Consider the following 144,179-nt stretch of genomic DNA (forward strand, 5'->3'; position numbering starts at 1 on the left):
TCTTCACTTCTTTCTAGACTGAGTTCTTTCCCTGCTATCATTCAGCACTAACTGTGGTAACCATTTTGCCACAAGGGATCATTGTACTGAAATCTGAAGCAGGTAAAAACTTCCACTGTCTTTACACCATTCACTACCACCTCTCCTTCCCTTTTGGGTAGTTCTTCCCACCACCTTCATGTCACTGCTAATGTGTTTGAAGTTTTCTTGATGTCCATTGATCCTGCTGGTTGATTCTCTGTTTCTCTCTTGACTTTCCTGACTTGGTCCCACACCTTCAGGCTGTGCATTTACATTCATTGGCATGCGAATCTAGTTTCTGTTTTCCTAAGACACTATTTCATGTGTTAGTGATCAGTGAAGTGGTGATGATTTAAGCACATCATCTTGTGACAGTTGCTTTTCCTCCTCTGCTGGGATTGTTTGAATTGATGTTCTTACCACCATTGTTTCTTTAAGCTGCTGCCAACTTTCCTGAATTCCCTTTTCTCTGAGACTTGTTTCTCATGATTATCAGTTCTATGAGGTTTTTGAAATATGCTTTCTGGAAGTCCATTGTGTTTATTTTGCTGTTCTCCTTCCTTCCTTTCTGACAACTCGTGAACTCTGTTGTTTCATGGCCGTTCTCACCCAAGCTGCATTCCTCTTGCATGTTATAAGTGGCTCATTCTCATTGGTTGCAGTCAAATTCAATTCTCATTTTGATTATGTATCAAGATTTTAATCTCTTCTACTGAATTCCTTATCCGGTGTGTGTTATTTCATCAGGTGATCCACTGTCCTCTTCAGCATCCCTCCAATGATTATCCTATGAGTAATGGTATTTCCCCTAGTTTACATGCCTCTACCCAAGTGTTTGATGCTTGTATTTACCTGTTTGCATTTGAAACCAGTCCTTGCAGATCCTAACTGCATTAATTTGTATCCCAGAGATGCTCTTACTGCTTTGTGCATTGAAGGCTAGCTCTGATCACCAGTTCTTTTTCTTGGGATACTCACCCAAGTCAAAACCTTCCTGATGATACCATCTGCCCAGCCATGCATTCATTCCCAGGAAAAAAAGTATGAAGTAACTGATGCCACTCGTGACCAAAGTAACCAGTGCCTAATTCACTGAAAGAATTTTCCCTTCCTGCTTCCTGTCCAGAACTGGTCTGACTGATGCTAAGAAAACCCACTCTGAGTATCTTGGTTCTAGCCAACAGCCAATACAATGCTAATTCCCAAGGGAAATTCTTAGGGAAATTATCCAAGATGCAGCTAGAATTTTGCCTTCTTGAAACTCAGTTTGGGTTCAGACTAAGCCACTGACATCGATGTTATCTTGGATAATCTGCTGTCAGAGGATGGAGACCTGGCATCCATCTCCTGAACCAAAACACTTACAACCCTTCCATAACATGTCTCTCTTAATGCCTGGATCTTGGTCTTTGGCCTTTCTTTCAGCTGGTGCTTCCCAGTGCTGTCTGTAAGGAGGTGCTCACGAGCTCAGCAGATGCTCTTGCTTGCAGAAGACAGCTCAATTCATTTGAAAGAAGAGACTCGGGGCCAGGGCCAGGGCCATGCCATCCATTGTGCTGGATCAGAGTCCACAGTCACAATTCATCTGTTTATGCCCTCATTAGCCATTGAAATAAAAATTTTATCACCCCTAGTTAAAAGCAGGCATAAATGAGAGCTTCCTCTTCTGAACAAGGGACAGTGCTCCAAACTAGAATCTTCCTTCCTGGAACCAGGCAAAATAACTAAGAGGGGTGACAGATGATTCATCTGCCAGTGCTCTCCCATCAAAAACCGTAGCTAAAACAAGATTACCAAGAAGAAGAGTGCTATTAAAGGAGGAAACTGCTCCTGTAATTTTGTTAAGGAACATGAGATTATTTAAAAGCCTTTTAAAAAGTGTGTTTGTTCCAGGAGAGGAGGAGTGAGGGAGGATTTTAGAGGGATGGAGATGATCAGTCTTTCTTTCCTATAAAGATTCATGCTGCTTTTTTTTGCCCTAGCCAGCAAGGGTGGCTATTTCAGGTACCATTTTAAGTCATCACTCCAGTCCCAATGAATGGGGCACAACCTGCACCTTAGCTTTGCAGGAGCTGAGAGCAGGGAACAACCACAGCAGGGTGTGAGGAATTTGGGGCACCAAAACTATACATAATTGCAGGTTAAGGCTTTTACAGCCTGCCTTTTTGTTCCTGGCCATGGTGATCCCCCACACATTCACACAGCAGCATTCTCACATTGCATGGTATTGCTTTATAAGCTCTCAAAGCCACGAATGAGCAAGCCTCAAAGCATGCACCTTGCTTCACTCACACACGGGCTGCCAGCACCTTCAACAGGCCTGGATATATCTTAATCATGGTGAACCACACTACAAAAAAGGTGTTACTGCAGTGACCCTGTGGGGTGCAACGCAGGGACCCCGTAGGAGCAGTGAGACTTACAGTGCTGAATGATTCCACAAAGCAAAGTGCAGGGAACGGAATGGACCCATTAAACCAGGTGCTTTGGTTGTGCAAAAAGCATTTTGTGTACAGTGTCAACTCGCAGCCAGAGCTGTGCATTTTGATCAGATTTCCAAGGTCAGATGGAAACATGACAGTAATGTAGTGTGACCCTGGCTGCTTGCTATGGAGCGGGGATCCTCAGATTAGTGACAGAGCTGCATTAGGAATGGGTGCGGGTTTCTCTGTGCCTTTCCCATAGACAAAGAGTGCTCTGGAGAGAAGCTGATACCCATCAGCAAGGAGCTGAAGCTGTGCAGCCATCTCTGATAAGGGCTATGTTTAAAACGCAGAGCTCTGCAAAGCAGAATGTTATTAAAATTTGGGTTTGTATGGGGTAGAATGGGGATTTATTTTTACTGCATGAAGGAGGTTGGAAGTTGAGAGAGGTTCCGATAATGAACGAATGAATAGAAAGACTGAATTCAAGTTGGAAAAACAGCTCAGGATGTGGGTTGTTTTCTGTAGTTAATCCCTTCTAAACATTTAAGGGGAAAAAACAGAGGGAAGGGAAATGGTGCTTTGTTTAAAAATAGGATCTAAGCTCTACTAAACACATAAAGAAATCCCACAGATTCCTGTGCACTCAAGTCCCTCCCCTCAAATGAGCTTGTTCCGCATGATGAAGCCCATGAGGAGCCAAAAATGAGCACACCAAGGATCTGATAGCCTCCAAACAAGCTTCATGTTCAGTCCCTGAAGTGCAGTTCAGAGCACAGGTTGTGCACAAGCCATTGCCTACATGTGTGTGTATGGAGATAGGGATGGCACCTGCTCTTGCCTTGGGCACAGGCCGCATTTTCTGGTCCTACGCAGCCCCCTCACTGCTCCCCATGTGCAGTCCCTCCCTGCAGGCCAGCAGCATTCCCCAGAGCCCTAATTCTGCAGCCATCCTACATGGACTGACACCAGTCCACTGCAGGGGGTTGGAACTCTATGATCTTTAGGATTCTTTCCAACCTACACCGTTCTATGATTCTGTGTTTCTTTGTCAACCCAGGAGCTGGCTGCACTCTCGCCCATGGGGTGTATTGTGTCTTTGCATGTATTTCCAGACAAAGCACGTTACACCTAGCTCCTGATGCCAAAGCTTTTCAGTTCTGAAAGAGCAGTAATTCACAATGGAGCAAGTATTTCTTCAATTTCCTTCACTGTGAAACGGAACCGAGAATCTGTTCTGAATGGAGGCAGACGAAAAATGCTCCATGTTAATGCACGCACTGGGTTAGCTGTCTTTGTTAAATTAGAATGAGTGCTGCTCATTTCCCATCTGGTCCTCTGTGACATTACTTCCAGAATGCATTCACAGCTCCTGTTTGTGCGGTGCAAGTAGCTGGCTGTAGTACCAACTTTACCTTTTATAGGCTGCTAAAACACGGGTGCCAGATCGCAAAATAACGCTCCACTTCTAGGAAGCATCTGTGGACTTCTCCTGCTTCGACAGCTTTCTTTTTTCCCTCCTCTTATTTTCTTTAAATGTAACCATCTATGTGAAATGAGTTTGTTGTCAAACCGAGCTGATGGTTTGACAGCCCCGGAGCCTCCATCGTGTGGTGAGGATGCAGCAGGCAGAGAAAGCAATGCGCTAGCAGTCTGTCCTGAGGGCTGCAGGAGCAGATAGGTCCCATCTGCAGCTCTGCTCAGTGCCTTCGCTCCCTGCTGTGTTACTCTGTGCATCCTCCTCCCCTGCCCTGCAATGCGTTTCGCTCCTACCTGGGTACATGCAGGCTGGTGAGCTGAGTTGCCCACGTGCTTTGACCACACCATGAATTCTCACCATAGCAACTGCCCGCCCCAACAGAACGTGGGGCTTATTAAAGAGGCCATTTGTGTACCTCTCAGGCTGCGAGAGTGGCACAGAACCTGCGAGCTGAACAATGCTGCAGGTGTCTTCCCATGTAAAACATGTAATTACTGCCTTCTGTAAGTGAAATGGATATGGGAAGTCTGCGTGGGGTGGCAGTGAAGATGTGGGGTGGCACACTGCTATTAGTGCTGTTATGAATGGAAGATCAGCAGGCACACTTCTCAGAAGATGGTAGGCGGTGTTGGTTCACATAGCATCATGGTTGGAAAAGACCATTAAGATCACCCAGTCCAACCCCAACCCACCCCCATCATGCCCACTGACCACGTCCCTCTGTGCCACATGTCCTCAGTTCTTGAACACCTCCAGGGATGGTGACTCCACCACCTCCCTGGGCAGCCTGTGCCAATGCTTCACCAAATGAGGCCCCCAGAAAAGGGGTACATGGAGCCACAGCCAGAGCACACCCCAGACCAGGAGTACTGAGCATCCCAAACACACAGCTGCACTTTCTGTCCAGCTCCCAAATGTGCTGCATGCTCCTACATGTCCCAGCAGGGATTTTCAGCTTGCTGTCATGATGCTGGCTGCTTTGAAGCTTAGGGACATCATCAAAGGTGGCCCAATCCAGATCACAATGTGCTAAAGGAGCAAGGAGCTGCACTGCAGCACACACTGGCATCCTTGTGAAAAAGAGCCAGGGCTGTGTGTCCAGCACTGATGGGATGCTTGGGATTTCATGCAGGCAGGTGCTTGCAGGAAGGCATGGTAAAGATCAGAAGTGCCTCCATGATGAGCATGAGCCTGGGAATTGGAGTTCATCACACTGCTGGCTGCAAAAAGTCAACGTCTCAAGCAGCTTTTATTAACATTTTAACTTGAACTACCCTGAGAGCATCATTTCTGCCATTTGGTGGCAGCCAAGGAGATCTGGTCTCCATAGCTAAACTCACAGAACAAGGAGATACCCCACATGGCAGCAGGGAATAAATTGCTGCAGAACAATGTTTTCAACTACCAGGACCTTGAGAGGGACACCACGGCTTTGCTGGCATCATCCAAATCATGGGGCACCCAGCATGGGGAAGCATTCTGGTCCACTTGGACAGCACTGGCCACTGTGACATCAGTGCTTTCCATTTCTGGGCGCTTGACTTGAGGTGGCAAGGATTTCATTTCCTCAGCTGCCAGGCTCGCCTTGTTCGTGCTGAAATCAGGACAAAGCACAGCAGAAGCCTGCAGTTCGGTTGTAGTGGGGTATTGCATACCTGGAGGGCAGAGGTGATTGCTCTCCTTCTGAAAGGACAAGGATGGAGGGTCGTGAAGGAATGAAGATTAAGCAAATGCCAGCGGTGAGCATGTAGAGGGTGATCAGATTAGAAGGAGAGCTGCAGGCTGTGACATGTGGGGACAAGCATAGTTATCCGGGGCAGCTACAGGCTGTGGGGCTCTTGCTTTGTGCTGCTCACATCTGTCAGAGAGGTGCAGCTGGGTTTTGTTCCAGCTTGGTTGTGGCAGTCAGTTCCTCATGTTCCACCCCACCCAGTCCAGGCACATTTCACAGTTCGAGGTATTTTTCTGCTCACCATCATACGAGCAGGAGTATGCCCCAAAACACAGCCTTGAGCATCTTGAGGAACCATTTTCACAGCTAAAAGTTTTGCAGTGTCAGACATTTGGTGGTGTGTGAAGACACGGAGATGCTGAAAGAAGCTTTCCTGCCATTCAGCTACATAAGGAGAGTGGCGATGCATGTTGGCCTCCAGCCTCCTCATAGGGTTGTTCACTGTTCACTGAAGGACTTTGGGTCAGCCTTGTGTGGGACTGGCTACATCTGGGAGAAAATCAAGGTCCCCTGAAAAGGCACAAATTCCCAGGGATGAAAGGATGCTTAGATGGAGGCGACACCACTCGCTCTACACGTGCTCCTGCCAGCTGGAAAGGTGTGCAGCCACCATTTGGGACCCCAGCTGGACCCAAGCCCCCAAATTCACCCTGATTCAATCACCTGGGCAGCGATTGCTGCGGGTCGGACAATGATCCCTTTGTTTCTCATTTCTGAGTCGTCCCCCTTCACTGCCTCTCATTTCCAGCGATGAACAAGACCAACTGCCAGTTCAGAGAGTTATTTGTGTGGCAGAGCGTGCCTGATGGGAGAGACACCCATCGCTATCCGTTTCCATTAGCAGCCTGTCAATAGAAATTAAATTACATGAATAAGGCACTATCGGTGCCAACATCACTGCAGGAAAACATTAATTAATCCTCATTTACATTAGTCAGTGCTACCAGCAAATAGGCTCTTCTGTTGCTACAAAAGACGTTTCCACAAATGATTGTTGCTATCTGATAAACAGATTCACAGCACTGCACTGATTCACTTGTTGGTCGCTCGCCATCATGCTGGGGTCTGAGCAAAGCAAATGCTCAAAGCCCAGGTTGAACATTGGGCCCCTGCATGTTGTTCATCCAACCCGAAAACTGGGGCTTCCGGCTGCAGTTAGGTTACAACAGTCAGAGAAAATTTATTTTTCTAAGGATTTTTTGATGTTCCTGTCATGATTATATCTAAACTTAGTGAAAGGTGCAGTGATCTTCAGGGGACAAAAACGGATGGGGAAGATCATTCATGCTCGAGAATGAATGACATTAGTGGCAGGACAAGGGAAAATGGTTTTAAGTTAAAGGAGGGAAGATTTAGGTTGGATATCAGGGGGAAATTCTTTACTGTGAGAGTGGTGAGGTGCTGGGACAGGCTGCCCAGAGAAGGTGTGGAGGTGTTCAAGGCCAGGTTGAGTGGGGCCCTGAGCAGCCTGGTCTGGTATTAGGTATGGAGGTTGGTGGCCCTGCCTGCAGCATTTGGATTGGAGATCCATGATCCTTGAGGTCCCTTCCAGCCAATGCCAAATGATTCTATGATTCTATGATTCCTTCTGTCCAAGTGGTGCACACTGCTGTGGGAGCTGTGCAGGTATCAGCCTGGGCAAAGATAGCCCAAGAATATCTAAATCCAAGCAGTGTCCTTCTAATCCTCTTTTGCCTTTCAACCCCTGATAAGTTGCATTGCACATCTTTGCCAGTGCTGCAAATGTTTTATTCTTCTCCTTTGCTGCAGATTGAACTAATGGGAAGTGAGGATGGGTGAAAATGGAGATGGCAATCCCCAGCAGCTTCTGCCAGGAGATAAGGAAGGCCATTAGCATTTCTCTCGGGCAGCAGAGTGCTGTGTCATTGGTGCTGCTCTTCCTCCTGGAGCAGGCAGGAAGGCTTTATGTCAGGTCCTTTCTCCTGGTGCCAGAGAGCCACTTGGATGTGCAGGTGTTGGTAGTTTTGGAATACTATTTGATGTCTTGGCTATACAGGGTCTGGCAGGAATCACTGGTTACTGTAATAAGTCTGTGGGTCTATGGGAATTGCCCTTCCATTTTGCTTTTTCCTATCACTGGCCACGTGTGCAGCCATCAGATGACTGCATGGGGATCTATAAAGCAATAAACAGCAGAGTCCAGATAACAAGGCTTAGTGGGAATAAAGATAAGGCAGCATCCACACCATCAGTGCACGCATGGGCAAAGACGAGAGCAGAAAGAGCAGGAAGCACCTCGCAACCTCTGTGCATGAGAGCAAGATAGACCCCAAGACACAGTAAGAAAGAGGAGATGCAGCCCACCAACCTCCTTCTGCATCTCTCTCTGCGCCCATGGATCTGCTGGGAGAGGCATTCTGGTGCACACTGCCCTGAAGCTGATGCGTGAAACAGTCTCTGCAGGAGATAATGGTGAGCAGCCCTCAATGAAAGCAGGAGCTAAATCTGATCCATGGTAATCGCTTGAAATGTGTTACCCAGTCATCTGCTGCCTTGTACAGCGTGCCAACACTGATATAATGAACCGCTGATCGTTCACTTAATAGCTACACAGTGGCTGAAAAGCTGGGGACTCCTACATCATGTAAATTTGCCTAGATTTCATACGCCTACTGGTGACCTGCAATCCCTTTTACAGTGGGTTAGTTCCTCAGAATGTAACAGACTTTTATTTTTTTCATTTTTTTTTTCTTCAGTGAGTTACATGAAACAAGAGTTAGGTCCCTGATGTTACATTAAATTGCCTTGAGTTACCCATGGCAGAAAGTTTCAACAAAGGTGTATTTTTTCAGGTGTATTTTTTCAGATGCTCATTACCAAATTTCTTTGCATAAGATTCTTTTTTCTTTTTTTGCCCCCCAGAAAGTCTTCAGTTCTTTTTCCAAATCTTGAACCTTTCTGCCTGAGAGCTGATGGTACTGCTGCTCCAGGGGAGTCTCACCATGTGGGACAAGTGAAATTAGCAGTAGTCAGATAAAATTATGTGGCACTATGAGGGACTGATAGCGCTGAATGAGAATAAGAAACTCGTAGATAGTCTCACCTTGGGGGTTTTAAAACATGATGATTTAAAGAAGCCAACTGCAATACATACTAAGATGTCAAAGCCAAAAATAACCTTCAAATTGCTCATCACCTTGAGGCTGTGGATGCGCCGTCCCTACAGGTGTTCAAGGCCAGGTTGGATGGGGCCCTGGGCAGCCTGGTCTGGTATTAAATGGGGAGGTTGGTGGCCCTGCCTGTGGCAGGGAGGTTGGAGCTTCATGATCCTTGAGGTCCCTTCCAACCCTGGCCAGTCTGTGATTCTGTATGTGTGTTGCTGTAGTACTTGGAGGCCTGGTTGTTGTTCAGCACAAACAAAGTTTTTGCAAAGTTCTTGTTGGTGCTCCTCCCTTGTTTTACATTTGCTTTGAGATAACAGATGATTGCATGGGAAATAGAAGCTGGGAAGGAGACCAGCCCCTAGGCTTTGCTCTCAAAGGCTTCCCAGAAGAAGTAAGGCATTTCCATGGATAAGTACATGCCAGGCATCCCATCAGAGTCGTGTTTAATCAGTCAACAGTGATGACCCTCCTAAAAATTGCCCTTTGCCTTAGATAAGACATATCTGCTCTGATAACCTCAGTATTTGCCTTATACAAGATATTTCCTATAACAAGTACAATGAACTAGATTCTATTTGTTTAAGCAAAATTATTTTTGTAAGGAATGGCTGGCCCTGATTCAGACAGTTGCAGGTGCTCTGGGGTAGCGGACAGCCACAGCAATGTCCTTTTGCAGATAGGCTGTTTCTTGCAGGGCTGTGCTGGGCATCCCCCACCCCTGCCTGTGGGCAGCGAGCATGATGCCTTGTAACTCTTCCCACCCATAGACCTCAAAATCCCATGCATATGTTGGTTCCAATCCAACATGAAGAAGCTGAGCAAAGCTTTGGCGTTCTTAGGGTCTTCTTTTCAAACGAACTTTTCCCTGGTTTTCAGGTACTTCAGTGTTATGCCCTGAGAAAAGGTGGTAGTAAGGAAAAGGCAGTAGATGAGAATGCAACTGGGTTCTTGGTTTGGGAACACAGAGGTGGACTATGGAAGTCTGAGAAGGATGAAATCATGTCCCCAGACAGGAAGCTGACACTTCTCTTGGTCTTTCTTACCCAGTAAAGCAAGAGGTCATTGTAGGGAAATTGGACTAGATGACCTGTAGAAGTCCATTGCAACTCAAATGATTCTGATTCCATGTGATTTCTATGCTAGCCAAGAGATGGAGAAAATGTTATGGAAGGGAAACAGAGAAGGAACTCTACTGGAAGCAAAACATGCTTTCACCTTCAAGAAAACTTCTACCAAAGAGTCATCAGAGATTTCAACTTTTTCACTGTAGTTTATATATGTCTACTTGGATGTGTGTCTGCCTACGTCAAATCCCCCAGCCCAGGCACGGTATGCTGACCACTCAATTGAATCTGTGAAGAACATTATACAGACCTACAGACCCAGGAATGACAAGGATTTTACAAGGGGCATATACACACAGAGGACCCTGAAGCCTAATAAGGAAACTCTTTACCATTTGTTTAAAGACTACATAATTTATGTTTTTCATCATCTCACAGAGGAGAGAAGGCTGTTTACTTTGATTTGTTGATGCAGCAATTTTAAACACACTATATGGTATGTGGAGCCAAACTGGAACAAAAAAAAACAACCAAAACCCACACCTTTTTGATTGTGGTGCAATCAGCCCAAAAGCTACGGCATGTAAGGAAGAAAGCTGCCTGCATGTGACGCAGAGCGCGCCGCTCCCGCTCATGTCACGCACCAGCGCTGTTTATGCAATAGCAGTGATCAATGCCACCTTGCAGGAAGAATGAAGGGAAAAGCAAGAAGAAAGGCTCAAAACATCACGTTTGTGGTGTGTTGTGAGGCAGGAGGAAGGAGAGATTCGTGTTAGGGCTCCGGGGCTGCAGGGCTCCCCAGGCAGCGGGTGCAGGCAGGTAGCTGCGAGGCCAGAGGAGCAACAGCGAGGCGACTCCACGGAAAATCCGCAGTGATAAATTGTTTGCTCTTAGTATAAGCAGGTTCATAAACCAATCTGATCCCTGAGGCTTGAGAGAGACCAGATACCAATGAGCACATTTCCAGCTGCGGGGCTGGCAGGAATCGTACCTGGGATCCTGACCCAGGTACGGCCTCTCGTTGTGTCTCAGTGCCAGGTTGGGTTCCTGGCAGTGTCCTCGCTGGGTTACCCAGCACTGTCACGCATGGTGAGGGTCTCAGGGCTAAAATAAGCTTTGAATTTGTAATCAGAGGCAGCGCTGTGCTCTGTGGGCTCACCCCATCCATCCACCTCTTATCCTGCTGAAATCCCTCCTTTTGCTCCAGTGTCCTCGCATCTCCTCTTGTTTTCATTTGCAATACACAAGTGTGCTGACGATTGTAAGTGTGGACAGCAGGCCTTCAATTCTTCAAACTTTTTACAAGAAAAGAGTGCACTTTGCCTAATATGGGCTGCTCCCTGGGCTCTTTGCTTACATCTATAATTTTAAACAGAAGGAGTGGGTTTTGCTGGTGGCTTTTATTCCCTCCTTGCTCTCATTTGTTTAACTATAAGGAAAGATGTGGCCACAATCTTACTTCTTTGTGCAGAGGATTTGCCTCCAGGCAACAGACAAGAAGTAACAATTTAAATTTGATAGTGTATTTTCATGGACCTGATAAGCAAATGGCAGAGATACACTGAAAAAAAAATTCTGCCTTCAGTTGCTGAGTCAGATTGAAGTAGGTGGGCTACACAAAAGAAAAGTCTAATAACAAACATCTTTCTTTGTTTATAGCAATTGATTTTCTTTTTCTTTACATAAATTGTTCCCTTTTCAGTTTGGGGGTTATTTTTCTTTTCTTTTCTTTTCTTTTCTTTTCTTTTCTTTTCTTTTCTTTTCTTTTCTTTTCTTTTCTTTTCTTTTCTTTTCTTTTCTTTTCTTTTCTTTTCTTTTCTTTTCTTTTCTTTTCTTTTCTTTTCTTTTCTTTTCTTTTCTTTTCTTTTCTTTTCTTTTCTTTTCTTTTCTTTTCTTTTCTTTTCTTTTCTTTTTTCTTCCCTTCCCTTCCTTCCCCTTCCCTTCCCTTTTCCTTCCCTTCCCTTCTCCTTCTCTTCTCTATTCTTCTCTTCTATTTCCCTTCTCTTTTTCTTCTATTTTCCTTTTCTTCTCTTTTCCTTTTCTTCTCTTTTCTTCTCTTTTCTTCTATTTCCTTTCTCTTTCCTTCTCTTTCCCTTCTCTTTTCTTCTCTTTTCTTCTTTTATGTTTATACTGTAATGCAGCTGGGAATTTGTCGGCAATATCTCTTATCAGAACTTCTTGCACTGTGCCAAAATGTTTATAGAGACATTCAGTAGAGACAGAAAAGAACTTCATAGTGCGGGGACCATTCCCTGCAGCTTAACATTTTATTAGAGGTCATGAAATCAAGATATCACTTTAGCTAATGGTTAAAGCGGACCACGAAAATCCTCTCCTTATCTCTTCCGCTCCTTTTCCTGCCAAGATATTTTTGTCAAGGTGAAGTTTTAGTGGCATTGAAGCACTTTGGCATTTCTCAGGAAAACCTGAATTTCTTCTGCAGAATTCAGAAAGGCTTTTATATGTGTTAGGCACTCTTTCTGCTAGCAAAAATGTCTAAGCAGAAAGGTTTCCACCAAATTTACTAATAGCAGTGTGCTTTTTATTCCTATCTATTAACAGCATATATTCTTGTCAGTACTTGAAAGGAAATAGACATCTATTAATACAAGTTTCAGCCTGGATTTTTGTGTTCAGATCATTCTATTTGAATTCTCTTTGCTCGCAGATTTTTTCACTTCAGGAAGGCACTCGGTTTATCCTCAGTGTCCTTTTTGCACTGAAGACCCGATCACTCACCAGCTATGAGCAGCATTAATGTGTCACTGCCTCTCAGCATCTCATCCCTCCGCTCCCTTGGATTGGGTTGCAGCAGTACGCAGGTCACTGCTGTGGACATCTATCTGGCAGTGCGCTGGGTAAGCAGCAGCAGCTAACAGAGCAGCAAGGAGGAGAGGCCAACAACTTGTTATCTGTTGGTGGCACTGGCACTAGGAAGGCATGAGGGGGCTTGCAATGCTCCTGGGCAAAGCACCTCACCTCTGCACCTAGCACGGGGCAGCTTCTGGTACAGCAGAGCCCAGTGGCCTCCAGCACACTCTCGATTAAGCCATTATGCTTGTGACTAATTACTTAAATATCTGCTTTCCTTCTTATGTTCTCTCGAGAGGCTCCTGCCCTTGGGCTGAGTCACAGCACACGCACAACATGGGCCTGGTCCTGCTCCTGCCGGGCCCAAGGTCTCAGTGCATCTCCTTATCCACAGTGTGGGAGATGGGCCCCTGCCTTTGGCTTCTCACAAACAGCACTAGCATCCAGAAGCTGCTTCATCCAGTTCTAAAGGCATCACCACTTCCAGTGTGCAGCTCCGCGTGTTATCAGGGCAGGGACTGTGAGAAAGCTGTCAGCTGCGGGACCGGCAGAGAACTGAGCCGTGCTGCAGCTGTTACAGCTCTGACAGATGAATCTTCCTTCTTCACCAAGTCAGCCTTCCTGAAGGAAGCGAGGCAAGGGGCCAAGCTCACATGGTGCTGCAGTGCAATAGTCACCAGAACGCTCGTTCCAAAACTGCAGGTCTTGCATGATCCGAGAGCAGAGAAATTTGGCAGCTTCAGCTCCGCGTATGCAGCTGAGTTCATGTACCAAGACGAGGCATGGGCTCCAGAGCAGAACCTTGGTTTGTATTGAGGGAGAGGTCAAGGAGAATACCAAGGATGGGAGTAGTGTTTCCTCAGGTACGGAATGGTTAAGGGGTTCTTGACTGCAGCACTGTCTCTGGGTGGATCGTCTCCCTTCAGATGAAGCCCTGACATATGGTTTGGGTAGCCATGGGCCGTGGTAGGTGGCCATCCTTTTTTCCACCTCCTGCTCTTGGTGACCTACATGCCACATCCCAGTGTGGCGGTTCTGTCCATCTCTGGAGAAGACAAGGATGGGCTGTGGAAGCAGCATACATCGCCCAGACAGATTCCTGCTGGCTCTACCTGGAATGCTGGGCTCGAGATGCTGGGCTTTAGATGTGCCAACCCAGCTGCTTCCCATGGGATGCTGCTGCTCAGAAGCTACAGTTGCTTTGCAGCCCATGCCAGCTCTTTGCCAGCTCTGCTGTGCCCTCCCAGTCATCCTTCCAGCAGCAATAAACATTGATGCAGAGAGCTCTGCAGCTGGAAGAGCAATCACATGTCTGCGGGGACCTCACACACACGTTATTAACATTTTGTGGCAAGAAAAACATCACTGGGAAAGACTTTCCTCCCCAGAACAGGGGCACGGCTACATTTGCATCAGGCCTGTGCTGAGCCAGCCGACAGATCTATACAATTTCCAGACCCGTGCCTTGTGTGTCCTTAGCCTTGGAGAGCAGATGCAGCACCACTGAGCTCATTCCTGCTTTTCCTTCCATATTAGGCAGACCCCTAAGTGTCGTGCCCTTCGCAGAGCTAACATGATCTCCAGATAGCAGCAGATGGCACTCGACGGCTTGTGTTGTGTCCGTGACGCCTTGTGCATGCATTGCCCTTCTCCAGGCTTCAATTCCTTCACCTAACATCGTGCCGCACCACCTCATCCCTTCTGGGTGCCACTGCTGGGACATGCCTTGTCTTGTGTTTGGAGATAGCTGGTTGCTTGGGCTCCAAAGAAGCAGGTACTGCTTGGAACGAGCTACTGGTGCTGTAAAGAAATGGTTCCCAATGGTTCCCAACCTAGCAGCCTCCTTGTGACCAAACTCTAAAACAGGCAGCAGAATGACCAACAAATGACATCTATACTTGATTCACTTTGGCTTCTGCTGAAGCCTCCTCCTCACTCCCGTGCCATTGGGCTGTGCTGGAGTGAAACGATCCTCACCTGGCGTTTGTGGTACTAAATATGATGAAGGTGAGTGAGAGAGGCACTAGCAAACACAACTCATTGTCATGTGGTGGCCTTCTGCAGGACAAATCTCATGCAAATGTACACGGTAGTCATTGGAAAGATAGAGCATGCACAGGGAAGCATGTCACCTTACAGACATTCATCTGTAACAAGTGAAATCCATACACATTCTGGGAGCAGAAGGATTTTGAGCCACTGCAAGAGTTTGAAATATCTATGCAACATATTTATCTTAGCCTGCAGCTTCAGCACTTAGTGTTCTGCAGTCCGTAAGCACAGAGAGGGGCTTTCGCCTCTTCCTGGCAGAAGTAACAGCCTGGCAATCGCCTCTGTGTGATTAATGCAACCAAGTGTTAAGTGTGGGCAAAAAATGGGACAATTCTTTGCTCGTGCAAACCCATCATCCCAGCGGTCGGTCTGGGTCAGGAGAGATTATTTATTTTCTGGTGGGCAAAATGTGCTTTAATGCACAGAGAAGTGACTTAACTCCAGGTATGCAAAAACAAGGGGTTGATTTCACGTGGCTGATTCCTACAGATGAATCCATCATTTTGGCACTTGGTATAAACCAGAAGATTGGAAACAATGGGTGTGATTGATAACAAAGAGTAGATTTACATGGGTCACCTTCTCAGGCTGAAATACATCCTCTGCCTTTGTGGAGTGCCCTTATTCCCTAACAGCATGCAAAGATCATAATCATAGCTCCCTGTGCCTCCTTGCACACCTTTCTATCCCTCTGAATTTGCACTCAGGGCATTTGCTCTCATTTATTCAAAGGCCAGGCAGAGTTTTCACCAAAACTCTCTGTCTTCCCCAAATGTTGGGGAATGGTGGTGGCACCCTGAGATCTGCCAGCCTGGTGGAAATCACAGAATCACAAAAACATTAATGTTGGGAAACCCAGTAAGACCGTCTAGTCCAACCATCAACCCATGTCCTTTCACATCTCTGACCACATCACCCTTAATGCTTGCTAGGCCAAGTTCAAGGAAGAATAAACTCGAATCTGGGGCAGTGCTGAGACATTTATGCCTTCCCCGCCGGTGGCAGAGCAGCCTTTCCAGCCAAGGGGAGAAGGTGTGCACTTAGCTCATAAAAATAAATAGTGTTCTCTGCTGCATTCCTGGACGTAATGTTTGCAGATCTGATATTCACTTGTGCCGCTCCGGCAAGCATTAGTTGGCTCAAATACTAAATATTTACATAGCGTGTGTCACGTGCAGGCTGCGAGGAGGGAAAGCATCATCGCTCCCACTTACAAGGCAGTTAAGTGACTTGTCCGTGGCTGCTCTGCAAAGACCCCAAGCAGGACCTAGGAGTGAGCGGAGCCCTGGGCACGGAGTGATCTCATCCTCGGGGATTTGAGAGCTGTCGTTTTAGGGAAAGGTAGCCCTTGGCAGTGAGAAAGGAGCAATAGAGAGCTCAGCATGGGCAAAGTGTGTGCGCCATGGGGGCATCACAGAGTTGCATGGCTTAATTTCACGCGGGACGCGGTGCCAGAGCGTTTGAAGAAGCAGCAGCTGCCACTAACTCCAGAAATGACCCGGACTTCTGAGAAAACTCATCTCTTCCCATTGGCGTGGCAAACAAATCATTGCTCTTTCTGTTGACAACAAGCCATAAATTACCCTGTTATATAAAAGGGACCGACAGCCCGGAGAGCTGCGGCCAGGCCAGCGAGCAGGGGGCTTGCTTCATCCAGGAGGGGCAAAATCCTGTGTTGAAGGGAGGTGCCCCCGGTTTACCCAGCAGCACGCTGGCTTTCTGGCTTTTTTTTTCACTGCAGGCTTCTGCAGTAAAGGTCGCGTAGATGGCTTGAGAACAGCTCACCCCACTCACTGCATGTCATGCGAATGCAGCCGAAAGTCTCCCAGGACTGGTTGTCTCCTGCATGTTTATTTTATTCAGTGGTATCATGTCAGTGTGTCTGCCTAAATATAGCTTCTGTGAAGAGCATTTCTAAGTTTCCTGTTACAGATTCACTCGCAGTTACCTTACAGTAAATGGAGGAAAATCAATGTAAGCTCCATTACGCGCCGCGTCTAAATGTGCCTTGCTGGAAATTCTGCCTGGATTGATTCTCTTCCTCTGGAAACCGCGTGCCCTGTCTGCCTCCTTCCCTCTGCCTTCTCCTTTATTTTATTTTTTCTGTTGGAACAAACCACGACTTTATCATTCCAAACCCCTTGCTCTCCTTTATCTGACGTGCCCTGCAGATAAGCTGCTTGGAGGAACTGACAGTGCAGAAACCATGGAGTCCCTGGGCAGAGTTGCCACTGTAAAGCCCAGATTAATTGACTTCATGTAGCATTTGGACATGACCATATCGGCAGCTTAGAGTAAATTGAGCAGAAGGGTCAAATTCAAGGTAATCTCTGAATAGCAAACATTAGCTGAAGAGACTGCTTTTGTCCTTTACGGCCTCAGTGATCCCACAAATAGCGAGAAAATGATTGCTTTAAAAATGTATTCCCTTCTCCGTGGTGTTTAAACACAGCTCCCTTACCCGTCCCTTCCAGTTCTACGGATCTACAGCTACGCAACAAAAATACTATTATCATATCCCTGCGGTGTTGGTGTCAGTCAGTCTCCAGTAAACAATCACGGCTATAAAATGATCCAACAGATGTTCTGCTGGAGAGGAGTAGTCTGAAATAGAAAGTCTAAAAATACATTGGCAGGACCAAATCACACCCTCATTCTGCTGCCAGGCTCTGCCATTTCAGGCCCACAGTTGGCTCTCCGGCCCCCAAGTGTAGGCAGTGCTGTGGCCATCAGTACGTGGGGGGATGTGGCCAATAGGGCCAGCACTGAACACCCAAAGAGCTGTCCTGGTCCTAAACCTGTGCCTATGAGACTGAGGGCTGTTACTATCTGCCCCTTGAGTTCTGTAACCCAACACCAAGGGCTCTGCCAGTGCTAACAGACTTTCAGAAATGGTACATACTGGTATATGTGTTTAAAAGCTTGGACTTGTAGAATGTAATACTCAGAGGGGTGCTGTTGGTATGTGTGAAAAGCAAAGCAAATTGCCTCAGCTGATGTAGGGAAGTGGGATGGGTTATGGTGGAGGAAGAGCAAGGCTTGGCCTTGAGGAGCAAATAACAATACCTGGGTGATGCTGCTGAGGAGCTGGGGCTGGATATGGAGCTCCTGCACTCCTGTTGTGAGTGCCCAGCCCCTGGTACAGCAGAACTACTTCAGCAAGATATTTCTTTTTTCATCATTGTCATTTTTTCCACCTTTCTATAGCCTGGGGTGGAGCAAGAAGGATAGCACAGAGCCCACAGGGGTTAAGAAGTAGCTCTACATAAGCACATCTATGGAAACCTGGAGACACATGCAGGGTTATGTTGTGCTTCTTTGAAAGGAGAGACTTAAAATGCGTACTGGGGACATCTGCTCTGCAGAGAAGAGGGCTGCAAACAGGAGGGCCCAAAAGAGGGACCCTACAGACCATCACCATTGGGCCCTAGGGGGCTCATTGCAGCAAGTGAGGAGCAGGTGACAGCGCTCCTTTAGGCCTCCGGTTGCGCTATCTCAGGCTCTGATCCTATCAGACAAGATGAGGCCACAGCAGCAGCTGGCTGGGAGATTTCCAGGAAAAAGCAGTGAGCAGCCAGTGCACTCCTGCCTCACAAACCAGGCACTGCTCAGCACGGCTCAGGGTCAGGGGCTGAACCATGGACGGTCCTGACCCAGAGGGTCCTGAGGACTCATCCATCTGCACGCTCCATCCAATGCCTTCCCGAGGTGCTGCTTGGGATGCCATCTTCCTCTGTGAAAGAAAACAATACATCCAGAGGATGTTAAAGGATATAAGCTGGAGTGCTTTGTCTTCTGAGATGACACAAGCCTCTCTAATTTATCACTGATTAATTCTTGTTCCTTGTTGCTTTTTTTTTTTTTCCACAGAGGCTTCAGGCTGAACTCATAAACTCCAACAAGAATCCGTATTGCTTCAGCTTCCTGACACGGGTTAAAATCAGTAACATTAAAGTTGATTTTAAACACTTTGGTTTATCAAAGCAATTTTCTCAGCATTCCAGAGTGCTGTATTTTTTTTTCCCCGCTGTTATTTGCAATGCATTAGGTGCAGTGAAAGTGTTTCACAATCCCATTTGCTTTCAAAACCCTTTCTACCAAACCCTGCAATGAGGATATAATTCATTTGGTGGAAAACAAACACTGGACCCAAGGTGCAGCACGTGCAGAGGAGCTCAGACACCCATGGGTTTTGCTAAAATAAAGTTGTAGTGTGTCACCGTCCTGCAGAAGCTGCTGGCCTTGTGCAGCTCATATTAAAGCCATAAAATATATCAGTGCTTTCAAATAAACTCTTTCTTGGTCAATCTCTCTGCCCTGAGCTGATGTTTGCAAATGCACTGTGTCATTATCAGCTGAATAAATGCATGTGCAAATCTGCTAGAGCACAGCACCTGAAAGGGAAGAGCAGACATTTCTGCAGGTGGGAAGGGGTTGCAAGAGGCAACGTGGAGGCATAGATTTGATGCATCAGTTCTGCAGGTGAGCCCCCTAATGAGGGCAGCTGGGTTGTACATGCATGGCACCCTGCTGTGCTGCAGCCCTGCCCGAGCTGTGCAAAGCAGGATTTGGGAAGCTGATCCACAACTGCTGCAGGCTCACTGCTGCGATGCAGTTTGCAGCCATGCACGCACTACGTTGTGAATTTTCACTTCTGAAAATCAGGTCAGCTCTCAGGTGCCAAATGTGGCATTAGAAGTCTAATTTTAGGCTCACGGCTTCTGAAAGCATCCCTGTACATGCTCAGCTCTGCCCAGCTTCTGCAGGCTGGCAGGGAAATTTGCATCAGGGAGGTTTTGCTGTCTGCACCCAGACAGATGCAGAAAGATGATCTGGATAGAGAAGCCTGTGTGAAGGCAAGACAAGCAAAAAAATCCAGATGATTTGCTTCTCAGCACAACTTTGGGGCTGAACCCGCAGAGGTCCATGTGCCAGGAACACGTAGAGACAACCTGAAGCCCCAACCTGCAGGCAGAGGGTCGGGACGAGGTGCACGAGGTGCTGCTGGCCCCGGTGACTGAAACCATTGCTGTGGGCTGGGGGGAGCTGAGGGCTGCAGAACAGGGAGATGGGAGCAGGGATGGAGGGGGCAGGCTGCAATGAAGGAGGGGTGACCACTCACTGCCCTGCGCCCCGACCGTGTCCATAACTGATCCTCTGATGTGACCCCTGGGTTATCTCAGGATGCAGATTAACAAAGTTCTTGTTTGCAAAGGACAGTGGTGTGAGTTATCCGAGATGCTGGCTATATGCATGAAAATACAATACTTGGAGCTCCTTGATGCAAAGGGCTGTGATGTGATAGGGAGATACATATTATAGGGTCTTAAATCATGTCTGCAGCACTGATTACAAATTCCCGTAGTCCTGCCTCAGCATGCAGGGGGATCAGGGTCAGACCTGGAAATTATTCCATGCAGATGGACGACTCAAGTGCTCCAAATTCCTGCATGGACACCAGGAGAGGACTTTGCTTATGCTCTGCCTTCATTTTCACTCTCCCTTTTCCCTTCCAGCCCTGGCAGATGTGTGGGACACAGCAGTTTGTATCCAGCCCTTCGCCTCTTTGGTTCTCCTGGGCTGACCTTCAGAGGATGTGTTTTTAATATCATCTCTATACATAAAGGGCAGTATTGCTTTGCCGTAAGCTCTGCTCCTGTGCGTTGCATCCAGGCTGAAAGCCGTGGGATGTTTGAGGCCACTGCTCTGAAAGCATCCAGGGAGGTGCCATAGAAGTGCAACAACTTCTGAGCCCTCCCATGCAGACACCAACACCATGCACAGGGATTGTTTTCAGCTCTTTATCAGTAAAGGGGAGCAAAGTGCTATTATCTGAACGTAGTGACTTAAGGATAAAAACTCTTCATGTCTCCAAGAAAACTCTAAGTGCTTGAGGCTCTGTACTGCTCTTCTTCAAATGACCCTTTCTTAAAGAAGACCCGATGGGCATGCTGGAGATGACTGCAGATAGGGGAGCTAATTAGTTTGCAACCTGCAGCTGCAAATATGAAACGTGGGGGGAAGCTGGTTGTTTTACCTAATTCTGCAGCTCTAAAGAGGAAATAATGGCCACGCATTGTAACCAGGACCACTGGGGTAGCCCCAGGGCTGCTGATAAGCAGCAGGGTTAGGGCAGGAAGACAACATCTCATTGCAGGCTGTCACCAACAGAACTGGAGATGCACTCTTGGAAAGAATAAGGGTTCTGGGGGAGAGCGGAGGTAAGTGTGCTCCTCAAGGGAATCCTAGAATGGCCTGGGTTAGAAAGAACTTTAAAGATCATTGGGTATCAACACCCCTGCCATGGGCAGTCACCAAACACCAGACCAGGCTGCCACAAGCCACATCCAGCTTGGCCTTAAATGCCTCCAGGGATGGGGCATCCACAAGAGAGAAGAGATTGTCCAAAGGAGGGCTACGAAGATGGGGAAAGGCCCAAAACCTTGCAGCACAGCTGGGCTTAAGTGTGCTGGTTCAGAGTACAGCCCTGCTGATGGCTGTGAGCAAAATGAGAGCTTTCGCCTCCCGTGCCTGTAATTAGGCTGCACAGAAGGCAAAATATTCCACGATGACAACTTGAGAGCTGAAAGAAATAGGTCTTAGGCAGACGCTGATTTGCAGGATAAACAAATCAGTTCAGCTCAGGTTCGTCCCCTCCGCCGCTGATGTTCTTTGTTCTTTGATTTAAAGCGTCAAATACAGCACTTGTGCCGCACACAAGTGACAAAAGCCAGGACAGGCCCATAAATCTGCAAGCAGAGCATACACCCAGTGCCCCCGGAGGTCTGCTGCTTTTGTCTATCATCCTTGGGCCTGGAGGAGCTTGGCACTTATGCAGGGCTGCCGTTCCATAAAGCAGAACTCCATTTTCAGAGCTCTAACAGCTTGCAAGTGAAACGATAGCCTTTGATGCTGAGCTCTCCCAGGATTACCGGGCTGTATTAGGTTGTACAAGTAAGCAGATTGAGCTTTGTTAATTTAAACTCTCAGTCTCCAAATTTGAGGGGGGAGCAGGGAGTGATGAGGGGAGGCAGATGCTTGTCCTGCCCCATCCCATCCCACTGCTGTGGTATTGCCATTCCAGCAACAGATGACAGTGCTGCCCCTGGTCCCCATCCCATTTGAAATGATGTCCCTCATAAAGGTTCATTTGTGACATGATGTGGAGATGTGGCATTTGGGGACGTGGTTTAATGGGCATGGTGGTGATGAGTTGATTAGACTCGGTGATTTTAAAGGTCTTTTCCAACCTTAACGATTCTATGATTGCATGATTTTATTATTTTAGGAAAGAGCGAGACCCACAAACCAGGGTCGGGTGCTGGGCCCCTCCCTGCTATTGCCCCATCACTCAGTGCTGGGGTATTCCTTGAGGACTGGAAAGCTCAAGTTCATCAAGTCAGTTCAATGGAAGCCACTTGGAAATGAGTTCAGCTGAAAGCAGACAAGGAAATAAATTACTAAGCGATGTCCCCTGAAGACACGTGCTCTTACTGGGAAGTTGAGCTTGGGTTTGAAAGGACTTTGCCTCCTTTAGAGGTCTGTGGGTCCTCTGAGCTCCAGGTTTAAACCGAGACATAATTCAGCCCTTTTAATAATTAAAAGGCATTTGAGTCTCCTTAGTCCAGAGGAGCAGATAAGCAGCTTTCTGAGCACTAAAACTCAGGCTGGTTTTATAAGGGGCATTAGTGCAGTGGTCTTTCAGTGTTCAGTAACAGGAATATTAACGTACAGACAGGCTTAGAGGAATCATCTAATATTCAATCTTGTGGCATTTACATTTTTTTAAACATCACTGCCACTCAGTGTGGATGCTGCTGCGTGCCCCCAGGCCAAGGGAAGGGAGGCCAGGAGTTGGACTCGATGATCCCCGTGGGTCCCTTCCAGTCAGGATATTCTATGACTATGATAATAAATAGTGCTGAGCGTGACGGGGCTGTGCGGTGTGCTCGTATCCCTGCTCGGTGGGCTCGGGATCTCCAACAACATCCTTAAGCCCATCCTGGAGCTGCCACCCTGTCCCAACACTCTGCTGTCCATACGGTGGGTGATGGCTGGAGCCCCGTGCTGGGCAGCCGCTTGCATCAGCCCCGTTTCTTTCTATCTTAAAAATAGGCAGGGAGCCGTGCCATGGGCTGTGTGCTGCTGGAGCCAGGCTTGCTTCACACTGCAGCAGCGCTGGGACTCCAGCCCACAACACAAGGGCAGTGGGATGGGCACCTTCGTTAGGGCCGGGGCGGTAATGAGGAGGATTGAGGAGGTCTCAGTTTCTTTATCTCCTGTAAGAAGGTTTGTGGCATAAGACGATACCTTGCTGCAAGGCAGTCTGGTCAAGTGGAAATCAACACTGGCTAAGTAAAGGCTGATCATCCTGCTTAAAGACTTGAATTAAAAAGCTTTGCCAATCAGCTTTGACTGGTAGAAAAAGGACGGGGCATTAGGATCAGCCACGAGACTGCAGGAAGCAGGACTGTCCCCTCCATTTTTTTGCTTCTTTTTGTGCTTGCTGACACCTCCCATTAATCTGGCTGGAAGCTGAGCTATATTAGTAACTGCAGGGTATTTACACATTGCTTTTGCCAGCAAAAAAAAAAAATCTGCCCATTAGTGTCCATCTAGGAGCTAAATCCTCTGTTGGAGGAGCTGTCACTGCTCCGACGAATAGAAACGCTAATGCTGCCCAGTGCCTGAAAAGCCCCTGGAATCAGCCCTTACTCCTTGGTTATATCAGCATTATTTTGTCTGTGCTCAGTGGGGACACCGGGATCAGAGCAGTCGAAGGCACAAAGCCAGGCAAAAGCAGCAGGGCCTCCCTCAGCCCTCATTCCCCCAAACTCACTTTCTTCTCAGATACAGTGGTGATGCATTGGCACAGCTGCCCAGGGAGGTGGTGGAGTCACCATCCCTGGAGGTGTTAAAGAATTATGGAGATGCGGCACTGAGAGATGTGGTCTGTGGGCACGGTGAGGTGAGCTGGGGTTGGACTGGTGATCTTAGTGGTCTTTTCCAACCTTAATGATTCTAACTGCTTTCATCTGGCTGGAAGCCCATCTCGCCACTCCCTACTCCTTAGAGGCAGCGTGCCGTGCTGTCCCTCACTCGCATGCTGAATAGGAAAGGAGGGTTTGAGATACCTTGTGTTTGGTTCTCCTGATCCCATTGCCAAAGAAACACCCCGAAAGTGCAGGGTGGGATTGGGGAGCCCGAAGGAAGAGAGGTTACGAAAGGAGCTGTGGGTTATCAGAGCAAGTGCATTCCTGCAGGGCAGGGCAGCCAGGGCCGCTTTCAGAAAGCCCAGGAGGTGTTTGCACAGCACCCACTGCTTGTCCCAAGAACATTTCTTAAATTGTTTCTAGCACTTTGGAGTGCTTGGTTGTGCCTTGTCTGTGATTACTGCATGAGCGAAAGCCCTTTGGAGGTGGCCGCCATCATGATTACAGCAACGTTCCTCTCTTGTAAAATGATCTAATCAAGTTACTGTTAAATGCTCTACTCCTCACACCCCCACCCAGCACTCAACCCCAGGAGACACAAGAGGAGCACAGGCATTTGTAGTGGAGTCAGGGCATGAGGAAAGCTGTTCCTTGCTGTCACTGCATCATAAAATCATTAAGGTTGGAAAAGCCCAAAATCATCTAATCCAACACCCCCACCATGCCCACCGACCACGTCCCTCAGTGTCACACCTTCACAGTTCTTGAATATCTACAGTGATGGTGACCCTATCACCTCCCTAGGCAAGCCTGTGCCAATACATTACGGCTCTTTCCGAGAAGGAATTTTTACTAATATGCAACCCAAACCTCCTCTGGAGCAGCTGAAGGCCGTTACCTCTTGTGCTATCTCTGTTACCTGGGAGAAGAAGCCAACCTCCCATGACAGCCCATTTTCTTCACAGCACAGCGTCCAAAAGGGTTTTCAGAGCACCACTGCTTTTGAATGTTTTATTGGCCAGCACAGGATATTGCATTGTCCAGCAGCAAAGCAATGCAAGGCAGGATTTATAAGTGCACGGCTGTATTTCCAGGTCTGAGGCAGGCCACAGAGTTCTGAGCACTACAAATTCGGGCCATTTAGCTATGGACTGACTGCTGCTGCTGCCTCGTAATTTATCTGGAGAGCAGTTAAAGCCCTTGTAAAAATGTGTTCCTGATTACAGAATGAGACAGGCTCTCAAGAATTATACAGTTCCAGGAGTTGAGGAGTAACTTCTGCGGAAGGATTTATATGAACATCGTTTTGGTTTATATCAAGCAAAATCCCAAGTAATCCAGCGCGAGGGAAAACTACCACTGGAAACCTGCTGCAAACTCTACAACAGGCAGCTGCATCCTTCTTTAAACCAAATGTAAGTGGGGGCTGTGCATCCCTGCGTGCAAATCCTCTTTGGAGAGGCTGAGCGCAGAGACGGGCTGAACTCGGCACCGTAGTGGAGGTGAGCCCATCCCACCCCACGTCCCTTCTTGGGAACCACAAAAGCCTCATCCCGATTCCTCCAGAACTGCTGCATGCTCCAGGCCCTGGCTCCGAGCGGCTTCAAACAAGCGCTAATCTGCGGAGCCTGCAGAGGGGGACCGAAGGAGCGGGCAGCACAGCGGGAGCCGCACACACAGACTTTTATGGCCACAAAGGCCAAGTCGCACCTGCTGACGGTTGTGAATAGACTTGCAGACAGCACCAGGTGTGCCATTTCAACAGATTTCACAACTGGGCGTGCCTTTCATCTATCTATAGAGCTACGGCCAGGGGATGAAGCCTGCTCGGCAATTGTCCTAATTTAGCAAAAATCCCATTCGGCCGGTGGGCCGCCCTGCGCGGTCCGCGCGCGTTTGAGGAGCAATTATATCGGTTGCCCTTGGGCTGGCCCCAGCCCTGCAGGGAGTTGGGGCACGCTGCCTTTGTCCGCTGCGGGGAGGGATGGAAATGAGGCAGCGGGCAAAAAGGCGAGCGGCCGCCAGCGGGGAGCAGCCCTGCAGCCGCGGCACCTGGCCCAGGATTCATCACTGGGAATCGTGCTGGTAGGTGCTACACAAATATGGCAAGGAAGAACAAAAATACACAATATCCGTGTGCTCACAAAGCACTGGCCGTGTCGTTCCTGCCATCTCGTAGTAAATCTGATGATGACTTCGTAGCCACTATTGTATGATTTCTAACAAAGCTCGCTGTATCATTTTGGTATCGATCGATTATCTCCATCTCCCAAAGCCACATCGGGAAGATCAGAGACGCTAAGGTTTGTCATTAAAGTGTGGTCTGATCGATTGTGCTCAATAAAAGAGACGCTGATCTCACGGGGAAGGCGGGCTGAGATCAGATCAGGTCTTTGTAAGCCGGAGTCAGTATTCATTACCAGCAAATGGGGACTCTGTTTTATTCCAAACGCGGGCTCTCCGTGGCCATATGTGTGGTGGCACGTCCGAAGGATGGGTCTGAAATGCAGACATGATTTCAAGATTCCATTAGAAGCACTTTTCTCCTGCCTGGGCTTGGCCGATGTATATCAGATTTGCTCTAATTATGATCTCTGAAATGAGCCCTGATGAAAAAAAGTGGGATCTGAATTGCTCTCGTCGTATTTTTGTATATATGAATCATCCACCATTTGGAAAAAAGTCCAAACCCTTTCTCCTGCATTTTCAAACCGTCCTGATTACTCATAAAGATCACCACCAAAATTAACAGGGAAGAAGGAAAAGGATGAACGTACTTTAAACTCTGTCCAATGGACCGTGTCCAGGGGAGGGCTGGACTAAGCAGCCTCCTGCTCACAGCAGCAGCAGTGTGGGTGAGATCTGGGAAGTCTGGCACTGCCCTCAGTCCTCTCCCAACACTGACACTCCTGGACAGGCAAGGCACTATTAATAAGTCATATTTTATTCAGTTTTGAAGGCCACAGCAGCTATAGGACACATACTGAGCGCTGTAACGATGCACAACAATGCAGACCGTGCCCTAAAACATCTTCCAATGTAAATATATCAGACAGACCAAATTGATTTACTTTTCATGACTATTCAGCCCTCGACTGTCCACAGGCACAACTCAGTGCAACTGTGCTGAACTCTCATGAGAGGTGTCCAACTCCACAGGCTGCCACAGCTCTCTCCAATCGCTTTTCAGTGAGCTTTCCTCCTGTCAGCACAAGAGGCGAGCACCAGTTTTAAAGGCTTTTTATTTATATTAATTTATTAAGCACCTCTTTAGATCTGCAGCTATTTCAAATCACTTCCCTGCTGCACTTATTCCAGCTGCTATGTGAAAGTTTGCACATTCCCTCTACTCGTCTTCTAAAAATACTTCATACCTCCGCAGCCCTACAAGTACAGATAATGCAGACATCTTAATTAACACTAACTCAGTGAATAACATAAACAACTCTGTAATTAAATGTCCTGACTTGATTCTCTCTCATTCATGCTATTAACAGTTTCACGTGACAAACAGTCCACATCTAAATCATGCTGGCAGAATAATATACATTTCAATTAGACCACTTTATTAAATCAAATTGTGCTGCTCAGTATGTCTGTGCAAGCTGCATGGCCTTCAGTGTACACTGCACAAATGATGATAAAGTCTCTCATTAAAGCACTTCTGACTGCGGGGTTTCAAAGGAGCGTTACTGGAGGGGAAATTCCCACTCTTCACATTTTGGTGATATGGAATCTGAGACGACAGAGAAATCACTTGTGTTAGCCACCTTGGAGTCAAATGAGAAGAATTTGGCCTCTCAGGTCCTGCTCTAGAGGACAAAGTTTGATCTAATTAAGCAAGTACCATCCATAAAACAAACAAAGAAGCATGTGTTCCCCTAGAAACCCCCCATCACTCACCCCACCACTGCTGCTCAGCGTTCTGCTGAGAGCAAACAGAAGTACGCAGCCTTACAGCTGGTCTATTGTCAGAATGATGTGTTAGCAAAAGGATTTACAGACGTTTGCTTATGGAATAAAAGTCTGCATGTTCAGAAACGCAAGCAGGTACAGGAGCTACACAGAGAAAGCTGTTCCCTGAAAGCTGTGCAGAACTCAACATAGTTAGGATATCTGTCACTACGAAGCTGTGCTGCCTTCCCCAAAATATTAGGACTAACAGCTCTGAGAGCTCCAGTGAATACACAGCTGCCAGAATGTACAGCCAACAGCAACAGGCTGGCATAGCAGCTGCACTGTGGCCCTGAGCATCTCTTCAAAACAGTGGTAGAGCAATGCCATGAAAAAGGAGAACCAGGCACATCTCCTTAGGCTTTGACTGAGAATTAACACCTGACTCCCGGAGACAAATACTGGCCCCAGTGCAGCTCACCAGATTTTTGCTAGTGATGGATTACTTCAGATTTTACTTCGGATTTTAATTCCAAATTTACAGTGAGAATGATTTGAAAACTGTAGCAAGGTGAGTTGATGAAGGCAGGCAGACTTGCAGTTTTCTGTGCCCACAGACCCAGCAGGAGATGTTCTCTTGAAATCAGGGTGCTTTTATATTATTTTTTTGGTAGCTTGGGTGCTATGTTATTTTGGAACCACGTGAAGCTGAAGATGACACCCATCGTCTTGGGAAAAGCCTCATCATAAGCAAACTTCATGGAGTCTTCTAAAGGTATCTCTACAACTTCAATCAGCTCTCCTTCCTCAGGTTGGCCACCTCCTTCACTCGTTCTCATCTGGTCTGTTACTTCTGCATAAAACAACGTCTGCCTGGAACCTGTCACACCTACTCCAGACCTGGAAAAAAGCAGAGGAAGCTTTAGACAAAAAACGATATGTAGAAACCTGAATCCTTCACTTGGGTCCCGACTCTCCGTCAGTGTCATTTAGAGCTTTCAAAAGCAATTTGTTAACATGGAAATGGAATACAACTTTCATGTCAAAACGTCATCGGTTCTGAATACAGTTGCACCTTAAATCGTTCCATCCTCAAATATATTCTGCGACTTCGGGGAAACGTGAATGTGAGGGAAGATAAGAAACATTTTCTTAATTGGTGAACAGTTGTTCTACATACACTGAAATCAACAGAAGTTCTTTCAATTAATCTTGGTGAGAACAGGACTGTGCCATGACTCACACAGATCTACAAACAACAGAGTGAAGCTCCTCAGTGTATCTGCATGCTATTATTGCTACATTTGCTTACTTGTTTTTACACAAATATTTAGATTTTTTACTCTTAAGAAGATTAGGTCCTTTCACAGCTGGAATCCTCTGTCGTGGACTGGAGAAGTACAATAGAAAGGCAGCTTGAAAGTCTTTCTCTATCCTTCCTGAACTTTAGCCTTGACCCAAATGGACCACTGTAAGCTCACATGTATCTGAAGTAATTGTCTTCCCACTAAATTTGTTACAGTGGATTTAGTTGAGGATATTTTAGATTATATCATCTTTCTTCAGCCAGACCACTTGCTGTGCATTATACTTCTTATTTGTTAATCCTCTATTTCCTTGAGACTATTTCATTTAGATGTTTTTAAATAAGGGATTAGTACATAATCCACTCATTTAGTCCTTCCAAGAAAATATTCACATTGTAATTGCAATTTTGTCATTTCATACGATTACAGGCGACTTTTCAGATTGAAGCTGGATCCAGAGTTCACTGAAGCTATGAATCAGGACTTAGGGAAAGCTGAAAAATTAGCCTCTGTTTTGTTATATACACAGAGGATGCCAAGATTTGTAGCAGTGTTACAATCTTAGAGTGCATATCCATACCTGCTCAGTCACTGGTCCAGCCAGTCTGCAAATAACCCGACATTAAGGACACCCTATAGCAGGAATCCATTAGCTGTCTCAGTTTTCTAAGAACAGTGGCAATTATCTTGTTTGGACAATTAACGCTGATTATTGAAACTGGTTTCTTACATCAATATACACCTCCTTTTCTAAACACAGGAGTGAAAAAGTGTATTATTTTCCTAAGACCACTACAGAAGTACTCCTGACTTTGAGTAAGGCATTTCAGCCCTGCGGAATCATTCCTCCATCCCTATGAAGTGATAGAGATACTTAAGCATCTTTCACACTTCCAAGGACTCAGAATGAAGGCTGCTATGTGATTTCAGTCACTGCAATGATGAAACACTTCATTCTCTGTTCTTCCTTTTCTTTTTTTTCCTCTTTTCCTTCTTTTCTGCAGGAGGAAGCAGAAAGGATTTTTCCGAATCACCTAGAGCCAGGTCTGCTGCTCTCTCTGTACAGTGACACTTGTTCTGCAGTTGTTTCTGTAGGAGTATAATAAACACGTGAAGACTGCTTAAGATCCCCTCACCATTTAGCTGGGTGACTTTGGTGACTAAGCACACTGTGTTATTTATGCACACATTCACTGACTTATTGCCTAACTCCGTGCCCATTTCAGTGTCTTCATTAAGACACAGGAATATATACAAGATATTGTAATTCATAAAAGCAGGTAAGAGATATTTTCTCATCTTTTTAATTTAATGTTTCTTTCTCCAAATGCTCTCACTCTGTCACTCGATCGTCCTTGCATGGAGCTATGTGCAATGCCCTTTACTAAATTAAACGTTCTCCAGTATTGCCCACCGCTTTCACATTTCCAGACTCTCAGGTATTCCTGTATTCTGCTTGTCCTTAGAAAACTGTAAAAATATCAGTGCTAATTGCAATCCATTTTTTAGTACCTTTGGTTTTTTATACAAATGAAAATTCTGCAGGTCTGTTGCTTCGAAGCCAACCCGAGCCTCCACCTGGATAAAGTAATAAAGTGCTTTAACATGTACCTTGGAAAATGTGTATGCATTTCACTGATCTGTGGGCACAGGGAGGAAAAGAGGGGAGAGGCAGAAGGCAAGTGACTGCTAAAAAGGCTGCAATTTTGCTTTCAGGTGTGCTTTCAGGTTTATCTGTTACTAGAAATTTCTTATCCTTTCCCACAGTTATTTTCTGAGCACTTTGTTCAAGGAACTTTGGTGTGCCTTTATTTGTGGTCATATTCCCTTTTCTGCTGCCTTCTTTCTCTATTCTCAGTCTGCAACATACGTTTTTCCTTTCTGTACTATTTCATGCTACAAATAAAATGCTTTTGGTCTAAAATGAGTTACCTATTAACAGATTACAACAACATTCATTAGCTTTGCATCTGTGAAAATCACAGGGGTCAGCACACCCGAACTGCCAGTGATGGGAAAACCACCCCCCTAACAAAGGTGTCTCCCCTTCTAACACAAGAGAGATGCTGTTTTGGGGGAGGGCAAGCAGGGTCTAAACTCACAGCACTGGCCCTTCAAGCTTCAGCCTCACTCTGTAGGTTTAGCCCCAAGCTGCTCAGACCAGGCATAGCATGGCTCATACTGACCCAGACCTATTACGCCTGGCTTGACCTAGCTCACTGTTCCAGATGGATTTTGATGCGTCTGCATGGTGCCTGATTCTCATTTACCAATGTGGACAAATGCAAATGATCTATACAAACTGCAGCTATGGTTCCCTGGTCTCTTTCTCAGAAGGATATTCTGAGTTTATAGTTACTTCAATTAGCAGCTACATGGCTGACAAAGTCTCTGGCAAATCATTAGGGCTTAAGCTCACAAACTCTACCTTCAAGAGAGAGACTTTTAAAAGACTCTTAGCACTAAACCTTAAGCATTGCTTCAGAGATTATTAGAAACCCCCAATGCCTTTGTCAACAGCAGGTCTAAGAATGTAAGCATGTCAAACTAAGGATACCAAAGCGGTATGGTTCTCATCATAACAATAACTTCAGCTTCAGTTGACTACATCAAAACAAGACTGCACGCTGCTGTCCCACATTTCACTTCAACTAAATTGCCCAAACATTGTGTTCAAACCACGCTATTCCTTCAGACCTGTGAACAACACTTGGCAGCATCAGAACAGCAAAGACGCAGCTGCAGCATTACTGCAAAGTGCTTCTCCTACCCTCCTGCACAGGGGTGGCACAAAGCTGCAGTACAGAGACTGTCACTCCAAGCTGTTTCTGAAGCATGGCAACAGCAGCTCCCACCAAGCCTTTCTTTAGCTCTTCCCTTCTATCAAATGTATTAGGAAATACACAGCACATGAAAGCAAGCTCACAAAGCAGAACTTCTCACTCACCGAGTTCATAAGGTAACATATTTTGATTGCAGTTGGCTGGTAGAATCTTAAAAAAAAAAAAGTTAAGTAGTTCCTAAAAGCTACAAATGAGATTGAATCCACCTCGTGTGAGTGCCTGTGCTCAGCGATAGGGAGTTCTGCTTCAAACAGGTACACACATGCACATGTCAACATTTGTGAGCAGGTCAAAATTGAAAGCACACACTTAACATTAGCTCTCTCCTTTTCTCATGTCCAGGTGCTCCTCTACTCAAATCCATTTTTACATTCAATATTTCCATTTAAAGGAACAGACAAGCACCTGTGAGAATACAGACAGCATTTGATACCCTACTCCTCTGTTGAAATGTGAGGAACAAGTAATTGAGATTAACTTATTAACTAACTTACTATCAACTAATTAACTTTCTAGTTAAACTCGGATTTCTGATAGATGGTAATTAATAGCTAACTCTCCCATCTTTCAGATTTTAATAATAGATGAAGAAACATCACTGATCTGTTCATATTAGCACAGAAATTTGGATATACAGTGAATACATAACTCACGTTTACAAATAAATGACAGAAATCTCAGCTATCCATGCTGAAATCAAGAACTACTCAGGCACACAAGATGTACACTGATGAACAGCGGCATGCAGCTCCTATTGTCACTTCTTAAGACCTTTGCACAATTCTGACTTTATAAGCAGCAGGTGCAGGAGAAAAGCAGAGAAGTAATTAACATAAAATTATATTACATTATGCCATCACCCAACAGGTGTACTGGCAGGTGATCTTTCTAATTATAATGCACTCCGACATTTTCGGGGCCGTTACTCTTCCTGCACAATGACCTGTGAATACAGACCACTTTTACCTCACTGCACACCGGCTAATAGCCACGGCACAGCAATTGGAACATCCAATATTAATTCTGTGAATACTCTCCTTTGTTGTATACTTCTGGAAAAGTTTCAAATGTAGAAAGATTAAAGCAAGTGCCATTATTAATATAGGTAAGCCCTTAAACTAATCCATCCAAGCGTTTTAGAGGGCTGAGAACCTGCAGGACCTATTGTACCCTATTTATATTCCCTCCAACCTCTGAGAGAAACTAAAGATGGAATAAAGGGGAAAGAAGATGAATGAGAAGCTCTAAATAGCCTTTCTCCTGATGGGGTGACATATTACTGAAGTTTATAAATATTTTCCACGACAACCAAACATTTCAAGAACTTGCAGAAAATATTACAAGATGCAATATTTATGACAACATGTTTAGTAACACAAAGCAATTCTTTGCCCCAGTCTTGTAACGAAACAAGTCTCAAGGAAGATAGTATCTCAAGCTATGAAACTAACTAAAAGCTCAATTCCAAATGGCATTCAAACTGAAAGCTGCTGGGATTCAATGACAGAAAGAATAATAATAATCTAGTATATGAGAAAGGTTCGTTCCCCCTTTGAAATCTTGCATTCAGGAAAACAAATTGGGAAGAAATCCCACAGATTAACAGTTTCACTGACAACGGTTTTCAAGAAGCCCCAATTTTCAATCCCACTGCTGATCTTCATTTTGCTGTTGGTCTAAATGGTTCCAATGGGTGTAACCATTGCATCCATGCCATTTTCGACTGAGGCCATACACACAGCTGCCTAGAACTCAGCACACTACTACGTGTCAAAACATTCAGGATGGAAAATGGAGCCTGCAAGAGTGGATTAGCTGCTGATGGAACAGAAAACAAACTTGCTGTAATGGTGAAATGAGCCTACTTCTATTCCATTTCAACCCCTACTCTGAGTTCTCACCACATACTGTCCATGTCCCTCCCCTTCTCAATCCACAGAACTGTGTTTATCTCTCTAGCAAAAACTGCTTCTCCCTTTACATTTGTTGCATCTTCTGCTCTCCATATTCTTCTGTCAGATGTGCCTTTATTCAAGTTAGGCAATTTCATTCTCATTACCATGATATCAGGTGACACGAAGCATACAAGACAACTCCTTCCTTTCAGACCAAAGGATGGATCACATAAGTCCTTGCTTGTGTGAAAGCCCTCTCACTGTGCATGGAATTCTGAGCTTTCATCTACAAACATATAGCAGGCTTAGTAATTCTGAATTATATTTCTATAAATATTTTTAATGCTTGCATCAAGGAAAGAGCCAACAGCTAACAGATTTGTGAAGAATGTGTCACATACAAACGATTTCAGCTGTAACAGGATAATAGGACTGGTGAACAGGAACAGCAGCAAAACCAATGTAACTTCAATTCATTAAAACTTCACTAATATGACCAGTTTAGTAAGAAATCTGGAAATCACAACGCAGTAGGAAACTGAAGAAACTGAATTTGGTGCAAAACCAGTATGAACATGGCACTCACGAAGTGAACACCACTGTCAAATTAAAGGTACACCAAACAGGATTCTGCTGGTACTTCGATTAACATAGTTCAATATTTTGTTTTAAGACTTTCACATTCAAGTACTGTGCTCCACTTCAGGCTCCACTTAACAAAGATGCAGAACGGATGGAAAGAAGGCAGAGGACAACAGAAAGAATGATCAGACACTGAGAAAGCATTGTCTGAAGAGAAAGGTAAAATCAATGAAGACAGCTTTGCATAGACAAAAATAAAATCAAGAGGAGACATGTTCAAGCAAATACACAGTAGGTACAGATGTACGTCAGGTCTGCTGGGAAGAGGGTAATAAATCACAGCCTGGAAATGAAGAACAGGAAAATGAGACCAGATATCAGGAAAACCTTGCTTATAGTAAGGACACTTCAGACTGAATGCTTGGAAAGGCTGTGAAATGATGTCATTTTAGAGAAAGCACAGATGCATGCTTGTTAGAAATGACATAAATCCAGCTGAGCCTCTTCTCTGGAACAGGAGATCCTCCCCAAATTCCTTCCGATTCCATTTGTCAAGGCTTCTCTCTGAACTGCTGCAATGGATCAATTAATAATACAGAGCATCTATTACATGGATCGTTGGGATGACAAATAATAAAAGAATTGTATGACACAACCATTAATGGCATGCATGTACATTCATGTAACACTTATGTTAATCTCTTTATGTTGATGGTTGCAGCACAAAACAGCATAAAGCATTTGGAAAAATCTGTTGCACTTAGAAAAAGCCCTGAAATTCTAGTACATAACATAGCTATTATAGAAAAAAAATGTCCTTAGCAGAGCCTAGAGGGACCAATTATTTCTTGTCTTTGCATCAAATGCTTAAGGATCAAAGAGACACACCAGCCTGGCTAAAGGAAAAGTAACAGGACGCTGCCAACAGCAAGATCGTAACATTTAGAATCAAATTTTAATACACAACACAGTAAGTTGAACAAAGAAACTGTAAAAATATCATCTTAGATGCTTCGGCCTTTTATATGAATCTGAAAAAGTCAGTACTATACAGGATCTTTTGACTCCAGCATGGATCTCCATGGGCAGAAAGCTGTGTCCACATACACAAAGCAAGGCTGGGGAATTAACACAGTTAGCAAGCATGCTTTGCTTAGTCTCAACACAGAAAACTCCCATTGCATATTCTCTTTGCAAGTCAGACTGCAATTAAAAACAAACAGAAAAACCTCACAACAACATGTAAATGAAAAAGACATTTAACAACCAAAAATATACACCATTTTAGTGGGATGAGAATAGTTACTGAGACAAACTTCTACACTGACAACTACAGAAATTATACTCTACTCTTTCTAGTTTGTGGGTGTGCATACAGGTGTACACAGCAGTATGGTACAGCCCATCAGTGTAACCCAGTGTAGGAAATGCAGTAGGACAGTTTTTTCTCATCAATCTGGAAGGCACTGTTTCTTCCAGCAGAACATCCCTTGGTTTAGTGTCAAGGAGCTGTAGGAGGCAGCTCCTGTGATTCAACCCCTCCCCTCAACAGAAGCACTGCTTCTTAATCCAGCAGGAAATAACATTTGCCAGGATTGACAGCTGTGGATTTGTATTCAATTCCCAAATTAAAAACCAACGACAAGGCCTGGTTCAATGGAGATGTCAAGCAAAATGAAGAAAAGAAAAAACTCGCAGCATTCTCTGTAAAATACAAACATACATACATGTTGGATACCAAATGCTGGGAAGGAGATACAATGGGATTAGAGCAGAGTTTCCCCTGAGTTTTTCTTTTCTTTTTCTTGAAACAACTCACATTTTCTATTTTTCTTCTTAAATATTATTTTCTTCTTACACATTAGAATCTATTTCAATGTCATTTAAAACGCTGCAACAAATGACATGTAAAAACCTTCACCATTAAATCATCAAAATCTTCACAGATGACATTAATTATCATTCCATTCAAAGATGCATTAATTATGCCCTAAATATAATGGCAAAAGTTCTCATGCTTCCACAAAGTCACAAGAATAGAAAATCAGAGCCCACTGTGTGCAGCTTGTATCAGAATAGTAAGAAGCAGAAGTGGAAAAAGACTGACCCAGTAAAGCAGTGTAGCAAACTGCTCTTAGAAGCTCATTAACCGTTCCAACACATTGCTTACATATGGGAACAGGGAGCATTAATTCACACTTAAGCTACTTCAGAAATCGGTGACACAAGAAAACATGGTGCTTTACTTGCTGCTCTTTACCTGTAGGAAGTGATCTTCTTCAGGTTTGTAACAGGAACACGATAGCCACATTCTTCTAAGATCTCCTCACAGGCAATTTCTTCTAAAGAAAGCTGTGGCTTGTCTACGATGCCAGCACAGAGTTCATAAGTCACTCCTACCACTGCAGGTAAGGGATCCTCCAGGCGAGAGAAACTCTCCTTGTCCTGCTTCTGGAAGAGCTGAGGATGTTGCCTTTCTACTTCACACATGTAAACAGCTTAAAACAAACAAATACATAAGGAAAAGAAACAAGAGGGTTCTTTGAGTTTATTTGTATTCAAAGGACAAAACATGCAGACTACTCAAATTTGGGGCAGAAAGTTATCATGAGAGCATGTGAAAGCAGCAAGTATTTGGTGTGCTAGCTATTAAAATAATGACACAGAGAAAATACAACTTTAGAGAGCAAAGGATCTCCTCCAACTTCTGTAAATTTATTCTTTGAGCTCTATTTGTGCCTTTATCATTTGGGATGAGGCCATGCACATTAAAAAGGAAATCTAGCTCATCCAAGAAGTCTACACCCCAGAAGCTCCTAACAGCTTCCCTTCGTTAAGCAATGTGGCTATCAGGATTTAATTTAAAGCCACAGTCATTTTGCAGGAAAGTTGGGTTGCACATAATGTACCATGTGCACAATGATGAGTCTTTCAGCCTGTCAACTCAGCTGTTATTCAGAAAGGGTATGAAAAGCATGTATGTTTGTTTGGAAAAAAAAAATCTCCTTTTGAACATATAGTTCCTTGCACAGATTCCTGTGCAGAGTTTGAAAAAGACTTCTTGAATTAATCTACAAACAGCTGCCACTGTAATGCACTCCTAAAGAAAGTGCCAGATTTTAGTCCTTATTTAAGCAAAACCTCTCACCGATGTCAACTGAAATTCTGCCCAAGTGAAAAGTGCAGGAATGGATGTAAACACAAAAAATCATTGTTTACAAATCCAGATCCTTATCACTTAGGTACCACAGCAACAACTTTTCAAGCACTTTCTAAACCCCAGAAATTGGTGCCTGAAATTCCACCAGGCTTCTTGTGACAACTCAGAAGGGTTGTACAAGAGATCAGGTCTTTGTGGGTGTTGTTCAGATCAGTCTGGACAGAAACATGAGGTGCAGAAGTGTGCCCAAAATTCATCTTTGTCCAGAGCTCAAGATACCCAAAGCAGTCTGTAGTAGGTACATTTAGGGCCTTGAGATACAAACATTTAAGGAAAAGCAGCCTTCATTTTTTTAAGTTGATAGACACAAGTAGAGCTGTTTTCTTCTTAAAACGCAGTAAGGAGGAGGAAACAAAATCCTTGAAGGCTGCTTACTGTTGTTAATACACAAACTTTTAAAAGCTATGAATTACCATAAAAATGACAACTACTTTCAGGATCTCTCTGAGATGAACCCAGTACTTTTAAGCTAGTGTTGCTTTGTCAGTATGGACGTATCCTTATCAGTACACACAAAATGGAGCAAAGCATACATTCCAATAAAAGGCTTAGGCACCAAACCAGGATATAGGTGAGAGTGTGGGAATGGAAATATGAAACTGTGATTACAGTAACTCTCTGTTGTAAGGCTGCTGAATCCCTGAAACCCCTTCTGTCATTCCAGCAGGCACCTGCCATCCTCCTTCTCCCCCAGCACAACTGGGCTCCATGTAGATCAAAGTTATATTCCTAGAAGGACCCAATCCAGCAGTCCTCTTCAGAGAAAAACTCTGGGATATGCCAACATGCTAGCACACTAGCAGCTTTTCTCTGTCAATAAGGAAGAAAACAAGCTGTACTAATCACTTCTTTAAAGAGTCCAAAAATCAGTATTCAATCAAGCATGGACTCACTACCACCAGGCTTGGAAAGGTTTGGACTGAATTTCTCTCTCATACAGAAGCAAAGCCTAGAAGATCAAGATGCCATAGTACCAGGGACCAGAGTCCCTCAGGCTTCTCTTGAAGGTGGAGAACTGACTGCACAAGTGATGCACCCAAGGTCCTAAGGTAACAGATCAAACATCAGCCTGTGGTCTACTGGCTTAGGTGCACTCTTTGGATGGAAGCCTGAGACATTCCTCTTCCTCACTGCAGGCTGTTTGCTTACTGCAGAGGCATGAAGAGTTCAGAGGGCAGAAACTAGAATACAGAGTTCCTCTTCCAGCAGTCACTCACTCACTGGTGCTGTGTCCTATTGCTTCCTCATCTTCTGATGGCTTACATTACTTTGGTCAGAAACAGCCATTTCATTACCATCATGAAGCTTCCTCCATCCTTGACCTCTCACAGGCCAGTCAGATAAGCTGCTTAACCGTCAAAATCACAGAATTGCAGGGGTTGAAAAGGGACCTATGTGAATCATCAAGTCCAACCCCCTGCTAAAAGCAGGTTCCCTAAAGTAGGTTGCAAAATGATCTGTTTGCAGCCGCATCAGACCTCTGCTAATGCTGCATAAGGAAATGTGGTGGGGATGTATGTACAAAGATGGACAACTGCCTTCGGAAACAGCACGGACTTAAATGGGAAAACCTGATCAGCACACCACACCCCAAGGCAAGGCAAGCACATATGTCATCCACCACACATGCAGGGGACGAGCCTGCTGCCTGAGCTGCAGCTGTTTGCTTGCAAGAAGAAAGCTGTATTATCATCTTCCGTGGGATCCTGAGAGAGGCAATGAGAAGCCTTCGCTTTAATTTCTGCTCGGAGAAACAGGCATCAACGCAGACAGTAACCAGCTGATGGAAATAAAATTACAGTGCTGTGAGTAACAGGGGGACATGGTTGCATTGACTGAGCTGCTACAAGGTGTTGAACTGATCACTGGCCCCCAAGGCCAGGTTTGACATCCCCATGGAGATGATACAATGGACATTACTAAGCATATATCTATGCCAGCTTCTGCTTAAGATTGCCTCAAAGAGAGCAACAGCTACGTGAGTGATTTTACACAGCTGGCAAATAAAAGGCACTGAACTACTAACAAACAGATAAACGAATTCCTTATAATAATCAATATAGTGCTTCCTGAGAAATAAACACTATTATTACAACAGTGTGGCACAAAACTGAGCCTGTCAATCACTGCTGGTAAGTAAGGACAGCATGACACCACCCCAGAAAGTTTCCAATGAAGTCTATCACAAACAATCTTCAAATGGTTTCTTAGCAACAGTCAGTGAAATATCTTGTGAATTTTTTAATTTAAGATTCAGACAATATGCATTTCATTTTTAACTTCCAAAAACTAAATATTGCTTTGCATAAAAATAACTGATTCAAAAGCCAGAAAATACAGTATATTAACTTATATTCCTAATAATGTCCCATTACATGAAACTGTCATTGTATGGATGAAGCTGATTTTCTCATATTTTCAGTTTCCAAGTGTATAACACATAAAAAAACACAAGCTACTTTAAAAAAAAATAAGGACCATTGCAATTCTAAACAAAAGCTGGCAGCTAGGTAGGTCAAGAATCAGCTTCAAATAAGAGTAACTCATTGCACGAGCTGTTTGAAACGTCCCCACAAGAGGACAAAGGCATTCCCAAAAGCAGGGTGTGAGGCTACCCTCATCATTCGTTTCATCTGTAATGGAAATTTCCTTGGTTAGAAATTCCAACTTGCTGAAAAGGGTGGGCTGCTGCACAAAGAACGGAATATAGAACAAAGATTTTATCACCACAGATGCACCAACTTTTAACTGCTAAATCCTTAAAAGCTTGCTTCGCTAGAGAGCAAAAGTGAATCTAAAAAAAGAGGATTACCTGGGCGGAACTGCTTCACCACTACAAAGCACTGCCGAGAAGTATTGAAGATCAGGATCGACACGCTAGGGAGAAGATAAAAAACACAGGATCAATGCTTTATGAAGGATACGTGCAGCACTATAAACTTACATCTTGTGAATTTCATTCTAGCTACATAAATACATAGAAGAATTATTAAACCACAATACAAGATCCTTGACAAAGATCCATCAAGAGGCACAGATAATGGGTCATGTTCCCAAAGCCCAAATTAAGTCACTTTTGCCTTCCGTCGTGCAGATAAAGCAATCTGCCAATCGATTCCTTCTTCCCAACAACAAGACCCAACCTAGTAAAACATCTATTTGATAGCAGCAAGTCAAAAATTCCACAAAACCAAAACCATTTTATTCCCTCCTATAAGGCTCATATTAGAATACTCTAATTTGTAAGCACCGTCCAGCCCTGAAACCAGACTTCTGTATAAGCACAGAAGATATCTGATCTGCGGCCATTTGCTCAGCTGGGCCTTAGAAAAAGACACCACCAACTCTGTCCAGACTTAAATCTGGAGTGCTTTTAACCGCTTCAACATCCTATGGTTCAAAAGTCAGATTTTAACCTTTCCCCTGTCCTCCTGGCTGTTTGAAATCCCTGCCACTGGGAAACTGATTCCAAGATGCTCAGAAAGTGTGGAGAATTGATCCTCCCTGCTCTGATCTCCAGTCAAGTTACTCCTACACTTTACTAGTTAAAAAAGTTGGTAGCCCATCAAGACCTGCAGAACAAGTGCATGTTGTGCTTCTTCCCATAGCAGCACTCTCCCATTTGTTATGCCCCACTATGTGCAATTGGAAATTTAATTCATTATTCTATGAAGTCTACAAAGGTTGTACTGCAATGGCAGATATGCAGCATTTAGTCAAACTTTCAACTTTCCCTGTAAAAGAGCTGTGCATTTATTTTCATTATTTGATTTTATAACCAAGTAGAGATGACAGAGTAACTGCTATTTGATGATTATTAAGAATATATGTTAAACCTTATTATAATAATATTTAAAGAGCAAACAGAAGAGGGAAGTCCAGATGCGAGCATTTATATTCACACTTGTTATTCTTAAAGATCAGTACTGCACATTGATGGTGAGATGCCATTTGTAGGCAATTTTTAAGCAGTGATTTTAGCCTTTGGAGCTCTTGGAAGCAAATACTGAGCAACAAGCAAAAAGGTATTACTTCTGTTGAATACATATATATACATACAGCTGACTGTAATTCCAAGACAGAACAAATTGCCTGAAAGAAGTAACAGCAGCAGTCCAGAGCTAAGGGGAAAGGGAGTAGTGGGGACTTCTGAAGAATGCAGTTGTCCTTTCCCTTTCTTCACTCCCATCACCCCAGGCCCAATTTTTCCTTTGGCTTTCCTTCTTCAGCACGTCTCATTAAATAAATCGTACCAACTCATTAAAAGTGGCTCAGCTATTAGACATTACTTTTTTCCTAAGAGTCAATCACTTGAGATTTTTATGGAACAGATGGGAAAATTAAAAACAATCTGTCAGAATTAAGGAACAAGATCAAATTAAGCTGGAAAGGAGTAGCAGCAAGTTATTACAATTGTCTGCTTCTCACACCATCTTGAGATGAGAGGGTACAGAGATGGCACAAATCTGTAGAACTTTCTATTTAATTACTTTCAATTTTCTGAGAGACTGACAAACAATTCTGAACATAAATTTACATTTTTTAACAAACTGCAACGTACAAGTTCTAATATTTCATGTCAGTTGAAGAGCCACAGAGGAGAAAGTTCAAATTTAAATACTTTAAGATGAGTGTCACTCTATCAGTGCCATTTGGTATTTTTTATTCCACAAGAAACAATAAAATGTGAAATATTTCCACAGGTTACCATGTGTATAACTTAAGAGAAGCCACTTGAAGTATTCAGGACAGTTATCTGAGTATGGCAGAAAGCTAGGGCAAGACTGCTCCACTGATCTAAACAGAAGATCCCCACGACCACTGCTTTCATTGATTTCCCTAATGCAGCAGTAAGTTTTAGTCATTTGGTCTGGCCTGAAAGATTAAGAAAGCACACGGACTGCTCCGAAAGTAATGCTTCCTATTCCATTATGTCAGCCCACAACACCAGAGGTCGATGCTGGTGGTATGGCAGCAGAGGATGAATCTTCCAACCAATATTCCATCTTGTTGACATGTGACAGATGGCACCAGAAGGGCAGTCTGACAGAATGGAGGCTGACACAGAGGTGCGTATGGAGCAAAGGTGAATTGAATTCCTCTGTGCAGAAAAAATGGCACCCAACGGCAGCCACTGACATTCATTAATGCTTTCTGAACATTTATGGAGACCAAACAGTGGATGTGAGCACAGTGAGTGGTGCGTTTTAGCACTGGTAGCAGCAACAGTGGGCCACCTCCACTGGTACAGATATTTTTATGAGCACAGCTCTTGTTCATCACAGGCAAAAACGCGTATCTAATGGTGCTGACTGCTGAAAAAGAGTGTTTTGTAGCTGAAAATTTGCTCTACCAAACAGTGCTATTGCGCTCTTTGTATCCACTGTATTTCCCATGGAAAGAAATAGGAGGCAGTACTTTTGGAGTGACTGATTCCTCTTCTATCATTAAAAGAGTTATATCCACCTAAATACTTCCTTTATGTCTCAAAATACCCCTTACAAGAATTTAGAAGATGCCACAGACCTGAACAACTCCCCCAGGTTCTTCCTTCCATGAGCCTAGCACAGCTCTGTATTTACTGAGCTTACGGTAATGATGCTTTACGGCGTTTCAGCAGAGCAGACATTGATAGAGAAAAGACATTACAGCTCCACATGCTCACAGCTGAGGAAGGCAGGTGATGCCTCTAGAAGCAATGTAAAAAACCATGGGGTCTGACAGCAGCAGTGCTGAGGCAGGGAACTGATGATAACCAACATGTTTTTAAAGCGTGCACACACATACGGAGGGACAGAAAGTTAATTCCTTTGAAACACACTCCAGCCATTAAGATCAGTAAATGAGCTTTGCCAAAGCTACAAGAATCAGTACGTCTTGAGATCCAATACTAAAAGCATGCTTTTTTTCCTCTGATTTTGCTGAGGTTATGGGCTTTCCTTCTTGATGTTGCTTTTTGGGGATAGGAAGAGAATTTCAGCTTGTAATCGTTGGCTTTCTAATTTCTATCTGGACTGTTTGTCAGTTGTTGGCCCGGGCTACTGCTAATCCACAGCAACTGCTAACACTTACTAATTGCTTCTCATGAGACAAACTTTTAGAAGGCTTTAATAAACAAAAGATTCATTCAGCCTTTCATTATTCTTACAGTGACTTTATCGCCTACTTTACAAACGCTCATCCACAAAACAAGTAAAATGCCCAAATAAACCCCAGTTAAATAATAGCAAAGAAAAGGACAAGATTCTCTTGTGTTTCTGTGAATGAAATGAGGCTCTCAAGGCTGGAGATGAGGCTTTTTAAAAGATAATCTTGTACTAATACTACAGTACGCTAAGTAATTGATGAGGTAATAAGGGCAAGGAAATTGACCTTTCTTTAATCATCCTAAGAGGAACTCAGGACCCTCCTTGTGCAGGTGGGAACAGGGTACATGTGTATGTATGTGTCACACAAATAATTCTAATCAAAACTGAATAAAGGAAGATGAAGCACTTAAAGAAAGACTGGCATTAACATGGAAAGCCAGAGCTTTCCCAACTATTAACCAGCCACTTCCACCTCCTTTTAAAGGCTAAAAATCTCATAATTAGTTGAAAACCTATAATAATCTTCGTGCTGCTTGGAAATGATTATGTTCCATAGAGGAGACTGCAGGAAATAATGCTATTTGATTAATGGGAAAAAGAAAGGAAAAGATAAAGGAGACAAACCCTCACAACACCATCAGAGCCTGTGCCAATTCAATTCACATTCTCAAAAACAATGAAAACAGAACAGACAATGAAAACAAGATTCATAAAAAAAGAAATACAAGAATGGCAAGCAGGAATAAAAGTAACTAATTGATTTAATCCGTCCCTCCCCGTTCATTATCAGCATATTTGGTATTTCGGATCCCCCCGATACAATCAGAAGAAAATAATGCAGTGTGCAATCACACAAGTATTTAGAAAAAATGTACTCACTGCAGCTGGACAGCATGTGAATATGAAACATACATCTAGCACTTTGTCCTTTTATGGCCTCATAAATGAGCAAATGGGGAGATTCATGAATCGTTCAAGAAAGAAAGGTAGTAAGAAAAACAATCCCTGGGATGTGATACCATTGTTTAAAGCATCAATTTATTTTTGTTCTTAAAAGTTACGTGGATTAAGTTTTCTGAACACAAAGCTGACAAACTGATCTTTCCCATCACTTCCTGTGTCAATTTATGACTCCGATTAAAAATAATTTTAAGGGAGGATTCATCCTTCAGGGAGACCTTTGTCATCCCAAGTTACTTCAGAATTATCTGGGGGGACCACGAGAAAAGCATTGCATGCATCCTGTGTTACTTCTGTAATCAGATGAGCCATCAACTTCACAGCTGCACATCCCTAAAATTTACAATACATAGTATCTGAAGTGCTGTGTTCTTTCTTTTATCAGAAAATCTAGAGCACCCAGTGTCTTAAGCCAGAGGAAACAGCCCATTTTCAGAGCAGACAAGTAATAAAGCTGTACCCTTTGATTATTCTCCAGTGCAATTCCTCCAGTTTCCCAGAGCTTGAACTATAATGCAGAGAGTCCTGAGATTAAACGTGTGTGCTCGTACAATCTTTATTGGTCTATTTAAGTCTTCCTTCAAAGCATTTTACATTTTTCAAAGGCCAACACCAATCCAATTGGCTACTTAAAATGCAGCCTATTACAAAAGCAAAGCTATAAGCTCCTGACAAAAACATTCACCCTTTCATACTAATCACAGATAAAGTGGATTTGGCAAAAGATAATTGGAGATGCCTAGAAGACTTCTGTATTCAAATAAAATTTGAATGCTTTCTCCAATGCAATTTAGATATTTATTACTAAGTGAAACCAGGATTAAAGTGGCAGGATGCTTGTGCTTAAGGAAATTAATGTTACATTGAAAAAAATCAAAAGGAAGGCAGGTTTCAGTAAATTGAAGTGCAGCAGGAAGTTGTTTGTGGCACCATAAAGCAAGACATGTATGTTTGATTAATCATCAGACTTGCAGAAGAATGACTTAAGAAGTGCTAACAAATCCATATACGTGCACTTCTAAAACAATCTCTATCTAATTGTAAAGTAGCAATTAGTACCCAGGCAAAGAACAAGGCGCAGGACAACTTGTTTGGAATAAACAATCCTCCCAGCAGGCTGTTTTCATCTAACAAAGGAAAAAATAGAAAGTAAGTTCAACTGCAAAATAAATGAGACATCAAAGCCCATTGCTCTCAATAACATTCTTCAAGAGTCGTATCTTGGTCTGTATCCCAGGATACCCTTGGAAATGAAAAACTGCACCTCAATGGGATTCTTTCAACAAAATATTTTAATAAATAAATTCAGGTTTTATTCTAACTCGGTTAACTAATAAATCTTTGTGGGCAGTAAGCATAGAGTAAGTCAGAATCTGCTGGGCTTTTGTTCCAATTATTTATTATTTGTGAAACCACTGTTTACAAATGTTATCACATAATAAGACCACTAAATGATCTATCTAAAAGGCAGAGGTATGACTGCATTCTAAAAAGGCAAAAGCCAAAGGTTTAAAACAATTTGAGAATCCAAGGACAGCACACAGAACAAAAAAGCCAAGCATTCTGCCCAAGCTAGGAAGGGATAAACCAGAAACTTCGTTTCATACCTGTCAAAAATCAAATATGAAGTGAACAGCAACATGTTCTCAGGAACAGACGGTAAGTCTCATCACCATTAGTGAGAAACAAATAGAGAACTCATATTTTACCAACTTTCCCTATTTCTAGAATAATCAATTTAATAGCTGCCTCCTTTCAGAGAGATATTTCTAGATAAAATCCACAAAATAGAGGCACTCTAATTAGAGAAACTTCCTCATTTTCATTTACTTTTACCAATCCCAGATGCTGGCGATGCCCATGTTACTGTCTGTAGATGATGTAAACACCTCCAGCACTCCTTCCAGACAGAAGAGGTTTAAGTCAAACCCATTCAGAAGCAAAGCAAAGACCTTAGATTTCACTGACTAGAAGAAAACAAACATGTCCACCTCTGTTGTATAATACTGAAAAATACTTAAAAGAGAAGTTTCTGAAGTTGTAAAAACTAGATGTCGAAATTTGGCCACCAAAGACCTCCATTTAGAAATGCATGACTCATCAACCAAAACTCTGATGTATGTGCTTACATTTAAGTATTTTTATTTACTCATGTAATTTTCCAATGAATCAATGCCCCGAATAAGTATTTTATCACCATCTTATTCTATTTGGTAGAGTTTATAAGGTAGACGGTGATTTAATGACAGCCGCTTAAAAAGGTAAAATCAGAACTCAAAAATCTGGCTTCTGATTTTTGTGTTTTTCTCTGATAGCTTTACAGCATGAAACGCATTTAGTTTTGCCCCACCATCACCCTGACAGCATCCTTGATAAACAGATACTGGCTCTAGACCTGAGCACTTCCAGTGACAGGGATTACAGAACATGCCTTTCCAGATTTTCTTAATGCCAATTGTTTAAAAAAAAAGGTTTCTTAGCATTTCAATTTTGGAATATTTTCTGTACAACGCCATTCTTCCTTGTTCTGTCATTGGTTACTGATGAGACATAAAGGTTCTGGTCCGCTTTCTAACATTCCTTTCCATTTTCCTGATAAGCAGTAATTTCTCTCTCCAGTAGCATCATCCTCTGCACCAACATGCCCCGCCATCATTACTTTTTCCCTTAGCTGTTGTTTCCCTAAACTTTTCATCATTTCTGTTGTTTGTTGAACTATATCTGGTACATTATCTCCTCTACTATCTTTGAAGATAAGGATGAGAACTCTGCAGCACTGACACCCTGGAGATGTTACAAAGACAGAGGAGCTTTACAGCACAACATATTGCTGCGCACAAGAGGCACATGCTACCCAAGAAAGATTAATTTTTTCTTAAGCTGTAAAGATGCTAAAAGGCTGTATTTTACCCATTCTAAAGCTACTGTGATAATTCTTGTGCAAAGGAAGCATCTGAGTTAAATTTCACGGCATCTTATAATACACCAGGACATAAACCAGAAAAATACATGCGGGATTAAATTTCCATAAAGCCCAACCGATCCGGCGTATGAAATAGGAGAAGGAATTTAATCTACTCCTATAACATGCTCAGGGCTCATGACTTCCACCATATCTCCAGCACTGCTGCTGCAGCCACCGGGCCGGAATAGCAGCCGGCTGCCTGTGGCTGCAGCAACCTGGGCTGCAGCCATGGGGTGGGCAGTGGGGCTGTGGATATCCACCCCAAGAGCAGCTTTCTCCTCCCACGCTGTGCTGCCAGGCGTTCTGGGTCTCAAGAACCTGTGGAAGACCACACTGATTTCTTCTGTTCCCTTTTACCTGCAAACTGATGGGAAGCTCTACTTGTCAGCTGCCTCTGCAGTACATACAGCCTGCAGCCTCCTCACTGAGCAAACACTTCAAGTAAGAATGAAGTTGCTTTTAATGAGAAATGAATTGATCTCTTACCTTCAAAGAAGCCAATCTCATAATGCAGCGATTTTATTTCCTCCCCATTTAGAGATGAGAAAGAAAAGGAAGTTTTTTTCCATTCATAATTTTTAAGTCAGGAACTATTCCTATGACACTGTGACATGTTTTTGTAGTCTAACCCAAAGTATAACTGTGCATGTGCATCAGACCTTTGTTGTAACCTTTTGGGTCCTCTTGCCTTTTTCTTGTCTCATGACGTTGTCAGGAGGAGCTCACCTAAACAATGCAATTCAAGCTCCTCAATTTTCCTTTTCCTTTTAAATGTAGTGTTCTTTAGATTGACATTTTGATAGTTCTAAATAGAGAAGTAGCCATAATTTTGCTTTATATCCAGTCTGAAATGTGTCCTAATTGTCAATTACAAAAAGTTTCCTGCTCTTGAATATTACTACCCAAGCACAAAAGCAAGCGCATGACTCCGCACTGACCTTCATCTGTTCCCAAATTGTGTCTTTTAAAAGCCTTGAATCCGCTTAAGGGGAGCTGCTGAAACCTGAAACGAACTAAGTCTATTGCTTTATAGAGTAGATGAATGTAAAACTGAAGTATTACATTTCAGGCTCTTACTGTACTAAATATAGCAGAATTAGGATGCGGGGGAATATAACCAGAGAGTGAGTCTGGTTTTAGAGACAAGATTTTTGTTACAGACATCGATGACTATTTTGTAATACTTGGTCTATTCCTGTTCCTGACAGAATATCACTGTAAATGGGCAGAAGTAAAATGTCCTCCCAGTCAAGAGATTTGTTTTGAACACCAGTGATCTTAAAAAACAACAACAAAACTCTCCCCCTAAAGACCACCACACCAGCTGCTGAGTACTTTTGAAAGACCCAAGTGTAAGAAGCACCCTGCATTTAGATTTTCATCTCTTGTGCTCTGTGTGATTCTCTTAAAGGTGCATTTAAAAATGTGGAAATAAATCAGTTGACTATTCAGAGGAAAAGTACCAGTCCATATGTATGTGCCAAAGAAACATGAACTGAAATGCAAGTCCTTGGGACCAGAATTACAATGAATGCATTATTTGCAGGCAGAGCAGTGGCTTTTGACTTGATGGATTTCTTGACAAGTTCACAGTTTTTTGAGAGTCATCAGATGAGAAATGTAGCATTTATTAAGCATATTTAATTTACTTACAAAAAAAAAAAAAAATCACAGAAATTTTCAGGTCCTAAGAGATTTTTGTGGATCACCTGAGTCAATCTCCTTCTCATCCTAGAGCTAACTTCAGAGCTAGGCTCTGGTTGAGCAATACTCAACTGACTTTTCATAGAATCACAGAATCATTAAGGCTGGAAAAGATAATGTAGTCCAAGTGCCAACCCACCCCACCATGCCCACTGCCCACATCCCTCAGTGCCACATCTCCATGGCTCTTGAACACATCCAGGGACAGTGACTCCACGTCCTCCCTGGGCAGCTGTGCCAGTGACAGACCACTTCTTCCAAGAAGAAACCTTTCCTAATATCCAATCTGAACCTCCCACGATGCAACTTAGTTTTTAACAATATCATTTTTGAAAGTCTGCCTTGGTAACAGTTGATTGTGTGACCAGTAATAGTTTTGGAAGAAAAAAAAAAACCCAACAAAAATCAACTCTCTAAATAGAGTAGTGGGATTGAGAGTAAGCATAAATTGTTCAGCATAAATTACAAACTAAATAAAGCACTGTGGGCTCAAATTCAGATCTGCAGTAACTAAGAAAGAAGGGGGGGAAAAAAGGAAAATCAAATAAAAATGTACCATTTCAGCTTGCACCAGTGTTACGCCAGCTTGTGGATGTATAAAGGATACTGATAATGAGCCCTCCTGATATGTGTTTAAGATTTTTAAAATAGGTGACTCACACCTAAGGCAAGTGAATTGACTGCTGCAGTGCTCATGTTTTCCTTTGTTAAATTCAATCAGCTGTTCATCTGAACAGTTGGAAAGGATACATTTATACGGAAATAACTCTCTTGCTAAACATTTTCCTGTATCAAATACATATTCTGATAAAAATCTGCTGAATATTGGCTTACGCTGACCTCATCCAAAATGAGAAAAAAGACTGAGGTCCCAGAGGAGCCCAGAGCACAAGCTCTCAGTTTACTGTCATACAGCATGTATCAACTGTGTGGAAATTTATAATGCCCTTATATGTGTATTTTGCAGATCTGCCATTCTAATCTGTAGTTCAATTTAGATAAACAGTTATAAACAGTTGTTTTTTGTTTTTTTTTTTTAATGAAGCATTTAATGGTATTACAGCATTTTCAGGAAAAAAAAAAAGCACTTTTGAAAAAGGTGTCTTAAATTTGGAAACTCCTACAATCTTCCTGAATGAGACCATCACTTCCTAACTTCATGCACTGGGCAATCATGATCAACAGCACGTGTGTCATGGAAACTGCTCTTCTCCGATATCTTATCCTTCATTAAGGCCCTTAAACCTGTAAGGGCCCTCTAAGTATATATTCCTCTACGCACTTCAGCAGATGGAAATGACTTTTCCTTACAACTAGCATCACAGCTATCTTACAAAGATACAGTAAAACATAGTTTATCAAAAGCTGACAAGGAATTCTTGACTAATCCATTTGATAATAATTGACTTTCCATTCACAAAGAAAGATTATGCAAAAGCATGGATTTCCTATGCAGAAAGTTCACATTATTACCTTTGATTTCAGAAGTTGCCATGAATTTACTTGCAAAAGAGCATTAGGCATTCTGCAGTTCAACAGTGATCGCTAATAAGTTTGGATGGCAGCTGTTGTACATCTGAAGCTAACAAATGTTATGTGGCCAGAGATGACTGGCACGACATGTGTCTGTAGCCTTTTTATACAGTTATGTACTCAACTATTTTAAAAATGTTCACAAAAGTCCTTCAGAAATACCGTTCTCAACAAGTTGATGGAAAAACAAGCCTTTAATATTTACCCCGCTCAGTTAGTTGCATATGCTCACACATTATCGCACAGTGACACAAAAGTAATGACAAGTTATTTTTCTGGAAGTCATGCCCTCCTTAGCACTCTGACTAGAAGCTGGATTCACTTTCTTGAAAGTACAAGGCATATATTAAATTTCCAGCAATCAATTATCATTTCAGCCTTTGTATCTGTGATCATAAATCCCAGCACATGCCCACATGGACAAAGGGCAAAGACAGAACAGTCTTCCAGGCAAATTCCAAAAGCAAGTGTAAAGTAATGAAATGTCACTCTCTTTTCTGTTTTTAACCTCAAGCAGTAGAAGCTTTTTTAAATTTTCCTCAATTTAATATTTTCATAGACATCCTGAAAGCCTTATGTTCATAATCTTTATGCTGATAGAAAATGTCACTATCACCAAAGTGATGCAAATATCCATCTCAGGAACCTACAAAAAAATATAATCACTCTAAGGACTGAGAGGGTTCTGACAGAAAAATTTCAGAAAACACAAATGATTTTACTGACCTCATACAGAAGAAGAAGACATCCCTCAGGATGACTCTGATTGTTCCAGCTACTTTTGCCATAAGTGCTTTGCTACATTTTTACATGAATCAATTCAGAAAGGCTTTTTCCAGGGAAAAGTTGCTACTTTTGCTTTTTATTTTTCTATTTTCCAATACTTGAATTTTCAGTGACTAGATCATACCTTTGTACCATGTAAAAAGTCAAATATTTTATTATTAAATAAGTCTGAGACTGAGTCTCTCTCATACATACTCTATTTGCTATTATTTTGCACAAACTGATATTTAAAGTCAGGAGTTAATTTCTTTTTTTTCTTAATAGGAGAAATAAAATTGGAAAGACAGAAGAAAGCCAAAGGCCATCCATTCCAAGTTAAAGGAAAAGAAAGACAGAGAGCTGTTGGAGAGGGTCCAGAGAAGCGCCACAAAGATGATCAGGGGACTGGAGCGCCTCCCCTATGAAGACAGGCTGAGGGAGCTGGGCTTGTTCAGCCTGGAGGAAAGAAGGAGAAAAGAAGGCTTCCTTCTTGAGGTCACCTCAAGAAGGTGACCTCATTGCAGCATTTCAGTACCTAAAGGAGCCTATAAACAGGAGGGGAGTCAACTCTTTGAAAGGGTTGATAACTGCAGGACGAGGGGAAAAGGTTTTAAGCTGACGGAAGGAAGATTTAGGTTGGATGTCAGGGGGAAGTTCTTTACAGAGAGAGTGGTGAGGTGCTGGAACAGCTGCCCAGAGAGGCTGTGGATGCCCCGTCCCTAAAAGTGCTCAAGGCCAGGTTGGATGGGGCCCAGGGCAGCCTGGTCTAGCATTAAATGGGGAGGTTGGTGGCCCTGCATGTGGCAGGGGGTTGGAGATTCATGATCCTTGAGGTCCCTTCCTACCCTGGTCATGCTGTGATTCTGTGAAAAACGGAATATTCAGAACATTAAGGTTTGACCATTGAAAGAATACAGTGTGAAATACAACTTGAACACAAAAGGAAGTAATGTTATTCCATCTGTTACCTGTCATGTGTCCTCATAAAGTCCCAAAATTTCCTAGCGCCATTCTGGGGAAAAAAAGTAATAAATGTGTCAGTAAAATTAATTCCAAGTGAGAACTGATTATAATGAAATTGAGCAAAAAATTTAACAGGCGTGTTTTTAAAAATTTGGTAGAGCTGATTTTATTGATGAGATTATTCTGGATTCTGACAGTACGTATTACAGACGCTGGGAACTATCTCAGGCCATTCCAAACCTTAAATACACAACACTACGCTGACTGCTAATGTACAACATAGTCTTTGGGTCCAACTCCGGCCGCAGTGTCTACTCAAACCCCCAATTTAATCACCATGTACCAGGAAGGTATATGCAGCTAAGTTTTAACCAGTAAAATAGCCCACAGATCTACATTTTCCCATGGTACCTGTGCAGAATAGTTGACAGCACCAGCTGAACTGATTTAGGATCCAGGCTCAGAAGGCTGAAGCCCACACCTAATTGACGTTTCATGTTTTGCTTTCTGCTTTCCAGCATTAGGACACATACTGACAAAACCAAACCAAACCACTGAACATGTTTGCAGAGTTATTTCTCTGACTTTATATCCTACAAAAGGTGATTCTCGGGTAGCCTCCATGCCACTGCTCACCACTTGTAAGTCATCTTGTCCTCTGCTCTCTTAAAATGAGTGACACCTACCACAGCATAGCTGAAAGCAACTCCTGAAAGCACTTTTCCACAGTGACCATGTAAACACTTACTTGCATACATATCTATGTTCTGTAATAACTTACATTAGTCCATACATACTAGTTAAAAGAGACATGTACATACTTTGGTACCTATTTTAAGGTCTAATATTCTATTAGACACATGGCAGTATTTTTCAGCTGTACAAATCAAAGGACTTGCCTCCTAAGTCAGGTTTAAGTCTGTGTCACAGAATAGGACTCAAGGAAATTCAGTCAGTTGATACCCTTTTTGTATTAGCAAACAAAAACCAGACCAGCTGAAGACATACAAACCTTAAATATGCTTCATGTGAAGAGCAGCACAAGCTCTCTGTTATAACGTATACTTTAGCAGATGATCAAACCCTAAGCAACTGGTTAATGATTTAAAGCAGGTAAATGCAAGCAATGAAAGAAGAAACAAGTTCAGTTGGTTGGTAAAGGTGCCAACCAATATAGAAAGGCTCTTCAGCTCTATTACAGATGTCATGACTACCAAGTACACAACAGCTGGTGGGGATTAGATAACAAGCACCCTGGTTCAGAGATTAAGCTCCTGAGCTTTATGAGTTTACCAAGCTTTTTGGAAGAGTGACGGTTTGCTTGCTAGCTGGGTTTTCCTTCATTCCCACAGCTCTAATTATAAACAGTTGTCCACCTCAAGAGAAACTTTAGTCTACTCTTCCATCAATGCCTGTGCATAACTTCTGCAGCACTGACAGGAATCAAATGTATGCATCAGAAAAGAAGCCACCTCAATGCTTAAATGCAACAATGTTGAAAGAGAAATAAGGACAGCAAATTCTCAGGGTGAACTGAAATACTAAAACCCTTGGCCATCAAGCTGAGTATATCCAATCTGTTCCACCTGGTGACAGACAGAAGAACAACTTTGAAAAGACTGTGACACAACAGATATTTGCAACTTAAAAGCACAGGCCAGTGCTGTGTGGTAAGATAATTTAAGGCATTACATCCATAAGTTCTGCTCAATCCTCTCAGAGATTTATTTCTACGCCTAAGACGAATGAATGTGTGATATTTTTTCTTGCTTGCAGACTGCAGTGCAATTTGCTGTTTGACATGAGTGACTTGAGGAACTGTGAACTAGAGGTAACACCTTCTATATGTACCTTCATATCAGTTCACCAGCTCCAACCTCCTCCTGCCACCACAGGTAAGATACCTGCCTATCCATTCCCCTGTTGTAATTTCTCCTTCCCTTGACAAAAATATGGGTGTCCAACTGATGGAGATGACAGACACACCTACATCAAGGCTATCCTAGATTAACTTATGCTCTTAGTCCTGTGATATTACTTCCTACGGTATGATCCCAACAACAATCCTCCTGGCTTTTTCCTCTTCCCATCATTTCTTACAGAATTTGATTGCTTTGGACTACTTAAGGAAGGGTTTCATACAGAAGAAAATTAAACCCTGGAGAACGAGCCTTAACCAGACGGGATCCATGAGATCTGAACACCCTCTTCTCACAGGTGAGCCCCATTAACATTAGCAGAATCTACCTCATAGATGTGCATGCAATTTTTAACAAAAAAGGTAAAAGAAACTTAGTATGTAAAAAAAGAAATGAATCAGGATCATACAAGATAAATCTTTTTCTTCTAGTTTGTAAGTGGTTGGACAGCACATTAAGAACTTTCACTGGAACATAATTCAGTTAGTTTAAGACTCAAATTCAAAACAAGTCACAAATTAATTTCAATCTGTCCACTCAAGAAGCTGGTTATGATGGTACACTCTGACTGGACAATGTTATTAAGCTCTTGTCTGCCTATATTTGAATAAAAAAAATATTTTATATGATCAACCTGCACCTGTCCAAATAAAGAAATCAATAAACAAATGAAACATTCCAACATCTCATTGTTTACAATGGCAGAAACTCAAATGAGCACCAGCCATGCCCTATTGTCCAAGCCAAATGTAATTTGAACCCAACTGTATGGAGTTGAGTTCCTATTGTACCCAATGTGTGGTTCATTCCTAACAGACTAGTATGAAGGTTGCTAATTATTAATAGCATGTAAACAGTTACCAATGATTCTTATGCTGCTTTACATACTTTACAGAACATTAATTCCAACCAGTTTCTGACCACCTATGTGAAGCTGTATGAAATATCTCTATCTTAGCTGTAAGACAAAAATTTTATTTGCAGAATTGATCAAAATTCATGCTTTCAAAAACTGGGTAGCCATGACGATTTGTTACATTAAACTGCCCTATTCTGTATATCCTGTCTTCTGCCTTTGACAGCACTTCTCTTATCATCCCAATTACAGATCCCAACTGCAAAGAATTAAAAGATGCAAGTGATCAACATACTCTCAGGAAGCAGCAGTGTCTTTGTGAAATGGAAAGGCTCTCTCAAACACTTAATGTTGTTCATTTTAATACAGATACATTTGTTTTACTGTAAATAGTCCATTCTCCAATGTCTGCTAAGGAACAATCAAAGTATCTCAATGAAGTGTGAGAAGTAAACATAATACATCCTTGTGAGGTCTTAACACTGACACTTAGTACTCCACATTTAAAACAGATTCTGTTGTTATCCTTCAAAAGGGAAATGCATCCTTTCACATATTATAAAGATATGTCAGCAGTAGTTTGTATTAGTTTTTATTTGTTTGGAATAGCAGTTTTGATACTCTCAGCAGCACTGTGTAAGACATAGTTGGTTTGGTAAATCTTTAATCATAATGTAATCACTCTCTAGTTCTGTGCTCAGTGATCGGGTTCTGGGATGCTGCAGTGCTGATCTACTGCATATAGTATGTGTAAATTAATGAAGCCGTATTCCAGGAGAAGTAGCATATGAGACAACTTTATTCCAGGTTACTCAGAAACCACATTACTTACATAAGAACAAATTGCATAGGAAAGCCACATCAGGCCAGACGAGATGTCCAACTTGCCTGATACATCGCCTCTGACAGTGAAGGGAAAGTTTAGGGATAGAGAAAGCATACTGCAGCGCTTCCCCAGGACACTCTTTCTGACCTCTGACAAAAGGTAGTTGAAAGATGTCAGAAGACTATCCCACCACAAGGCATCCAAATTAAACACAGTCCTCTCCTCTTCCAACCCAGAAAAGCAAGCAGGAATAGCAATTTCTATTCTACTTGCATGCACAGTAGTTTGTCACAGGTTTGAATTGACAATGCCATTGACAACTTAGAATCCCAACACTATACTACAGGCTTCCCAGTCAACATAAGAAGAACTTGATCCCTTTTGGCTCAAGTGATTGCAGGACAACCATGCACTGGAAAGTACTCTCTACTTGGTTAAGTGTTGACAGCAGATTTAAGTTCAGCAGATGTCACCCTACCAGCAGAGATCTGTATGTGATGCCACCCGTACCTGATCTGCACATTCTCCAGGAAATGAAGACCCTTCTTGCACCTGCTCTTTGCCATACTTACCGACAGGAGTCTGTTCACACTATCTATGACAGACAAGTTAGACTTGTCTACAGCCTCTGATCAGAATACCATTCTTTTAGCCACCTACACAATCTAGCTAAAGTACCTGGACACACACTGCACCAGGGTCCTCTGCCTTTCTCCACTACTTTATGCCATATAATGTCTGAATGATGCAGTCACATCGTCAGTCTAGCAAACACAGAGGATCACTTTTGCTTACTAAAGGAATCCACTGAAGACTTAGCCCAGCCTAGCCAAGAAGAAGTGGAATAAAGACATGAAACATTCACTGCCTTTGATCTTGCAGGCGGTGCTCCTCACATGAGATGGAGTTTTCCCAAGGATCACTGCACTCCCATCAAAGAATGGGATCTCCTGACAAAGCAGAAGTCTTCAAAATTACAAATGATATGAAGATGGTGGGTACGAAACAACTGTTCACTGGCTCCCAGAATTGAGAAGCACTTTGTCATAGAAGCACTTTGTCTTCCTGAAGGGCCAAGGCCTACCTGGCTGCTGAACTGGCCCCGCTCAAGGAAGCAGCGTAAGGCCAGCAGGCTGCCTTCCTTTTCTTTGTACAAAACGATTAACTGATTGTTTCTGAAACACCCAGATGCAAAGTGCATTACACACAGGTTTTAAAATATTCTCATTTAAGGTTTAAACTTCCTGGCCTCATTTTTATGGAAGTTCTATTCCTAAGAGTAAACTAAAAACATGCCACTGTAACAGACAGGAGAACATTCCAAAAATCTCTTTAAATGCTTTCTTTGACAGCAGGAAACAATTGCTACAGGATGGTTAGGACGAGGGTGTCTAAAACAACTCCTCACCGTGCAGGTTTACAGTAACACATTTCCCACAGTGCCACTGTAGGGAGGCTAGGCCACTTAAAAAACAAATTTATGTTAGAACTGCACCTATTTAAGTGACAGCCAAACTTCTTGTAATGAACTCTGCATGGACAACGTGTGACTGGAGTAGAAAATGTATTTGCCTAGGCCCTACTTCAAGCTCCTCTTGTATTTGCTTCTTTAAAGCATTTGACAATTTAAACAGCTCCTGAATTGAAAATGTTGGCCAGGAGCATCTCCTATGTTTATCCAGGGAAAGCTGCTGCTCGGACAAAGTTTCCAAGGACTGCACAGTATCAGCAAAGTCACCTCAGCAAAGGGCCAGTACTTTATTAGACTTCCTTACATCAGACTTTTCAGGAAACTAATAGCAGGCTAAGCAAGCTGATCACTTAAAATGCAGCAGATTTGTGTCCAAAATAAGCAAACCTCACATATGCCATTAAAAAGAGGGAAAAATATATATATCTGTCCTTGACAATGATTAACTTCTTACTGTTTACATTACAGGAGAGACAACAAGACGTTTGGCGACCTATTGTGATAGGCATTAAAAACAGGTAATGGGAACAGTTCCTGTTGAATGATCTTCAATTCAGTTAGAGCCCAGACAAAGTCGGTGTAAACAAACAGGCAGTTAAGGAAGAAAGGCAGATACATACTAACATGGTATAGATAAGCTACCTGGAGATGTTATGAGGGGTAAAATGACAAACACCAGTAATGATCGCTTAGATTCTACCAGTTGGACTGGGTTTAAAGTGGTTACCCAAGAAATGAATGTTCCACGTTTGTGAAAAAAACAGAACTCCTGAAGTTGACATAATTATAACATAGAAATAACTCCGCTACTCCACTTACTCCATTTTCACAGTACTAAGACAAAAGAACAGCTGATGTCCTTAATCCAAGGGTTATGACCATTCTTTAAGCAATAAAAGTTACTCCGTAGGTAAAGAAAAACAGGTAAGAAAACTAGTTGGCAAATAATGGTCTTTAACCAGAGCCAGCAGTGCCAAGCAAGTCTGCAGTCCCTGTTTAATCATTTACACATCACGAAGCAGTAAAACTCCCTACAGGAATAATCTGAGTTTGCTGTCTTCTCGGAGAAATACTCTCAGAAGTATTTGTGTATTTTTCTCATTAAATGCAAAGTTATTTTCTGCTGCACACTTTCCATATTCAACTAGAGTTGTAGAATATAATGAGTTGGACGGGACCCATGAGGACCATTAAATCCAAGCCATGGAATCCAACTAATCTTCTGTAAGTGTATTTATACAATTTGGTACCAGTGTGCTTGATGTTGCCTCTATCCAGGTGGAAATTCACATTTCCTTGCTGAGGAATCTACTTGTTGCCCAGAACTGCCTGGCAAGAGAATGCCAAACTCATCACGTTATTAGCTGGGTCTTTTCAGGTTAATCCACATGAAATGGATGCCCTGGGAATCAAGTAACTGATTCCGGAAGACAGACAAAAATCTGTGCCAATTCAGGCAGTTCCTGCAGCCTCTTGCTACTTTATTTTCTTAAGTGGTCTTAGCTTAATGCTTTTCACTCAAATTCACCTTTTTACGATCAATAAAATCTGCAAAGTTACATCTATAATAACAGTAACTCAGTAATTCAGTACTCCCTGGTTTATAAAATATCACAGAATCACAGAATTGTAGCGGTTGGGAGGAGCCTCCAGAGATCATCGAGTCCAACCCCCCTGCCAAAGCAGGTTCCCTACACCAGGTAAATATATGCTCCTAAAATAGTAAATTATACCCTGACGATGTGCATCAACTGTTGCTTCTTCATCAAGCAGTCACAGCTCTTGGAGTACACAAAGTGGACTTCCCTGCTATAAACCAAGCAAGACAGGAGACACTGGATGCTACAACCTAAGGCCTTAACCTTCTGTATGTGAACCCTTCCCTTCCTTTCTTCCCTCAGTACAGAAGTGCTCCTATCAGTTGAAATTTCCTTGCTACATTTCTTTTTTCCACTTAATGGAATCTGATGTCACACCTGTAATATTCAGTGGAAATCTACCAGGATTTATAAACTTGTATAGACCATTTCTTGTTACTTGAATTATTAATGCTAGTACTGCACATTTTCACCTCCCAATCAATGACTGATCAAATTACCTTGCACTGTCTGAATATTTTACAGCACTTTCAACACTATGCCAAACACAGAAAAGCTATCTAAACAAACAAACAAACATGTTAGCTTTGATGCCAGAAAATCCCCGTTCCCCAGAGTTTGGGATTGTTTTAAAGAAATACAGCATTAATCATCAACATGATACTGCAAAACCCATTTGAAGAACAGAAATTATATGGGGAAAAAAACAGCTGAAACAGGTTTGGACTGGTGCAGTTTTCCAAATAAGAATAAAATAAAATAGCTGTTCCACATGCTTCAGAACTTTTGTTGCTTCCTGTTGAGTATTTCTGTTAGATTAGTAAACCAGGGGGTGCTTAACATCTGTCTTTTTTTTGTTTATAGGAGATAGGGAGCTGTTGTGCTGTCCTGAAATATTGTTTTCATTAACAAAAAAAAAAAAAAAAAAAAGGTGCAAACAGTCAAAAATTCACAGATAATTCATATTCAATGTTTTCATGTTAATAAAACATCTTCATCAAACTATTCTGCATATCAAATCTGTTTGAAGTAATGGCTTATTACAGTTGTAGGGTTTTTTCCTTGTCTACTTCAAAGGTTTGATTTGTGAGAAGCAGGGAGATGGCTGCCATCTTTTTACAGAGTCAAGGAATGGTTTGGGTTGGAAGGGACCATCCAGCTCCAACCCCCTGCCAGCGGCAGGACACCTCCTCCCTCCACAGCAGGTTGCTCACAGCCCCATCCAGCCTGGCCTTGAATGCCTCCATGGAGGGGGCACCCACAGCCTCAATGGGCAAACACTGACAGATTTTATGAAAATGCTACATATATTCCAAGAAGAAAAGGAGCACTTTCAGCTGGCATAAAAACATGCAACTTAAAAAAAGAAAGTTCTCAATAAAATCATTCTAACCTTCATTAGCTGAGTGTCTGGCCCTCTTCGTTTTCCTACTGAAGGTATGTATCAGTATGAGCAAACTGTCTTATGCCTGGCTATCACATGGCAGAACTATTCATTTAAATGTGAACTGTTTCAATTAAAGCCAATCTGAGGGTACAGTTTCTTAACACTAAAGTCAATCTAAACTCAGACTGCCTCTTTTTCTACCCCAGTTGCCCATCTCTTCCCTACCCCTACCATCCCTCGCAATTGTGCAACCATGCTGCAAGCTGGTTCTGGATCATGATCTAAAAAAACAGGCTCCACAACAAAAAACAATGAAAAAAATGCATTTCAGTAACTGACATGAATGTAAATGCCATTATACACACACAGCATTTTCACCAATGACTGTTAAACAAAACAGCCTTGGTATCTTCAAAATTATTGTAAGAATGTAGAGATGTATCTGATAAGAACTGTTGGAGAGAAAGACACATGCACACAGAAAAAGCCTAAATTACTATTTCAGTTCACACCCACTAATCCACTCCATCAGACTGCACATGCTGGAGTAAATGAAGCCTCATCTTCAAAAGCAATTTGCAGAATTACTTGCTGATGTTGAAGAACTACTTCAAAAGAGTTTAAGTGTTATGGAATTTTACTGTTTTTTAAACAAACCACTGTTTAAGCTCAAGAGGAAAGGGGGGTGGGGGAGAGAGTGTTTGTTTTTTAAACAAAGGCTTTAAGATTTCATTCCTAAACTATTCTGAATGTTTATTTTAAAAGCATCATGATTACTAATAATGGTATTTTGCAGTTTTTAACTTACCAGCATTCCAATGCTTCAGTTAGAAAGGACTGTTTTAGTCATTTGTGCCTTTGTGGAATGTGCATGCAAAAATATACAAACTTGTCAAATACATCAAATACATTAAAAATAAATGCTGTCTCTAAAGTACAAAAATACTGCTGCAAATTGGCTCTAACTGACTAAATTAACAATTCTGTAAGTAAGACTAAAACCAGCAAAATTCATAGGGAAAAATCACCCTACTCACTCCAGAGCTCTGTGCCACCACAGGCTGACACAGCACTTCTGGGCAGGGCAGAGCAAGGCAAGGCTGCTGTGGTCACCACTGTGCTCATTTCTTGCATGAAGATCTTGAGTGACAAAGGTGCTCAGCTCTGTGCAAAAGCAAATTCTTTGAGGCATGGACTTGACTTCTTATCTGAAATTAGCTGGAAGACAAAGTTCCTTGAAGAAATGTTAACAGACACCAGTAGAGACCACACCAGGGTTACCTAAAGAGATGTGAAACCTAAGGTCATAGACTATAATTTTTACAACCCATATCAATTTTCTCTTCAAAGTGAGGGTTATTCTGGTAGGAGTTTGTAATGAAACTGCAAACAGATGGTTATGGCAATAGAGTTTGCTGTTCAAAGGTGCAATTTTTTCACACTTTAGGAGGTAAAATAAACAATGGATAACACACTAATTTATTCAACTGTTAATGCAATACTGGGCCAAGCCACTTTGTTCGTTTTATGTACATCAAATGCCAGAACAATTACAACTAAGATACCTGATGTGTAAGTAAACTTTCTCATATAGTCCTCTGGAAGTTTACTTTTCAGGTCACAGTTTGTTTTTTTGTGTGTACTTTTCAACAGTGGAATTGTTGCAGGTTAGTTTGGCATTCAGCTATCAGTAAGATCACTTACTTTTGAATGAAATTTATAAAATGTGACAATTAAGCATATATGAATACATTAAATCAAACCTCTTTTCTGTCCTTGCTTTCTTATGCTTTTAAAATGCACTACTATTAAGAGAGATCATATAAGACATATATATATTACACGTACTTTATTCAAAGTCAAATATGTAGGAGCATATTGAAATCTATACTACAAAGAGTAAGGATATGGTGCTTGCATGAAGAAACAAGATATGCACAATGGTCACTAACATCATTTTAAATTATATACTGAGCTGGTAATGTTATAACTTGAGATGCAGGTGGGGTTTTTCTGATATCAAGTTGATCCCAGTGAATTCTGTTGTAAATGACCAATTGCTATTAAGCAGGATTCAGAAATAAGATGTAAATGAATATTCCAGTGCTCTTTTACCTAAATTCCTAAAGCCCACTGCATCCACAGCAAACAAATTCACCTCGCATCTTTACCATCTCTCTCCTTTGTTCCACGCTGTTGTTGTGTTGTTGTTTTTAAAGCAGAAGTTGTCTGGTTTTGTTTATTTATTTTTGCAAATTTGCTATCGAAGAGACAAAAGGAAAAGCTCAGGAAATGTCAGCCACAACGATTTCTTTTGCCCAGTCTGACCCAGGTCAGCGCTCCCATCAAAATAGGACCACCTCCCTTTCCCCACTTCCTGCACGGTCTCCTGCCCTGCAAACAGCACAAATGCTTCTCCAGCCACACACTGAGTCGCACTACAGATGGAAGATGGATAAAGGACCTAGACAAGAAAAGCTTCTCCACTGCCAGGCCTGCTGCCATTACATCAGTGTATGTGCCACGTGGGACCTGCATAACCATGACTGTGTCTCTCAAGTTCTTCAGTCGTGATCTCCGAATAATGATGGACGTGCAAGACTTCATGAAGTTCAGTGGGATTAATACACATATCTTAGAAGACGAGTTGATGCTCGAAGCAACTGACACAACTGTCCTGGGTATACCATGATCAGAAATTGGTAATGCTTCATCGCCTCAATCCTGTGTCAGAACAAGCAAATGTGCTTCTAACATTAAGAGCACATCCCTGAGGAGAAGGAATATGGGTCTTTGATTAGATCATTGCACACCTCCCACATCCAGTGAACATTAAGGGAAATTAAAAATAAAATTCCCCGAACAATCTTGGAGATAAGAAACACAGATTCAATTTTTCAAAATTAATTTGGCATTAAGGCAACTAGCATACTTCAGATTTTTAACTAGACAGTTTAAAAACGGAAAATAATCAAAATGACACCCCAGCCCATTGCCCCTTTTTTTCTTAAATCACAAAAGAATGTTAAGTTTCATCAAAAGTCTTCTTTCTGGATTCAGAGTAGCACTCCTACTACAAGCCATCCAACCCCAGCTCATCACTGCGAGCAGTCAGGTGCTTACAGACTCTGGTGCCACAGGAGACACGGCTGCTGGCTCCAGCCCAGAGCCCAACAGCCAGGAAAACAGCCAAATGCAGGGCTGCTGAGAGCTCCTACATGCTCTGTATTTCATTTCTTTTTCTAGACTTTTCCTAATTTATTTAGATTAGTACATTTTTGGAACTGCTCAACTTCACTGCTATGCAACTATAAAGAAATAAAAAATAAAAAAATAAAAAATAAAAACATCCTTGTTTTCAGTGGAAAACATCTCCAGGAAGCCTGTGTTTTCATCTTTTTCTGGTCCATTGGCAGCTGACATTTTGGCCGCAGTTACCAAGATAAGGGGCCTAACTACTATCAGAGTAGTGATAATCAATGAGAGTCAGAGGAAAACAGTCTTGCACTGGACACAACCTACCTGTTGGTTATGCCTGTGGTTGCTATTTCGGAACAGAGTAACATTCAGCACAGGGCATTCATCGCATTTCTACATAGTATGACACCTCACTTCTTGTACTCCTACAGTGCATTCATCATGTTCCTGTAACTCCTGATTCCCCTGACAGCTCACAGGTAGAGCAATCCCAAAGAATTCCAGACTGCTGAGGACAACCAGTTTAGAATATCCGATCCTGAAGGAGACATTCACACCGTCTGCCAGGATTTAGGCTTCTCAGCCCATCTCTGCAGACACAGTGCAGAGAGAAGCAAACACAAGTGCAGTCAGCGGAGGGAGAAAATGAATCTTAAAATCATCAGTCCCAAGGCAACCACTACGCCTACAAGTGTAATTTCTCCTTTGCTACCCTAGGTCATGACCCTCATCCAGAAGAGGAAGGAAAGTGTCCTGTCATCATTAATTTTGCTATGCCACTCGAGGAAAACAACACTGACAACCCTACAAAACCACAGCGTACGTTACCACTGGTAGTTGAGCCAAACATTAACCACCACCATCAATTGTCTAATACTTCTCATTACCTCTTTAGTCATTCTAACAAATTCTGCAACTTATACATGATCTGATTAAAATCTTCTCTGGCTGACAAAGAGCCAGCAGAAAAAGAACCTCTGCTACTGCAGCCCTGGACTACTGCATTTCCAGACTGCTAATAAAGCTACATTAAAACCCATACAGTAGATAATTGTCATTGCAATTTCAAAACCAAACTAAAACTGTCACCTGAAGATAAGAAAGAGGCTGTGTATATAATAGACTGTCATATCATTAAAATTAGATTTCTGTTAAAAGGCAGAAAATTGTACATCACTTCAAAGTTACTCGGTTTTACAAATGCATCTGTAAAGCAATAATGTATATCACGTAAGTATGATTTTTAAAAGTAATTTAGAAATCCATTGATTTATAACTTACGAAGGACAAAATATTTCTGATGCAGGAGTCAAATCAGTGCAGGAACAATATAGCTCAGTGAGCTGCACACCTTGCATCACACCAATCTGGTACGTGCCAACAAAGAACCAGCATTAACAAGATTAACCAAGGTTAGCACTCGGGAGAGCTTAAGTTCCAACAAAGTTGGGAACCAAGCCAGGTGCAGCACCGTGGTGTCTCCATGGAGAGGCAGAGGTAGGAAGGGACGCCTCCGACACTCTCTATTCCCATTGGAACTCAAGGTTAGCACTTACTGCAGGTGTTTTTATAGACAAGGTCTGTGCATTTTTACCATGTCTGCTCAGTACTTCGAATACCGTGAGCTTTATAAATATAATTTTTGCTGGCTCCTTCAACAGAATACCAAGACACTGCAAGCTCTAAGTCCTTACCCAAAAGTGTAAGAGTAACTTACTGACAAAGAACGAAGTTTGCAGATTTGCTCCAAAGATTTAGGAGGGCTGGACTGAGAACAAAGAATTAGGTTCCACAAATACTGCAGACAATTGCAAATCTGCCATTGCAAGAGCAAGGTGCATTCTTAGGACTAAAAGAACATACAAAACGTACCACTGCAGCAATTCCCTGCCAAGGCACAACCCGCTGTTCCATCACAAGGACTAGAGGAGAACCTACAGGCAGAGTGGAGGAAAGACACAATGCCAGCTGCCATTCACCTGTTGTTCCTTTGATTTATTTCTATTAAAAAACAACAAGGAGTTCCAACATTTTTTCCATTTAGTGAGAAAGTTTCCCTCATTGCTTGTTTTCAGGAGCTGGTTAAACCTCTTCTCCCCACTTCCAAACATAATTCTTACACTTAAATCTCACCATTTGTATTATTACTTTTACAAATCAATCCTTCTCTATGGAGGATATCATGGTGCTCCAGGGAGGCTCATATGTTCTGGTGGTTCATGTGAGAGCAGTGAAGCTCCACACAGATCAAAGAGAAAGCAAGGAGATAAATTGGATGAAAAGAAATCAGGTTCTGCAGGCTGACAGGTCAGCCACCCACCCTTACAAGGATCTACTTATGGAAACAGCCATGTTTCTGGAGGAACTATCCTGAAAAGTACTGTAGCAGTCAGTTCTGTACCAGTGATTACTGACTGGTTACAGCGAATGGAAGGCAAATGCTCTCACATTATTCTTTAACTGAATGGAGTGGTACAATGCAGACGAGTTACTGATTGAGTTTTATGCTGTACCCACTGCACTGCTATGAAATGCCATTTGAAAGAGCAGCCCAAATCTTGCAGGAGAAATGAGCTGGTGGCCACATCGCTACAGCTGCAGTCTCCTTAGTTTCTAAGTAAAGATGATGATAAACAAACTGCTTTACATGTGCCCTAAATAAGAACCAAGTAGAAACAATGCAAACAGAGCCCTGACCTCATCAATATATTGATAAGGAGCAAAAATACACCGTTGTGTTTAACAAGGTCAGATTTTCACAAGTTTATAGAAGCATATACTAAGGTTCTCAGCACCTGGTCCTTCAAAGCCTGGAACCTTTTACAGTTCAGAGCATTAAACAGCAAAACACCATGTTACGCACATTTCAACTTTACAAATAACACCAGTTGTTAAGGCTAACTAAAAAACCAGCTGAAATCGTTGAAATGAATTACTAAAATAACATTATCAAATTCTATGCTGTTGATTGCATAGTCAATAATCCCAATTTAAAAAATCTTGTGCACTCCATTTTCCAACTATTCCATACAGAACATCAAGTGACTGCAATAGTCAAACATGTCAAACTCTTGGAAAAAACAATTTTCTTCATTAAGAATCTGGTCTAGTGTCCAAATTATGTAAAAGATGCAGCTGTTTTACCTCCAGAAAGAACTAATGAATTAAAACTGAAATTTTAAGACGGACCCACAAATAGCACATCAGCTTGCTGAGCTGCTTGCTGAGCTGCTTCTTTAGTCTTTTAAAGCAACTGTTTGTTTTGCTTACTAAACACACACCTGGAGCATACGCAGCATGACGCACCAGGAGAAGGTTTGGGCTCACAAATGTAATGCTCCGAGTTGGAGTGGGACTGCTGCGTCTCATGCTTTCTATGTGCACTCACTTCTTTTCCTCCAGTACAGCAGAAGGTCTGGTCTGTACAACCCTAAAAAGCACACAGCATTTACTGGCTGGAAGGACTGCACTGTGTGGAGGGAAAGGAACGTGGGAAAGAGAGGCAGGTGAGAGGACGGCCAGAAGACACACTCGTGCCATTCCCACATGATACACAAATGTACTTTTCACACAGGGAATGCATACAACATATTTTAGACACTACAGCACAAATAATAATAACTACCTTAGAAAGATACAGGGATTTGAAGCAGTTGATATTGAAAAATACCAGAAGACATCCCTATACACGGGGAAATGAAAACCAGAAAGCTCAGCAACTTGCAACTTTATACGTGCGTGCTTCTCCTCCACACCAGGAAAAAAAAAAAAAACCTTAAAAAAAAAACAAAAACAGCCATGGCAATTTTGCACACATGCACACACACAGAGGGTCACAAAAGCTATGAAAGAGATACTTAACAGAGGTTCCTGAGCAGATGACAAGCCATTAAACTTTCACCTTAGGTAGTTATGATGATTTGATGTGTCTTTTATGATATCTCCCATTTTTTTATAATTCAAATCTTCAATGTGTTTAACAAGCAATTCTTCCATCAATCTTTGATGTGTTTTACTTATAAAGCAATGACAGTTTTCAGTTCAGGCTCCTTAAGGTTCCAGAGAAACCATTTTCCACTCACTTGCTTTGAAAGCCATTAAAATAACTTGATGAAGAACAGCAGCAGGGGGCTAATAGAAGCCAAGGCTTAGTAACAATCTTTAGATTTTTCTCCTAAGACTTTCTCACAGACCCTCCTCACAAAGATCCTCAGGGCTTTTCATCCTCTCCTTTCTCCCCAACCCCCCCCCAACGCAGTTCAAAGTGACAGATGCAACCAGCTCCAGGTTCTGCTGCTTTCTTCATTTCGCTTTTACCTTCCAGTTGTGAAAGACTCCACTGAAATGGGATTCCAAAAGCAGCAGCCACCTCCTTCTTGTCTTTCCATTGGGAAAGAAGTAACGCACGGAAAGATTCAAGAAGCAACTCCAAAACATCTCCTAAACTCTCACCTATTCTGAAGCGAGTGCTGGTACAGAGAAATGGACCTGTTGCTTAACAGCAAATATAACTGACATTCAATTAACCAAATTAATGAGTGATTAACTGAATTGATTAGTGATTTACATGCTGTTCTGCATTTTAGCTCAGTATTTCTGAAAGCTTCATAACGACAGAGGTGCTGGAACAGTTTAAAACTAAAGAGGTTTAACCTAAAGAACTGCACAAGCCAATGGAAAATTACCTTTAATCACTCTTTAAAAATGGGAACTGCTTGTAACAAATGGCCAAGTTGTCTGCTGATGGCTCCATGCAAATGTAGAAATCAGAGTTTAATGGAAAACAGAACTATTAGGATGGTATTTACGCCAGCCAGAATCAGTAGAGCATACTGGTTTGATCTACGCTTTGCCACGCAGACCAACATTTTATTTCTCCACTATGATGGCCACTTGAATACAACCTTTGTTGATCACTCATTTGGGGGAAACTTCTGGACCTGAGAAGTTCAGCGCTCTACTTGTATCACAATTGCTGCACACGAGTGACACCACTGCAGTCAAAACGCTGTATGGGGCATCTCTACTTTAATTAAGTCAGGCTGTGGGACAAAACCACTCATCCCAGACTCTAGTTACAGGTCCCTGTTCTTTTAAAAATTAAGCTACTTTACAGTACACACGGCTTATGAGCAAACAGGGACTGAAGGAGGCCAGACACATATATCCTCATCTTTGGGACAGAGGCAGCATGTGGGAGAGATCTGAGGTCAAGAAGGCAGATGGTGGGCAGTGCCATTATGGCTCAGTCACCTCTTGTCCTTATAACACTGAGCTTTATGTTTCACAGTTGCTGGCTCTCACAATTTGTGTTGCTACTTTATTTTGGCAAGCTCCTACTCCCTCTTCTGTATAAGAATACATTATGAAATAACCTCTTTCATGTCTGAGATGAACATCAACAAGCATACTTTTTGCCTCTCCTCCTGCTAAAGTAGCACACTGTGCAACCACTGAAGTGAGATGCTTTTTTCGAAAAGCTTTTTTTTTTACTTCAAAAATCAAAATAAAAAACGAAACAAAAAAAATCACTGGAGAAATTCTAAGTCTGTGAACTGGCACAGAGCCCTATCAGTAAACACACACAGAAAGTCTCTGTTGGCTTTCTGAGATAATTGTATCATAAATATAGGAAAAAGATCCAGCAAGACCTGAAAACAAAGAAGTTCACTAAGTACAGAAGCAATATTCTGAGCAGCAGTAACAGTTATGTATAATTTCCTACAAGCATGCAATAATTTACCAAATTAGAAAAATGTAGGGCTGGAAGGACCTCACAAGATCCCCAGCACATCTCTTTCAACGGTGGCAGGATCAAACATATGTTATGTGAGTGCTGTATAATGCATGCCAGATAGAGAATAGGCATCTGAGCGTTCTGCACTCAGAGCTTCTGTTCAGGCTGTTCTATTGCTCAAGCTACTCAATCATTCTGGCAATTTTAGGTTTAAAATAAACACTTGCAATACTATACGTGTAGTATTGCTATAGCATTGTTATGCCAGCAATACACAACCTAGAGCTTGTCACACTACAGAATCACCATTTAATTAAAGTTGCCACTAGCATTGCTCTTTCCACATTAGTTTTCAAGTATCCATGATTACTTCTCCAGGAGGACAAATTCTTCTTTTCCCATATTTTGTATTTTCAAAGAAAGCACATCCCTCACCTTGAGGAGTTTAGCCTCATTTCCCTATAATGTATTCATCACCACTCAGCACATCTGTCCCAGCAAATCCCATTTCCTGTCCCATTCATGAGGCTCAGCAACCTGGAGCTTCAGTGATTGCCGCCACACTTTTCCCATGGCCTTCTCACCTCTCCCCCCCCACATGCCCCGCTCCCATTGTTTATCATCTGTTCTCCCCTGCTGCAAACTGCTGTCAGATGTTCACTTATCCCTAATCTTGCTCACTGCCTTTGATATTCTTTCTAATCCAACAACCTGTCAACCGGGGCATCAGCCCATGTCCAGACCAGCTGCTCTGTCACAGGCCCTAAGATTCCCTCTCAGCTCCATGTGGTATTTAAAGGATTTTGACACAGCAACCACGACGTGAAACAAATAATTAATGCTGTTTTGAACTGCGATCGCGGCTTTAGTATGACATGAGCTGACCACTAAGAAAAACTGAGCTTTACTTTGTTTAAACTTCAGTAAACTTTAGCATTACTGTGCTAACAAGCCTTTGATTGATGTCTGGGGGACAGCGCCGAGAAGCTGAGTTCTGAGATGCAAAAACCTGTGACGAAGTTACGGAGAAGAAGGAATCCCAGTGCAAGGCAGAGAGGCAGCAAACTTCATACGCCTGCTACATAAAGCGTATTTGTGCAGCCTGAGCTTATAGTAAGAGTTTTCAAAGCACAGGAGCTGATCTTCTGTAAGCTAAAATGAAGATACAAATGTGTTTTAAATACAGCAGGAGTTGAGGTAAAATAGTTATTGAAAATGCACTCGTATTTTCAGGAATATCAGAAGGCATATTTTCATCCCATACAGACCATCAAAACTTGACATTTTAGAGAATATTCCCACTGACAGAGAAGGTCTCATTTCCATAATACTCAGATTTGCTGTAAACACTCAAAATGTTACAGCGTTCATCTGCTTAAAACATACAGAATACACATAATGTCATAGCTGAAGTAATGACTCAGATGACAGATTTTTTGTGCTGGGAAAAAGAAGTATCTGCTATTTAAGCAAACATATGTATTTTGATCCAAACTGAAAGATAAATACAGCATTTTGTTGTTGAAGTACACAAACACTATTTTATTTCTCAGATCTAACTGCAATTACTACAAAGGAGACAGTACCAAACGAGTCAAAAAAGCCACTTTACACTCCAGTAAAAAATAAATAAATAAGTAAAAATCTTGATGATGGCTTTCATAACATGGTTCAATCACATGGAACTAAACCACCTTCATTCTTATGGCTCGCCTATAGCAGGACATCAAGAAAACGCATCTGCAGTAAGTACCTTGATGAACCTGAATTCTGCTAGTTAAACTCCATTAAACCCCTGTGTGGACAAAGTCATTCTGCTGAGTTTACTGCTCCCTTAGGGCATGAACGGGAAAGTTAGCGTGGATTAAGGTAGGGTATGAATTCAAAGTGCAGTGGTACTTTGAAAGTGGTTTAACATAAACAGCATCAGACTCTTTGTTGTAGAATGAGACTTGGAGTCAATCAGGAAAGTCCTGTGTAGACAAGCCCTCACAGATGAGGCTACTGGCGTAGTGCTGTCAAAGGCAATGGTTTGCAGCCTCTTTACCTCCAGACCTGGAAACATCTTCCACGGAAGCTGCAGACCTTTGGTAACACATTAAAACCTTCTGCTAAATAGCCTGGTTCTCCTAGCCAGCTGGTGGACCGTCTGCAGGTAGTCCAACAGGCCTCACAGAACAGTGCACGAGAACCTGCAAAGTACTGGCTTAAGGAAAGACAACACACGTATTTCCTCCTAATGCTTGGTCTCAACTTCATAGATACTCCAAAGTCAACCAAGCTGTGTAGCCAGCAATGACATTAATGACATATTAATCTCATAGCAGTTGGACATCATGATCTTCCTAAGTCCCTTCCAAATGAAGTAGCCTAGTCTATTTTAATGCTACCTAAGAGTAGGCACATTTCAGCACACTGCAAGGATTCTACAGATGATGCACAACACAGTCGTCTTCTTTGCAGTGAATGACATTTGTTGTCGTAAGTTTACTGACTCACCATCTGACTGACCTAAAAATGTGAAGTTTTGTTGCTGCCAATTAATTTTCATGTGTTTACTTCAAACAACTCCATACTTCAAACAACTCCATATTCTCTTCTGAAAGTACGCTGGATAAAGGCGTTCAGACTTACACAGCTTAACGTTCACTGAAACAAAAATCAGAACTTGTTTTCTTTTCAACTCCTGCTCTTATTTAGTAATGTTTCTCATTTCCTGCTGTGGTAATTCATAAATATCTCATACAAATATATCTTGCAGATTTCCAGAACTCAATTCAAGGCTGTATAGCTGACTCAGAAGCAGATACACCTAGATTCTGTAATTTCTTTTCTTAAACCTGTGCTCTACTTACAAAGAATACTGCTCCTTCCAAAGGAAACTGTTCCCTCCATGCTCAACTCCCTAACATTGTTCTTGTGAAACTTTCACGCTTCCATTCTTCCACTCATACAAAAGAATCATGTTGCACTCCAGCCATAATTTCCCAGTCAATACAGCAACAGCAGATCAAAAATCTATCTCATCCAGGATCCCGGATGCCTGAAGAAGAATATAGTGTTAACACATTCCCAGCTTTCTGCAATTTGCATCTCAGAGACTTCCTCAGCTAGCAGCAGCAAGCTTGCTTTTAAGATTATGTTATGGACTGACATAACAGACTAGTCAAATTGAAGAAAATGAAACAAATTTTGCAGTGAAAACAGCATCTCCTTTTATTGCACCATTTTAAAGAAAAAAAATGAAGTGCAAAATAAATGTATTACCAAGTAGCATATTTCCTACTGCTTGGAGCCTTCTGAAGATTCAAGAGAAGACTTACTTGTTTGAACAGGTAACTTAAAAATCTGTTTACTCCCTCAACAGCATCATTTTTAACTGTCAAAATACAAAAAGAATGTTTTATGTTTATAAAGAAGCAGACGGAAGTTCCAGAGAATATTTCAGGCAGCTGGGCACATTCATGTTGCTATTACCATATAAACCATTTTTTTTTTAAGTGTAAAATCAGATTGTTATTATTATTTTAACACTGCACAGCTTTGCTCTTTTCATCTTCAAAGTTTGCATGACATAAATGATACAGGCCTAGCTTCTGCTCTGCATGCACACAGCTTATCATAGAATCGGGGTCTTAATCTTCTTGACATCTCTGAGGCAGTTAAACTGTAAAGACACAGAAGCAGTGGTAGCTCGTAGCCCCAAAAGAAAGCAATATCAAACCTAAGATTAGAAATAAGAAATGCCTTATTCATTAGTGAATTGTATGCTACCCCTGAGGTATGTTTTCCATCCATTATAAAGTTCATCGTGTGTTAAAATCCACAGTAGTATTGAAAACTACTTTAGAAAGACTGTAAAACTTCAAGAGATTATAATTTAATTCCCTTAACACAGAATGAAAGCATCACACCTTAAAATTCAATTAAAAGGAGCATTTTTCACATGCCTAATTTCAAAATAAACTATTTTAAACATTACATTGGGAAGAAACATGAGCAAAACTACTCTGAACTGTGGAAGGGATGTGAAGCTCACAGAAGAGCAAAGAGATCCAGCTTACCATGACTGATCATATCCTGAAATTGAGATGCACAGTTTTTCAGGTTTATCCCACATAAGGGAAATAGATGCCCATTCACCATTCCACAGTTTTGGAATACAGCCTCACTCACATGCATACTAGGAAAATTAATGGCAGTTGAAATTAGTCTAGTAACAAACTTCTTAAAGTTCCTGGGCAGAATGAATGCATATGTTTATACAATGCAAGGAAACCGTGGCAAGAACTCCCTTGCCAGAACAACCTTCAAAAACAAAGCTACAGAAGTCTGGGCTAGATCCACAAAACCTTTTTATGTGAGCTCTGGGCAAAAGTTCCCATAGGTGCTCAAGCTGTTACTCCTCCATCTAAACGCTTCTCATGCTCTGCCTGCCATGGAAGGACACTTCCCAGCTCAGAGGTCACCAAAAAGAACATGCCAAGTCACTTACTCCTGTGTGGAGCTAATTTAGTTAAAAGGCTAACAAAGGTAGGTTTGAACTGGAACAGCAGAGTGAGAGCTGGAGCAAAAATACTTTTGCTTCTGCTAATTCTCACAGGGTAATTACCAGTACTGCAGACAAACAAATGCATGCACTAACATATTACTACAGGAAGATTCGCCAGAGCTCTGCCTGTCAAAACCCTATATTACGGTCCAAACCTAACATTAAGAACAACTGAAATCCCATGCAACTGTTATTAAGAACACAGAGAACGTAGATTTCCATTTAGGTACCTAAAGCTGCCCCAAATCCTCACAACTCTGCTCAGCCTCAGCAGGCTTTGTAACCTTCATTTTCTATTCTATTTCTATTATTATTTTTTATTTTTTGTCTGTCTAGCATAGAGGCCGGTGCCTGGCTAACATACACAAAAGAGGGCTGAAGATTTACACACAAATGTGTTTCCCAGCAGTGAGAGCACTCTCCTGTGATGTGGGAAGCAATATTAATTGAAGCAAGATCTTGCAGCCTGACTCTACCACATCCCAGGGAAATGCCCTAGCCCTTGGGCATAGAGTTAATCTCTCATTAGCTATCCCTCTGGTCTCTTGAATAAATTATTTATGAAAAGCAAAAAAAGACTTCAATAGGAAAAAGTGAAAAGAGATTTACCACGCAGTTCCTGGTAGAGAAGCAAATTCTGTAGGTGATATATGTTTTAAAAAGGAGCCTCTTTAGACAACAAATCAGTTTGCACTATGGGGGCAAGTACACACTAATAACAGCCAGATGCTATCCTGTATGTGAGTGAGGACAAAGTTTAGGCTGAAAATCCCATCTAGAAAGTGAAGTCCACTCCAAGGCGCCGTAGATTTTTATTTCGAATCACGGTTTTAAAGACAGCCCTCTGCATTGGGCCTATCCAAATCTGCCTACAGTTTGCTGATTTCTATGACTCCTTCGCTGCGCTTCTGTTTCTACTTTTGCATTATATAAACATGGAACAAATCCAAGCTTTCAGAACACAGGCAAACTGAAGACCTGAGCACAAACCTAACAAGCTGTGTTTAACATGAAAGGAACCACCAGACTTGATTCAAAGTACACACAACTCTGTTCCTGCATGCGTCCACAGATCCTTGTCTGAGCACCCCGATACTCAGCAAAACACTGAGCTGGATGAAATACCCAATCTTCTGGCCTACAGTTCTGCCTGCTGCTCAGGAGCACTCTGCACATACAGAAGCCTTCCAAGTCTTTGGTTCCACTTGATGAGGTTTGACACAATCACCTTCAGCATTGGTAACCGATAGAAGCTAACAGCCTTACCCCCTCACCATTTCTTATTTAACCCCCCTATGGATCACCTTCTGGTACCCTGCACATTTCTGGCAGTCTGCAAACTCACTGCAGCAATGGTAGTTTACAGCTCAGCGGGATGCACGTTTAATGGATATAAACAGACTTGGAGGATAAACTGTGATACAAATCATCCGTATCTAAATTTATATTTAACCGCTGAAGAGCTCATTGTTTTAGCCATAGTGATGGGATCAAAATTATCTCCACGTAAGTAGTGCAATTTGTAGACGAAGTATGTAAGAATCCATGGCTTAATTGTTCTTGGATGTTTGGAAATAAAGTGACATATTGTTTGTAACAATAATGGACTTTAAAATCATAGAATCATAGAATGGCCTGGGTTGAAAAGGACCTCAAAAAGGACCTCAAAGACCATCTGATTTCTACCCCCCTGCTATGGGCAGTGTCACCAACCGCTAGATCAGGCTGCCCAGAGCCACATCCAGCCTGGCCTTAAACACCTCCAGGGCTGGGGCATCCACAAAATGACAATCTATAAGGACAAAAGTATCCTTCAACAGAATTAAACAAACATAAAAATATGCATCAGTAAATCTTCTTCAGACAACAATGAATTTTAGAGGACACATCACATTTTGTGAAACAATATCTGAAAGACCACTTCAAGCCTTCCAATTACAGCGAGATCCCATGCATTTCATTAACTAAGTATGCAAACAGTTTCAGTTTTCCTAGTGTAACAAATGCTATTATTTAAACTTTCTTCATTTAGATGATTCCACTTGTTCAAAAAGACTTTTCAGATTTTAGACACTTAAGTGTTTACGCATTTCCTGAGGTTTTCAGCAGGCCTAAACACCTTTTAAACAATTAGCCAAATGACTAAAAATATCCAGCATTTTTCTTTGGTTAGTAAGTCAGTTTTTACATGAAAAATTGTGCTTTTAATAAACTTAGGGCACGTCTCCCAGGTCAGGTGCGGGCAGCTGCGTGTTGTTCAGCATATGCTCTTAGGAGGCTGGGTCCAAGCTAGATTTTGTACAAATACCATATAAACCCTCATCATCCACCTTCATTTTAGGATAGTGCTGAGGCCAACAGAAACAATCTCTACCCTCAATCAGCCCCCAAACATCCATCCCTAACCACCAGATTATCACCTCTCCTTTGCTAGCATAAACACTTGAATCAAAGACCTGGTTGAGGTCAAAAATTATTTCCTTTCCGACCAATTAGGCCTGACTTGGAGCAGATCCCTGACCCAGCTGCACAGAGCCTTGTAAAAGGAGGAGAGAGAAAGTGAAGCAGCAGGACAGCAGAAAATGCAAGTGTACTTCTTTTGGTGGCAGTGCCATCCCTTCTCAAACCACAGCATGTGAACAAACACTCTGTTTCTCAACATGCGTTGAGAAACCCGTCTGAGGCACTTGTACTCAATTAAATGTAATTTTGTAATAGTTTCATACATTTTAATTGAATCCCATTTTCTAAGTAAATACAACATGACTCAGAAATGAAAATAAAACTGCTAAGTGCTATTTACACACTAACCCAGCAAAAATTCAGAGTATGAAAGAACATTCTTCAAGTTTCCTTCCAATATCCTAAAGAGAAATAACTAATTCAGTGTCAAGCTTACAGCTCTTTGCAAATCAATTTAATTATCCCAACCAACGAGCAGAGTAACCTGCTGTGGGGAACCTGCCTTAGTAAAGGCTGGGCTAGATGATCCCCAGAGGTCTCTTCCAACATCTCTGATTCTGTGATTCTTTAGGAAAACCACATATAAAAATATAAAACAACACTGAAAAGAAACCAGCTTGGCTGCAGGCCGAGCCCCGCGCAACCTCCCTTGCACTGCGACGCCGGCAAGATGGCGGGCGCGGCGCTGGGAGGGGTGCGGGACAGCGGAGGGACCCGCCGCCCGCCTGCCCTTCCCCGCGGCCTCCCGCCCCTTTCGTCAGCTGCCGGCTTCGACGGAGGGAAGGGGCGGAGGGACGTGGGGGAAGACGCTGGGCGGGAGAGCCGCTAGCCGGTATTCGCTCCCTCCCTCGCTCGCTCACCTGCCGGTAGGTGAGGCGGAAAGGCCGCAGGTAGAGAGAGGACGTGCAGGGTTGGAGCGCCAGCTCCTCAATGGCGTCCATCCCGCTGAGGGCGGCAGCCGCCAGGAGGAAGAGGAAGAGGAGGAAGGGCAGAGGCGCGCGCAGCCGCTGCGGGCCGGGCGAGGCAGGGCCTGGGTGCGGGCACAGCCTGGGGCCGCAGCTCCGTTCGTTCAGCAGCTGTGACGCAGGGACGCGGCGCCTGCCTTCTCTGAGAGGGGCTGAAATGCCGGCTTTCTCCCCAAAAAGGGAGCGAGGCAGCGGCACGAAGGGGCCTCCGTAGGTTTACCCTGTGCAGAAACACCTGTGTGTGAGGCTGCTTTCTCGAAGGCGAACGTTTGCTGTCTGTCAGCTGTTTCTACACGTGAACGTCAGTGCTGTGCTCCAGCTCTAAGCTGAAACCAGAGATGTGAAGTCAGTGCTGAGTTTTGTCTGAATTGCATCCTGATCCTGGCTGCGTGTTCAGCTCTGCCAGATGAGGACCTGGGTGTTAAAGGATGGTCCCATCTGCCTGCGTGCCTTGCTCGGGGGAGACCTGATGGCTCTGTGCAGCTCTGTGAAAGGAGTGTAGTGAGGTGAGAGTCAGCCCCTTTTCCCAGGTAACTGAGAGGATGACAGGTAATGACATCAAGTTGCGCCAGGGGTGGCTCGTAGAATCATTAAGGTTGGAAAAGACCGCTAAGATCATCCAGTCCAACCCCATCCCACCCCACCCATGCCCACTGCTGTGTCACTCAGTGCTACACCTCCACAGTTCTTGAACACCTCCGAGGTGGTGACCTCATCACCTCCTTTCCAGCGTATGGCTGCTTTATTTTCCATAAAAATCAAATTATTTTATGATACATGGACTATGCTGAGAATAACTTGCTATTCTTCCCATCCCTTTTTTTTTTTTTCTTTTCTAATCTTTCCCCCTGCATCATTAATAAGCTTATTATCCCTTAATGTGGTGGTTAACAATATGGCTAAAAAAAAGATAGCTAGCAATTACAGAGCTCAGTGAGAAGTGAGGCCAGCGCTCACATTGCAGAACGCCTGTTGTCAGCTCTGATAATGCAAGTGACAAAATTGTGTGTTTTGTGGAACCAAAAAGTAGTGTCTTTTAAGAGAAATATTTGTAAAACTTTCATGACAAGTAGGCAGCTGAACGTATTTTATTAGCTGACTATTTGAAAGTATTGGTGTGACTGTTTGCATCACTGGATGTATCCCCGTATTTCTGTTTTTCTCACAGTGATCTTGAGGTCATTCAGAGCTCCTGGGAACTTAAGCTATATTTTGCTATTAAATTATTTTAACTCTTCCAAGACCAACTTAAGTATAAACACAGTTTCCGTGCACAGCAAGTTTACAGTATCTCTGTTTGCTTATGTTAAAAGTTACCGGGTACCAGGTCGGCTCAGCCAGTTAGATTGCCCTCTTCAATAAACATTCTGACACTACTTTGAGGTTTTGAGTGTGCGTATGTTTTTGGGAATGTGTCATAGCATGTGATGAATTGCATATTCCATTCTTATTCTTAGGTGGGAAGCTTTTGGGGTTGCCCGTGTCACAGACCTGGTCTTGCTAATGTACCTGCAGTTGTAATTGGAAGTAGGCTTCTGTATCAGATGGTGTTGTGAGCAGACAGCTGAACTAAGGACATAACAGTAAGTTTGAGGAGCTAGTTTAGTGCTACAGGTGAGATCTGAGTGAGAGAATAAATAGGAAAATATGCCCTGTGGTGAAACTGGTATTGAGCAGCTGGATAGGAATTTTGTTACAATTAATGTCTAGATACTGCTTGCAGCAAGACCAAGAACAATCCTGGGAAGGAAATGTCCGTCTGCTCCCACCTGCTCCCATGGACAAAGGGGAATAACTTACTGTTGAGTGAGAGAGGTGTACTTCTGCTTTCTTGTTTCCTTGCACTACTTTTGTAGCTTGCCTGCAGCACAGTGACTGTGACTTGGATGTAACTGCACTCACTTCACTACACCCAGCAAAAGCAGAGATGCTGCTTGGCAGCTTGGCTCTGGGGTCAGGAGAGCTCTGTTCACACAGTGCAAAGTTCCACCAGAGCAGACGTGCCCACCATGTCCTCACCACTTTTGCTGGAGTAACTTGATTCCAGAGAACATTGGGAGGCATTTGCTCAGTGCTGCCCCATATGGATTTATTACTCCAGCTCACTATCCGCTTGCAGATCTCTGTACCATGTTGTGTGTTACTAGACATGTCCACATGTCTGTTCCTGTTTCAAAGCAGTTCCTATTTTAAGGTGGTTTCATTCCTCCTGAAATGTGAAAATGGGCATTCATAATTCCAAGGTAATCAAGTGCTGTGTTCGTGTCTATTACTTACAGAGATGGTTCTGATACTTAAGCTTAGGCAGATGTTTAACTGCTTGCAAAGTCCTTTGGTTTCAATTAGCAATTCTCCATAAATAACGTTTTCATTTATGTGATATTGTCACTAGATCATCAGTTCCCACACTTCTTACATCCCGGATGACTCTTTGCTATCGCAGTTTCTTTGCAGATCACTATCCATTTTTACCACTACACTCCTAATTGAAATAGATACAAATAATGTGCTTCCAAAACCAATTGCCTTGTTCCATCACATCTTCCTTCCTAAGTGTTACTGTTAATTTGACTCCCAAAAAACAAGAAGGCATCAGAATAACAGGTTGCCTTTCATGGCAGCACGTCTATTGCTTTTTCTTCCTCAAAAAGGATTTCTGTGTTATGTCTTTTTGGAGACTTCGAAGGCAAGGCTGGATCAGGACCTGGGCAACCTGATCTAGCTGTGCATGCCCATGTTCATTGCTGGGGAGTTGGATTAGATGACCATTAAAGGTCCCTTACAACTCTAGGGGTTCTATGACTCTAAATATCATATGTAATGTTGTCATGAGTGGTGACCTGGACCTGCTTGTATCCTGTTGTAAGTTACTAAAATATAGATGTTTTATGTAACTCTTAACTACCAGCAAGATTTCCAAACAATTTTTTGGTGTTTTAAAAAAATTTCCTTGAGCTTCAGTTTTCTTTGCAGACCTTTCCTTCCCCTGAAACACACATAGACGCACGCTCTGTGGGTATGTACTTTGCAGAGGGTTGAGTTGTATCCCTATTAGCTTGTTTTATGCTGTTTACTTTAGGACACAACTGGGAATGCTTCCTCCGCAAGTTTGCTGCTGCAGCCCCACTGTTTTCCATGTGCAGAGAGGAGTGTCCCTGCTGAAGCTTAGCAAAGTGCCTGACTGCTGGGTGCGTTCATGCACAGTTAGGCAGCGCATTTCGTGCAGTGATTTCTGTGTGTGTGCATGTTTTTAAATTCAGTCTGTCTTCACCAGGCTTACCTTTGCTCCTTGGCATACCGTTGCTCATGAACAAAATCACCGAGTCCAGACCTTTCCTTATCTCCAGATATTGCAGGATATCATTGTTCTCTCGTGGCTTTTTTTTATGTGTGTGAGTACTCTAGTTATTAAGATACTGCAAGTATGAAAGGCTCAGCAGTTAGAGGCTCACTCACTTGCCATTCTCAGCTTTCATTTTTAAAAGTTGTTTCATCATGGTTACAGGAAAAAAGCAAGGAAATGTAAACTACACCAAATCTATCATTTGTGAGCTGCTAAGCACAGGTCCTGTGCTGAGGAGATGCCGCGAATTTAGTAACGAGGCTTTGATGTCAGGGGAACACATAACCTAAATCCCCAGTGATGGGCAAAAGGAAGCCAGCAGAGCTGCCAAAAGATGGGTAAAAGATCCAAAATCCAGTGTGATTTCATGTTAGAAATCCATATGGGTGGCAGCATGAAAGCATGTCCTCTGCACGTGGGCCATCCTTGCGTTGCCTCAGAGATGTTATGAGTGCCTCTCTGGGGATAAGGTGCAGGTTCTTTCTATAATGAAGTGGCTGTTCTGAAGTTTGCCTTTAAAGTTTACCCCCTGGGCTCCTGCAAAAAAGCAAGCCTGAAGCTGCCAATATCTCGCTTTTAATTATTACTCAGTTCTGGGGTATAACCACCCTGGTTACATTCATGAAAGTCAGGATCGTGCTTATGCAATTCTTCTGGCATTTTAAATGGAGCCCTAGAGAAATTTTTATTTTATTTTAATAGTAACTTATCTGAGGGACTTATTTTTGGTGTTGTTTTAAGTGATTTACATTTACATTACTAAATATAAAATCAGAGGTCCACACTACGGTATGTAACAGTATGTTCCAACAATTTTATTTACCATCAGTTGGTTCAGGGTTGCTTTAATCACATGAATAGCTTCAGTCAGAAGGACTCAGAGTAATTATTCGTGTATGGGTTTGCAGAATTTGGTTCATAAGGATTGACAGCATGAGCGAGACAGGAACGGTGTGTGGTATTGCTGGTGTGCACCACTCTGGGTTATGGGAATATTTTGGTTTGTTTCCCTTAGATCTTTTCATTGGCTCCTGCTTGTTTTGAGAAAATCAAACTGAGTGTCTTTGAGTGAGAAATGACCATCTTTACTTTGCAAAGCCAAGTACTGTCTTGTGGGTATAGTGAAAAGCTCACCTGTTTCAACTAGAATAGTGTCATTTTTCAGAAGAGCTGGAATTTAGCCATCTGCCCAGGGAAATGAAGGGCTCATACAATGCCTTGGGCTGTACTAAGTACTGTAAATAATGTAAAAAATATATGATTGAAATATCAGTACAATTATAGATGCAGGTATCGTGACATATTATATTGATCTCTAAAAATAGTGGAGGAAAAAAAAGCTCTTCCACATAAATATGTAGGTAATATGTCAATAAGGCAGTTCATAAGGTATTCATAACAAAATATGACAAGTTGCAATATGGTATAAAACAGAGAGAAGGAGATGAGAACATTGGAAGTAAATTCTGATTTCTAGCTTTTCAGCTGGGGGAAGAACAAACACATCGCCTGTGGAAAAAATAAGAAACAATATGTATGCAAAATTCAGATGCTTTTTAATTATTTTAATTACTATCCAACAAATGTTGCCTGCAGCTAGCAGAGTGAGAATGATTACAGGGAAGACTTTGATTTTTCAATAAGCTCCTCTCTAATGAGGGAAAAAAAGAAAACGATAACACCTTGTTGTCTGTGTTGCAGTACCATGCACAGCTACAATCTGGGTCTCATTATGCTAGAAATACAGGTAGAAAAATAGTGAATTTCCCTAAAGAGCTACAAACCAGTTTATACAAAGAAACAAACAAGACTAACGCAGAGTAATAAGGAACAGCTGAAGAAGGGCAAAGGAATAAGAAATCTGCTTTTCTTTGGCCAGTACGTATGCAGTAGAGCTGAAAGGAGAAAAGTATTTTGATTTCTCAGGGAATCTTGATGTTCCAGTTGTTTGAAATTGTCTGTAAAAAGGACTGGAGCCCGACTGGCTGAATGCTTGAGTGTTGGCCATGGCTCCAGCCATGACCCGGCTATCTCAATCCCCATGACACTGAGCCTGGTAGCCTGCCTTGGGCTGCAGGCAGTAAAAGCCTGTGGGTCTTTATCTTCAGGCAGTTTGCCTAGCAAGATTTGTTGAAGCTGTGGGAGCTGGAAGCCCTGCTCCTCAGGAGACTACCAGCTGGGCTGCTCAGAAGCCGGGGGCTGGCGCTGCTCCAAGGGAAGCTTGCATGTTTTCCAGAGGAATTTAATTGAATACTTGTCTCTATGAAACGTTTCTGTCCAGTAAATTCAGATGTTCCAAAGGAGAAAAATATAGTTGGAGAGTTGTTTTCTACCAGATGTAGGGAGCAAGTACCTGGCTTTAATTTTGACATATTTCAGTATAAGTATATATCTGATTTATGAGATAGAATGGTAAGAAGCCACAACTGGCCATTTTCCTGCCTCTTCTTCATTAAGCAAGCAATATTATTTTCATATTTATTTGTATTGCAGTAGTGCTTAGGAATCCACAAGTTTATTGTACTCATCAGTATCAAAACAGAAAAAACAGCCTGGATGCTTTTAAGAGATTCTTGTGGTTAGAAGCAAGCTGGAGGAGGGCTCTGAGGAAGGACGGGCTAAGCTCTGCACAACCTAATTCAAGGGAGTGCACCTTTCATCAAGGAGAATGAGTGCTTGAAGGACGACACAGAAAGGAGAGCACCACAGCAGTGGAGGAGGTGGGAAGCAGGAGTTAGGTGCACAACTCAAAGTCAGGAAACAAACAGGGGTCAAGCTGATTGAGTTCGGGTGGCTTAGCAATGAACCTGGAAGCAGCTGAGCTGAACTGTTGTTGAGAGCTCACTGAGAAGTTGGAGACCGGTCCACTGGTCGTATGAAGGGCTGTATAAGAAGGTTCTGAAAAATTAAATCCGAGGCATTTTAAATTGGACCCTCAAAACTGTTGGCATTGACATTTCCTAGCTTTTGAGTGCTTGACTTTGAAATCCTGGCAGCATTTGTTGTTGTTTTTTTTCGTAATAAATGTTGTGCATTTAGACAATAGCAGTTCTTTAGTTCTAATTCAGCACAAAAACAACCAAAAGCAAATGCACAAAAATTGAAGAAGAGCTCCACGTTTTTAATTTGTGAATCATTTGGATTTGTTATTCTGTAGTATGGCCTTAGAGGCCACAGAAAATGTAACCAGTGCATTTCAATTGGAGATTTGGGCATTAGCATGCCCACAGCAAAAGCAAGCCCATAGATATCCATCCCTAATCTCTGCTGATCTCCTGACACAGTCTATTTTCACCTTTCTTTTGCCATGCTCCCTCTCTTAATGCCTCTTCCTTGCCTGCAGACTCTTTGTTAGAAAGCCTGCAGAATGGAAGGAGGCATGAGTATTGCAAACTGGGAGGTGTCAAGACAATGCAAAGTCACTGTTTGGCCACATGCTGAATAAGTCACTGGGGACACTGAGATCTGAAGCTATACAGGGGATATCATTGGTTCTAAATCCACAGAGAGCTGTTTGTTATATTTTTTAGTTGCTGAGTTTAGATCTTAGACTCTCATAACTGGGTAAGCTGAGTGAATAAAATGCCGTCCTTCATCAGGATCAGGAATTATAGATTGTTTTAACTAGAGTGCTTGACAATAACTACTACAGATTTCTGCTTGGTATTTTAAAGAAACGCAGTCAATGTATGCAAATATATCTGCATGAGAGATTGCTGTGACTTAGAGCCAATCTTTGGCAGAAACAATAGAACAGACTCATAAACAGGTGGTTCTCATCACTGGACGCATAATGCTGTATGTATGCATTTAGCCTTTTCTCTAACGCCCTTATCCTGTAGAGAATGTGGTTCTTTATGGCCATAAAATGGAAATATTTGCTGGCAAAGGTGACAAAGCACATAGTTCCCTGCAGCATCCCACTCAGTACCAGGATAAATATCTCTCAGTTGTCAGGTAAACCCACAGCACATGAGCTAAGGACAGCACTGCTCTTTTGTGTACCTAAGAAAGGAAAATACATTTACAGCAAAAGTGGACGTTCTGTTCTTCATTCATGTGTGACCAAATTCTAATCTCTCTCAGTCTGCCATAAATCCAAAATAACCAACTGAAGTCAGTGCAGTTCCTGGAGATTTGTGCTACTGTAAATGAGAACAGAACTAAGAATTACTTTTTCTTCTCTCTCTGGTAACAGCGAGAAGAAAAGCTGCAATGTCAGCCTGGCTTTATTTTATTCCTTTGCTCACGTCATAAAATGGACATCATTTAAACCTCTTTTTTTTTTTTTTTTTTTTTTTTTTTTAAATATATATTTGGAATATAACAGAAGGAGAGCCTTGATGGTTTCTTATTTTGCAGTAATATAAACATTAGAAGTCATTTTTCTTTTACACATGAGTTAGGAAGCATAATTTACTTGAAAGAACCCCATTATACACTCAGTACTTTATTTGTTTATCTAATTGAATAGAAGAGCATTTACTGCAGTTTCAAAGTTAAGCCAATAAACATTTGTCTTTGTATTGCGGCAGCAATGTTTGACAATTGCATTGGGCAGCACCCATTTTAACTTCAGTTTATTTTATAGTATTGATGAAGCAAAACTCCCTTGCTTGCACAGTTTCCACAAGTTGGATATTTGACAAAAGATGCTGAAAGCCTTTCTTACAAGCTGCCTGTGTTGCCTCGTCCTTGTTTCCAACACCACCTCACAACTTTGTATTTTGCTTCCCATATCCCTGGGCACATCCTCTGTGCAGAAAGGCACAAATAAGGAGCAAGGTTTTAAAAACACTTATACGCCTCATTTCTCTTAAAGTTTAATTTTCACTGTCAGTTGACAAAGCTGTTGGCACTGTTGGACATAAAATATTTGAGAATACTGTGTAGTTTTTTGACTCACTGTATAAATACCATCCTGAATTGTGCAGTCTGTATCGAATAGCTTCTGGAACATCTCCCCTAATCAGTTCCTTTTGGGAGCAGGATAACCACTTCCCTTCTGAAGCAGTGTCAGTGCCCTCCCCGCATGGGACTACAGATGGGATCTTTGTTACAGAGGCATGAGATCAATTCCTGATTCCAGGCCGTGTAGTAAGTGCATTCCTGACTGAATGTTACATCGTTTTTATTTTCCTGGGACAGCATTGCACTTTGTCTCCTCACTGAAAGAGCTATGTTCATTAGATACAGGAAGTCCTGCTAAACATCCATAACGTTACATCAACAGCTGCTGGTAGATCTTTGAATGCAGTGATCAGGGGAGAGTTTGCAAGAGATTTGGTACTTCTTTGCAGTGATTGTTTTCTTCAGTGGGCTTCAGAATCTAAATTTCTGTGGGGAAAAAAAAAAAAAAAAGAAAAAAAAAAAAGGCAGTTAATCCTTAAGGTTGTGTAGAAAACTCTAAAAACATGCACCAGATGGGAATCAATGCAGTAGTGTCTGCAGCCGGACAGATACCCTGAAAAGCAGGCTGAAGGCTGACACTATTTGGATTAAAGGAAAAAGGGCTGCAAAGCAGTCATGCAACATAGACACTGTCTGTACGGTATGGGGAATGGGCAAATCTGCAGTGAGCCCTGTCACGTTGTCCATCACTGATGGCATTGATTTTGATTGTGGCTCAAAAGAGACTCAATTTTCTGTCCTGTTGATCTGTGCTCTCTTTGTCCTAGGTAGACACTTCCCATTACTTCTTTTGGCAGTGCACATAGATAGCTGACTCAATAATGGAACTGACTGGAAAAAAAGGTTTACATCTATATAAAATAACTTTGTATTTCTCTGCTTGTTTTCTGCACTTCCCAAGCAGGAACAACAGGCATTAGAAGTTCTGGGCAGAAGAAAAGCATTTTCTCCCAACAACAGATCACGAGTATTAAGTGATTGTATGTTTGATTTCAACTGTTCCAATTTGAGTAAAAAACCTCTGTTGGAGTTGGTAAGCAAAGTGGCTGCTTTTAGGCGTAGTGATGAGAGAAAAGTCAGTTTACAATGCCCGGATGCAAAACTACGTACTAAATTATACCTTGCAGCTTCAAATCTGGATGAATACTCAATGTCAGCAGTGAGTAGGGGATGTAGCTTCAGGGGATGGTATGTTATGTGGACAATAGAAATTATGTGGGCTTAGAGTATGTGGAAGCATCTTCACTCCTATCCCTTCTAACACAGGAAAATTTCATAATCATAACAACTTGCTCAGAGAGAAACCTCTCCCAGTTGAATATGGAGAACTGGTGACAACTAATGGCTAAGACAGGTAGGCAGCTGGTACCAGAATGGGTAAAGGCCATGCAGAGGAGTTGCCCTAAGACACAGTGGAAGTAAACCATGCCTGGGTGCTTGGTAGCCCTAGGTTGCTGGTGCTTTTAATAATGCATGTGCAGGACCACACGTGGTACCATTTGTTTTAATATTAATAACCAGTGAGCCACAGAATAAGCCAGGATTTTATGAAAATGAAATCTGATCAGTTCACACGTGGCTCTGGAACAAAGATGGAATCCTAGATGTACTGCCACGTATTACTTCAAGATATTTAAAACAAACCACCTATTCTCATGTAAACTACCTTTTCATCTGGACTTCGGTAACAGTCCATGCTGGTAGCAACACCTGCTGTAGTCTCCCGTGCAGGTGTAAGAACAAGTCTCAATTTCTGCTTACAAAATTATTGCAGTATTACCTATGTATGCATGTTTTTTGCCTAATGCAAAATCCTTACAGGGAGATGCTCTATTACGTCGCAGTAGCAAAAAACAGTGGTATAGTGTCCAAGGTTGAATGAGAAATAAAACATGTATTTCCACCAGTGGGTATGATTCACCAATAGAGCACAGCTTCCAAGAGAATCCATCTCCTTTTGGCTGATAGTTGATGCTATATTTTTTGGAAGTTTGTGGACAACTCTGCAAATTCCACCAAGTGGTGGCTGTGTGGGGCTGTGCAAGGCACAGCTGATAAGGATTTACATGGGGAGAAAACACTTTGGTTCCAGTACACCACTACCTCCCTTCTCCTCTTCCTCCACTCCTAGCACAGGATCTCACGACAGCACACAGCACTGATGTCTTTTCTACCTGCAGCTCAGTGACAACAGGAATGCTCTTTCAGCATGCAACAGGGTGTGATGTAGGAAATGGAGGATTTAGGTTTCATGTTTCTTCCTCTTCAGCATTCTTCTTACCCCTTCTTCTTGATTTTGGGGCATTAAGTTCTGCTGGAAGAAAAGAGCAGGAGATCTGGCTTTGAAGGAGATGAATCCATGAAAAGAGCAGGACTCTTCAGGCTGTTGTTTCTACCTGGTCGCAGATCACAAAGTCATCTCTGCTGTTCCAGATGCTATGTGCATAGAAGATAAGATGCTTGCAGCCCTACAGTGTTGTTCATATCCACTGTCAGCTACCAATATTAAAAACGTAACACTTGAGCCCCAGAGTCCTGGAGATTGGCCATGCTATAATGACAATTCAAAATAAATAAATAAGCATTTCAGTTTTTCTGCACTGCAAATCAAGACTTTTATATTTTCCTGCTAACTTGAAGGCTGGGAGTGAATTATTTAGGTAAAAGATAAGTTTTCCCTGTGTTCATGCTTTTTTGTCATGATATACTTGGATGTCCACTGTAGGAGCTGGGAATTTAAGGAAACCTATCAGAAAGCTTGTGACGATGTCCTTAAAACTTACAGCACTGGATACTATTGTACTAGAGAACGGGACTGCTGTGAGATTGAATATGAAGTCCTGATTTTAGTTGCACAAGTAGTACTAGCAAGCGTCTGCGAGTGTTTAATGAAGCTAGATTTCCACCTTCCATCCTGAAGTGTTAGTCATAGCAGCATGTTTTGCAGCTCCCACTCCATGCAAGCAGTATGAGTTAGTAACAGTGATGTTGTTGGTAGGAGTTGTAGAAGGGAGTAAGTCCCTTGCTGAAGGGAGTGTCGAACCCAGTGCTGTCAGATTTGTTCTCCTGTGTCTCAGCAGCTAACTGAGCAAGAAAGTGTTAAATCTGCTCCAGCAAGGCTGTAAGGAGAGACGCTGCAGTCATCCTTACCTCCTAAGTCACGGGCAAACCAAGGAAAGCAGCAGATCCTCCAAATTAGGTCATCTGTTTGCTTCATTCTGAAAGATTTTTATTAAAGTGAAAAGTGCTGTCTGTTTCTTCTCCCAGACAGAAAACAAACATTGGCATCTAGAGTGGTAGGAGATGAATATTTGGTGCTGGGCAACTTGATTAAAGTGTATTCCTTGCAATGCGCGGTGCCTCCCTTATCCTGCCATTGTGTTCATACAAAAAAAAAAGAAAGAGGGTCTGCCCTTTCCCATTGTATAGTCACATTTTCCAAGTTCAGCCAAAACGGGTCTTATAAAAAGCTTTAAAAATAAGATGAACTTTGTCTTTTAGTAAGCCACTGAAGAAACTCTGAAATGAAAGCGATCTAGCACATTTTGTGTATGGGAAAGCTGTTATAGTCAGTGTTCTGGGTGATCTGCCAGAACAGGAGGAAAATACTGATAGAAATGGTCATGGGATGAATGTTATCTGAGCTTTACTTAAAGGTTTGCTAACTAAAATTGAAGGTGAATTTTACTTGAAATACTGGGAAAGTTTATAGAGGAAGAAGTGATTTGCAGCAGATGAGAATGCATTTGTGTTGTTGTATTTTTATCACTGCCATCACCAATATCAGCATCTACATTTATCTACCAGTGTACATTAAACTAGTGATCCTCTGATGTAATTAACAGACATTATTAGCTGCAATAGCCTAATTCAATCAGCTTTAATGGAAGAATCTGAGAGTCTCTGCATCATGTTTGCTATTACCAAGAGACAGTTGCTCATGGGCATTCACCTGTGTGCAAAGTGGGCCTGAAAGAAAGAAACAAAACACAAAGAAAACCAGAGTTCTGAGTTAAGCTACGTCCTCAGCTCTGTTTTGTGGCACTTCTATATGTTTTAAAGACTCAGTCATGGATTTTCCTAAGTGTCTATACACTGAGTTTTACTGTACTGGTTCCACCACCACCAGACTAGGTAAACAAAGATATGCCCAGGGAAAAACAGACGTGGTAACAAAGATGTGTGTTGCCAGCATAAATCTGGTTAGGTTAGTATGGGATTCCAGCAGCCAAAATAAAACAGTTATACAGAGCCAAGAATTTTGAGATAGAGAGGGCAGGAGGAATTTGAAATATGCTACAGAAGTGGAAGGAACAGGACTTGGCAAAATCCTTGATCTCATTAGAGAAACAACAGGGCTCAGTAGCCAAACAACAGGGTGGTGTCAAAAGAGAGAGTGAGATGGCAGAAGCCTTGGGCAGGGACAACAGAGGATATCCAGGAAGGGCCGCCCGAGACCTGGGGCTGGATGGAGATGAGAAGTTAGCACTAATATGATGCCATTGGCTCGTGGTTTAGGTTCTGTGTAACTGTAAATTCCTGACCTAAAATTCTTCTTTGGTACAATCAAGTGATCTCTACTGACTAAATAATCCTGAGAGCCAACAAAAGCACAACATTCTTGAGAAATACATGATAAATACAGTATCTGCACCTTCATCCATGATTACATACACGAGGGTTAAAAGGAGGGAGATAGTTTTGATGTGGTAATTTATATAACAGAAAAATGTTTTGTACTAGAATAATATTGAACAGTTACAATTAAGAATCTAATTCCTTGTGCTTTAGTATTGTACTGCCGAATTTATTTTCAGGTTTTCTCTTTCTTAGCAATAATTGCATTCCCCATAGCTGAAATTTCTTTGTGTAACTTGCATCTAAGAAGCTGAACACATCAATGCTTGGCAAGAGAATGAGCCAAGTGGTGTGGATGTTTCCGTAGTCACCAGTTGCACACTAATGCATATTGATTGAGAGGAGAGTGGCACACATACCAATTCTTCAGCACAAAGTAAGATCTCTCATGCATTCAGCCAGCTTGAGGTTTTTGCTGTATGATTTCGGTTTAAGCACCAAGTCCAATATGAAAAAGCCTGTACTTTCAGTTAATTAAAATTACACATTTTATCCAGGAACACATCAATAGATAGGCGTGTAAAAGGCAGAGATTTTATCTCGCTCAAAGAGAACATGTGTTTGGTTGAATCTTGCTCTTTGAGTTTGTGTTTGTGGCTGATTACCATTGTAATCAACAAAATATAAATCTCCCGCTCAGCACTCGCTGGATCCTGATGGTGCCAAGGGAGAAATTTTGCAGCAAGACCCCAACCCCTTGTGAGTACAGGATACCTCTTATGCTGGGAATGCTGAAGCAGGGCTGAGTCAGCAGAGCGCAGCCTGCACTGCTCTGCCAGTGCCTGGTACCCCAAACCCAGAGCTGAGAGGTGCACGTGCCCCTGCAGGGCCCTGAGCCTGCCGTCGGGCAGAGACATGGCTGATGCCAAAGTATGCAAAGAATGGAAATGAAGGTTCTCCTAACCCTATACAACATACATTTAAGAAAAGAAAAGAAAAGAAAAAAAAAGCCTAGATCTCTCATCAAAGTAAAATGTAATTAGGGGTATTATTGCATACTTTCTTAATTGGAACAGCTTGTGACAGAGAAGTACTTGGGAGGATTTCAAGCGTGTTCTGCTCATGTGGAAGCACAGCCCGATGAACCCATGTGCACATGGAGCAGCCGAATGGTGAGCATCAGCAGGATGGCATGTCCATCCAGAGTGGTTTGTGTACTGAAATTTGTAGCTCTGGGCTTAGCATCGTAGAGTCACAGAATATGCCAAACTCGAAGGGACGCACAAGAGTCATCAAATCCAATTCCTCACATAGGATCCCCCAAAATTCAAATAATATTTCTTAAAATATGGTCACAGTAAGGTGCCACTGCAATTTTTCTGGGCTGCTAGGCAATGTTGTGTCACATTCCTGTGAGCACTGGCCATGTTAATATATCAGAATGTATCTGAAGTGAAATCTTTTCTCCAGAAATATAAAGGAGCAATCACAACATTGCCCTGGCTTGCAGTTACTATTCCAAATTTGAAGGCAGTAGTGTCAATGAAAGCAGCATGCAGTTATCCTGGAAAACCTTATCCCTGTGATACCATCCATGGGAGTGAGGCAGCATCTCAAGTATGGGAGGAATTCCCACAGCCAGAGCAATGGAGTGACACCGGTAGCATAGACAGGATTCAGGCACATTTAGGGATGGATAGATAGCAGAGGGGTGAAAGATGCCTTCATTCTTCGTGTGTTATGGCCAGAGAGGTCACACCATAGGGGTGCTCACAATCTGGCTGAGAGCCAGGTATTAATTTCACTGAGTTCCTGTGTGGGAGTAATGAAAGAGAAGGAGAGTTGGAAAAGAAAATGAGATGAAGATGCTAACGCAGTCTGCCACTGGGTTTCTTCTTGAATAGTACACTGCTCTCACAGCCCCAGAGTCAGCGTAGGAACAAGGTTGTGATATTTTATTCATACTGCTAATAATTTTCATATCTAATGATTATTAGGATACTCTTTTTTTTCCTTTAATACATCTCTTGGTGGAAAATGTGTGTGGCTGGAATGATTTAAAGCAGTGCACTGAGACCTATTGCCTGGCATTCAATAGTTAAGTTATGAAACATCGGACACTGGAGTAATAAAAACCTACTTACTTTGATCTTACAGTTAAAAAATGATTAAAGTATAGAATTGCATGTGCTGACATTAGACCTCCACCCACAAAGAGATTTAAAGCTGTCGGGGGAAAAAAGAAAGTTGAGAGACAGCTTAAGTGTAGTAATTCAGAAATTGAGCTGCTTTTTTAATTTCAAAGATGGTCAGGATAAAGGGATTTTTATACCCTATTTGTTATACAAGGCCTAAGAACCTTATCCCAAGATATTTCCACTTGCATATTACCGAAAAGCTGATAATTGCTTGACAGGTCAGAGAGCTGCGTTTCCGTATTTTCTGTTGAGCTGAACTCGGTGAATTTACAGCAGGATTTCTGCTTCCCCTCGTGGTACCTCCACCGAGCTCAGGGTGACCCCTGGCCTCCCTTCTGCTTGCATGCGGCAAATAGATGACGGAGCATTCGGTGATAAAAGTTTGCAGGGATGAAAAGCTTTCTTCTTTTAATTGCATGCATATTGTCATCTCCTGGGCACATGAAATTACCTTGTGGAATTGCAATTATGAACTTATTACTGGTTTATCTAATTGTTAATGAATACAGAGAAGTGTTGAGTTGGTTTTCTGGCCACTGACCTGTAAACTGTGTGAAGGCAGTGAAGGCACACCCTTACACCCCCACACAATCCTGACTTAAGTCAGTAGGAACCCTTTGCTTTTGTATAATCATTCTGTAGCCAGAATAAAAGACATAAGAGAATATACTCATTTGTGCTGGTAGTACTACATCCACCCAGCCCAGTATGAAGAATCATTCTTTTTTAGCAGTGGTTCTGATAAAGCAATGGCAAAGTTATAAAGCAAAGTTATTGTTGATCTTGAAGTGTCCTCCATCATTTTGATTTTCTGTCCAGACATAGAACTGTAGCATTTTAAACAGTGCTCAGTGAAAGTAAAGACTTATAGAAAAACAACAACATTCAGCCTTTCTCGATATCAAAATTTCAGTGTTGAATCTGGCTCTTAAGGTGGGCAAGAAGCTCATTTTTTCTCAACCCGCTGGGATCCACTTTTCCATTTGAAGAGATTGCAGACTGCAGGACAAGCTCCTAAAAGAGAAGTGTTGTCCTTGGGGAAGTGACACTCAGCTTCCCCATGCACACAGCAGAACGTTCCGACAATGCAGAGCATCACTCTTGCTGTTCCCTGATAGGGAAACTGTTTCTATGCCTATCAGTTGCAGGCTTATTTTCTGGGCAGGTTTGGATTTTCATTCCTCCATGAGATGAAAAATCCTCCCACAGACAGCAACCTAGCATGGGAAGACAGGGTTTGCCTCTTGGGAAGGCAGATGTATACTTCAGATCTTGGTCCCTTTGGAGCACTGGTCTTTGAGGTCTTGAACTGATTTTGGTTCTCACTTAGCCCTAAGTTAGGTTTAACAACAACTGACGGTGGTAACCTGAAAGCATGATGTCACAGGGGATGTGTTAGAGGTGCATAAAACATGGATTAGAGTAAAATGGGGAAAAAAGACACAGTTCCACAGAAAATCATAGCACAGAATATCTCCATGTTGTGGCAAACTTCATCTGCACTGAAAAATATTACTTGGCTGTGGGAGTATGTCCACACAGATTTATGGAGAATGGGACATTAAATGCCTTTGGATTCCTCTGAAAATTCTCAGTCTGAGGTACTGAGTGTCTGAGTGCATTTCAGAGGACCAAGGTCTGGGGTTTTACAAGGGCACAATGGAAACTGATGCTTTTAAATGGTAAAATTTTCTATCCCAAATGCAAAGAAAATGGCATCTTCAAGATAAAATAGCAAAGAACATCTTGAAACTTAAATGTTAGAAATCAGTTATCTAGCTCACAGCAAATGACTATTTATAATTGCCTACTGGGGTACCTGACATCAGATGGTTGTACTGGTAATATTAGAACAGTATCTGACAGATGGGGAAAAACACATGGCAGGAGGTGGGAATGTTGATTTGTAGGCAACATTTGGAGGGGAAGGAGGGAGACAATAGCTAGGAATGTGCTTTACTTTTTAAGAAAGTGACATTCTTACCACCAAAACAAAAACCTGAGAAAGAAAGCACATTCCAAAATGATATCATCGCATTCCTCTATATGAACAAACACACTTCACTGTAACTGCTGTTTCCTGCGTTTGTGATTTCCCTTGAAGAGTGTTTCAGTGAGAGATGTTTTCAAATAGGAAGAGAAACTCAGTTTTAATGTCCTTAGGAGCCTCTTGGCAAAGCCAGACCGTCTCCCTAAGGCCAAGACTACTGGCTTAAATAACAATGTCTGGGTTAGATAATACCCCAGCTTGTAAATTTGTGACGTATGTAGAAAGTAGTTTTTCCTCTCATCAGTGGCACTTTATTGACAATCTGTGCACGTTCAGAGCCCCAGCTCTGTTTTGTCAGATACTTGAGGCTGAGCAATAGACCCAACATGAGACTTTTATTTGTTTTGCACTGAAAGAGTCTGCAAAATGTATTGGTTCCCAGGAGGGAACCACAGGAGGATGGCAAGGCTCAATGGCGTGCGTGCTGCAGTGACTCACTGAACACAAACCGCTGCAATATCTGACCCAGGATGTGGCGATCCATCTTCAGGAGATTGCACCAAGCCATAGTTTCCAACCCGCCATCAACCACAAATTGAGACCACAGTGGTGTGCAGGAGCTCCTGCATGAATTTCTTCAGCCATGGGTTACACCAGAGGTCACATTATCAGATCACAAGATCATGACGGCTTCTCTGGCCTTCACACCTGTAGGATAACAAACGTGGAAGATGCAGTCATTGCCCAGACTCTCTTTTCTACCACAGGAGAGGGCATTCAGGTTTAGGAAGCAGTGAGTGCACAAGCAGCCACTGCTCAGAATAAGGAGCTCTTCCCCATCTTCCTACTGCTTATTATTAGCATCCTAAACCTGGCATTCATACACTGCCACTAACAGCGTGCAAATTTTGAGCACCTAATTCATTCCTTTCCCTTCCATCTTTTTCCATTCCATTCCCTTGCCACACCACATATTTATAGCCAATTTCAAATGCAAGTCTGGAGGAGCAAAGCCTGCCTCTGTGGGTATGCTCCATGCCTGATACAATGAGATCTTGTTCTCAGTCAAGCTTACCGTGAAAACAATAACGCAAAATAACATTCATGAAAGGAATTACAGTTATTGAAACCTTTACTCAGACTGATAACTCAGTCCTCATATGAAAGAAGTCAATTTCTGCAAGCAGTACATCTTCACTGACATCGTGGTCATGGTAGAATCTCACTCAGTTTCATAAGACTTCGATGAAGAGCCACCAACCACAGTCCAGCAAAGTAACTGCCATGACAGAACTGGGTACAGAGGGGACCCTTTTTGATGCCATTCCCTGCTTATTGCAGCTTAACTCCGGTTCCTATTCCGCTTTTATACAGTGTGTGATCCTCTCCATCCTTCTGCCCCCGGATTGACAGCTGCTCCTCCTGTCCTTGAAGCACAAAGGGAAACATATGACTGGCTTGTGGCTCTTCCTCTCCTCAAAGCGAGTGACAAGGTCACATGGCAGTTGCATGTTTCCTTTGTTATCCTTTTGTTTGAAGATAGAGGAGTTGCACCTGACTGGGACTGCAGAGGCATTCAATTAAACAAAGGCATTTTATTTTAGGAACTGTGTAATGAAGAGGAAACCATTAGACGATCTTCTCTTCCTTCAGGCAAGGAAAGCATTGACAAGTGCTATATTTAGTTGTGAAATACACAACCTGCAAAAGGATTTCATCCAACTTATCAGGAAGTGAATCCCCCTTCGCTTCTAGCAACATGAACTTCAGGGAATGGAAGCAGCTCACACGGTGCTCAGTACTGGACTGGATACAGAACTGTGCAAGAGAAATGGCATGCTCAATGGAGCTAGCCCCAGTTATGGCCAGAGAGCCCTCCTGAGCAGAAGGACCTTGATGTGTTTATTTATTGCTGCTGATGAGTCATAAGACACTTTAGAAGACAATTGGATTCTCAGATCCCAAAGGAAGTTTCCAAGGTAGTGTAGTAGAACTGTGAACTGAGCTAATTACAGGTAATTTTTGTTTGTGACAGGAAAAAGCTGTTAACATCAAACCCTAATGTAGAGAGATAGGAGAATTTCCCTGAGCTACGTGCTTTGCTGCTGAGAAAGCAGAGCTTAGCAGACGGAGGAAGATAGAACTGATTTCCAATTTAGTTATTTAATGTTTTATGGTTCTTAAATTTAGCAGAGTAGGTCACTTTTCTGTGGTCTTTGCAAGACTTTCCTTTCTGAGGACTGATAAAAAGGATTCTGTAAAAAATAGCTGCGTATCACATAGCTACATATACAGGTTATCAGAAATGTCTCTTGTCCAAAAGAAGAAGAGAGTCTGGTGAAAAGTCCATGGCAGCTGCCCTTCCTACCAAACAAGCCTCAACATCCTCGCTCTGTCAAAACATCCTCTGAGCACTGTGGCTTAGATTCAGGTCTGGCTGGGTCTGGCTCTTCAAGCACACGTGGGTGAGCGAGAGCAGAGGATGCAAGTAGTTCTTCCTTTCTTAACCTCTTTCCTGATGTTAACTATCTCCTAACTGAATGAGTAGGCTCCTGGCAAAGAAGAAAGGAAGTGTGAGCCCTTTCTTCCCCATTCTGCCTATAGGTGAAATGTAGTTTATAAGATACTACCCAGCACATTCTTATGGCATTCTTATGGGGAGTGCTCTGGCACCAGGCCATCAAAGCATATTGATGGCATCCCTGGATATCTACTTAAAGCAATACAGGAAAGTAAAATGCATATTGATGGCATCCCAGGATAGCTCCTTAAAGAAAACAGGAAAGTAAAATACATCTCCACCCACACAGGCACTCGGGGGGAACAAATAAGAGATGGATTCATTCCACACCCAAAAAAAGTATAGAGTACATAGAGTGAATTGCCTTTTGCTTCCATTGACTACTTAGAGATCTGGCTTGGATTCAGCAACCTGAGATCTAGACAGAAAAAAAATGGGCGAAAGGAGTTGCACTCAGAAGACTAAGATGAGAACAATAGATGACTCCTCTTGGGGCATGTTCCATCATATTCTGCTGTAAAGTCAGTGTCCCAGGGCTAATTCGTGGAAGCATCTTGATCGCCTTTGTACTGTCAAGTCCCATACAAGTTGAGGGGCCATTGGGTAAAGAATTAGAACGTGCCTACAAGTTATCTTGGTTCCCATTTACACTGACATCACTATAAAGTAATCAGTTCCAGTGCCAACAAGAAGTTCTCTTTATGTTGCTGACACTTAGAAATGAAACTTAGTGACATGACACTTAGTGCAGGAAACACTGTGAGTGTGTGAGCTTCAATAAGCAGTTCCTAAACTGGTGAAATCCCAAGAGGTAGTGAATGCATGCAGTAGAAAAACCAAAATACGAGGATGATTCTATAAAAAAATCGATAAGAAAAGCAGACTGGGCAGGGAATTTTGCCCAGCAGGGGCTCCCAGCAGGAAGGGAATCTTTATTTGGAGAAACATGATTTCATTGTGCCAATTGTAGCACTTTTTCTTATCTTGTGCTGTTGCACAAATGAAACGAGGCGTCTGCAAGAAGGCCTAATAGGCCGGGGCTAATTTAGGTGTGACTGGGTATAAAAACACAATCATTTTAAAGCTAGGGCAAAGTACTGCCGGCGATCTGAGCTGCATATCTCAGGGTTTCAGTTGGCTCAGACCGACTTCCTGTCACTGTCCGCCATTATGTATCAGCAGGAAATTACACTTTTATGAGTGATTTACCTTTAAACAAACACCACTACACAAACAATATGGTATTGAATTTGGTGGTTTGCCTTTTAAGTATTACAGTGAAAGATTGTAACAGCTGTCTAAGCTGATAACTACTACCTAGGATAAGAATATTGTTGACTGAGTTATTAGTCGATTGTTCAACTAAATCTAGCTGCTTCTCTTTTAACTGTGTGACATTTACCGTTTCTTTAAACAATATAGTTCCTTGAAATACGAATGTAACTGGTTCCTTGGGTGGGAACTTCATGGGTAAAGAATTGTTTGGGAGATCAGATCCCATTTTTAATTTTAATTTTTGCATTTTTTGTTTTTATGTACCTCTCGTGGCTGGCTCTTTGTGGGAATGGTCTCCTAGGAGTAAATTTCCATGCAGCTTTCTAATTCAGCAGATGAGCAACAACCATAACCTGTGCCTAAGATAACTGAATGCATTTTGGCAGAGAAGGGATGAGACAGTGTAATGTATCTGCAGCATATCTACTGCTGTGACTTTCCTAAGAATGTATATCTTGAGGTGAGACTCCATTTAGCAAGGTGTGGAATGCCTGCAGCATTTTAGAAGACACTCCACTAATTGCAAAATCAGGTACAGCATGTGAGGAGGAGGTTGACCTTGCAAAATTCTTACTCTGTTTTTGAACAATTAAGACTAATTTGTGCCCAGTTTAAACTTCTAGACTTTGAGGCTCCAGAGTCTGGACTGAATCCAAGGCCCAGTGAAGTCACCTGGAGATTTTCCATTGACTTCACTATGCTTTGGACCAGACTCTTGGAAAGGCTATTCCCACGAACTCAAATACCTGAAGCCAAACATGGCTTCACACAATTGAAAAATCACCTACTTAGCATGTTTTCAAAGACAGACCCACTTCTCAGCAGTAACAATAAAGAACGGGGTTGTAAGGGTGGAAATATACAGAGTGCTCTTCAAAAAGACTATGGCAATACTCTAACACTAAAGCCATGAAAATGAGAATTTTTAATGCAGATTTTATTAAAGATACTGCATTAAATTTAAAGAGAAAAAATCACGCCAATATTCTCAAATTAGAGCATTTTTTGTTTGTTTTATACATTTGAATAATTCTTGCTGCACTCTTTGAGAAAGAAATATCTCATTATTTTGGGGCCTTCCTTTTGTTGAATCAGTTGTACTACCATTCTAAAGTAGATTTTTTGATGCCAGCTTTGATGATATGCTGAAATAGATCTATCCCAAAAACCCGTTTTCATCAGATTCATTGCTATGCTTCAGAGACAAGCCTGTCACAGGAACTTTGCATCTGCTCAATGGTCTAGTTGCATATAGGTGCTGTTTGCAATAGAAACTAACTTTTGTGAAGCGTTTTCACTAAAACAAGCTGATATTTCTGTTTTTACATCTGTTCTTTTAAACAAAGTCACTTTTGAATTTTTTTTTGACATTTGTGCATAAGATATGTGACATGGGTGCCCAAAAGCTTAGAGCATAGACCCTTCTTTTTCATATTATGTGGATGAAAAGGGAGGAAAGAAAGCTTACAGAAGCTTTATATTGCCTTGTAAGCTTGATGATCTACTTCTATTGCTTATTTCCTGCCTTCATCTAAGTTTTCAAAGGCTCCTCTCTTTGTTAGTAGGATAATTACTTTGACTAGTAGGCCAAAGCATAGATGCATATTGGATTAGCAATGCTCATTAACTGTCCCTCAGCATGTGGAAGGTTTGATTCCGAACAGCTTGGTGCTAGTGTAAAGAAAGAGCCATGTCCTGGAACCAAATGGAAACCATGATATTAAGGAAGATGAGACCAGATGCAACCTCTCTTAGTGGGAAAAGCAGCTCCAGCTGATGTAGCCATCCTTGAAATGATCATAGAGAATTACAGTTGACTTTTAAGCTCCTCACTGATTTTGGATCATAAGAGTTATTGGTCACAGAGAACATAAATACCTGCCAAAATAGGAAGAATTACAAGAGGTGATGAATTTGAGGTTCTTAAATGCAACAAAATGGCAGAACTTGTGTACATATAGAATGGGGACTTCTCTGTTAAACAAGTTGTCAAAAGCACTGCCTCTTAATGCAGCACAATAAAATAATCCTTTCAAACAGTTTAATGGCCAGGATGAATGAAATAATCTGTGTCTGCTTTACAAATGGCCTGATTACCACCTGCTCACATGCTTGTTCTGCAGTTGTAGTACATTAGAATTTGAAGTAGGATGTTGTTAGCAACTCTTTGTGTGGGGTGGAATTTGAATCAAAAGCTATAAATGACCTGGGACAGCAAAAATGAAAGTGCAATTGCTTTCTCACATGACCTGTTTCTTTTAGTGTCATTAAACTTAATCAATGATTAACCTTTGGTTTAACAGTGCCTGTCATTTCATAGCAAATCAAGTAGAAAAAATGTCGTCTACCTGAATAATTCCCTAGAAAATGTCTCTGAGGTACATTAGTAGTTTAAGAGGTGAGAGGCTGGCTCAAATGTGTATAAGCAAAAAGCATCTGAAGTGTAAAATCACCGAGTGCAACTGAGGGAATGAGAAATATCTGACTATCCGTTTGACTTGTATGTGAACCCAGATTTTAGGAAGGTTTTAGGAGCCTCCTTGCACAAACAGAACCGCTTGGAGCTCACTAATAACTCATGAGAAATGGGAATGGATGATTTCAGAGAGCCTTCATCTCATTCAGGTTGTTTTTGCATAACAACTTTATGTGGTAAACATATACAAACAAAGCGCCTTAATCCAAGATTGTCTGGATGTGGCTGTCTTTTTTGATCTTCATTGAGATCAAATGAGATACATTGCTTTACCCTGAATTAAGTTCTAGCTGGAATGAATTTCCTTTTGGCAACCAATTAGGATGTTTAAAGAATTTACTTTCATTTCTTGATCTCAGAAGCATTTGTGGACAGTTCACAGGGACTGCATATTACTGTGCCTGACTGTTATCAGCCTGTATAATTATCTCATTTGCATATGCTAACAAGGTACATTATAGGTATAGTGTTTTCACATGCCTTTTATCCAATTAGCTCATTGTACCCATCAGGCTTGTGTTCTCCCCCTCTGTCACCAAATTAATAAGAGCTGTGAATTGAAAATGGTTTCATTCATATGGTGTGTCTGTGCAGACAGACTTCACTCAGAAAAAATGTGGCTTCTGCTGTTCACAATATTTATTTATTCATTACACATGCAGGGAGGGTCTGTAGGGTTCCCCGATAATCTGGGATGTGGGAGATGCTGACTGAATTCAGAATTCCACAAAAATTTGTGTGCTAAAAAAACCCTAAAGCTCCCAGAAGGACTTCTCGCCTTCACCTACATCACCTTTCGTCTGAGGGTGTGTGGAATGATTAACCTCTGCTTGCTTTCATTCATTTTGTTTTCAAAAGGAAAAATTGCACACAGTGAGGATCTCTTTGCTCTTTTTTCCTACACCTGACTGGTCGAATGCACTCTGTTTTGCATTACCAGTTCAGTTGCATTGAAGTGGAATTTATTCAGGCGATATAGCTGTGTTTGTGTGCTTTTGTGCATGAAACCGTATCCAGCTCCATTTATTATAAACTAAGAGGATTTGTGTGGAGGCTTGCACCAGGCGGATAAAAAATGTAATAAGATAGTTTTCTTTCTTAAATGCTGGCAGAAAATATTTATGATTTTGCATGAAAATCATGGTGACACCATTTCCCCTTTTGTAGATTTTGTCCTGTTGAGCAGTTACTTACTGAGCAGACCTGGGCACAGATTTGCTGTACCAGCATGCCTTAGAACCTGCACGTTGGCATTTTCCTGTGTACCAACTACAGGCCAGCTGCATTTCATTTCAGTCTGCCCACCTCCCATTGCAGTCGCTGCTGGCCAGAATCAACCTTTGTCACAGTCAGTGGAGTCAGAGCCATAGTATAAAGGAGAACAAGGTTAGGCTTATGATCTCCAGTGCTCTTTTGCATCTTACCCTTTCATGAATCGGGAGTATTCCCAAGGAAAACAGCAGAACCAATCTTCTTTGTGAAGGAAGGGTGAATTACACTGGAAGTTTCTCAGAACCGTGGACTCTCACTGGTGTATTCAAATTAATTAATCGTGAGAATAGTGGACATGTTGAATAGAAGTCCCATATGTTGAAAGATAGGTATGGAGACATTTAAGGAACAGGTTGTATTTTATTGTCATGGAATAAAAACTCAATAAACTTATTAACTCAATAACCTAATTAATTAATGGGAATACGAAAAGGAGATAAGAAGTGGTCAACAGCAAGACAATAGTAAGAAGGAAATGAGTTAAAAGAAGTGTGGAGAATATGATTTTCAGTTACTGTTTTCTCCTTTTCCCTTTTTAATCTGTCTTCCACATTATTCCAAGCAAGGCAGCTGGCATCTGTAGACTGTTGTGCAGATGGGTTGAGGGGAGCACATGTCCCAGTTACGTGTCTGGCACACGTCAGAATGGCTGGTGGCTGACTATTTGTCAGTGGCCAGCAACGAGGGACGTGCACCGTAGCCATGTATGTCTGACAGCACATGGGTCAAAGACAGAGGGTGCAGGGAAATATCGGAGTAATGCCTCTCAAAGCACTGACCACATATGCTGATGCTTGATAGATGCAGCCTGCAGGATGAGCAAGTTTCCTGTTGGGATTTGTCATTTTAATGGAGTCCTTAATTCCCGTTGTGACTTCCAAGGCATAGAAGCTGTATGCACACAGTATGGGCAAACAGCTCTTGCTTAACCAGCTGGCATTTTAAGCACAGGAGCAGCAAAGGATGGGAGAACAAAGATGAAACTCCCCGTTACTCAGGAAAGAAATTGAAAGGTGGGGAAATAATGTCCAGAGGCACACGACGTAGAAAAGAACTAAATCCCGTTCTTCCAGGTCCTTTGTGAGGGTTTTAGCTACAAAGTCATCTTTTGCTCATGTGTATGCACTGATTTTCCTCCAGAAAAAACGCTACCCACTTTGGGCATCAGTCAGATGCAAACCTCTCTGGGATTTTGTTCCTTTCCTCCAAATGTTCACTATAGCATATAGACACAAATGAGGGTAGGCCTGGGGCCTGGCTCAGCACAACTGGTCGGAGAGGTCTGGAGGATGAGCCTGGGGATCCTCCTTCCAGTGGAGGGAAGCGGGGTGGGGGATCAGCTTCAGACACACTCTCTACCTCACAAATATAAACTACTCAACCCTCTACATTCCAGTCCCCCCCAGGGGACAGGCCACCCAGTTTGAGAATAGGTGCATTAATAAACCAACAATATCTGTGTCTGCATCTAGATCTAATCTGCATCTGCCAAGTAAGATTCACCATTTCCCACTCCCAGCAGCATCTTGGCAGTAGTTTTTGAGCTCGATTCTCCACCTGTAGTTTGTACATCTGTACTGTACGTATCAGTGTTGATTCAGTGCCTGTCCCTCCTTCATCACTTCTTTTGACTGGCGTTAGGGAAGTTCAGGCAATCCCCAGCCCTTCAGGGCTGCTTTCAAAGCTTTGTTGGTTAATCCAGACAAAGTTTCTCGTTAGGTGAGCCCTCATCAGAGCTTCTCATCTCAGCTGCAGTCCTTAGCTTCCTCAGCAAAAGCTCTTTACCAGCACTAATGTTTCCCCTTGGGATCTGTTCGGTTTGTTGTGACCTCAGAGCTGGGATCGTCCAGAGAGACTGTGATGGCACCTGGGGCTAAGCAGTATCTCTGCTTCCCCAAGATGCCTTCCTCCACCCTTCTTTCTCTGTCTGGTCTGAGCTTCAGCTTCACACAACAGTGTTTAGTACCTTCAGATTCATTATTTAGCCACATTTTGGCCAAAACACTCCAAATATTAATGCAAACAAGGCCTGTCTCTTTTAACTGTTTCCCTCTGCTTGCTGATAGAAACAAGAGGAGAGCTCTTCCCCGGGGACAGTCTGCCCATCTGGAGCATTCAAGCTTTCAGGGGCTGTTTTTCATCTTCTTCCCTGGCACAAGCTTCTTGCAGGGCTGGGCTACATGTTCACAGGTATCTATATGCCATTGCTGGTAATACCGCAATGAGCTGGCATTCATCAAGCATTTGGTTTAAGCCTGTCTTGAAAAAGGCAGGTAGGGGCCTGTGGCACAGGAAAATTGACCAGGTTTTCAAATCATTCATATGGAGTTATCTGGACACATGGCTACCTTTCATCACTTAGGCTGACGCCAAAAATGGATTATAAAGCCAACATGCCTGTTGAAATGTCTATGTGTATTAAGCTGTCACGGACTTGTTTGGGGTCAGAATAACACGTGTACTCCACTTCTTTCTTTTTTCCTTTTCTTTTTCTTTCTTTCTTTTTTTTTTTTTTTTTTGCTGTCCTGATTTTCCTCTGAGATTGAGAATAAAGAAGACAGCACAACCACAGAAAATTTAAGTAACATTGCCACTAAGCAGCAGTGCTTCTTGATAGCATGCATAAGCCAAAACTCACAGCAGTGGCAGAAATAAATACAAATACCTATGTTATTTTCCTTATAAGAACTAAGCTCTTCACGAAATACAAGCACAGCTATATCCACCTGCTCACAGCTATCTGTACCACACTGTAAGAACAGACAAGTAACCACACCAGCTCAGACAAGGTCCATCCACTCAGCATCTAGTTCTGGACTTTAATCATTAGCAGATGTGTTGGGAAGAGTAAGGAGTGGGCAAACCTGTAAGATATTTTCCCTGATACTCTTCCAGCATTCATCTACTCTCAGTTCAGGGACTCCCTGAGCTAGGTGTGGTTTCTATACGTTTAGTAATCTCCGTGCATTTCTGTACAGTAAATTTGTCCAGTTGTTGCTTGAACCCTCATAAACTTTTATCACCCACAAAATCCTTTGGCAAGCAATTCCATAGATCTGCTATCTATTCCATGCAAAACTACCACATCTTGTTTGTTTTGAACCTACAGTATAACAAACAAACAAAAAAAAAAACAACCAAAAAACAGGGACAATCCATCCCTATCCATCTTTCCTTGATTACATTAAGTGATCATGCAAATTAATACAAATGGCATTATTAGATTTGGCTTTACATTGTTCATGGAGCTATGCTGACATATTCCAGGCTAGCAAATGCTTGTCTTCTGCAGGACTTGCTTGGAAAATGAACAAAACCTTTATTAACCAATAAAAGAATGCATGCAAAAGATTTTCTGGCCTATACAAAAAACTATGAGCAATTAGGACAAGATGTAGGGCTTGATTTTCCATTGCATGACACTAATGGACTTACACTTAGAGAAACTGTGTGCAAATCTCTGTGGATTGGAAAGGAATCACTTCAATTAAAATCCTGCGTGGAAATAAAAAGAAATATGGTGCAGCACAGGACGATTTTGTTCTTAAAAGTATGCTTTGAGAGTCAGAAAAGGAGGATTATATTTATTTTAGCAATGTCGTGGTTCTAGGCTGTAACATTGGTCTATCCAGTATTTCCCGACTGAGTCAGTGGCATGCACAACCTCACAGTATTTAAGGCTTTTTATTTAACCTTTATCATTGTGCTGCATTTTGTTCCCATTCTTGTGCTTTTCCCTCCACTGCTACCATTTGTGTCACTGCCATCAAGGCATTTGTAAGGGGATTATGCTAATAAATGTCAGCCATTGAGCAGCAAGGCCCACAGAGAAGGGAGTCAGCATCTCGTGCAGCAATGAGGGCAGATCTGCAAAGGATTGCAACGGGAGAGAAGTGAGCCAGCCAGAACCCTGGGAGTCACTGCGGGAAGGGAGGAACGAGAAAGGGAGAAAAAAAATAATGAGAGAACTTCCACCTTTCCCTGCAAGACTTATGCAAGCTGCTGATAATGTGTTTTATTCATTCCTTTCCTTTGTTCTCTAACCATCTCTTGAGAGACATTTCAAAGAAAAGGAGGTGAGGAAGAGACTAAAAGTCTCCTTTTAGATTGAGGAATGCAGGCTCCACCCTTGCTCCCAGCTCCATCCTTTTTGTGCTGTTGCAGCTGGGGAGCCTCCCTGGAGGCTCTAACTTAAACCTGGGGCTGGTCCCCAGCCAAGTGGTCCAAGGAGCAGGGCAGCCATTTTCTTCCTTTCATTCCAGTGTACGGAGATGGGTGGTAAAAAATGCCTCTGAGAAGAGGAAGACTCCATCCTCTGCTCCACAGGGCAGCTGGAAAGATGCAGGGGCAATGGGAAATAATCAGAACAGGTCAGCCCCTCACACGATGCTGCTGTGCAGAATGTCCCAAGCATGCACAGGGGGAGCATGACCTGGATCGATTTTTGCGTGCAAAAGTGTGGGGCTACAACAGGAATGCTCTGTCCTGATTTCATGTCCACACTTCAGAAAGGTGCTGGCAGGTTGGAAAGGTACATGAGCAATCTGAGATCTGGAAAAGTTTATGGTAGGAGGCTAAAAAGTTGGTGGAATTTGTCGGTTTGAAATGAGGCAAAGGGGTGACTTGATTGTGGTCTACAAGTATGAGCATGGGGAAAAGGCAACAGATGTTTCAAGCAGAAAATAAACCTGTAATAAAATCCAGTGGTTGGTTGTTGACGCTAGACACATCCAGCTCAGAAGTAAGGTAAAAATTATAGGCAATTAACCTCTACTTACTGGAGTAAAGTTGGATTCTCTGTTTCTCTTGGAGCCAAGGGTAGATGACTTCCCAAAAGCTCCTCCACAAGATCTGAAGATGGAGAAGAGCTCACCGGAGAGAGTTTTATATTGTGATTATACAGCAGGTCAGATGGATCATCATCATGATCCTCAGCTGTACTTCTAGCAGAGGAGATCTCCCATGCTGATCCCCTGGAGTTCCTGCTCTGACAACCCTCTCATGACCGCAAGTTTGCAGGAAATCCATATGGTCCATATTTACCTTGTGTTTATATACACCAGAGAAAGCAATGAGGAAATCGTTTCCATGCTGGGTAGTTATAATTGAATCTCGCTGAGATTACAGCATTCAACAGAGGGCCACATAAGCTGAGATGAAGAGCAATAATAACTAAAATATACTATTTTTTTTTTAACTACACAATAGTCTGCTATCAAAAGTAACTGATCTCTGATCTGTTAGCAATTGTATTAAAGTATACTAATATTGTGAGAAAATTTATTGTCTCCAAGTGCAATGGGTCCAGTCACCTAAAACCAATATGATCCATGATCTGTGCAGAACAGACTCAGAGGTGAGTTGTTGTGTCTGGTCACCTGAGCACCATGGGCATCTGCTGCACTACATGTAGGCTCTGCACTCTTTGGATACAGGTCTCTATAAGTTTCAATTTAAAAAAAAATTAACAGATTAAAAAACAAACAAAAAGCAAAGGAACTTCTATGCTTGAATTTGCATGTGTGTGTCTGAGAAAGAGAAGAAAGAAATGCACTCTGTGGACTGGACTTAAGATGGTTTCTGGGTGAATGTTCTCACATCCATTCTGCAGTGACCTCTACTGGCAAGGGCAGGACCCATAATATTCCACACACGCCGTTATGTTAAGGGCCTCTGCAAGCAAATTTATTAGCACCTTTATCTGAACCTATCACGTTACATTGTGTCATTAGCGTAGGGCCATGCAGGTAAGGTTATGGAGCTGTCATACAAATGCAGAAAAAAAGAAATGCCACGAGGCATATGAAGGTGGTAGTTAAACACAGATAGTCAGATCTGATTAACAACAGTGATAAAGGAATGTCAACATTCGCCAGTCTCACTGATTAAAAAGAAGGTAGCTGGAAATTAGCAATTGCTGCAGGTAGCTTAAGGATATTGTTATTTTTTCACCTTTTGAAACATCCTTACAGGCATGTTTGCCAGTGAAGTCATTGAGCTATTTCTTCAGCACGCAAGGAATTGCTGTCATGCAGCAACTCATAAAAGATTCCCTTTGCTCTTCTGGAGGGATCTAAGCTTTTAATGGCAGAGAGTCTCTGCTGCTATAAATCAGATCAGTGCAATTTACTTCATTGCTTGCTTATTCTGCCAAAGAACCTGGTTCCAAGCTTTGTATTGCAGTTATCCAAGAGCACCTACAAACACCAGGCTATTTTTTAGCCCTTAGACAAACCCCCAGTGCTCACTGTTGCAACTTGCCTTTTTATATCTCTTCATGTATGTATATACATACATATTTATATACATAATTTGATTTTCTTTCCACTATCATCATTTGTCCTGTCCGAATTGCTCTGTTTGTAGCTCTACCTGTAATCAGTGAGGCTGTATTTCCATTCGGAGTGCAGAGCAGTGTTTCTAGGGGCCATCCTCAATTCAGATGCAGGTGGCAATGTTAAACCCTTGGCTCTCCACCTCACTGTCTAAATACGCATGGCTAGTTCTGACTGTGAACAGGAGCTCAAAGCCAGAGCACAAACAGAATGATGAGAGAAAATTAGTTTGCAGATTACACATGTCGCTTGTAAGCTGAGTTTGGGCTATATGTTGGTGGCTGAGGAGAAAGATAAGAGTAGAGCAGCAGTTGTAATTCTCAGACTGCTGTGCTGGCCATAGGTGACTATCTGATCCAGCTGTAACACCTGGTAATGTGTAAGATGTCAATGAAAAGTTACACATTTACCAACACTCGTATCTGTAATGCAAGCTGACCACATTTTGGAGATGTCCTGGACAGGAAATTGGAGCATGGAAGACTCTCAGAGATTCACAGCTCTGCAGGTCTCTTCCTGTGAACTCCTGAGACTCAGCTTACCCTGTTACAGCCAAGGTGCAGGGGAACCTCATAAATCTTCTACAGCCCTACCGTGTGTTGTTTAGTGCATGTTATCACCCTCGACATCTCTAGTTATAGTAATCACTTTTAAAAATGTATTCCTTCAGCTGCAATGTCAGTAATTAATCAAATACCTTTGTTTCATTAGCCATAATAAAACGTTTGGTTTCATGTTTTTAGGTGTTCCTCTTTACAAACTTCTCTCATGCGGAGTGAATTTCTCCTCCTTAGCACTCAGTTGCTGCAAATGCTTTGATATCGTTGATAAGGTGTTTAATTGAAAGACTACAAAATCATTTTCTTTCTCATATCAGACCAGGATCTAGAAGAGTTGGGATCAGCATCAGGTCTGCTTTGCATCTGCAAACATTGGCTCTGCTCTTTGAACTCTGTAGCTCCTGATTGACTCCGGAGAGCTGCTGGCCTCTGTTCTGTCCTCACACCGCAGCCAAAGCTTCCTCTGGAGTTCCCATCCCCACTCTTGTCCCATCCCACATGTCCTGTTGGTTAGCAGGAATAGGATTGGCCCCTGTAGGAAAGGAAAGCTCCTGAGAGTCTGTAAAGAAGGGGAAAAAGAAATGAGTGAATGGAAAATGTAAATTTCGTAAGAATAGAAGGGGGAAAATAGGAGGTACAAACCCAGAGCTGTGTCTGCTTTAATTAGAGAGTAGCAACAACAATGGTACATCTGCAGTCTTCGCCATAACACATTGCCCCTATGAAGGGCTGTTGTTTTGGGACTTCATCCATCACAGCAGCATTCACAGAAGTAAAGCACACCCAAGCCTGGCTTCCCCGTACCTCTGACTTTGTAAATGCTGTATATAGCACAGAATTTCTCTTCTGCTGCTTTTCTTTTTTTTTTTTTTTTTCTCTTGGGATAATATATATTTTTTAATTTTATAAATCAAGCCAAAAACAGTTGATTCTGGCATACTTCTGGGAGTAAAATAATTGTATAAGTCCTTGGCAAAAAAATTGTATAAGTCCCTGCCCAAACACGCATGCAGAAAGCAAGTTCTCACAATTATGGTTAATGCAAGATGAAGTCAGATTACAAAGGCCTCCAGCATGATTTCTAGCATGATAACGCTGAGAAGAGGAGATTAGGCTTATCACAGACAAAGCATGTAGTGTTGGGATTTCAGTAATTCAAAAACAGCCATGGTGCTACAATGTACTTAAAGTGCTTATCTGCAGCAAGACATTCACGACTACTCCAGTTTTTCAAAGTGAGACTAAGAAGGGCTTTTTCGCTCACTTTTATGCCCCTATAAAGCACAATCCTGAAGTGCAGGCATCATATTCAGCATGTGGAGCAGCTCTATGGGCTCCGCTGGGAAGCAGCGTGCGCCTAGAGGTGCACAGGTGCTACTCATTACCTGGGTGCTCCCGTGGTTTGTTGTTTTGTTGGTGGTGTTTTTGGAGTGAGGCCTTACCTGAACCTCCTGCGGCTCTGTGCATCTGCCACGGGAAGTCTGGGAGCAGGGGCTGGCAGGAGCCTGGAGCAACCCTCCCCCCCTCGTTGGTGGAGGGCTGCAGTGCAAAGCACAGAGCTGCTACACCCCAGTGGAAATCAAAGTTGGAAGAAAGCCTTTATGTGCTGGGTATGGCACAGACCCGAAACGCCTTATAAGCTGTGTTCCCATGCTGTGCCACACGGCTTGGAGATAGGGCCTGTTGTAGAATACATGGTATGCCATTTTCTATACCCTAGTGGTATCCTGCCAGACAGATGTGGTAGCAGGTGCTGTTTTGGTGGTGGCATATCCAAGGCCCAATTTCTTTCTTGCCCTTATCATCACTTTATTTTGCAGTTACATGTCAGAATCTTACAGTATCAAGTTCTGCAGCTCTGGTCATTGTGTCCAAAACGTTATGCTCCTTTGACTTAGAATTACAGAGTCATAGAATTGAGTCAGATGGGACTCCTAAAGGCTATCCAGTCCAAGCCCCCTGCAGTGAACAGGGACACCCACAGCTCTATCTCTAGCTCACAGTCCTGTCCAGCCTGACCTTGGTTGTTTCCAGTGGCAGCGCACCCACCACCTCTCTGTGCAATCTGTGCTACTGCCTGACCACCCTCACTGTAAAAGATTTTCTTTATATCCAACCTAAATCTACCCTCTTTAAGCCTGAAACCATTTCCCCTTGTTCTTTCATCACAGACCCTGCTAAGGAGTCTGTCCCCATTTTTTCTGTTGCTCCTTTTTAGATATTAAAAGGCTGCTATCAGGTCACCTGAGAGCTTTCCCTTCTGCAGGCTTAACAGCCCCAGCACTTTAGTCTGTCCTCATAGGGAAGTGTTCCATCCCTTGGATCATTTTTGTGACCTTCCTCTAGCTTCACTGGCTCTTCCCTCACTGCTGAAGGCAATCCTTCTTCCTGGACAACCTGAACAGCTGGCCGTGGAGAAATACATCCTCCAAGCAGCCATCGTGTGAATTAGCCCAGCTGGAAGAGAGCCAGGCTACAGGAGCAGCGGTGCTGAGTCAGACCAAGGGTCACCCAGACCATATCCTGCCTCTGGCCAGCCACCAGCGGATGCTCAGCAAAGGAGTACAAGAGCTGGGCAAGAACAGCGGTATTTCCTCCACTTCATCCTCCCAGTTTCTGGCAATCTGAAGTTTAGGGACTTCCTGAGCTAGGGCTGTATCTTCATCTCTGCAGTCTACAAGCCTTTGATGGACTTTCCTTTCAAGAATTTTCTAATTGATTTTTGAACCCATTTCTACTTTTGGCCTCCACCACATCCTGTGGCAATAAGAGTCACAATGCGGTCTTGTGTTGGGTGTGTTTTGCTTTGAATCTGACACTTAATCTTATGTAAAGGCTCCCCAGTTCTTGCTCTGAGAGAGACACATTTTTATAATGTTCTCCAGGCCATTCCTGGCTTCACATACCTCTCTCATCTGCTGTCCCAGTGGTCTCTTTTCCAGCTGAACAGTCCCAGCCCATGTGATATACTTCTTTATTTTGAAGGCTTTCTGTAGCTTTGATCAATCCTGTTGATCTCCTGTGAACCTTCCTAGTTCTACTCTGTTTTCCCAAGGTACAGCTAGCAGGCCTGCCTGCAGTGGTGCAGAGGGCACAGTATATTGCTTTTAGAGTAAAGGAAGTCCAGTCTCATCCCATCAATGTGCATAAGACATTTAATTAACTCGTTCAGAATCACTTGGAGAACATCATGTCTATGACAAGAAAGGTGGGGAGAAGGGGGTTATATTTTTTTTTCTCAGTATCTTTTCTAATAGTTCTGTCTTTCCAGTTTTTATTCCTAAGAGCTGCTGGTTCCTGAGTTAAGTACTTATAGCACTATCCACAGTGATTAGCAGCTAATGTAATATCCATTACTGTACAGACATTGTCAGGGTGTGGATGATTGTTTTTTATTCTTTTTCCTTTTTTTTTTTTTCACCTTATAAGCATGACTTTGCATTTGTGGACATGAAACTTTTATTTGTTAATTTATCATTCATTAATGCGAATGTCACTGGCAGTGTGGGATTTTCTGGAATTCTTCACATTAGCATTATGATTTTTATTCTTCACATTCATCGTTAGCTTTTGACAAACCTATGCATGATTAGTAGAGCTGAATACAGAGTCCTATCATTAAGGTTACTGTTGTACACAAGCCATAAGGCTTTGAGTTTTATGCTGGTATGATGCTCTTCCCTGAACCAAAGCTGTGTTGGACATCTCAAAACAAGAGATGATACTGACAGATTCCTTCGTCTCTTGAATTACAAACACCAATTGCTACCTCACCATTCTACAGAGAGCACTGAGTTGAGATGCCTGATTAGTGAGATGGGTGTAATGCACACGCCTGGGGCTATTCCAGGCACTGGAGCTAGTCCAGATGGAGGGGTACAGTGATGAGCTTGGAGCTACATTGGCTGCAGATTGGATTCCAGGTTGAAATTAAGCTATTGATTTTCTCTGTGAGGCTTTAAATATTCCACTACATTCATGTTTCGAAGACACACCTCTTCCAATGTCAGTCTTTTTGTTCAGTCTCATCCCATAGGCTGGGATCTCTTTTTCATGTATGGTTTGACTCTGTAAATGCGAGGGGTGCTTTGTGGGGCCCAGTGATTGAGTGCTACATTAGGAAGCAGGGACACAATGAGGCCAGGGATTACTTTTTAAGTTTACACTGGATTGTGAGTGGCCACTGCAGGGTGGGAAGAAGAAGTCAGCTTTCCTTCTGACAGATGCTGCAGAGGGAGAGCCAGGGTAGGTTGCTTCCGATGGGAGCCCATGGTATGAAATAAATAAGGGGAAAGTGAGAGTGAAAGACACATTGTATAAGATGTACAACTGGCTAGATTCCAGCATAAATATTCATTGAGTATGTTAATTAGCAACTATTGCTGTTACTCATTAACTAATTTATTCAACAAATAGCATTCAAGCCACTCTAGAACATTGCATACTGTTACTGCTAAAAGGGATATCAGTTTCCCTGGCTGTCACCTGGAGACATTGATACTCCCCCATCTTTGCAAGTACTTTGATATGTGGAGATGAAAACTGCTATAAGGGGCCAAGGGAGCACCATATATTGCTTATAGAGTAGGAGAAGTCCAATCTCATTCCCAGCAACGTGCATAGGAGATTTAACTCATTAGTTCAACATCAACTGGAGAAGAATGGCTTTGATAAGACTTCTGTTTGGATGACAGCAATAGTGTGTAGGTTTGCAGAGAGTCTGCAGAGGGATGGATGGGCTCCTTTGTAAACTGAATTCTGTTAACAGAGAGGAATCAAAGTCAAATAAAGGGTGAGCACAAGGGATTCCACTAAATCTGCTAGGAGCTGGCTGCCAAAACTACAGCTGATAGAAAAAGAGCTGCAAGAGAGGTTGGCTTTACCAAGTTATGGGACAATAAAGCAGCAAAGGGATTCACTGTTGGGGAATGGAAAGCAATGCACTTCAGAGAAAGAAGATTTGAATATTATGTATGTAATGAGGGCTTCTCATCTAATTATTACCACTCAGGAAAAGGAAACTGAAGACACTAGGGACAGCCCTATGGAAATATTGCATCAGTGCTCTGTAGAGGTCAAAAAGGAAATTGAATGTTAATAATTATTAGGGAGGAAAAAAAAAAAAACCAACAGGAAAAAGTAGACAATATTATTCAGCCATTCCTTAAATCCAAATACATTCAAACAAACCTGTCCTCTCCTTCCCTGCCCCCTTCTTAAAAGCACAGAACAGCACTAGGCTCGATCAGTGATCAGGTACTGTGATAGAACATGGTATGATAGCTATGGAGGAAAAAATTCTTTGTGAAGACTGAACAAGCAAAGTAGAATCTTCCTTATGGGAAAAAAAGAAAAAAAAAATGATGAAAGGCAACATCTGAGATAAACCTTTTACATCCTAAACAGCATGGAAAAGGTAAATAAAGACAGCTGCTCTTACAGTGGAACTGGGAGACATGCAAAGAAATGATCAAGCACTAAGCTCTTTCAGACAAAAAGAAATGTGATTTCATACCACATCTAATGGAGTTGTGGAGCTCCTTGCCCAGGGTGTTATGGAGGCCAACACTAGAATTGTTTTCAACAATTATACAGACGCATTGAGGGAAAATGCCTTGAATGTCTATTGAATGCAAAGGCTTAGGAAGTCATAGACTGCTAAAAGCTGAGAGGAGGCAATGCTCACAGGGGAGTGACTGTAATGCCCAGCTTTGGACTTTGCAAACCTAGCGTAGGTCACTGTCAGAGATTGTTCCTGGGGCAGCAGCACTCATGGGTTGCCCTCATATACGCATTTTTATGTCAGTGTTCTGCAGTGAGATCTCTTTGAGGTCCCTTCCACCTTATCTTCTCTAATTAGGCACTTGAAATGACCCAAAGGGTGAAAAATCCTGAGCTATCTGTCTGTATGTTTATCTGCCTATCTATGTATCTATCACCTACTTCCCCACTACCTACTTATCTAACCAACAATGTCTGTCATTTAGCAGGAAAACAGCACAGCTGAGGGAGCACCTTCTGTTCAAAATGGGGGAAAAGAAAGAAAAATGCAGGCCCTGGAAGCAGAGATGAGTGGCATGGGAAGAATACAGGGATGCTGCCTGGATGTGCAGGGATGGGATCAGGAAAGCTAAAACATAGACAGAACTAAACTTGGAGAGGGATCTGAAAAATAAAAAAATAAAAAATAAAAGGATTCTATTGGTACATTGATCATAAAATACAGGCAAAAGAGAGTGTACCCCTTTGGTAAATGAGAAGGGAGAACTGGCTTCAACAAACATTGAAAAGGTTGTGGTGCTCAACAAGTTCTTTGCCTTAGTCTTCAATGCCAGTCAGGCTTTCCATACTTCTTGTGTTCCTGGGCCTTTACGTGTGGATCAGAGGAACAAAATCTCTCTGTAAGAGCAGAGCAAGACCGAGACTATTTCATGAGGCTGAATGTATACAGATCTACAGGGCTGGACAACATGCATCCCACAGTCCTAAAGGAACTGGTTGCCATGCCACTCTCTGTCATAAAGTTGTGACTGTCAGGCAAAGTCTCCAGTAACTGGAAAAAGGGGCTTATCACTCCCATTTTTAGGAAAGGGAGAAAGAAGGACCTGAGGAATTACAGGCCAATGAGCCTTACCTCTGTGGGAAGATCATGGGGCAGATCTCCTGAAAGAGACGGTAGAGCACATGCCAGATGAGGGGCTGATCTGAGAAAGAGAGCATGGCTTCACTATGGGTAGATTGTGCCTGACCAGTCTGGTGGACTTCTGTGATGAAAAGCATCCACAGACAAAGAAAGGGCAATTGATGTCATCTACCTGGACTTGTGCAAGGTCTTTGATGTGGTCCCGTACCACATCCTTACCTATTTGGACATAGACAGTGGGATCAAGTGTACTCTCAGCAAGTTCACTGATGACACCGAGATGAGTGGTAAAGTTGACCTGGGTAAACTTGAGAAATGGCCCCACATGAACCAAATGAAGCTCAGCAAGGTCAAACATCCCTGGCATGAGTTTATCCCGTCTTAAAATGATCCTAGAAATTGCACTTCAACCAGTCCAGGGACCTTTTCCAGTAAGTGATCACCATGTAAACACCTTAAATTTGGCAGATCACTAGCACAGATGCTGCCTGTTCCATGCCAACTGGCCGCAGTGTCCAGCAGCACTGCTGGGCATGTTTAATTTACCAGTGTGCATGTGGCTTCTGTGCCTGGATCCAATTACAGGATTAGCTCCACAGGGATATGAGGGATGAATTTGTGAATCGAAGAGGTGCAGATTTGCTGCAACACTCTATAACAACATTTTTACATGAGGCCAAAGGAAAAGATGCTGCCCAAAGACAAAACCCCAAAGATTCTTATCTCAGCCCTAAGAGGTGTGTATTCTGGAATGACATCACTAACAGGAGTAGGATGCTCAGCTGAAAACTAGAGGCTGAGGGCTGAATTAGAAAGGGGAATGGTCTGGAGGAAAAGCCCAACAAAAAAAGGAAAGAAAGGAGCAAATGAAAACACAACTGACATACAGAGCATAAGACAGTGTTCCCCTAGCAGAGCTTCTTATAACTACTGTATTTTATGTAAAAAACAAAGAGAAGTAGCAACTAACTAAAAAGAATATCCAAGGCCAGCCCCACAACAAATTGCAATATGTAGGGAAATATGTAAGAAATGATTTGATGGGGGATTAAAGTATGAGATGAAAATAGCATTGAGAAAAGAGTTCGCTATTTGGTCCACCATCAGTCAGTCCTAGTGACCGCATCACATTTTGTACTGCTGATTTTTAAGGCAGTTAAGACTGAGGTACACTGCCCTAAAAATCTTTGTTGCATTTTAATGAAGCATGAAAAATATGGTGGTCTTTTCCAACCTTAATGGTTGTATGATTCTATGATTCATGCTCAAGCAGACAAAGAAGTGCTGCATGAAGTCTCAGCTGGTCCTCTTCCTGCATTGACTTTGTGGGGAGCTTGGAGATTTTCTTCCTAATTTGCACTGGGTCAGCATCTCTCAGGCCTTGCCCTGAAAGATCCTCTGAGCTCTACTTCAGAAAAGCTTTCCCTTGCTTTCCTATTTTAATTTGTTTCCAACATATTTTCTCACAGCATGTAGACAGTTTTTTTTTTTAATTATTATTATAATTTTTGGCAATATTTTCCAGCTTTATTTTGAGTTTGATGCAACAACTTACACTCTTTAGTGCAACAAGGAAACGACTTCTTTGGATAAAGTCCTCATGGGAGAAGATTTTAAATTAGCCTGAGGAGGGGGAAAAAAATAATTGTTTTCTTTCAAAGAAGAGCAACATGTACCTATGAATCAAAGAGATTTCTGCAGCCTACGCTCAAAAAACCCTGGAGAGTCCCTCACAGGGAAGATATCCCCCCAGGGAGAGGCCATCCCTCCCTTCAGCCCCCCACGCTCTGGCTGTGGGAGATGATGAAGTTTGCCTCTGCATTCAAATAGCTGTGAACTCTGGCTCCAAGCCCATCCAGCCTCTGGTGGGAAACTGCTCAGCAGCTCAGCTGCCCAGGTGTGGGCACTCACTTCCTCTACAGAGGAAATGGGGATGCCAAAACTGCCGGGTCATGGGAGCAGTCCCAGTCCAGTGGTGAAATCTCATGTGCTGAGGCTGCAGGAAAGGCAGAGTAGCTGACAACCAAGTGGTTTTCAGGGACAAACCAGCCTGGAGACACAGCCCTGGCCCCTCCAGCCTGGCATCCCACAGGGGCGCCAACTGCAGGCAGTGTCTTCTCAAAGCCCCAAGAGAGAACAGATGGGAACCACAGGATCACGTTTACCTCTCTTCCCTTGGGAAGATACCCTCAAGGCATTAATTTTGGGGATAAATCCAGGCCACATAATTCTGTACCCATTCATAACAGAGGTGAGGGAAGTGAGTGCTTACCATCCTCCTGAGGGAGATGTACTTCAAATAACAGCAAATACTGTAATTTCTAGATGATGCCTATCTACTGCGTATCCTTCCTCCATCCGGTTACCAAAATAAAGCACATCCTTTAGTAGCACTGAATATAAAAAGCAGCCCCATTTTTGCCCAGAGCAAAGACAGGGAGTCGGCTGTTTTGTCTGGTGAAATATATAAAGTCTTCTTAATGTCCCACAGGGAACATCTCATTAAAACAGCCTATCAGTTTTGCACTTAAATCCATTAGGGTACAAAATACAGGCAACAATAAAAAATACCTTATTTTAAGCTTCAGTTTCTTAACCTATTTCAGTTTAACTATTTAACATCAGGCAAATAATGGGCTTGCTCAGTATCACGGGTTTTGCCCATCAACAGTGCACTGGGGGAGATATGTCATTTTGTATGAATTAGCTCAAGGCACTTCTTGGATTTCCATGTTGCATGCATTATTCCATTCACAATTTATGGTGTCCTACTTCCTTTCAAATAAGGACAAATATTTTTACATAAGCAAGACATCACACAGCTCCAGCAAATTCTATTTTGATTGGGTACTGAAGGACCACACTCAGAAACCAGTCACATGGATTCCCCCTCCTGCCTCATTGCCCACACTTCTCCACAATCAATCAGTTGTCTTTCTTGGCTTTTTTTGCTGGAGCAGCTGAGTAAAGCCACATGCTCTCTGGATAATCAAACAGCTGATCCTTGAAGACTGCATGGCCAATCCTGACTCAGTAGATACGGAGGCACTGTTGCTAGCTGGCCTTATGATACGTTCCTCGTGGCTCCTGAATAGGCAGCAACACAAAGGGATGAGGAAAGACATTCAGGGCACGTGAACAAATGAAAAGTATGGCATGGCAAAGCATAGCTTTGTTTGCAGGGAACACGTACCTTTCAGCCATGTCTTCAATTGCTGCACTGGGATGTCACATCCTTGAGTAAAGTAGGATTCCTCCTACACATTTCACCCATAGATCCATCTCTTCTACATCTCCTTTTTCAAATGCTTATCCTTTGCAGAAGAATCTTGCTGGAGATCCAATGCCCGGACTAAGGACGGAAAACATGCACAGAGGCCCCATTCTTCCCTTTAACGAGATGTCATCTCCATTTAACAACTTTCTGGCAGAATTTTCAAGCGTTGCAGATCTCACATTCCAATTACATCAGTTGGTATTTTGCTCTTTGGCAAAGGCCACCGATTTCAGCAGCTCACTGCATTCAATAACAGTAGCAGAGATTACCTCCAAAACAGGGCGACAGGCCTAAATAAGCAAGTTGCATGCAAGGAGCCAGATCCTTGGCCCAGCTGGGGCCACTTTGCCCAGCTCCGGCAGCACAAAGCTGTCACCAAGCCAGCCCAAACAGCTGTTGAAGGATTCCCTTGGCGCAAAAGAATTCCTGAATGGCAAAGAGCCACTAAAGCAACTCCTACACAATCTCACTCTCTGGTCCCCAGAAATCCCTGACAGCTGGGACAGCACAATGGGGCCAGAAGCACCTGTTACCATTCAGAGCAGCCTAAATGGTGCTCTATAGGGGAATGAATGGCAAAATGAGCACCCAGCATCTTTAGGAGCACACAGAAACCTGCCTTTATCTTCTTGCATCCATGGCCGGAGGCGCATCGTGGGAATGTATTTTCCAGGCACTGCTGTGGTAGAGTCAGAAACTCCAGGCACTCTGTGCATGCCCATGCCTTCTGATGTTTGTGTTGGTGGGGACTTGGAGTGAGGGAAGAAGGGTGAAACCCTGCAAAGGAAGGGAGCCTGCAAGCCTGCAAGCAGGTTTCACAGATTGGCATCTTTCTGTACAGATCCCAAGATAGGAGGTTCCTTCCAGAAACGTGAAGCTATCTACAATGAAACAAGTCATAGAATCATAGAACAGCCTGAGTTGGAAAGGGGCCCTCTAGGATCATCAAGTCCAACTCCTGCTCCACACAGGACAATCCAAAATTCACTTGCCATATTAGTTTGTTGTTTCAGGTAAAACCTAGGGTTTTCACTCAATGTGAAGTTCCAGCCAAACCTATAAGAATATTTTCCTTCATCTTGCTGGCCTTCATGATCATCTGGTCTTTGACAGTCCCCGACTGCCACAGACCCTAAATGCCCTTGTGTGAGATGAAACTCTCTGCTTAGCAGTGCTTATCTGCCACAAAGTTCCTCACTGATGACCCTAGAGATTTTTCCTTACCCAAATTTTGAGTCTGACACTGTCTGAGCTACATTAATCGTTTGGCACGAGGGAAATTATGAACTTCCTCGAAAAACAGAGACGTCTCAGGACAGGATGCTAGATGGGCTTGTTCCCCCACATAGTCATGAGTGACCAGGAAAGCCTCTGAGTTGTGATTCGCCTCTGAAGAGGGTGCAAAGCAGATTTGTTCAGGTTATGTTCAGGTTTAGGTGCTAATGTTTAGGTCAATTTAATTTTTTTCCTCCAAGATAAAATTCTATCCAAATTTCTACAATTTCATCAATATGAATGTTACACAGAGAAAAACAAAGGAATCCTTTGTTATTTTTATTTCACTGCACACACACACACAAACCTCAAATTCCAAATTTAAAAAAAATAGAATTCCAGTTTTGTTAATAATCCTCCCCTAATGCTCACCATGGGATTCACCCCCAGATCAAGACAGACTTCACTCAAATGACAGTATCAGCATCAAGATTTCAAGCAGCATCTGAATGAAGCATTGTCTCTGTGCCGTGCTCTTAACACACTCTTGCTCTTACTAATTGGGTACTTAATAGGAATTTGTGAGGAATCTACCTTTCATGTAGTGCCAGTGTGAAAAGGATTAATATTGAAGAGATCTAACAAAGGACACAAAGACAGGCTCTGACCCCGAGACCTCCTGATCAAGAATTTAGACAATATACAACAGGTGAATGCCTAGGATAAATGGAGTCAGGAAGGAGGAGTGGAAGACAAGTGCATTTGCCTAAGCTAATAATCACAGTGATCTCAAGGGTCACAGGTGGTCACTAGCTGAACCCATGACTCAACAGCCAAAAAAGTTTCGTCCAAAAGCCTACAAGATGAATGTGCTTTACATGGGCACAATTCAAAGCATTTTAAAAACACTGGAAATGTTCACTGATGAGGCTTTAGGAGGTGAAATATTTACCTATTGGATTTAATCAGTACTGGATGCAAAATGTGTGGATATAGTTAAGACTGTACTAACTGTTCTCAGCAAATCCCCCTGTGTTCCTCAGTGCTAAATCACCTTGCTCCCTCTGAATCTCATTAGCTAATGCCTTTCTGGATTCAGTATTTACTAGCAAGCCCTTCTGACACAAACTACATTTATCTCAAGTGCTCTTCCTGTTCTATTAACTGAACTCAGAGCAATGGTTTTCAGCCTGAATTTATTTTTGAAGAATGATGCTTTCTGAAGAGAAGATCGGTGGTGCACTCAGAAACCTTCTCTCTAACCTTTCCAAGTACAAGGGGTGGCCTAATAAAAGCTATAACATGTGCCACAGAGGCATTTTTGCCACAGAATGAAACTCCAAATACAAAGTCATCAGGAATTTTGTGTATTACTGGAGCATATCGATACAGCCAAAGAAACCAAAAGTAACCAAACGCAAAGGCAGTGGATACGGACGTACAGCTCATGTCTGAGCTGCAAAGATTTGCACATCAGTGAGCATATAGAGATGTCACGTCCTCACACAGATCTTACAGATGCAAACCTGTACTTGGCTTTTGGGGATAAGACGTTTGCCTCTGGGCTGAGGGTGGAGGTGAAACAAATCATGATGGTAAAAGCACAGTTCTGATATGGGCTGTATTTACAGTAAGGTGCTTTGCTGCTGGAGAATACTGTTAAAGCTGCATTGGCAGAGTAGAGGGTTGTGGGCCTGATCCCAGAGTGGCTGGCAGGTTTGCATACTGTGTATTATCCCTTTCCAACCTTCTCTTCTGAATAAAAAATGGTGTGGAATCTAATTTCCTCCCTGAATAAAACATGAATATAGATAAGACAAAGTAAGGATCCAAAGACCACAGCAGCACACTTTCTTGTGCTTCTTACTATTCAACATCATGGCAGCTCACATATAGAGCAGCTCTAGAAACCATCTGTCATTGAGCGGCTCTTTATTCAAATGAAATCAACTGTGAAGTAATCATGGTTCTCATTTTTATTATCTCTCCTTACAGTGAACTTGATTAAAATCCAGCGCACGGTATGCAAACAGGCTGTTGTAAATTTGTACTCTGACAAAAGGGGAAAGAAAGTGATCTGCCCACGTGCCTAGAACTTTGTCATTATACATGGGGACAAAAAAAGGAAGGGGCATACTGGGTTGCATAAACAAGTTTGTCCGGACACAAACTGTCCTAGCCCTATACAAAGGCCACGTCTGCTGCGTGACACCATCAGAGGGGCCGAGGAGAAGCTAATTTTACTAGCAAGTATAAAAGGCTTGGGTATGTACTGAATAAACTAGATAGGCTGGCTTCAGCAGCACGTGCTTTAAAGTCTTTTGCCCAGGAGGATGATCTGAGCTTCTGAGGAATGAACTCAAAACAGACATGATTCTCCTTTCACTTCTGGCGGTGTAAATGGGGAGTGATTCCATTGTATGGCTGGTATGAATGAGACTGGGAAGCAGTCCCAATCAGTCAATCATTCCCTGCTTTGTCTATTCATTAAAACCCTCTTCTCCTCTGCACAGATGGCCAATGTACTATTGTACTGAAAGAACTGGCCAAGTTAAAAAAACAACATAAAGGAATATGCCTGACAAGTCAGCAATAAATGTTTGTTTTTTTTAAAAAAAAAAAGGGGGGGGGGGAGGGGAGGGGAATATTAGGCTGCTTGTACACAACAGACTTAGGCTGTGCATATGCACACATATGTAAGTAGATATAGATATGTATATATGCATAGATATCCAGAACATATATACATACATACACATGCACGTGTGTGTATAGATATACAGATATATATCCAACACCCACAGATTTCCCAGCACAAGGCAAAAGGTGTGATTTTTTTTAACTCCTTTGCTATCAAATTATCTTCGTGCCTTGGAAAAGGCAAAGAGGGAGACTGAAGTGAGGGGCATTTGGTAGAGCAGCATTTTGCAGCCATGTCACCTAAAGAAAGGAGCATTTCCAGAAGCACAGCCATGAAGCATGAAGGCTTTGTCATGGTTCCTGGGGCTGCTGGCTGCTGGAAGCAAGCAATGGACTGCACTGGAGGATGGAGGATAAGAATAAGGGGCCAGGCAGGCAGGGGATGCTGTGCAATTCCTGCCATTCTCCTGGGATATAACCAGAGGATGGTGTCTACCATGCAGCAGCCCTCAGCTTGTCTTCATGACCCATGGGAAAGATTCTGTGGAAGACTGGACACCAAACCCAGCTCCTTAGCCCTCAGGGATCTCAAGCACCACACCTCTGTATCTCCCATAGAAAAGTCCTATAGAATAATTACTTAGGGTTAATACTGATGCAGGTCTCAGTTCACCCTGAGGTCAGGGTTGCTTTTCTCACATTTCCTAGGGACATGCTACAATCTCTCTGAAGTCTTAGAGCTCTGGCTAGTCACAGAGATCTGTAGCACACGTGGGGGCCACAACATTCCCACTATGTGCACACATAGTAGCCAAAATGTTTTTACCATATTCCCATCGCATTGCCAAAATGGTGATGTGAGTCATGCTGTGAATCATGGAATCACAGAACCATTGGAAAAGACCTCAAGATCATTTAGTCCACCTGTACAACTGTTCTTAGTACCACATCTACATGTTTCTTGAACACCTCCAGGGATGGTGACTCAATCACCTCCCTGCGCAGCCTGTTTTAGCGCCTGATAACATTTTTGGAGAAGTTTTTCCAACCTGAGTCTCCTCTGGTGCAACTTACGGCCATTCCCTCTCATCCATCACTGCTACCTGGGAGCAGAGGTCGATCCCCACCTCTCCTGTCCGGGAGTTTAAAGAGCAATAAGATCTTCCCTGAACCTCGTCTTCTTCAGACTGAACCACCCCAGCTCCCTCAGCCAGTCCCTATAAGACTTGTGCTCCAGACCTCCACAGCTTTGTTGCCCTTCTTTGGATATACTCCAGGGCTTCAACATCTTTCTTGTAGTGAGGGGCCCAACACTGAACACAGTACTCGAGGTGATTGAGTGCTTGCTCTTGAGCAAGAGCACCCATCACCCATCACCCATCACCTGCATCCAGATGGTGGCTTGCTATTAGCTGTCATGCAGCAATTCATTAACAGGCTTCTGGGACAGCTTGACTCATGACAATGGTGTGCCTTTGTGTGGACCACAGCTAAGCTGCTTGGAATACAGTATTTGCAAACATGGAACCAAGATGCTCAAAGTAGTGTCTGGGACAAAACCTGCCTGTGGTGAGAATAAATCTCCCAGGCTGATTGTGCTTTATGCTAACTGCTGCTCAGGACTACCCTGGGTAGCTCCCAGGAACAAACATTCTCCCTTTAATGTCTTCAGCTCATTTAATCTGCCATTGCCTGGACTGAGAGTGTCTGCAGAGAGATGGCCACAGCTTCCTAACCTGCATGCTTCTTGCCTTGATACGTAAGCAGAGAGAGACACAAGAGCATACCCTAATGAGTATTCAATCCACTTTTGTCTGGAAATTTTAAACTATTCATTGTGAAAAATATGCATAGGGAGCACTGCTTACAGATAACAGGATATTCATGGTGGCTCTGGTACATGTCATTGTTTCCTGTGCAAACAAAATGCTGCTACACTCCTTCAGTGAAGAAAATGATGCCAATAAAGAGAATAGAAAGGAAAATCTCAGAGAGCATGGGGTACCTCCGAGTGCACAGGATGCAGCTGCAAGAATAGAATGTCTGTTGTGTCTGCACTCAGTCTGCACTCAACTATGCAGCACCCAAGAAATAAAGGAATTTTCCTGGGCAAAAGAAAACTGAGATTATTTCAGAGCTGCATACAGGTGCTGAGGTTCCTTGGCAATGATTTCATGCATTTTCCTGAGGCATGCTCTGCTGGTACATAAAAACAGCATCTTCCCATGTCCCACAGGGATGTGTTGTTATTAGTCACTCGAGGTGGGGCTGTGGGCAGGGTCAAGCAATCCATCTAGAGGTGAAAATGTGGGAGCAGCTCTCCGTCCCGCTTCTTTTCTTGGGGTTTCATTTGCTGCATTTTTAAATAATGAAAACCAAATCAAAACAGGAATGCAGCATCTGAAATGTTTTGAAAACACAGGGCCCCGCTTAGATGAAAGCAAACCGTGCTCCTTCGTCAGGTGGATGGAAGTCTGCACCCTCCTCTGTTTACCTGCTCCCTTGCTAACCTCAGTTCACCTTGATGGCATCCAGGGAATCTTTGCTACAGGGCTCATGCATCAAAGGCTTCAGCTTCTGAGAATCTCATTGCTCCGTGCTTCATCAGATCAGGTTCTTGCACATCCTTCCATTGATCCAATGGGCTTTGGGTCCTTTGTGCCTTTTCCAGCTTCCACATTGTGACATTTCTCAGAACTGCTGTCTTATTTTGGACACTGCTCGTATAACCTTTGATTCTTAAAAATGCCATAGCTAAAAACATGTTTAAGATAGACCAAGATAACTTCACCTCTGGCTAACCCAGAGTTGGAGCAGTAGAGAGGGGTTCTGACGAGTTGGAGACATTCAAGTACCAGGAGAAGAGGCTGTGCAGGTCTCCTCAGAGTGTAATCGAGTAACTCACCCTGCTGCTGAAATTCAGAGACATTTTAATGAATAATCTAAGGGTGGTCATGATGGTAAAAGTATGGGAGGATTGTTTTTTTTCAGGCTACCAGTAACCCTGATGCTGTCAGACAGCTCTCTGAATGCAGAATATACACAGGGATGTCTTTGGTGATGTCCTACTGTTGAACAGTTACGGAAATAGGACACCATAAAAAAAAGAGAAGAAACGACACCAAATCATAAAGCCTGGTTTCTTTCTTTAAGTATAAAGTCTGGATAAATCTATTGCTTGTGTAACCAAGCAACTCGCAGGGCTGGCACAAGGTAGGGACCTCTCTGAAAGACTCTGTGAATGCACCTCGTCACTGCTAGTGAATATTTTTGTTTTGTTTTGTCCTGTTTTTGTCTTCTGCTGTCCCAGACCAGAGCCTCTCCTAACAGACAACACTGTTTCCAATGAACTGAGAAGCACTTTTGCAGTCTGTGCAAAATGCAGTATCCCGAGGAAATTAAACTCGAAGCTGTAAATTAAAATGACTCAAAATCCAACGAGTAGAATTTACCTTTGTGCTATATTTTCTTTTAGAATGAACTCAGTGCTCCTTTTGCTCCAGGCTGTACATCTTCTTAATGCATATTTTGAAGCTTAAACTCACATTCTTCATTTTCTTGAGTAATTATATGCATAGAGTCACTGTCTCTCCATAATTTAGCACTGCAGTAATTATGATTATTTACAAGATCAACTGAAGATGACCTGACATGAAAAAAGCAGACCTGAAAAAGGCTAACATGCCCCAAATCTTATCTTTGTTTTTCCGCCCTTATCAGTTGGCTTAATAAAAAGATACTATCTCACCTTCCAATCAACTGCCTTGTTTATATCCTTAGATCATCATGACTTTAGCAGGTCTCTTATCTTGTCCTCATCCTTGGTAACAGATAGTACACATGTTGCTACCTATAGCTGCTGTACTGACGTGTTATCACTATGCTTTTTAGTTATTCTAGTTATACAAGTGACTAATTTCAGCAGCTTTGAAGACAATGATAGAAAAAATAAAGTTGCATGGGACCTCTCAGTGCCACCTGGTCTGATATCAGCTCAAAGCAGAGCCAACTTCAAAGTCAGATACATCTTCAAAGTTAGATTGGGTTGCCCAGGGTCACATCCAGCCGAGTCTTGAGGAGCTCCAAGGATGGAGACTCCACAACAGTCAATGATCTGAATCTCTTATTGCTCTCTTGAAGTTGTGTAATACTTAAATACAGCCTACCATGCAGCTGTTTGGTGGACTAATGGGAGTTCATGTACTGGTTGATGCAAAGATATTTCTTGGTTCTTTGGAGATGTTTTTGCTATGCATGCGTTCCTTCTTGTTCCTCATGAAAACACAATTATCACAGACACTGGAATGGGTAATAAAGACAGTGTAAGTTACTGCTACTTTCTTCTTCATCTTTGTTTCTCTTGATTTTAGAGAAATATTTCCTGCCAAATTGTCTGAGCATTTATCATATTTTGATATTCTTTTTACCAACCTCCCATCCCCCCCAAAAAAAGAAGCACTAAAAACCCCAATAAAACCTCAAACACTGAAGCTATAATTAAAAAACCTTATAAACTAGAAAATGAACCTGAGGCAAAATCATGGAGCAGAAAACTGTGTGTTTAATCCAAAGACTGTTTGCCTGCCTTTGCTTGCCTCCAATTTTACCTGATCTCCATTGACCTGAAGAGAGTTTCCAGCCATCCCGCTGGCATGTTGCACTTCTGTGTTTATGGCATTACCTTAGGTCCTATGGACTCCAGAGCTCTTTCCTCTCATTCACAATTATGCTGTTCGGGTTTCAGACATCACTATAACTCTACTGTGGACACCACGGTGTGTAGCCAGCAGCAAAAATGGGGAAGAGAACAGGAACACTGTTACAGACAGATGTTTTGGGCCAAGCGAAGGAGTTTACGTATGATTTATAGAGGAAGAAGTGTGAAGTATTCAAGGGTGTGTCCTGTTCTAGAAGATAAATATTAAAGCAAATCCAGACTTATAAGTGGAAGTAATCAGATATATGTTAAAGAGCACATTTTGCTCTTTCTAGCATTAATGACATTAATAGTTAAATGAAAACATATGTATTATTTGTAATGCTTGCCAGTATTTCAGGTCTGTATAATATATTTCAGGAAAAACAACTTAAAAAGTTTGCACCGAGGCTAAGAAATCTTTTGAAACCATTTCTGCTGGTTTCACCAAAATTAGTTTGGATTTTGCTGCAATTTTTCTGCAGAAACATTTCAGGCTTTCAGACATATTTTCAAATGAAGGACTGACATTTTCCACTGAATATTTTGCTAAAAACAAATTATTTTCCACTTTAGTAAAATATTTCCAAGAAAATAACACCAGTTTTCTGTTGACTTCTATTTGGCCCTGCCTTTGCAAGAACCAAAGCCCATTTTAAGGGATTTGGATAAGAGTCTAATGCACTTGAAATTGCTTTACTCCCACTCAGCTGTCCTAATTCCTGTAGTCTAGCTCTCTGGCCCTTCTTGATGAGTAGACTGCAGCATGACTCATCTCCTTGACCTACCCAGCTGTTCTTATTTCATTTCCCTTTGCTGGGTCAAAGACAATCAGATCATTTTTTTCAACCTTTCCAAAAAGAAGGGAAATTAAAATTTTTAAGGGGCAGCATATCATGACCAATGACACAATTGCACAGTCTGGTACACAAATTTGATGACCTGGATTTTGAGTAGGACTCAGTTATTTGATATTGATTGATAACAGTTGTTGTCATCCATTTGGATGAAGACAATGCCGTGATAATCATGACATATCTTGCTGATTTTGTAAGGTCAAGGAAAAATTTCCTTTGTGTAGCATTACACTGTAGCTCAGATGTAATACAGGGAGTTTTCATCTTCCTTTGAAAGATTAATTAGCAGCCACATCTAAAAGCAAGTTACTGGCCTTACTGAGCCACAGGTCTGTTCTTTTACTGCAGTTCCTTTATATGTAACTACAGAAATATCAATATAGCTTAAGGCTAGTCATTCAGGTTTCTGTCTACCTGCAGATTCTTGTCATGTTCTCCTTTTGCCAGGTTTCTTGGAGGAATCTAGTATGGTAAGCATCACACTTCTCATCGTGGAGGAAAGATAACAGGATGGGAGAGTTAAGCTGTGCAGGAAAGAAGGATTAATGAGGGGACTGGAAACAGATCGGAAAGAGGAGGTGATGTGTTTCAATAGGCTGGCCAAGGCAGGCAACATTTCTTTTTCTCCCGTGGCTCAGAGTCAAAAACTCCATTATCAGCAAGCAGACAGGAGAAGAAACAATTTGCAAAACATGAACACCTCAGTTTTATGTGTCTGGCATAGACCTTTCTGAATTTTTTCCATCTACATTATTTTCCTCTCCAGTCATAAAACAACCCAACAAAAGAGAAGTAGAAAGGACAACACGATTGATGTGATGCATCTACCAGTCCTTCCTTCGAAAGCAGAAACTTCTGCTTATATGCTGTAGCACTTGAAAAGAAAATACAGTTTCATATATGAAATCAAGTAGGAGGCCAGCTCTTTCTTGCCTCACTCCCATGAATAAGACATGAATAAGACAGCTCAACTTGCATATTTGGTGTGAACTTGATGTGAGTGAAGCTCTGGAATGTACTCCTGATTGGCAAAAGAGAAGTCAGTCCCCAGAAGGAGCTCCACTTGGATCCAGGTGCCCTGAGTGTGTAAATACAGATACAAAGGCCGTGGTAAGCAAGGCTCTTCTATTGTGCAAATTAGTTCGTTCTAAGGTGGGGATTTAGGGAGAACTTTGTCCTGCAGTGGATAAAAGCAAGCGAGCTCTTCAGTAAAAAAAAAAAAAAAAAAAAAAAAAAAAGAGTCAAGAAAAGAATGTGCAGCTAATCCAGATGAAAGACCTACGGGCTGTCTTTAAAAACATGTTAGTACAACGGCCTGGGAAGTTTCCAAATGGATGCCACATCTTGAACATCTTTCACAGCTTTACATCTGCCTTCAGTATGGAAATGAGAGAAGGGAAACGTTGATAGGAGGGTTGAGATGAATAAGTTGGGTACTTTGAAATGCAGTTGTTGTGCTGTGGTGCACCCCCTTGTACCCTCGTGGCAGTTTCTCATTTTTACAGACATGAATCTGGGCCATGCCAATTTTCTGCATCTGAAGGGCAGGACCAGTGACAGGTTTGCAGTCCTAGATCTCTTTGAGATGTGAGTTCTCAGTATCAAGGTCAAAAGCAGAGGTTGTGATCCCTCGCCTGCCTATTTTTCACAGTGCTTCTGGCTACGTGTACTTCTTTTTAGACATGGCAGATGGTGAAATACTAAAAGTACAAAGGATTACCCAATACTATTCAATAGCAGAGCTATTTGTGTGTTACTGTTATTTTAGAGCGGGGTCACCCTTATGACATCCTCACTATGTCTTTCACATCAAGCTGCCCTCAGATATGTGACTTTGAAGGGGAAAAATAATGTTATTTGCCCTGCTTCAGAATCCTGCAAAATATTCCCCAAATGCCTTCTCTCCAAATTTGAACATAAACAAAATCTGTGATTGTCTACCACAAAGGATAGATGCTGCTGATTTTAAATGAGCCGTGTGTGCCTAGGGCACTGCTAATACTGCATCAGACCATGTTTTCTGTAGGCCAAAATACACTGAAATCCAAACGAGGTCTTAAATCTTTTCCTGAGAATAAAAATCTAATGAGAGATCTTCAAGAACTGTAGTTGTTTGAAAAACTGCTCTGTGGCTTTACTGCTGTATATCATGTATGAGCAGAAGGGACTAGAAAAAGAAAGGAGAAGGCACTTAGTTCCATACTGTTAAAGTGTTGATAAATTCACGTGTCTTGAAAGTTCTTGGAAAGTTCTTCATAGAATTTACTGCTGAACTCTGACTCTCAGAACTGAAGAAGTTTCTGAATCAGGCCAGAAAATGCCTTTACAAATTTGATGTGCTTTCTAGAAGCCTTTTACAAGCACTGTGGGAGGACACAGACCAAACTGCTTCTGTGTTGACATCAGCTACCCCACAGTATGACTCTGAAACTTCTAAGTCCTTCCAGACCACTCACAAAAGTCAAAATACTGTCTCCATTTTCATCAAAGCAGCAAAGGCACTGATGGAGAGCTGCACTCCCGAGCAGAGATGGGCACAACCTTGCGTAGGAAGCTACCAGCTCACTGGTGTTTTGTGGAAGTTGCAGAGCTGACGGCAATGTTGGAGTGAAGAACAAGATTGGATTATCTCACTGACAAAGATAAAGCCTTGGCAGCTGGTGCAAAAGGAGGGGGCATTTGGGAATACCAGAGACAAGCCCTGTTCTGAAACACCGATAGGTAGATCTGAAATGACTCCACAGCTGGGTGAAGGTTTGACGTGGTTGAAAACCTTCTGGTCTCTCTTAGCAATGACCCAGGGCAATTATGTATTTTGAGCAATTTCCAGTACCTAGACACAGGGAAATCTGAGGGTTTTGTTTTATTCTGCATGTGAACAGAAAGCTTTCAGCTGTCATTAATGAGGGTATGACAAGACAGTAACACTATCAGAGTGAAAGGTGGTCATTTCTTGGACAGCGGAAAAGTCTCTAGGAGAATGGGCTTGTGTGGATATTTTTCCATAATACAGACCACACAAAAAGCTCTTGGGTATCTTCAGTAGACAAATTGTATTTGCTATTGTGAAAAAGCCACAGCAAATCGAAGACCATCACTGTGTGCTCATGTAACTTAATGAAAGGTCTCACCTGAGCAATCACAAGATCATTTCTGAGTACCCAGAAAGTTCTGCAATGCAGGTACTTTCAGCATGCAGAGGTAGGCACATTAAGCTGCATGCTGTGGTGCTCAACCTCAATAACATAAACAAAGATTGCTCTGACACAACCAACAGAAGATATCGAGGCTCTGGCTTCATCCTACTGCCTCTTGGAAATTTTATCTCCCTAACACAGAGTATGAGACAAGTGAATCCCTTCAGATGGTTTTTCCAAACCATAGACCTGTTCATGTGAATAGTCTAAAGATGCATGAATGCAAACCATGCATTCCCTCATACTATGTGCTTCTGAAAGGTAAAGTATCATTTCTCTGTGCATCCCAAACCAGAACCAGGCCCAGTGTATTTAAATAACCCTGGCTTTAACTTAAAGGTCAAAGGAAAATGAGTAATGAACTAATTCGCAAACAATACAAAATTCAGAAATGCTTCTGGTGTGCAATGTATGTGGCTGTTATCCTCCTTGTGCCATTAGAGTTCATAAATACAATGTAAAGGAAATGTCCTTTCATCTAATATTAACAATCAGAATCTGAAAAAAAAAAGACCATTGACCTTAACATGAACAGAATTCAAATGAGTAATAATTTCCTCCTATTTTAAAAAAGCTTTCAATAAATTTATTGTTTTTAGTTTTCATAGGGCTTGGCTGGTGTGCTGGGAACACTGCTATTTGCTTATCAAGCTTCTGCCCATATATACTCTGAGTTAATGGAAAGCTCTCCAGCCTGGTGCTGGCTGTGATAGGGCTGTGCTCATACATGCACTGTTGAAGGGTGGGTAGAATATTCTGTATTTTCTCAAGCACTGTATTTCATTGTGGATTTTTTTTTTTTTCTGTGTGGGTGAGGGGGGAAGTGGATTATAAAATTAGGACTTTATTTTAGTTGCAATGTAATTGCTTCAGTCTCCTTTAGATGTTTTGAATAACTTTAGAAGTAACAATGCACAAAAGCACAGGAAGCAATATGAGAAGCAAGACCTTACCCAGCCTAGTTAAAATACTTTGGCCACAGTTTACAGAGTTGGGTGTACAACATTATGCACCAAGACTTCATGCCTAGAGAGGCACCTCCACACTTACAGGCCCCACTGCCTTAGCTCTAGCATCGCTTGCATGGGATAAATCCAGAGGACTGAACATGCAGTGTACCTTAGCAAACCACAACCAGAATTTTTCCCATAGTGAGAGGGAAGCAGGGCCTCTCATTTATCTCTTTCCTTCTAGGAAATGATTTCAAGGGCAGAAATTACATATCCTTGGGCATGAAACAAATCCACCTCTGTTCTTTCCGGTGGTGTGGGCAAGTCACTGCCTATCCCAGGGACTGAGTTCTGTTCTGGTTTAACCTTGTTAATTTAGTCACTGCAGTGCTGTGGAGATGCTCTGCGTAGCTGATGATTTGGGGTTATTTTCACAAAATGACTGCATCACTGCACGTTGTAGTTGTGCCTGTTGTAGTCTGAAAGAATCTTTGAAATACTTTTGCTCTTCCTGCCAATATCTCTGCGAAGTGCTACGCAGTAAAGAAAATAAGTTGCTATTTTATGTTCTGCTTGAACTCTGGTGTCTGATGGTGAATCTGGCCTGGGATCTGAAAGTCTGCAGTCTGATGAAAAAGAGAGAATCTTCAGATGGGAAAACAAATAAATCTGGATGTTTTCACCCTCAAAGATACAAGGAGGAAGAGGAAACTTTGGCAGAAGATAGAAACAGGAGAGCATACTGTTACAGCTATTTTCACACCTGAGGAAAAGAGAAGGGGGATTCACAGAATGGAGAAAGTGAAATCTCCTGATCTATGGGATACATCATGAGCTGCGGTGAGGGTCATCTCACAACTGCTGACCAAAACCTACAGAATGCTGAAGAGTGGTGAACCTTGGCATAGAGCACCACACTGCTCTTTTACTGTTTTGTCTATATCTGTGAGCTTCTTGTGCTGATGACAATGAAAGAACAACTACTTCTAGCACGATTTGTAAAATCTGGAGTATTCTGCACTTTGGCAGTAAGGAGTAAGGTGTAACCCACAGTGCCTGCAAGGCTGGAGATAGAGAAGTGTTTGGGTGAGCACCTGGATGTCTAGGAAGTTTTCTGCGTAAGGGACAAAAATGATGAACTATGTGGGCCCATTTCTAGGAAGAAGAACTGATCCAAATGCATTAAGTATGGAAGAAACATATAGCGAAGGAACAGCTTGGGAACCACCAGATTCAGGAACAGTCACTTGAATTTAACAATTTGGAACCCCAAAACAGCAGCTTATTGCATGGGGATCTGAGAGTTTTATGAACTGTTGCGTGGTGTGTGTGTGATGAACTCAGTCCTTTCTGTCCATAACTCTAACACACGAGACAGCGTATGAAATGGCCAGCTCTCACACTCACAGAAGACCAACTTAAAGCCAGACAGATATTTCTGTGCTATAGCGGCATCTAAGGGCAGCCAAGAGCCTGAGTCAGTGTGTGGTAGGTACTAGCATTTACCGAAGGAAAAAAAACCACCATCCTTCTAAAACAAGTAAATGGAGGATAAAACAAAGATAGGAGGTGAAGTGATGAGTCAGGTGCCACACAGGAATTGAAAATGTGTGCTTACTGCTCTTTAATAATAATATGGGTTTTTTGTGCCTTACACCTTCTGCACTTGTGCTCCTGTCCATCAGCCGTTCACTGGTGCCAGGCTTCTTTTATTTGTTTGCTTGGGAACTACACGGAAGAGAATCACTTCCCTATGGGGAAATGATTAATTAGGTGAGCCAGCCTTTTAGAGGATGCACCAGGCCAAATCCTTCACTGAGTGATCCAAAAATGCCAGCAAAGCCGGGAATATTTACTAGGTGAACTGGAAAGGTTTAGAAAGCCAGGTAATACCTGACCCGTGAGAAACACTCATCCAAGCACACAAAAAAAACATCTTTCCACAGCAATCTTCTATTGATGTCTATTGTTCTTTCCACTAGAGATGCGTGAGCTGGGCCTGGTTTTGATGTCATGAGCACAGTTCCCTGACAGCCCACTGAATGACTCTGATCAGCACCAGCCTGAGATGTAGGCTGCAGACTTTCAGGGGAGCCTCCTTGTCTCAGAGCTGCTGTTAACGCTTCCTGTTTATTACAGCTCAGCACAAAGCACTGCAGGTCCAGTCCACATCACAAAACAGCCTGAGGAGATGAAACAGTTTTTAGTGAAAGTCTCTTGCCAGCTTCTGCATGTTTCCAGCAGCAGTGACAAGAACTAAAACATCTACAATGTGCCCATTGCCCGTGTCCCCTCCTCCCAGATATTTCAGTGTAAGTTTGACCACTTCAAGGAGTCATTCTGAAGTCATTTTATCTCTCTGGGAATCATTTTTCTTGTTCTCTGGGGACCTCACTATTTCTCTTTCTGAAGTCAGATCTGGGGTAGTGGTTGGACGATTTATCTACACACCAGGAAGAGAAATCCAGAGGGCTTGCAGTAGGGAAAATGTTTGTATGCCTCAAAGGACAGAACAACAGCCGGGAACAGAGTCAGACACAAACCTGAAGAATGGAAGCAGACAGCGAGGAGATTGTAGTGCTGGAAGCAGGCCTCTGACAGACAGACAGGTAATCATAGTTGAATTAGTGAAGCCTCAGGGTCAATGGGGAACACTCTTACTTCCCTCTCTCTGTTATGGTTGAAGAGTCCTTTCCAAAGGTGAAAGTGACAGCTAAGTACCTGATCTTCACGATTACTCAGTGCATGCTTCCTGACTTCCCACTGCCTTTCAATGGCACTGAATTTAGGCCTAAGAAGAAAACAGTCTAAGCTGTGATTCCAGATACTCTTGCTGATGGATCAAAATTAAATGAAGTAGGTGCTCAAGACAGAATGCGCAAATAAGCCCTCATCAGTGCTACGCAGTGCAGTCATGCTGGCAGAAAATGGGTTCATGAGCTCCACCACGCTTCTTTTTAGCCTCTAGGCAAAGCTGTACCATGTCCCAATCCTTGTGCTGTGAGGTGAGCTAGGCACATGGGATGTGAACTGCTTGGCTACAGTGTGTTTGTAGCCTTAGTACTGCACCTGGAGCAAGACATGAGTACATGCAGTGAAGAAATCGCAACAGACCTTTCTTAAATGATGAGTTACACAAAGAAGGGGAGCAGAGTTTGCCTGTTCACTCGCTCTTCTAATCCGAGTCCTGGGGATGTAATCCAAATGGTAGGGCTCATAAAAACTGAAAGTAGGCAAATCTCAAAGTGTGTAGACAAGCTGTAGAGCTTCTTGGTGGGACATGTTGTTAGCATAAAAGCCTTAAATGGATGCAAGACAAAGCTGCACGTGGTTATGCAGGAGAAATATGTTGAACATTATTGAATATGCAAAGATTATCCCTTCCCAATTTAGATATCCATGAACTATAAGTGACTGAGAGCTGGGATACCCAGGGGTTCTCATATTTCCTTGACGTGTCCCTGCAGTCCTCTTTAGGCTCGTTGGTTATTTTTGAGAAGAGTGTACTGGACTGTATGCACAGTGGAATCATTATAGAATTATAAATGATGATTCTATGATTCTATCCATTATCATAAGTGACAACAATGGACCTAATCCACTATGGCCATTCTAATGCAATTAAACATTACTATACATCAACGAAACATCAATGGCTCCAGGTTCAAGCCAGAAAGCTGGCAACAACTCTGGGCAACCTCAGCAAACACAAACTGAGGGAAAATGGAGATAAGTCATTTTAATGTTGTCATTCCAAGATTGTTGATGGTGTACGTTACCTCTAATCAGAGGTACCATAGAACTTTCTTCTAGTTTTTGGCTTAAAAGTATATGGGGGCTGTCATATTTTGACACGTTTGTTTTGAATTTTATGGGCTCTCTTGGAAAATTAATGGAAATTTAATTAATTAAAAATTAATTAAAATGAATGGAAAATTAATCTACAGCCATCATATGCAAAGGAGAAACCGATTTGAGTATGAACCCAGCTTTTAAAAAGGAAACGCAGGGCAGCAAGGTCTCACCCCCTAGACGGATCCCGAAAAGTTTCCTTACGGCTTGTAAGAGAGCCATCTACTGACTCTCAGATATTATTACACTGACATCGGTTGCCTCTGTTTCTTCAGTCCTCAGGGCCAGGCTGCATCCTGACTGTATTCATGATCAAAATAATGATTCGATACACAGAAAGCATGCTCTTTATTGCAAAATGCCTGTGAGCAACATAGTCACGGGAATGGAAGCAGAGATGATTCCTTGGCCTGGAACAGAAGGTTGGCTATCGTGGAGGCCAGATAGTGTGATAGCTCTGAACACTAGCTGAAGAACACAGCCGTGAGAACGGTGTTATTTGATGAGAGCCCAGAGCAGATGGGCAGTGTGGTCAATTAAGGAGCTAGGGATAATATTTCTCAAATAAATAAATAAATAAAAGTAATTGGGAAACAGTTTAAGAAACCGTAACCTGAATGCATGAGATCTCTTGGAAAAGTATAATTGAGAAAGTGAGTATTTATAAATGAAAAAAAAAAAAAAGAACTCCTTTAAAGTACTGCAATATGCTCCCAAATGAACTAAGTACTTTTAAAATGGATTGTGATAAGCTTATGCAGGTGATTGGATGTAAGGTCACCAGCAGCGGTGGGGAAATTGAATAAGCAAACCAGGAGGCCCTCATTATTCCTATGTGCCTAATCTCTATTAATGTCAGGAAAGCTGATCTATATTACACTAACTACAGAACTGGTCCAGGGAGTTCGTTAGAGCAAAGATCTTTAGAGACTGCTGAGGTTCTTCTCTGTAGACTTTGTAGAAATAAAAGCGCAGCATATTTGATCTGGAGTTCTTGCTGTTGTCAAGCGTTCACACTGTGGTGATTCTTGGAGGTTTCAGCTCATCAGGATTCAGAGGTGCTCAGTGTTGTATTAACAGATCTCCTGCTTGTTCCTGCTGTTACAGCTTAATTTACTTCTTAGATAAAAGATGCAAGCAGAGGTGGAAAGCGTGTTTGTTAAGGGAACGTCTTTGATGACATATTTTATATTATAACCTACGATGTAGATAACCCATATCTATCCTTTTAAAAGTACCATATCTTGAAAATGAATTTTCCCTCAGATAGTTCTTGACTGACTCACTCTCTCCTTCGTGGGGTGGTTTCATAGCCCACAAACTCCTCAGATCGTGGTGGAAACTACCTACTGAAGGAGTCTGGGGTGGGGAATAGGTCAGACATGAGTAATTCTGGGATTGCAGGAGAGAAGCAGCAGTACACATGAGACTCAGAGACTGGTGGGAAGTCAGGCAATGGAGCCATACGTTAAATTTGCCCTTATGGTGCTCACTATTTAGCCCTCACTTTTCCTGAAATTGTAAGTGTTTTGGCATCTATAGCCCAGATTGTACACGTGAAAATAGAGTAGATTAAAAGAAAGGAAAACAGACAAAGAGAAATATCAAATACTTAGTTCTCCCATCTGTGAGATGATGATAATATCAGTGCAGCTATGAAAAGAGGTAGAAGTTACTATTGTCCACAGAGTAGTTGGTAATGGTTAGGGTGAGCTGAATTATACTGACTAATGCAGGGCTCCCTTTGAACAAAAGCATTTACAAAGAGTGTTTAGGAGATCTGAAGACTAACAATAGATTAATAGAGTTGTTAGAAGAAATGAAAAGGAAACTGAAGTATGAGTAATGCAAACAAATTTCTATGAAATAACAAAAAACCCCGTTATGACCATTCTTCTTACCCACTTTGGCAGTTAACACGTCAATTATGTGTTTTGTCAAGAGAGGCCAACGTTTTAAAACGAACACAGAAAAGATTTTATAAGCAAAATTTCATTTGATCAAATCTTTCATGTTGGTAAAAACATTTTTCATGTGTTGTATGATTGGCCTGTGGTACTGTCCCAGACATTCCTGAGTCAAGAACTTGGCATGATTAAGGAAATCAGCGTGTTTGAATAAGAGAACAGGCAAGGTCATATGAAGGAGTTCGACTGGACCATGATGAAACGAAGAAAATTTATTATTAAAATGGCAGTTTTCTTACAAGGACAGAAGTCAAGTTTCCAGCTGAAATTTTTTGCTCCATTGAAACTGATTGAGGTTTTGCATTTCACTTGTGTGCATGGTGGCTTCACTTCATAGGAGGCCTCCTTGTGTCTTAAAACTAAAAGGGACTAAAAGTAAGCATGTAACGTTTATTTTATCTTTTAAAAATAAGTGTTAACAAGTCTTCAAAGAATAATCCATGATAAGCTTAGCAGTAAAATGGCAGATAATTTAAAATTTAATAAGTTTCACTTGGCCTACTGGCCAATCGGCCTTACACCTTTCTAATCCATAGGAATTATCTGAATTTTCTTACCACTTTCTTGGTCTCATTAAACGAGTTTAATTGTACATCACTGTACTCTTGGAGAAAAATTATCTGATGTACCACAACAGACACCCCTTCTTATGATGTCAGCTGCAGCTGTAACAGACAGTAAAACCATTAGCAGTATATAGCTGACTTACACTCTTCCTTAATGTAAATACTAAAGCATGGTATGTCTATGTAGAGAAAGCGAACTGTAAAGAGCCTTGCCACAAGAAATAGAGAAGTCACGAGAGCTCAACAAGCCTGTCTGATGCACTGCCCCATAGCAGTGGATACAAGTTATTTTAAAATATGTTTCTATATGTTTTTGCTTCTCTTTCATATGAAAAAACACTGAAGAAAAAAAACTGAAGAAAAATCTTCAGTTTTAAGCAGAGAGTTCAATTGCAGAAGATTTCTAATAATGCTTTGTATTTCAGGATGTTGTAATTTCATTTTCTTCTACAAGTTTACATTGTTCTGCTTGAAGTAATCCGACTGATCATATGTAAGTAAGAACTGAAAGAATAGAACGTCCGTCAGCGCTAGACTCCTCCTGATATAAACATGAAACAAATGTCAGATTACTTTTGATACTGCCCAGAAGGTGGTGTTCTTTCTGCAGTTCATCAAAGATGAGAGGTTGACCCATGGAGGAAATCATACACTCTGTAGTGAAGTCATGAAATAGATGTTGTATGAACATTGTAAGTGGAGAGGGGTCAAGTGGTATCCCTTTAATGTGAATGCTGGCAAGCTCAGCCTGCTGCAAGAATGGCAGTGATGTGGTTTACAGTAACTCTCGTCATTCACTTCAGCTGGCAGATCAAATGTGCACTCAGTTTCAGAATACTTACATGCATTAAGACATTTGCACACACTAGATACAGCTGTTTTGCCCAGAAGAACAGGCATCTCTATTAATAGGAAAATACATAGATCGCACTGAAAGTAATGCCTCTTATTTATTTCCATAGAAACTACAGCAGACGCAAAGAGCACAATAACACTATTTGATAGAGAACATTCTCAGCTACAAAAGGCTATTTTTCAACATAATCACCACCATTAGCTATGCATTTTTACCAGTGATGAATAAGAGCCTGCATACCATGCTTGTAAATATCTGCACCAGTGGAGGTGTCCCACTATTTCACAGCTGTTATGATAGCGTGGTTGCTGAAAATCATCATCCACCACCTCACTATGCTGACATCCACTGTTTGGTCTCCGTAAACGTTCAGAAAGTGTTGACAGATGCCAGTGGGTGCAATTTTTTCCACATGGAGGAATTCAGTGGCACACCTTTGCTTCATGTGCACTTCCATGACAGATGCCATTTTGTCAGACTGCCCCTCTGCTGCCATCTGTCGCACAGCAAAAAGAATTAATGGAATACTGGTGGGAAGGTTCAACCTCTACTGTCATACCACATCTGCCTCTGGTGTCACGGGCCAACATAATAAAATAGGAGGCACTGCTTTCAAAACAGGCCTTGTATTTTATGAAGACCAGCTCAACATATTCTAACAGGGCACAAGGGGATTATTTAATCACAAGGCTGACAGAGCAACATAAAATGCTCATGTGAAGAATTCTTCCAATTTCAATAGCTGTTACACTGAAGGAAACACAACCCTGCTAACATTAACAAAAATGTGACCATCCCAAGAACCCCCTGTCACTATCAGAAGAGAATCAGTGGCAGTAACCACGAACACTGAGTTAAGTGAGCATTCACTGGAATTGCCATTCATACAGACCCTTTGGAAGAAACATGAGAAAAAAGATCTTAAAACATTCTTCCCATTGGAACTGCATAATCACCTATGTTCCTTTTTTTTCCTCCTGGCTCAATATGAGCCTCATCCAGCAAGTCACACAAGTATTTGTTTATCTTGAAGTGTGTAAGTAGTACAAATGAAGTGAATGGGATCATTCACTTCATGCTCAGAGTTAAATTTGCTTTCCTGGATCACAGCCACAGATCTCAGCAACTTTAATGGTCTGAGCCATAAACATGGGCTACAGATTCCTACTCTTTTACCAAAATATTGCAACACTGGATTCCATCTACAGTGTGCATGTCTGGTTGCCAATTTTCTGGTTGCAAATTTCACTAATTTGTATTGTTTCACATTGTGTTTGAGTTCTGTGCTGTTATTTATGGCATGTAAGACCTGATTATCTCCTCATATGCATTACACTGACAAAAGCTAATAAAAAAATCATATTAAGGAGTACTTTCTATTCTTAACTTCTTTGGCTACTCTCTCACAGCCTAAGTTAATATGTGACAAGATATTGAGCTTACAAAAAATAACAAAAAATAGCAAAAACAAACAAACAAACAAAAACAAGCAAAGAAAGAAAGAAACAAAAACCAGCATACTTTTTTCACATGTTACCAGAAATAGTATTAAGGTTGTCAAAGACAAGAGAGAACCATTCTTCTCAGTTTAAATGTGGTAATGTGGTCTTATCCAGAACCAACATTAGGAATGAAAAGACCTAATGGACTGTTAAGTCCTCTAAGTGCAGACCATGCAGCACAGTACACAAATAATTTTGGAAGATTATCAGGAAACTTTGAAATGTCCTTTCAGCAAGCATTCTTTTTCAGCCAGCTTGTAGCAAAATATCACCTTTCAACTTGTGAAAAAACTATTTTAACACTGGAGCATTTAGATAAAGAACCACAGATATCCCTCCTTAAATAGATACCTCACTATATGGATTGCAAAAATTAAATCCAGAGAGTAACATCACTAACAACCACGAACAAGGAGAAAAAACAAGTCATCCAACAGAGTGAAAACATAGTCTCATGCATGACACCACCTTACTTAGGCTGATCCACCTATTACTCTATTTCTTTTTAATCAGTTATACTGTTAGGAAGCATTAGCAATGAGAATTAATCTTAGTTGTTTGAAATTACTGTGTGGGGTTATCATGACTCAAATATAAAGCATTGCTCACACACGACATGGATAGTTACATGCCGATGCATGGTATGGTACTGTGGTTTCTGTAGATAGTGCTGCAGGACAGACATGGCAGACCTAGATATACCATCACATTTGCGATGCTCATTACCTCTTAATCCTGATTGAATGTAACTCATAGTTCTCAGCTGTATGAAGCTATATTTGTTCTGTGCAGACCAACCTCTATCAGCCTCACCTAGAGACTGCCTACATATATCAGGTTATTTTTTTTAATAAAATGGCTAAATTCATTCGATGCAAATTTGCTAACTGCTCCAGTGGATCTGAAGTTACATTTCTCGAAAAAAGAAGTATACCTACAAATGGAAATGAGATCAAGTACAGAGGAAAAATCACAGAAAACATTAACTTATTGAAATGGACATGTTCTCAGAAAATGGTTAAAAAATAAAATTGAGATGAAGTGCCTGTTGTTCTCAAAGTACAGAGTAATTATTATGAAAAATGCACCCAAGTACATCTACCTTCTTGATAGCTGTCTCCCACCACATAGAATCTGCTTCTGGCTCACCAAGTTCCTCACCACAGACAACAGGGGACTAGGACAGTCTGCAGAAAAGGATCCGGATTGCTCTGTTCTACACCCTTCCCTCGCCATGGTCTATTGACTGCTATAGGAGAAGGACACCAAGCAAGAGAGAAGTTTGCCTGGGCACAGAAAGACTGTATTTATGTTTTTTTCTGGTATAGTTATTTCAATTAGACTAAAGAGAGATGTCTTGTAAGAGCCAAGAAGCAAGAAAAAAAGAATTGTAAAGCCCTGTAAATATTTATTTCTATGAATTTATCAAGTATGAAGTACAGAAATTTAAGCTGGAAAATTACTGTTTTCCACCCACTTCTTCAGTGATCACAGCAAAATTAGTCATTAAAATGCGGGTGAACTCAACATACTCTGTAACATGTTGGGCTGTTGGTGGTGACCTTCAGAAAACATATTCTGTTTTGTTCGGTATATTTTATCCACCACAAATCATTTTCTTATGGACTGGGGAAGCTTTAGGTAGGGTGAGGTCACAGGAAAGCAGCATGTGAGTCTGTGTTGACTTTGCATATTTTAAGTACCACTCAGGTCAGCCAGGAAAATGGTAATGTCTGGTGGTTCTGGCCCTGACAGAGAAACTAAGCTAGAGTAAAGTACCCGTGGAACAGCTCTGGCTTTCTGTTTGTTGGTCCATTCTCATGGCCAGAGCATAATTCAAGTTCACACATTTTGCTCATGGTCTGACATGTCCTAAAATTGCCTGCGAGTGCGTGAGGCTTCCAACCACACTGCCCTTCTTTGCCAGCGTGAACCCACAGCCCCAATCTGCAGCGCCAAATCTGAGCTGTGTGACTCAGAAATGATGTGTGAACATTTCTGCAAACACTTCAGTTTTGGCACTCTAGAGACAAAGTCTTCCTCTCGCTCACTGAAAGCACGGCCACTGCTGGCTACTGGCAGAGACTGGTGGGCCCCCTCACCAGTGTAACCACTCCAGGCAGACCTCAGGGCTGTGAGAGAGCAACTCAGTGCCTCAGGCCCCAGGGGTGAGGAGAAGGGAGTGTGCAGGGGGTGCCCACCATCTTGTCTGCTCAGAAGGGCCTTGGGGGTGTAGCACCATGCCTCCCCTCACGCCTCACCACGGCCCACCAGCAAGCACATGGAGCCACCGCCCTTTGAGTAATGAGCCTCCTGGCAGGTAACAAAAAAAATCGGCGTTATTACTTCCCTTTTGCATAAACACATACGATTAAGGGCAATTACCCATGGTGTGTGGTGCAGGAGGCAATTAGTGTCTAAGGTAGACATGTGCTTAGGGAGACAGACTTTCCTTGCGGGAGAGAAGGACCTGGGAGTGGAGGGGCTGTGATAGGAGCACTCCTCAGCCCAAGTTCCGTCATTCTGTGGTTCTCAGCTAGGACCATTCTGGGCTACGTGCTCACATGGATTTATATGTAGAGGTGCTCAGAGTTTATGTGCTTCTGAGGTAAGGCAGACACTTGATGGGTTATGTTTATGTTAAACTGCACTTTCTGACACAGTCACCTGCCCAGCTGTGTGTGCAGGCGCTGCCGGAGGCGCTTCTCCAGGTGAACAGGGCAGGAGAGGTTGTGGGGGTGAGGAGAAGCCTGCAGGGGTGGTTGAAAGGCAGGAGCAGAGCCCTGCCCATGCTCAGACACGCTCTGCACTGCAAACCAAACCCTGCCCATGAATCCAGAGGAAATTTAACAAATGCTCAAGCCTTTCTCTTTCGGATCTGCTCAACAGCACTGCTGCTCTGAAAAACAGAGTGCATTTGCCAGCTGCAGTGAGGCCCAGGCACTCTGAGGTACCGTTTGGTGAGAGCTGCCAAAAGCATGCCGATGTCTCCGATCACTGCTATTGCATGTAATGCTCCTGCCAGCTGGCCTCTTGCTGGAGGAGAATCTCACACAACAGCCTTTTCCTGGCCTGCATGCTCCTGTGAGTTCTTTAACATCTCGGAGCTCTTATGCATGAAGTGGATGTATTCCCTTATCCCTTCATTTTCTCCTCTACAGGGCTGTCC

At 42.2% G+C, this 144,179-nt stretch overlaps 1 protein-coding gene and 1 long non-coding RNA gene across 2 annotated transcripts; both read right to left on the reverse strand.

Moving 5' to 3' along the window:
- Positions 1 to 27,186: 27,186 nt before the first annotated feature.
- NUDT14 (nudix hydrolase 14) lies at positions 27,187 to 77,364 on the reverse strand. Its single transcript, XM_052694149.1, has 5 exons — positions 77,229 to 77,364; positions 52,367 to 52,410; positions 40,195 to 40,259; positions 36,423 to 36,660; positions 27,187 to 28,435 (listed from the first exon to the last, which is right to left on the reverse strand). Exons 1-5 carry the CDS (start codon positions 77,307 to 77,309, stop codon positions 28,195 to 28,197), a joined length of 669 nt encoding a protein of 222 aa, XP_052550109.1. The 5' UTR covers positions 77,310 to 77,364; the 3' UTR covers positions 27,187 to 28,194.
- A 7,703-nt stretch (positions 77,365 to 85,067) lies between these two features.
- LOC128086738 (uncharacterized) lies at positions 85,068 to 88,917 on the reverse strand. The gene is made up of 3 exons (XR_008209512.1): positions 88,738 to 88,917; positions 87,762 to 87,901; positions 85,068 to 86,013 (listed from the first exon to the last, which is right to left on the reverse strand). It is a non-coding gene; the product is annotated as an uncharacterized LOC128086738 (long non-coding RNA).
- Positions 88,918 to 144,179: the final 55,262 nt, after the last annotated feature.

The sequence above is a fragment of the Tympanuchus pallidicinctus genome, unplaced genomic scaffold (genome assembly GCF_026119805.1).
Source record: "Tympanuchus pallidicinctus isolate F22 unplaced genomic scaffold, pur_lepc_1.0 scaffold3, whole genome shotgun sequence".
In the NCBI taxonomy this organism is placed as follows: domain Eukaryota; kingdom Metazoa; phylum Chordata; class Aves; order Galliformes; family Phasianidae; genus Tympanuchus; species Tympanuchus pallidicinctus.

Bases quoted from the DNA above. Each gene is read 5' to 3' on its own strand.
- NUDT14 (XM_052694149.1), bottom strand. From the start codon at position 77,309: ATGGACGCCATTGAGGAGCTGGCGCTCCAACCCTGCACGTCCTCTCTC. The intron at 52,411-77,228 runs GTGAGCGAGCGA...TTTTTTCCCCAG, and splicing joins TCCGCCTCACCTACCGGCAG to AATGGCGCTAGGAAATTTTG. The intron at 36,661-40,194 runs GTAATCCTCTTT...GTTTGTTTTAAG, and splicing joins GGTGAAGCAGTTCCGCCCAG to CTGTTTACATGTGTGAAGTA.